Raw genomic sequence first — 132,572 nt, forward strand, 5'->3', positions numbered from 1 at the left:
AATGAAAATAATACGGATACAACGGAATTAGGTTATCTCATTACCATCTTGTATTTAAGCATTGCACATTTAACATTTTACATTTAGGTAACATCTTTGTTATAAATAGTGTCAGAGCGAACTCGTTCTATAGCTCGATAAAGACTAAGAGATACTGTAGCACAGATTCATAAAAGTTGATCACAAGCCGATTGCAGTGCTTGTAATTAGATTTGAATGAATATCTATACATAATTAATATAAAATAATTATTAAAATAAAAGATTGGGAATCATTTTTTTTAACCAGTTGACATAGAATGTGATATAACAGTAAATTTGGGGGTGAACCTCAATTATCCCTAGGATCTCGTAATCTGGGTCTGATTTTATACAAATTCAAGCTAAACCCATCCATACGGGTGCAGTCGTATGTACTTCCTAAGATTCGTATTTCCTCCGTTTAACCCTCTATCTTAGGGCTGGAAGTAGGCCGAGCTCGGGCCATGCCCCTACCAGAATATAGCTTGAATAATTTTCGGGCTTCGAACCATGCTTAGATTCAAATTTTTTTAGAAAATCTAGGTTCAAGCCTAGGCTTGGGCTCGACCCGAATCCAATTAGGCCAAGAATAAGTTTGGCCTGAACCCAACCAAAGATTAATATTTTGGAATATTGCTTCCTAAATAAATGAGCTAACCAAACATTGGGCGCTGTCCTATAACACAAGTAAATGATACATGATAAATTATTTTCAGCTAAACTCATTTTAATTTATCTTTTACTTTCTCATTATTTTTTTAAATTACAATAAACAGAAACAAATTAATTTAGGATAGAATTCGGGCCTGAATTTAGGCATCATTTCGGGTCTTATTTGGGCTCAGGTCTAAGTGGATCCCGGGCCGGACCAATGAAATACCCAAGCATGGCCGAAAAATAAATGAGCTTCTATTTAAGCCCAAACCCGTGAGACTCTTTCTGGCCCATCCTAAACCCCGGTCTGATGGGCTTCAGGGCGGCCTTAGCCCATTTGCAGCCCTACTCTGTCTGTATCCAAATGTCTCCGGTGCCTTCTCTTTCTCTCTCTCTCTCAACCCCTCCAAAACCTTCGGCCCTCCCTCTCTCTCCCCCGTCGCCGGAAGCGATGAGTAGCTGGCGGACGCTTCTGCTAAGGATCGGCGAAAAGTGCCCGGAGTATGGCGGCGCCACCGACCTCAAAGAACACATTGTAAATGCTTCCTCGTCCTCTTATGCCTCTTTTCTTTAGAAATTTTATATTTTAACGTTCGTTTGATTCTTTTGCTTGCCCTAATTCTTGGAAACCCTAGATTACGGTAGTTTGCTACTTGCTGTTATGATAATCTGTTCTTGTCGTGGTTCTTGAAAGCCCTAGGTCACAGGAGCTTGCTGTCCTAGTTCTTGTAAGCCCTAGATTACAGAGATTTGCTTCTTTTTTTTATAATCTCGAGCACCAAGCTGAACAATCGGTGGCAATGAAGGGTTTGCTGCCAGATTTCATCCTGACTTCTTGTTTTTAAAATACTATAAACTAAAATGTAGTAAAAGTTGTTTTTCTTGTTCTTTTTCTAAGCAAACCGAAAAGGTCTTCCATGCATGAAGCTTTTGTTTAAGAATAATTGATTCTTAGCATGCTCTTTATTTTTGGATTCATCACAGCTGAGGTTGTTTCCATCGAAGGCTGTTGTGTCGGACATCACCACCGCTAATGCTCTCGCTCATTTGTCATGTTGTAATTGTTTTCTACATTTTATTGTAAATTCACTTTCATTCTAATTAATTTTATGTTTTATTTTCTTGAAAATCTTCTCATTGTGGCGGGCTTGGTTATTGAAGAGATGGGATGGGTTTAATTATTATGTTGATTGAAAACCTTTGCAAATGGGCTATCTAACTCTTAATATTACATATGCTTGCTCTAATGTAAAACCAAGAAAATTTCATACTTCCGGTAACATAACTCAGTCATATAAATTCTCTGCTAATCTGACCCAATGATTGGCTATATTGTATTCTAGTTAAATTTATGTTTCATTTTCTTGAAAATCTTCTCGTTGTGGTCGGCTTGGTTGGTAAAGAGATAGGAGGGGTTTAATTGTTATTTTGATTGGAGACCTTTGTATATGGGTTTCACAGTATAATTTAATCTTATTCTAACATAAAACCAAGAAACTTTCACACTTCCGGTAACATATCTCAGTCATATAAATTTTCTGTTAATGTAATCCAATGATCAGCTATATTGTAATCTCCTTTTCTCTTGTGTTCTTATATCCATTGAATAAGTTCATGACTGTCACCATGTTGCATCACAGGAAACATGCTATGGTGTAATATGGCGAGAATTTGAGCATTCTAAAGATGACATCTTTGAGGTAATGTTGATTGATTAACCATAAGGGCATGCATAAAGGGCCAAAATACATCATTTTGTAAATTTTCCAGAACTTTGAAGTCCATTGCTTTCTATATACATGTCTACACAATTTTTTAACAAAAACATATGTACTTGCTTTGAGAAGGTAATGATAAGAAAGGGAATTGCAGTGAAAAGGTCGAATAATATCTATTAGATGTAAATTTTTAACTTCTTGGCTTTTGCTTGGGGTGTCTCCTAAGATATTAGAACACTCCAGAAATTTGAATGATACAACTACATTAAAGGAACAATTCTTTTGAACTTTATAACCAGTCCTTAATTCTTGCGACTTGCTTAGTAATAACATTTTCTGTCACCAAATCATCATCTTTTTGATCATTTGTTCAAGTATTTCATGTGCCCTCCATGCATGCCATAGAGTAAAAATGCTGACCTATTTGCAGTGCCTAAATGAATGAATTAGCCATTGGATCAGTTTTCATAAAAAAAAGGGAATTAGTTGACTATTGGACGATTAATTTACATGCCTAGATTTCCTAGGAAGCACCCATCAAAAGAAAAATATGTTTCTCTGGGTGATCACTTGGCAAGCAAACTGCTCAAAGTTTTTAAAATTGCAAACTTTTTCTAGATTCCTCACAAGCTCTAATTAGGGTAGTGAAACAATATAGTTTATAGATGTTGGAAGGCCATGCTAAATTTACTAGGAAATGCCTCTACTATGCCTCTTCATTCGCTTGTAGTCATCAGTTTTTTTTTTTTTTCAAATCTGTGCAAGCTTTCTTCATTAACATGTCATGTTACTCTAAATTGGTTATCAAATAAATGTGAATGTGCCTCTCTAATTTATATCTTAGTACCTTTCTGCCCTCTTTCTAATTTTGTTGTTATTTTTATATATTATGATTATAATTCATTAGTTCTTTATTTGTATAATACAATTTACCAATGCTCCGCCTAAGCACCTGACTTCCCAACTATGTGGTCCCTTGGCCACTTGAATTCTGCAACTGTCATTTAAGGATTGCTTGTTGTACCATATGAATTTGTCTTCTTTCTAATGCTACCAGCTTGTAGTCAAATTTATGCGAAGTAGATTGAGAAGAAAGTATTAATGAGAACAATTATGGCACCACTGTAATGTATGATATGGTGTATTCTCAGTATGATATCTTTCTCAATACGATCATCCATATTTGTCTTTGTAAAGTATTATTTCTTGACAAATATGGACTTACTTTAAATCTACCAGAAGGTTTGACGTTAATAACAATTGCTTGTAACCTATGCTTTTTATCTCTTCAGTTTCGTTGTTACAGAAACTGTATTCATATTTATGTTAATGTGCATCATAGCACTAGTGCCAATAACACTTTATTCTGAGATTTGCTAACACTTGAAGTACTAACGTGGTTCCTTTGGATTCAAACAGCTCCTTCTGCAGTGTGCTGAACAACTACCACACAAAATTCCTTTGTATGGCGTACTGGTATGGCATTATTTTGGTTTTATTTCTAAAGAGTTAGATATTGATCTATAATGTCTTTAAAGATGCTTTTAATTATTAAAAAGAACAAAGAATGTCTTCCCAGGTTGAAAACTTAGCATACTGTGATCTTAATGCTTTAAAGGGGATCCTCTTTTATTTGGACATAATCACTTGGTATGGGTTCCTGGATAGGGAAAATAATATTGTCAGGAATTTCTTGAAATTTATTGTTACAACTAGTCTTACTAGCTTATTGTCATTCAAAACGAATAGTGAATTATACAGCAACATGTGATAAAACTCAATATTACTCATCAACTATGAACCAGCCGATCTTTATTCAATCTTCAAAGATATTTACAGCCATTTTGAAGGACACATATTTTAGGTTAATGACATGCTCTAATTTTATGTTAATCTTTCTAAAAATTTATAATTTCTTGTGACGTGTTTTTTTTGGTTTACTGGAGACCTCGGTTTTTTACTTTTACATATTCTTGTAATAATAAAATTGTGACAATGCATAGAAATTAATTTTTAGTCAAAAGAAGAGAATGCTTTACATTCCAAGAGATATATTAAACAAAATCTGAGCTTTTTCCCCATAGTTACGGACCTTTGAAAATGTGTTACACAGATCTGCCCTCTGCCCAGACAAGCACGCTCTGAATCCAACAGGCATGATGTCCATTCATCGTTAATGATTGTCAACTTGGTGTTGGTACAGATGATAGTATAATGTTCCAGTTGTCACAGATCCTATATAATATTTGATCAAATAAAACTGCCATAATGAAGGCATTGACATTAATGATGTGAAAGCACTTTGCAGGAGCGAACAACGTTGGTCTGATTTAAGGTTGAAATTGAGTGCTAGCAATTATAGAGCCACCTATTGATGACAAGAAATCGTTTTGAGGTAGGACAATCATGTCTTGGCTTATCCATAGACAATTGTTGTCTTCATCATCAGGATATATAACATGAGATTGAAAACTTGATGATCAGGCAAATAAGCCTACTTGAAACTGGGTTCCCCAGTACTGGATATCTCTTAGTATGTAACTTTCAGACAAGATGAGCATCAATTTACTTTTCATAGTGGTCTCTGAAACTAGTTGGGCTCTGTTTCTTCACAGACCAAGCTACAAGCTTGAAGGCAGATGGTTCTTGAGACTGGTTAGAATGGGAAAGCATTCCATCCCTTCATCTAGGCAATTTTTTTTAGGCTTTGAACCCTGCTTAGCGTACTAAGATCATGCTCATCACATGAATCTCTGGGAAGAAAAACAACCCCCTCCCTCTGGGCATTGAATTCTGCTTAGTATCCCAGAAGAAATGGAGTGTACAAACCAACCTTGAATCTAAAAGCAAGTAATCTCAACAACTGTAAAATCACAGAAATTTATTCGACTTTGATGTTGGAAGGAAAATTCATATGCTGATCATTCAACTATTATACATGATAGGTGCACTAGAACTAAGATTAATTAATTCTTATTGCTAATACCAAATTTTCGTTGATTAATGATTTTAACCTTTAAATGTTTATTCGACCTTTTCCTTCAATGCTTCTTGTAGCTCCTACCTTGCCTTAGTGCTCCTTAAGGCTCCTAGCTTGCTGTATTGGCTGGGCTTTACATTCTCAAAGCTAACCTCTGTATGTGCTGGAGATGTGGCCTTTTACGAGGATTAAAAGCTGGTTCAGGACTCTTCTAGCTCAATAATTAAATTATTGAGTGCTAATCCAACATTATATTGACTATCTCCTTTTTGAGTTACATAGCAAAAATGTTAAGTATCAGGCTAATTCAAATTCGAAAGTGGCCCAGGTTATTCTTATTGCATCTTACTTCTTTGAATAGTAGGTTATTTCAGCAGTCCCTTTGTGCAAGTAAGATTAGTGATTTGCTCCACTGAAATGTGCCCCTCTGATGGTCCTTTAATTAACATGTAAAACAATCAGTTACCAAACCTCAATTATTATTTTACAATGGGATCTTAATCTTAATTGTGCATTTGGGATTTATTCTTGATTCATTTTCCCCCAGGTAGATTTGTTTAATTGTGCAATTTGTTTAGTTTTTATTATTGATTTATAGCCAGGTGTTGGTTGCATTTCTCAAGGAATGTTTAGTCTTAAAACTTTTTTTGGTTCCTCTCACACTTGGCAGCGAATTACCTTCTTGAAGACAGTTCTGTAGCAAGCTTGCTCTGATTATGGAGCCTTCTCTCACCATCCATTTCATACATGTACTCTGATGCTAGCCTGTCATATTCTTCCTGCTTTGCCTGCTAAGTATGTTTGTTTTGTTTTGAACCCTAAGGGTGCTCTTTAATTGCTGTCCAGTTGCTTGGCCTTCTCAAACCATAACATTTGTGCACCTCTTTCTTGTACTTGCATTTTGTTTCTTTAGTTTGGAAATTACTGTGCAAGCCAAATCAATTACCATCATCTACATCCCCAGTGGAACTTGGGTCCTACCCAATTCTAAGAATATGTGAAATGTGAGTACTAAAATTTATGGACAGCAGTTGCTTATTGATTTTCATTGAAGTCCATTGCTGTCTTTTTAGTTAGTAAGTTTACAATGCAGCCTATGTTGTCAACGTGCTTAGGAGGCTGGAAAAAGGTGCAGAATCCAGTCTACCTTAATGAAATATATGCATTCAGGGAGTTCCAACTACTTACATACATAAGTTGCATACATGCTGATACATGTCGAGCATGCTATAGTGTTTTGCAATGATTTGCTATGGTATTGGAAGACTAGATCGCCTTCAACCATCATGTTGGCATAATGTGTTTCAGATGGCTGTGTATATGTTTCCAATTTGGAATATTGCAGAAGCTATTCGTTGCTCATTTTTGTTAATGCTTGGTTTAGCTGTCTTAGGAGCTATTAAAAGGGTGATCTAGTGCACAAGGTCCCGCCACTGCAGGATCTGGGTACGGTTAGATGCATGCAGCCTTACCCTATGCATGGACACGTAGGTCACAATGCAGCAACCTTACCGTTGCGCCAAGGCTCACCCTCTTGTACAAAGAGCTTTAGGCTCACCCTCTTGTACAAAGAGATTCGATTCGGAACTATTACATGTTATAATTTCATTTGTGAAAAAAACCTTGTTGTTTATGGCTCTATATCTATGCAAGTGCCATGTTTGTCACAGAGCTTTCTAAATTTTGTTTTATTTGCAAATTTTAATTTCTTTACCTTCAGGTTGGTTTGATAAATTTAGAAAATGAGGACTTTGCTAAGAGAGTGGTAGATACCACACATTCTATCTTACAGGTAACTTTGCAGCTTCTTGGTATCTCTTCGTTTTGTATTTAATTGTATGTTTCCATTTTTTCCAATGATTGCTTTATGAAGAAAATCAGTTAAAAAGTATCAACTGCAAAGAAAGATTTGAAACCAGTGCACAGTGTAATCATATGTTGCACATCTTGATTGAGTAATTTTCATAGATACTGCTTTTACTTTTTTGTTTTAATATCTCAGATTGAGTAATATACAAGTGCTGCATTATGATATGCATTATCAATAATATGAAGCAGCATAATCACAGCTTATCTCATTGCAATATGTTGTTATTTCAGTTCTTCTTAGAAAAAAATAGCAATATATCAACTTTGAAACTTGCAATTTTGTCTGCTAATATTTTCAGGATGCAATATATTTGGGAAATTGTAACAGGATTCGTTTATTGTTGCGGTTGCTCACAGGGCTGGTAGGTTGTCCTCAGCAAGCTGATTATCTGTTTTGGTATTTTACCGTTATTATGCCCATGCTGATTGCCTGCAGTATTCCTTCCCCTTGTCCCCCCACCCCTTGAGCATCATGATGCATTGGCCGCTCTCTGTAACTTGTTTTTTCTGTAAGAAGCATCATACTACATTGTGTCCAGATTATCATTGTGTTTGTTAATGTATATTAAATTAGAATGTTTGCCTTTGCTCAGTTGGTTATTATTGTTATGATGTCTTTTTGCTACTGCTAGGCTCTCTATTGCAATGGATGTTCATCTGCTAGTTTTAGTTTCATTTTTTTGTTTTCATTTTTTCAGAATTTACTATATGGATGTCTGTGTAAATAGAAAACTTTTGTTGCTGACAGGGGTAGGATGTCGTGTTTGAAGTGATCCAAGTTTTTTCCCCCTTTCAATTAGCAGTTACTTGGTAATGTCAATTCCTTACTGATAGACTAGGTACAGCACAAATGTATGTTGATGTTACCTGCTGTACTAGTTAGTTCGACTGGAACCATATACATATACATGCATCATCACATACATATTTATGTACATGCATTCTTGCAGGCATACATTTATAACATAGACATACATACATATACATGTGTGTATATATGTATATTTGTATGTCTGGTTAGATATATATAGAGATACATATGTATATGTACATACATACATGTGTGCGTGCACGTCTGTGCATGTATTCTTGCATGCACGCCTGTATATGCATGCATGTATGTCTTTAGATAGATGGATAGATGTAGAAAGGTAGATAGGCGTGCACACAAGGGTTTCTATATCTAAACTTTTGGAACAATTATAAGATCCGCTGGTTCATATATGGAACCATCTTGAATTTTTCAACCTGATATTTCCCTAAAACTTTATGGATTGAGTTCATGTGATATTCACACGCAAATTAGTACCCAACCATATCATGTCTGTGGAGACCATAGGAGTTAAAGTGGATTTTTTTAATTCTTATCTACCAATTTTTTACTTGTCATTATGGAAATTGAAGTTGGTATATAAGAGCAAAAATATCCACTTTAACTCATGGGGTCTCTACAGACATGATTTGATTGGGTCAAGGTGTGTCAAATCGGGCCGAACCGCCTGGTTCAGGCAGTACCGAGTTCGGCCCGATTTTTGCAGTACCGAGCCGACTCGGTGCGAAATTGAGTCGATTCTTTTTTATTTTTCGGTTCCGGGCCCGGACCTGCTGGAACCGGCCTATTTCGTCCAAACTCGATGGGAACCGGTCGGTTCATACTGAGTCGTCCCGGTTCTGAACCGGCCCCCTTTTTTGAGTTGCATAAAGAGGTTATTTGTTGTTGGGAAGGGAGAAGGCCTTCCCAACAACATGTGAAAGCGGTGGAGAGGTTTTCGCCGGTTCCCCTTCCCAACAACTCAAAATTACACCGATCAAGCAGTTCAGAAGGAAGATTGAAGCCTAATTAAGGTGTGCTTTCTCTTGGCTATCTCATTCCCTCATTTTTTTGGTATAGAGATAGGAGAATGAAGATGAAATATAAGAAGTAAAGAAGTTTTTATATAAGATTGATTTTAGAAGCAGATAGGCCAGTGAACCAATAAAGTTGCCCATCCAACTTTTTTTTCCTCAATCAACAGTAGGTTCATCCTATTTAACTGGGTTAAATTACAAGATTTTATATTAATATAATATTATAAATATATTAAGCAATCAAGTTTTATATTATAAATATATTAAGTTGCTCGTCTAGTTATTATATAAGAGTGATTTCAAAACCAGACAGGCCATTGAACCAGTATAGTTGCTCATCCAGCTGTTTTTTCCCTAATCAACAGTAGGTTCATCCTATTGAACTGAGTTAACTTACAAGATTTTGCATGAATATAATATTTTAAATATATTAAGCAATCAATAACCATGCAAAAAAATTAGAGAAGCAAAACAATAAAAAATAATTATAATTAAATTAAATAGTTTAATTAAAGAACAAAATAATAGCATGGCTGTATCCATGGTCCGCCGAACCGGGCCAAATCGACCTGGTGCGAAATCGGATTGGTTCGCTTATTATTTTCGGGACGGCTGAACTAGCTGAAACCAGTACCGAATCGGCCGAAACTGGTTCCAAATCGACCAGAACCGACCGAAAAAGGTCCGAAGTGCTCGGAATCGGCCGGTTTAGTTCAAACTCGGTGTGAATCGGGCCACCAATTGTAACTTGTCTGATGCTTTAATTGCAGTTGGGACGGCCCAAGAAGGTCTTTCCAACTACAATTGAAAGCGGCGGAGAGATTTCCGCCACTCCTCCTTCTCAATCACTCAAAAACTTGCCAATTCAGTAGTTCAGAAGGAAGATCCAAGCCTAAATAAGGTGTGTTTTCTCTTCCCTATCTCATTCCCTCAATTTTTTTGGAGGGCTTGAAAAAATAGCTTAAAAATTGCAAAATAAGGGGAGATCAGGCCAAAATTTTTGATTTGGGTTTGATTTTATGATATGTTGTTGATCTATAGACGATCTACATGATGACATAAAAATTTTTAATTTTGGGATTATATATAATTTGTAAAAATTAGAAATATACTTTCAGATTAAAAAATAAAAAAATAATAATTAAAAAATACTGCAAAATCAGAAATGTATTTAGAGGCATACAACCTACTTCATAAAAATTTGGTATCCATTCATTCAAGTTTCAATGCAATCATGCTTACAATGGCCTAGGCCTAAATTTTAAAAAAATTGATAAATAAGTAGCCTTCGATGCATGCCCAAGGATCTAGAAAAATATGTAGCATTTGTTGTTGGGTTCTACATGGATCTAAGCTGAAATTATTTTTTTAAAAATAAATATTAAAAAAATTTTAAATTTAAAAAATAATTTAAAATATATAAATAATTTTAAAAATTATAAAAAATTATTAATACGTATTACATAATTTAGAAGTAATTTTTGACCTAAAAACCATATTTTTCTGAATTTATAAAATTTATACATATTTTTAAATTTAAAAATATAAAAATATATAAATAAATAAATAAAAATATAAAAAATTAGTATTATGTTTTAGATAAATCAGATATATTTTTTGAGATAAAATAATTATCTTCGTTGTAACGAAATTTTACTATATTTAAATAATTGATAAATTAGCGTACTTGATAAACCTGCAGAAATAGAACCATCAAGAAAAAAAAAGCCAGAGCGTGACATTGGCTGGAATCATTGGCAAATGCTCTCGGGTCGGCATCATTGAAAGTGCAACCGGTGCAACACAGAGTTTATGGAAGGAGGGGTAACCAGGTTGAAGCGGCACTTAGCTGGTGGTTATTTCGACGTATCTATGTGCCTGAAATATCCACAGAAGGTTTGGTAGCCGATGAAGAAGCATTTTGCTGATTTTAGAGCGGTGAAGGAGCGTGTTGCCAAGAAGAGGGCAGTGGTAGCTGCCGAGTGGCAGAGCTATCTTTCTATCACTTCAAAGAGTCAAAGGAGGCGTCCGCTTTAGATAACGAGGAGGCACAGATCAGTGGCACCAGGATGAGGTGGCTAGGCATAGGGCTCGATTTGGGCCCTCGTATTATGAGTCGAGCTCTGGTTCTGTGAGCAGCAAGGTAGATCCAAAGTTCAGAAGGACCTCGTTCAGGAAGGCCATCAGCAGAGGCGGTGGCCAGATTGCTTCTATGCTGGAAGCTTTTGGCAGCAAAAAGAAGTCTTCTAGAAAGATTTCATCAGGTGCAGCAATCTATGAATTAGATCTACATGCTTCTCCAACGAAGATTCTAAGCAGCAAAGAGTTGACTCAATGCTGAAGAAGGATAAGAAGAAGAATATGTGGCGAGCTATTGGATCTTAGTTCCACTTCAGCTACATCCCATCGAATATGGTAGACAATACGTACTATAGGTCTGCTATTTCTGCCATACAGGCTATCATTTTCAACCTTATTCTGAACCGGTTTTGAACCTATAGTACGTATTGGGGGTTCGGTTCAGAATTGGGTTGACTCGGTGCGAACCAGCCGGTTCCCACCAAGTTGGAACTGAACCGGCCGATTCGGACATTTTTCGTCCAGTTTCGGTCAGTTTGGGACCGGTTTCGGCCCGGTTCGAGATCGGAACCGAAATAATAAGCGAACCGATCCGATTTCGCACCAGATCGACGTGGCCCGATTCGGCAGACCATGGATACGACCATGCCATTATTTTGTTCTTTAATTAAATTCTTAAATTTAATTATATTTATTTTTTACTATTTTGCTTAACTGACTTTTTTGCATGGTTATTGATTGCTTAATATATTTACAATATTATATTCATGCAAAATCTTGTAAGTTAACTCAGTTCAATAGGATGAACCTGTTGTTGATTAGGGAAAAATAGCTGGATGAGCAACTAAATTGGTTCAATAGCCTGTCTGGTTTTGAAATCACTCATATAAAAACTAGACGAGCAACTTAATATATTTATAATATAAAACTTGATTGCTTAATATATTTATAATGCTATATTAATGCAAAATCTTGTAATTTAACCTAGTTAAATAAATTGAACCTGCTGCTGACTGGGGAAAAAAATGTCGGATGCGCAACTTTACTGGTTCACTGGCCTGTTTGCTTCTGAAATCAATCACATATAAAAACTTCTTTACTTCTTATATATCATTTTTAATCTTCTTTCTTTATACCAAGGTCCGCCAAACCAATACTGGGACCCGTATCGGTTGGCGGGCGAGTTGGTACGGTATTGTACCGACACACGGTACGCTTGGGCGTGCTGGTTCCGAACTGGCATGCCTATTTTTTTATTTTTTTCAAGTTTTTTTAATTAGTAATCAATTTTTTTCAACTTTTTCAATGATTTTAAGTATAATTTGATGTTTTTTTGATATTTCTATGATCATGACATAACCTAAATGATGCATCTTGTTGTTTTAAAGTGATACAAAACGTAAAATGATTAGTGAGATGTTGCATGCTACAAGAATTCACATGAAGTATCCTAAAATCATTCATAGATCTACAACATATTATAAAATCAAGCCAAAATCAAAAATTTTGGCATGATCTCCTCTTATTTTGCAAATTTCAAGGTATTTTTTGCCGTCCAAAAAAGAAAGAGGAAATGAGGTTGGGGAGCGAAAAATATACCTTACTTAGGGTTGGATCCTCCTTTAATCATGCTGAATCAGTGTATTTTTCGCTGCGAAGAAGGGGGAGTATTCGGATAGGTTGGGAAGGCCCAAGAAACTTCTCGAGCCTTCTTAAATAGCCTTTAAAACAAAATAAAGGAGACGGGGGAGGGGGCCGGTTTGGAACCGGTCTGACTCGATGCGAACCGGACGGTTTGCACTGGTTTTGCATGAAAGCAGCCGGTTTGAACCAAGTCCGGGCGGTTCGTGACCAGTTCCAGCTGGTTCCTATCGGTTCGGAACCAATTCCGGCCGGTTTGGAGCCGGTTCCAAAACAAAAAAGAGGTGAACTGACCTGGACCCCCCATCAGGTCGGCTCGGTACGGGCCAAACGGGGCCGTTCGGCCCGGTTCGGCGGACCTTACTTTATACCAACCTTTTTCGTGTGATAATTTCCAAACCCAACTGCCATTTGTATACAGTGTATTGGTAACATTTGACTGACTTGATTGAATTATGGATCTTTATTGGTTTTTCTTATTTTTTTGTCTTTCTGCATGTGAGCTATCTGGTGTCCTCTTGTTGTGCATTTATTGTTTTAGTTTGCTTAAGGTGGAAATTATTTTGGTAAATTCTTTGGTTTCTTTTTGGATTCTATTGTGACCACTTATTTTATTTTTGGAGCATAGATGTGCAGCAAAGTTATCTTGCCTAGTTCAATTGTTGAGGTCTTTGAGACACTGTTGTCATCTGCTGCAATCATAGTAGATGAGGAGGCTGGAAATCCTTCCTGGCAATCGCGTGCTGACTTTTACATCACTTGTATTTTGTCTTGTCTTCCATGGGGAGGTGCTGAACTGATTGAGGTAATATTTATTTTGTGCATGGAATGTTTTGGTTCAGCATAAATTCTTGAAGTAGTGCCCTTTTTTAACCTTAATAACACTATATTTAAACTTTCAAATTTTATGTCTTTTGATTACCTTTTGAACTAGTTTTTTGGTAAATGTGTTGCAATGTTCTGGAACTGCATGATTGGTACAAGTATTATATGTATCTCAGTTTAATTTATCTGTCCATAATTTCTCTCTTTTGTGATAAGTTATGATGTTGCCTGTGCTCTTACATGGTTAAATGAGATTCTTGAACCATTAAAACTGTATTATGGGGTTAAGATGGGGAGTACCTTTCATATTTTGCACATGAAAATGGTCCTTTGTGACTTATAGCTAGCTTCAATGTCATATTGTTAAAGTTGCCCTTCCAGTTAGCCATTTTTCTGTTATTGGTGCTCCCAATTCATTTTAAGTGGCATTTCTATTCTGTTGTGGTAAAGATATAGTATTATTCTACATATGACTTCTTGAAATCTTATAATCTGTAAGAAAGGGTTTGTTCCTGGACCCTCATCCTCCCTTGTTCTCTCTCTTATGCCATGCCTGTGGCTTGTAAGTAAGAGCTTTTATCTTGAGTGTGGAATCTCTATCTAAGGAAAAGATCTGCCTCTAACCAATCCCTCCATTGATACTCTAATTTTGTGTATTTTTACCAAGCTATATATGGGGAACACAACCGTCCATGCTTCCTTTCACATGCATTGCACATGCCTAATACTGTGACAGCTATCCATGCTTTGATCATGTGCATCACATGTCCCCAGCTCTAGCCCCATTTGCAATGCATGACTGTAGATAGTAGTGCTCTGCAGATGTCTAAACATTGCAATTCTGTAAATTTGTCTTATAAGGTTTTCTTCTTTAAATAATTTAGCATCATGGATTTGAAGTAGCATAGTGATGCAAAGATAATTTTCTCTTGTATTGTTTGGGGTATCCTGAGCTTGCTACCTTTCTTGAGGCATGACTATATGGATGCTTGTTCATTTGAGGATGGACACATTAAAAAAGTTTACTTCGAGCTCCATGCCTCTCTTTATATAATTTCCTAAGTTGAGCTGCTGTAATGCCTAAAATTATCTCTCAAATAAGAGAATGTGATCAGGATGGGAGTTCTAGAAACCTTTCTTATTCTTTGTTCAAAGAAAGCTTAAGACAAGTTGATGCAGCATAAGGTGCAGCCAACAGGTACTATGACCATCAAGACCATGCCAAGCATCACAAGAGATCATATATCGGGTTTAATGCCTGAATTAGAGTTAGGAGATCCTGTCCTATATATGCATCTAATACATTATATGTGACAACCTTTTGAGATATTAATAAAATTCAAAAATTCTTTTCATGAGAATTTTATTCACCAAAAGAAGTGTTTTTCAATCTAGTTTACTTCTATTTGTGTGTTGATCTTTGAAGTGTAACCTCGTTGATCAAATCAACCCTCTTCCTTTTCCCACTGTGTCGCAAGTGTTACTCCATTTTGATCTTGAAAGTATTGTATACTCCATAGTGCTTAAGTAACTTGGCCAACGGATATATGGAGAGGGGGAACTATCATGTACGGTAATACCTTTCATATTTTTGAGAAATTCTACCATGTTGAATCTTCAGACTTTCTACTTTACTCCATGATGTGTTTTTTTGTTTTTCCTTTTTCTTTTTGTTGATTTTCTTTGTTTATTTTTTGGATACTCATAACATCTAAAAAAGTTTAATCAGTGATAACTTTGTCAACATGATGATGAGTTAATGACCAGAGGGTAAAAGAAAATAAGGTATTACTGATGTGGCGGTAGTTGTCTATATGTTGTACATACTCCAATACTGTTGTATTCATTAGCTCGCTTGAAGTATCTTCAGTCACCAATTTCATGTTAGTCGCGGAATATTTTTAGAAAATTGCATTTTAAAGGAATTGTTGAGTAGTTGGAACGTCATCCAAGCTACAGTTAGTTTGGAATATCTATGCATTTGTAGAGAAATTTGCCCTTACAAGTTGTTGACACATGCTTCATAAACTTGATTGCACTAGAAGTTGCTGTGGAGTAACTTCCTGGATTTTTTTGAGTGAAATTTGTTCCTAGAAATATCTTTCAGTTTTTCATATAGCAGATTTTTTGCTTCTGAAACCATTGTTTATGCGATACATGCAACCATCTATTGTCTTGTTACTAAATTATTTTTTATTTGCAATTATGTAAGAAAGATATCGAATATTTATAGCTTTGCTCTATATCTTTTTGTATTGACAATATTATATCCTAAAAATGTTCATAAAGTGTTATCATATATTAGAAAATGACCATTGAATTTTGTATTGTAGCAAGTTCCTGACGAGTTTGAGAGAGTTATGGTTGGTGTACAATCTTATTTAAGTATCAGAAGGCACTCTCAAGACATTGGTTTCACAGTGTTTGATTCAGATGAGGACAAATTTCTCGAGGAAAAGGTACAACTTTGTCCATCAATATATAATTGTGAGTTATTGATTCTTTCTCCAATCTAATCCATGAGGTTGCTTCAATGTAGTTATTATTATTTTTTCAAATTATTATAATATTAAGTCTGCTGTGATGCATTTTTGAATTTACATTGTGTAACTAATTAAATAATACATAAGAAAATATTTAGCTGTCTTTAAAGTTGATTAGATCAACATTATTTTAATGGATTCCTAATGTTCATTAGAAGCATGGAATGGCCGGTACGTACCGGTTCGGACCGGCCGGTACCGGAACCACAAGAAAGCCGGTATTTTTCGGTTTTTTAGCCGAACCGGCCGGTACGGAGCCCGTACCGACCGGTACCGTCCGGTTCCGCTCGGTACCGGCCTCTACCGGCCGGTACCCTCTACCGGTACGATTTTTTTTTTAGAACCACAGCGCCTCGCGCTGTGGTTTTTGAAACCACCGCGTACCGGCCGGTACGTACCGGACCGGACCGGTACCGTACCGGTCCGGCCGGCCACCTGTACGCCGACCGGTACCGGTACAACGGATCTTGATTAGAAGAGATTGAGAATTTAAGATATTTGATATAATTAAATTGGTTGATGAAATGGGGAGATGTTTTTGAGGTGTTGTAATTAAAAAAAGCTTTGGCCTTCAACATGAAACAAATCATGAGACATTAAAATTTCCTTCAGTGTTGTTTGGTCAATCCTATCAAACAGTCGTGTAGTAAAGAGTTTGGGGCGCCTAAGATAAGTATGATAGAGATTGGATCCATGAGAATGTTGAGGAGCTTAAGAACTATGGATCCAGGGATGCTTGCATGAGAGGAAACTTATGAGTAGCACCAGCTCAATACAAAGTGGAGGAAAAGCAAAAAAAAAAAGAAGAAAGAAAATGTTACATTGTGCACGTATGATTGAGGGATTGCATGTAACATATGGGTTTATGTTTTTTTAGGGAGTGCTTGGTAAGATATAAGTTTATATTTTGTTTGAAGGGTTAGGATAGAGAATGGAAGGTGTAACATTTAATAGATGGAAATTGTACTCAATGGATTGGAAGCATCAGTAGTGACAACAAATGTGGCTTTTTATGGGAACATGACTACATTGGTAATAGTCCGCAAAAGGGGAATTATTTAGAGCAGGCTCAATGCACAACAGGGATGGAGTAGCTATTGGATGGTTAGGACACCTTGTGTTTGTAGATGAAGAAGAAGGGCGCGGGGTTTATATGTCGCATATGCCTACTTTTTTTAAAAAAACATTTCCAGTAGTTTTGGTAGATGGAGATGGAATTGTGAGAGCCGATGTTTCTTTTAGAAAGGCAAAATCAAAATGTAATGTTCAACAAGTAGGTTTAGCTTTCGAGTTCTATGGTGGCGATCTTCATGGGTTAGTTATAGTGATCATGCTACTGTAAAAAATACTCTACTCTAAAATTTTTGAATTTTTGATTTGGGTGAAATTTTTGAATCAGATCTTGCTACTTTGAAACCCAATGGGAAAAATATTCCGAAATAATAGGTATGAATGGTGAAGGTGTTATAATAAAGCTTGCTCAGATAGATAGGTATACAACGACCCAGTCACAAACAGAGGACTATTGAAACATCATGTACTTTGCACGCATCATTCTAGCACATCTAGCATATTGTATAGCTACTACAAATTGTTGTGAAGCTACGTGGTTTCAGATCTGTGATCATTCTGTCCTTTTCATGCTGGAGCATGGTTCAAGATCTTCCACATTTTGCACAATTGATAAAGCATGTAGACATGAATATATCTCTGAATGGTGTTTTCAAGCACTGCATTCTTGTGCATACTGGCGAACAACTTCTACAATCTATTTCAGATATCTATCCGAAATCAGAATTGCATAAGGCAATTGGATACTTATCAAATTCTTTCTTTGCAGCTTTTAGAAATTGATAGAGTTGGACTTTTCAAACAATGAGTTTAACCCACCACTGGAGACCTATAAAAGGCATCCTAAGGCTGGTTCTAACTCAAGCTTGACTTGGAAGATGTTGGATGATGTGGGGCCCTCTTGTGACCTTGCTTACGATCAATTCGTTATTAAATAGAATCATAACTCAGCAGTACTATAATGCTGGTTCAATTTTATTAACGTTTTTTTAAGTTTTTAGAGTGAGGAGTATTTCCCAGATTTTCTGGACATGGGCTATCATATGGTTCATGGGTCATATTGTTAGGTCTATTTATGTTTTGAAACCTTTGACTATAGCTCAGATGGAGAAATTAAGGAGCCAAGTTCCAAGGTTACTGAAAAGAAGAAATCTGGTGAGCCAAAGTCCATTGTTGTTGAAAATAAGAAGATGCACCTCACTATCCTAGCCAAGTTCCTGAGAACAAAAAATCATGTGTTATTTGTGTAGTAGCTTGAGAAGTGAAAGAAATAGCTGTTGTTTATAAATCAAATATGCCTCCAGAAGTGACTAAATTGCTGTCCGAGTTTTCTGATGTAGCACCTGAAGGGCTGTGTAATTAACTCTCTCCTTTGTATAATATTAAGCATGCTATAGATCTTATCCCAGGGTTTCAATTGCCTAACCTTTCCATCTATCGCATGAATCCAAGTGAGCATACCGAACTCAAAAAGACAAGAGAAGAGCTGCTGTCTAGGGATGTATTCTCAAAAGTTTGAGTCCATGGGCTGTTCCTGCTTTGCTCACACCAAAGAAGGATGGTTCTTGGCATATGTTTGTTGATAGCCGAGCTGTTAACAAGATTACTGTCAAGTATCGGTTTCCTATTCCTCATCTTGATGATATTTTGGATGTTATGGGTGGTTTTACTATCTTTTCAAGGATAGATTTGAAGAGTGGCTATTGTAAAATCCGTATTATAAGGGTAGGAGATGAATGAAAAACGGCTTTTAAGACCAAGGTTGGCCTCTATGAGTGGTTGGTCATGCCTTTTGGCTTTCTAATGCCCCTAGCATATTTATATGCTTCACGACTCATATATTACAAGTTTGTATTGGCCACTTTGTGGTTGTTTATTTTGATGATATTTTGATATATAGTAGACCAAAGAGGAGCACATCTCTTACATCAAGTTATATCCTGAATAGTAGAACATTATATTAATTTTATTTTTAAATACATAGAAATGCCAGCATCTATCTCATTATATAAGTACAAATAACACTATGATTGTTTTATCATCATGCTATTTATTTATCTATTCAGGATTTCGTAGAAGATTTATGGGATCGTATACAAGTTCTTTCGAACAATGGATGGAAAACCGATAGTGGTATGTGCTTTTGTTCTTCCTTCTCTGTACGTCATCTTAAATTTAACAACTTATTTTATGTTAAAATGCTTCATTTTATTATGCTATGAGTAAGAAGCTACTGATTGTCTGTCTAATAGTTATATTAGTCTACTAGTTAATATTGTTTGAATGGGCTCATTTATAGGGTTTGCTTGTGATTGCAAACAACAAATATTCCACTATATTCAAGCTAAAATGTGTATTGATGCAGTGATAACTTTTGTTAGGTAATACATGCTAATATGTTGGATAGTGATAAGGACATTGGAAGGTGAAAAATATCGAGCTTTGCAAAATCAACCTTGTATCTATAGTATTGGAATTTTAAATATTCCATGCTCACAACCTTGGGAGCTTAATACTTTATTAGTTAATAAGCCATTCTTTGCAATTATATCGAAAGAATTTTACTCTCTTTTAAGAATCACTTAAATGTAGGGAAAAAAGTGCCAAGGGAATGATTAGGTGGAAGATGAAGCCATGAAGCGAACAACCTTGTCATGATGCGAGACATGAACTTACGCTAGATAAGTAGAGGCCCTCTCTCTTATTTCTCTTGTAGACAGTAAAGCCATAGAAGCCAAATAGTCAGTCATCAATCTGTAGTATTGCCTGCGCAACTGGGGCTGATATGGGTCCAAAACTATTGGCTAGAATGTGGAAGAGAAGACAAGGGCATCATGATGGCCTCTTCATCATATTGGAGAACACAATAATGAGCCATACAGTGAATTCAGTGAGACCATATGAATGATATGTACTTTATTTGATTGGGAGATGGCTAAGGCTATTTTTGGATGCTGGTTAGAGGGCGGATGGTATAAAGTTATCCAGCTAACCAGCCAAACACCACTCAAAAAGTGGTGAATAAACTTATTCAGTCAATGCAAGAAAAAGGTACCTAACCTAGTGAAAGTTATTTCCAGGGAAGGGTGAAATAACTTTGACTACCCAAAGCTCTCTCTCACTTTCTATCAATGTCTGCAAAATCGGGACCATGAACCGTACCTGTAGGTTGCCAGTTAGGTATGGTACGTTCGGTATGGTATGGTATGTATCTTGTACCAACTACCAAGAAAAGCTTCCAATACCTTTTCTCACTCCTGGCTAAGGTACCGCTCGAAATCGGATGGTATGGGTTGATACTCTGTGGTTCTGCATGATTCAAAGCTGTATAGACCGGTTTGGCTCTTATATTGAATCGAATCTTGGTACCATACTGGTATCTTACAATATAATTGGTACGACAAATCTTGCTTTCTACTTTTTCACTTTTTCCACGCCATTATCCCACTATTTATGGAAGCACGAACCAAATACTGAATCAAGTTATTCACCGGTTGGCTATTTAGGGAGTGACTATCAATGGTTAAAGTTATTCACGGGATTGTTAGCTATTCGGCATCCAAACAACCTAAGTAAATAACAACATTTGGATTTTTTGATAGTAAGTAGGATTATGGAGTGGCTTACCTCTTGCATGACAAATGTATGGCATGTTCATGCTATGACACTATGTACCCTTGAGGAGGCAAATGTAAGATAAGTATGGTGAAGTGGCTCAATATTCTTAATTATATGTTGGCATTAAATATGGTATTTAGAGATGGTTATGCTCGGAAATGCTCTTTTAGAAACTTTCTACCTACTTTAGAGTTTTTCTCTTGCAATTACATAGGATTTTTAATGTTTCTAAGTTCTAACCCATTCTTTCATAAACAATCATTTGCTACGACCAATAATGTCCAAGTTTTTGTTTGGGCATCAATATCTCATGTGGTTTTGGTATACAATATGCAACTTCAAAATCAGTTAGGGGAAATGTAACAACTATCAGACAAGTGAGTAATTAGTTTGATGTATGTTGTATTTGATATTACTTGGTACACATATGCTTCCTAGGTGCTTATCAGACAAGCTTCTCTTTGTTTCCAAGCCCCAATTGTTCTAGCTTCTTGATGTCTGAACATTACCAGCAATTACTGTATCATCAACATGAAGGAAAAGTATGATGATGCTGTATGAATAATGTAAAGCCTAGAGAGCATCATCATGATTGTAAAGCCATATCTGGAGCAGAGATACCCCATATAATGCAAAAGCTGACTTGAGAATAAAGTGGCAATGACTGATGGAAAATGCTTACGGTGATCTCAAAGTGAAGGATAAATATATTGAAGGAAAAAGGATATTATTGAGAGTAATAACACCTATTATCAGAATAGGACATGAAATGGATAAAATATTGCTGAAGTTGATGGTTTCAAATAAAAAAAGAAATTCGAATGTTCAAGGAATGGGAAGTGATGTGGGGTCGGTCAGGTGAAGATCAATCCTATAGGAAATGCCAACTTAAAAGATACACTGAGAGAGAAGGTATCAACTGCAATGGAGTTGTTGGAATACTGTGCTAACACAGTGAAGCAACAGTAGGGGCAAATTTCCATTCCTAGTTGTATATACATATGTACATATATACAGACATACACATATATATATAGATATATTTATAATAGAGCTAATATGTGGGCTCTCATGCAACAACACTAATAAAGTCTATCTTGACTGGACAATCGAGGGCCTGACACCAATGATCTAAGTTGTTGAATGTGATCGACAATCTCCAAATTGCTTACTATCAAAAAATGATGTCATTTGGAGCTTCTTAGCATGTGCATCCAGTAGTAAAAAACATGCAATGTTTCATAATTTTTAAACTGTTCATTTCTTACCACTAGATATATAGACGGTGCATAGGCTAAGAATTTCCAAATCAGATGATTTTTTTTTCACAATAAGCAGTTTAGAGATAGTTGATTACATCCATGTGCACAAATCATCGGGCCAGACCCCTGATCATTTGGTCCGGACCGACTTTATTAGGTTTTGTTGTGTGGGCACCACATATTAGTCTGCTCTCTCTCTCTCTCTATATATATATATACACACACACACACATATATATATATACACACATATATATATACACACACACATATATATATACACACACACACACACATATATATACACACACACACACACACATATATATAAATACATTTGTGTGTATATGTCTGTATGCACACAATCGCACTAGCATACAGGGAGATAGATGGGTGGGTGACTACAGATCTTCAGCATGAGCTATGCATCTGCCGGAATGTGGGTTTATATTGTTAAAAATGCTAAACATACCTCACACCTCATAAGAAACCTAAAAGGTCATGTTTAATGCCTGTTTAGTGTTTTTAAGGTCTTGCGCTTATGTACAAAACATAAAAGATCAGAATTAGTGCCTGTTTAGAGGTGAAGGGTGATGTGCCTATGTACAAACAGAAGTATTGGGGGCCAAATCCTGATTTTTCAGCATTATTGTGAAGGTTGACGTTAATTTTCATAGCCTTTATATTTATACAGATTAGGTTATTGAATTTTTGGCTTAATTTATATCCATTATACTTATTTAATTGTTTATGCGGCTTTCTCTTCTCTTTTTTCTTTGTCTTTGCTATGTTCTTTGAGGACTTCTTGTTTATCGTGATGGCAGTATAACCTATAAGTGAAGATATGTCTCATTTATATGTTTTTTCCTTCCAGTCTGCATACAAATGATATTTTTTTTGGTCATAGATTTGTTTGTTACTAATATAAGTTCCATCATATTTTCTTCCAGTTTCAAGACCTCACTTGTCTTTCGAAGCACAATTGGTGACTGGAAAATCTCACAGTCTTTCGCCTATCAGTTGCCCTGAGCTACCTGAACCATCAACTTTACTTACTGCATTCTCTAGAGGGAGAGAAAAACATCAAGTCCAGTTGAAGTATCCTCAGAGGCTTCGCAGGCTTAACATATTTTCTTCAGAAAAAGCTGAGGTAGCTTTCTAGGATTTATGAATGTTTCGCTGACTTCTGCTCGTATTGGATTGGTGCAAAATTTTTCTTAAATGAAAAACCATAGTAGTTTATGTTTTCAGTGCTTTAGATTCTTCTGTGTCAAGTGTAGTCAAAGTATAAATTGGCTAAGTAAGGTAAGATTATGGGTATTTGCTGCTGCATTCATCTTTCACTACCATATTTTCATAGTAGTTGTCTGTTATGGCTGAAGATATCACTTTAACATGTGATCTGAGACAGGAGTTCTCTGACACCTTTTTTAAAAGATAATTATTAGTTTTCTGATATTTGCTATATTTAAGTTGATTCTTGTTATATAAATTTATAGGGAATTGTAGGCAGTAAAGTTCTTAATGTCTAACAGTGTTCATTTGCAAATTTACAAATTTGTAGGTTGTTATAGGCAAAAACTTGTACAACAGTGCTGATTAGTGTCAAAAATGAGAGGTCGCATTAGACATACAAGAATAATGACTCACTATGAACATCGTAACTTTATTCTAAACTGTAGAGGACCTCATTGCAGTTTGTTCTGCAATCATGGCGTTTGGCTCATATGTTGGTAGTGAAATTGGAATTTTAAACTTAGTCTACCTGAGGCTGCTTGCATTTCTTCTCTATATACCAGCGAGCGGGAGGTTGAAGTATGGACTGGTTGTTTGCTGTGTCTTTATATTTTGGTTTCTTTTGTTTTGCATAATCTTGAGATAATTTTTTGTGCTGTTCATTGGAACATTTCAATGATCTTTATTATCTCCTTCCCTTTTGCATTTTCTGGAGCAATAAACACATGATTTCCCATAAAATTTTCTATTTCTATTTCTTTTTTCAAATTTGGGAATGTAATAATCATATCTTCTTCGTTTTGGTTAATTCTAATGCGTCTTTGTCAATGGCAGAACATGCAACCAATTGATCGTTTTATTGTTGAAGAATATTTGCTGGATGTGCTTCATTTCTTTAATGGATGGTTTGTATACCACTTCTTCTTTTTCAAATTTAATACCATGGCCTTTGCTTTTGCTGAAATTTTAATTTTCATCTCAACTTTGACATGTTTTAATCAGGTCCTTATTAGCTAAAAACTTAATCGACCTCATTGTTCTGGGCTTTGTGAGTACTAATTGGTGTACATAATAGTTTTAAGATTTTTCTAGTTGGAACTCCTTGAGTATATTTTAGATATTAAAGAGTTGTTATTTTCTTAATTTTCTTACTGGGTCTTACTGACATGAACAAAATTTTGAGGGACATGTCCTGTCGAATGAGGTTTGTTTCATATTTAAAATACTAAAATCCAGCAGATGCGATGCATGTGCAAGGAACCTCTCTTCTGGCTTGTACTGTTTTTACTGAATATCCACCATCAGACCCATCTTGATTTACTAATTCGGACCCTAGAAAACAAAGAAATAATAAGAGATGGGAAGACTTCAGTGTCCAGCATGCGTGCTGGACTTAAGGGCTTCCCATTATATATAGGGATAACATGATTGGTTTTTTCTACTAGTTGATTTCAGGTAAAAAGCTAGTTGAAGTAAAAGTACACACTGTTAGACATCTGATTTTGTATATGCACTTGAGTTTAATTTTTTGTTTTTTGGGGACCAGTACCCATCTTTTCACAAACCTGAACAGGAATACTGTTCTAGGATTTCATAGCTTTTAGAAGGTTCTCTTCTAAATTCATTTCAATTGCAACCATCTATATTTCTTGTGAGAAACTTTTTCTAGGTTTAACACTTTAACTACATCTAACAACTTACATCCTAATAGATGGTTAACATCATTTGAAAATAATGTTTTTGTACTGTGAGTTATGCAGCATTAGTTGATGATGCATATTTCTTTAAAAGATATTTTGGTGTGTAGTTGTAATTTGCCTGCCAGTGTTTATTTCATTAATTCCATGTTTAGTTACTTACAATTGCTTTTCCAATTCCTTAAATTTTTGTGTTATTGCTCCTGCTGTATGGATGCCACACCTTTCGTTCCCTAATGTGAGAATAATATCAACAGTGTCACTAGTTGCCTAATGTGCATATGGTAAAACAATGTTGGCGTTAAATATTCAACTTGAATTGGTATGCAAATTCTATTTTCTCAGGGGATGCATCTTATTGACCGTCGCTGGATAGTTTTAATCCTCTGAGGCTGGATATGTTCAATATCACATTCCCATCTTACAACTCACATGATTCACTTTTATTTTGTTGATTAATTTGTCTCAATCACATTTATGGATCCATATAATTTAAACTGTTGTAATTCTGTTTCTTGGAAAGATAGCCGAAAGGAATGTGCTTCCTATATGGTCGGTCTGCCCGTACCCTTCCGCTATGAATATCTGATGGCAGAGACGATATTTTCTCAGGTATATCTCTGTAAAAAAGCTTACTCACTTCTCACTATGGTTCTTTCATGCAATTGTTTGCCCAAAACATTTCTCATTTCAGTTTATGTTTTGTACGAAATTCATTTTAAGTTCACTGTATCTGTTTTTGCTGCAAATGCAAACGGGTTAGGATTGCATTACCACTTCATATGCCTAATGGATGAGAAGAAAATCGAACAAGAAAGAGTGAAGAATAAAGTCAGGAAACAGAACTAATAGAAAAAGAGTTATTTGCAGATTCAACTAAAAATAAGAATAGATGGTTGTGTTACCTCATGGAAAAATACTATCTGTTCAAATCAATCAACGATATAACATAAGGTTGTGCATGTATTTAGACTCATATCTGTTGATAGCATTTAGGTTAAAGCAATGTTCTATATGAACTTAAAATTGAGCCAGGACTTCTTTGACCTATACAGGCCCATAAGAGGACTCATGACCTTGAGACTTTTACTAGGTCGAGAACATTAATAAGAGTCAGGTAAATCTTTTCCTTAACCTTTCTCTAGCAGGGAGAATCCTGATTAGTTTGGAATTGGTGCAAAATTTTAGCTACTTGTCGGATATTAATTCCATTATTGTGAAACGTGCCAAAACCTGCAACTCTAAGTTAGCTTTGAGATTGCTTCTTACGAGCTAAAACTGATACATAGAAACTAAGGCATGACTCATAGCAGCTAACTTATTTTACTCAGTATTCTGAAATTTAAATTGCATTGAGCTAAAACTGATACATAAATACTAAGGCGTGACTCTAAAATAGCATCTAACATATTTTACTCAGTATTCTGAAATTTAAATTGTAAATTGTGAGAGTGTTAGATTGAGCAAAATATTGGTCAGTTTTTTGAATAGTTAGGCTTATTGAAATTGTTTCGTGGAACTTAAAATTCATGTTTTTGATTTTGCATTTTATATGATCAAACCAAATTCTTTGCAGTATTTTGGGCTTCTTCTAAAGCATGGTGGGTTGTCATACTTCACCAATTTCTATGTATAAAATAACTGTAAATAGCACGAGGTGTAGTTGAAGCATCACATTTTCCATTTTTCTTTGCTGTTATCTCATGTGATGACTCAACACAACTTTTAGCTATGTGCAACATGTAGCATGATTTGAGGGCCCTTCTCTTTATAATATGATGCCACAATTGGTTCCTTTCTTTTTAAATAACAGGATATGTTGAGATGGCGACAACTTTCTTATTAAAGGAGATAGTGATATTGTCATCCTCTTAGAGGAATTCTATTAATGTCCTCTTATGGGGCAATACCCTGATGCCTGATTTGCACAGAACATTTGTTTTCCTTAATTTTTTTTAAACCTATAGCACAGATACCAAATAGTGGAAACCAGGTACAAGAACGTAAATGTCAGAGATAACGTTTTTAGAGAGAATAGATGTAGAGATATTGGGATCAAATTGTTTGATGTTATCAACTAAAGGAATGGACTATTCAAGCGAACCATCTTTTTTGGAGTGTTGTCTTATTTTAACAATGGGTTTTTTGTATGAATACCCTTCTAAAACTTCAAATTTGTGTGAATACCCTCTTAAAATTTATATTTATTTCTGTACCCTCATAAAACATGTTTTTGCACAAATAACCCTAATATAACGGTTCTTCTAACACAGTTAATAACAACCATATTTATTTTAATTAAAAATAAAATAGAATTTTGAAATTATTTTTTTGTCCTCCATCGCGATTATCTTATAAATATTTCTTTTTGCACATCTACCCATTAAGGGTATGTTAGTCATTTTAATTTGAAACCATTAATTTTTTAATGGCGTTAGATGGTGTGGGAACATATGCAAAAAGAAGGATAAAAAAAGGGTAGAATAGCAAAACAAGTGTTTTATGAGAGTATACACGCAAATATCAATTTTGAGAGGGTATTCATGCAAAATTCAATATTTAGGAGGGTATTCATGCAAAAAACCTTTTAACAATTAGTTTCTTAATTTTTTCGGAGCCTTATGTCAAACCGTTTCTGATTCTACTTTTCAGATTTCACTTGACAAAATGCTTATTGGAATTTGAAAAATTAAAAAAATATTTGCACAAGTTGCTCTCTAGTAAACATATTTGACCCTATAAGTTGGTTCAAGCATTCAAAACCAAGTGTATCAATTTTGAATGGCTGAAGCCTCGAATTGTTCTTTGATGCTGGTTTGACACATGATGCATCAGATTTACAAGAATCTTGGGTGACCAAAATTCAGTATTTTTTTTTGAACTGTGGCATTTCCCCTGCCATGGTGCATATTCTCCTTGATGGATATTGAACTTGTAGGTGTTACTACTGTATTGTTCACATGGTGGATGGATGGTCATGCTTTTTTGGTTCAACTTGGGTATGCTTTTAGGGTTCAACTTTGGTTTGTTGACTTTATGTATTTGTGAAAAAATTTTGGGCTGATTTAGTTTCTTTGGTCCTGTGCAAAACATCTAACCACAATAACCAAAAACCTCATGATCTGATCTGGGTAATTGTATTTTATGTGTGCTATGTTAGTAGATATGTAATTTTAAAACTTTTCTGACAATATTATTTCTTTGTTAGTCTCTAATTGAGCATTTCATGTTTCTGAGTTATGCCCATGGGTATACGTTTATATGTTGTTTAATCTAATAAATATTGTTAAATATCATCATCTTGCAGATACTATTGTTACCACAGCCACCATTTAAGCCAATATACTACACGCTGGTTATCATCGACCTTTGCAAGGTAATTTTATGCTTATCCTGTTGTTGAGACTTGTATGTTACTAAACAAAGTTCTCCATGTAGTATAGATGGGAGGTAGAATAGTTGAGTTCATATAGTGACATTGACATATAGTTCATTCTTTTTCCTTAATTCCTTTCCAGTGACAATCCTTCGGAACTTCCCTTCCCTTTCACTTGAATTGATGCCCTTCTTCTCACTTCTGCTTTGATTGTCATAATGTAGTGTTGCTTAATGCTGTCCGTGCAGTACTTTCTTGAAAATTTTCATACTGTTCTCTTTCCTCAAATTCTTTACTTGATTGCTGACCTTTGAGTTATCACTTTGTGCAGTTTTTTCTTGTACTTTTAATTGCTTAATGATTAGGCGTTCTTCCATATATTTTTGCCTGCCTTCTCTTTTCTCTTATCAGCTTCTTGATTCCAAAAAAAAAATCCTTATGGTTGCTGTATCTGTTTTAGATGCTTCACCTAACTATTTTTCTTATAAATATTGCACCTCTGTGGTGTATATTGAATGGCACTTAATTTTTTTTTTTGGTTGAAGTTTCATTATTATTTTATTATCCAATATTTCTTGTATCATGCTACCTGTGAGGGTCAGTGGACAACCTGAAGGCTGAAAATTATTTTATACCATATACTTATTAATCAATGCCTATGCTTTTTTGTTCTTTTTCCTGTCTTTTAGATTTTTTTTTTTTTTTTTTGGGAACAATTTACATCCTGTGCTGTTTCATCAGAAAATGTTCAACTCTTTGATAGTCAAAAGGTTGCTTTCTGATTCTTGTGATACTCTTCTAGGCACTCCCAGGGGCATTCCCTGCTGTTGTAGCGGGAGCTGTCCGTGCTCTCTTTGACAGAATTGCTGATTTGGACATGGAGTGCCGCACTAGGCTCATTTTATGGTTTTCTCATCACTTGTGAGTCTGGTTTCTTTTTGATGTTTCTAATTTGGTATATGACATCTGAAAGTAAGCCAGAATTATTTTTAAAAATAATCTATGGATCCCTTTTTTTGAGTCTTACACCTTGCATTTCTTTCACCGAGTTTTGGCACCTGTATAGTAGATTGTGCACATGTATTTCTTATTTTTTGGTGCATTTTTGGCATAAAAGTTCATAAGCACTTGGATAAAAGATACTATGATTTTACTAGTTTATGTTAGAGACAATTAGCCATTCTTTTCTATCATAATGTTGGTTGATGATTTGGTTCTCTCGCTCACTGCTGCTTGTTTTTGTTGGCTAGACTTTCAGTTTAATGATGACAATGGTTGTAGATTTTGTCGGATGGTTATAGGTTTCATAAGATATATGAAATGCACTGACCTTCTTTTTGTGATTTTTCTCTTTGCAACTTTGTTTTCTCAATTGGAAGACTAAACTTATAGGTAATAGAGTTTTTTTTTTTTTATTTCCAATGTTACACTTGTGAGTAGAAGTTACCACAGTTATTACAAAGTTTTTTGTTAATTGAGCTGTTACAATTCCTTGTCATCAAGATTGCAAATATCTGTCTTGACCAATAAAGGTTGGAACCTAAATTGGACTTACGCAAAATTAGCCATCTAAATTATTTCATTCTCTGTTGTATCACTGGCTATTACCAGATAATATGTCTCACTATTAATGGGTCTCATCATGGGCGGACAATTTCCATATCCACTGATTGTGCATAAAAAAAAATCATTTTGATGGACATTCTCAATTTTTTTGCCAACCTTTAGTGATCGATCAGATTAGAAATTTTCCTGAGTAACTAAAGTATTATAATTAGATCATTGAACTTCAATCCTAGGCAAATATTGATTTGACTATGAACTATCTGGCTTATGTTGCACAGTAACTTGAACTGATTTCCCACTCAAGGGACTGCTGGGTTTGTGAATCAGGAACTTTTAACCTCTTACTCCTTTAGTGAAAATTAGAATTCAGGTTGCCAAAAATTGTTTTTAGAAAATAGGGACAGGTTGTGTTGGAGGCAAACTGGAGGAATCTAGTTCACATAGATAGAATGCAGCCTTCTGTTAAGTTTCTTATCAAAAATATAAATCCCTCCACTGGTTGGTGAAAGACTTCTTGTATGTGTTTTCTTCCAAAAGAAAGTGAGATAGTTTCTTGTTTTACAAGACTCCTAAACCCTATCCTTGTACTTGAACTAACAAACTGTGATATTTTGACTGAAACAAACTAAAAGGCAAATTCTTCCACAACCCATACAAGAAGGCATGCAAGCATTCTGATATCCATTCTCCAGACTACATGAAGTCCTCTAACTCAACCTGCAACTAAAATTATTAATCTTAGCAATGTCCCTGATCAAGATGGTAACCCAAGATATTGCCCAAATATTACGATGACTTGATATGCCCTAACTCTCATAATATAGGAATCTTGAATCTATGGAATTTAATTAAAAGGCAAAGAGGTTTAAACTACAAAGCTCCTAAGAAATGGAAATCTTTTGTGGACGTCATGTATTAGACTCCTTATTTGAGAACTCCTACATGAACAGCTTCTACGTGGAGATGGATTCTTATTTTCCTATGTGTCAAAGTTGGCAAAGTCTCTCAAGCTGAGTAATAATTTCGCAATTTTCTATCAGCATCACTTCTGACTCAGCCTTTTCTTGTGTGGCTTTATTTATAATCATCATCACTTTTGACTCAATCTATCAGACACAGACTTATTTAATCTAATGGAACTTCTAGTGGCCTTTTAGTGGCCCTACCAATTATTCGGTGGCTTTTAGTTGTTATTGTTGGTTGTCATATGCTAACCAACATGCTGTTTTAATTAATTCAGGTTGAACATATTATACTCGCAGCTTTTAGATAAATCTTGCGAAAGCTAAGTGTTATTATTGCACAGATTTCTAGTACTATTTTGCTTCTTTTTGAGTTAACTCTTTGTATGAAGAGTATTATTCTTATTCCTTGGCATATTAATTCTTTCTGAAATTTTTTATGGATTGTGTTATTGTTCCACCAGTTGTCACTGAATAGGACAGAGCATAGTCTGCTGTGCCGGTAACAGGCCCCGAATCGGTTGCCTGGCGGCCTTGGTTGGTACGGCCCTGCGCAGTGCCGTGCCGGCCTTGTACCGACACAATAGTGGTAGGAGAGAGGAAGAACGGGTGAGAGGAAAAGAGAGAGAGAGAGAGCATGGGAGGGAGGGATAGGAAGAGGAAGGAAGAGAGAGACTGGACGGCAGAGGCGGGAGAGCCTCCACGCGGAGAAGGTGGAGGCCAGGGAGCCGCAAAGGCGGGGCTCCGCTTTCGCCTGGAGGGGGCCCCTTCCAGAATTTTAAGTGAAGACAGAGCCCCACCTCCGCAGCTCGCTGAACGGCTTCTCTCTTCCTTCCTCTCCCTCTCCCTCCCTCCCCCGCTCTCTCTCTCTCTCTCTTCTTCTTTTTTCTTCTCCTTCCCCCTTTCCATCATCGGTTCCGGTTTCGTTGCTGGAACCGTCCCGGTCCACAGCCGGTGCTGCTCGAGACGCTCCGAACTGGGCGGTTCGGGATGGTTCCGCCGACCATGGGACAGAGTTTGTCAGGGGTTGCATTAGATGATAAGGCACAACCAGTTCTCTTGTTTTGAAAAATTATCTTTTATTGTCTTTAGTGATGATGCCTGGATTACAACCATAAATCTGCAGGTTGCTCTTGATTTAATAATTTCATGGTTTGCAGATCAAACTTTCAGTGTATTTGGCCATGGGAAGAATGGGCTTATGTTAAAGATCTTCCAAAGTGGGCCCCGCAAAGGGTTTTTGTTCAAGAAGTATTAGAAAGGGAAGTTCGTTTGTCATACTGGGACAAAATCAAGCAGGTAATATATCTGTACCAAATCACTTGTACTAAATATGACAAATTTGTTCTTGTTACTTCGTGGGACCTGGCCGCTTAATTAACGTAGGATGCTGTTGGTTTCCAGAAACCATTTGTCATCTAAGTAATGACAATAGTGCATTGTCAACATTCAGTAGAGAAATGCACCAACCTTAACCCAGCTTTTTATTTTTTATTGTTCCAATCTCTGTTCTGCTAATAGTTGCGGTTTCAATGTTATTCTTAGTCATCCTATCATGGTATTAGAATTCATCAATTTATCTTGTTTTAGAAATATCGACACATTTATTTAAGTTGATGCACCTACTATATTGTTTAAATGACTGCCAAAATCATTTTACATTCATACTGTTTCCTGGTCATCCAATTGTTATCAGTAATATTCTTGAATGCTGGTCACTGAAGTTGTTACAGCTCAATCTAGTGACCTTTCAAAGATAGGTTCTATGCCACATTGGCTTGAATCTACCAAGTAGAATTTGTACTATGCCAATCCATAAGCAACATATAGAAGACTAGTAGAAAGTCTGTCTCTGCAATGATGCAACTGGGTTTACAATTTTAGTTCCTATATTTCTGGATTGTAAAGGGTCCATCTTCTTTCATTTGTGGTTTGGAACTTCTGTAAATCCTCTCTGGGACAACTTTGCAGCGGGGTATTTCTGTAACTTGCAGAAAATAAGATATATACCCATGCATTTGCTCTTGTATCATTCTGTTTAAAATGGTATGCACTGCCATGGTGTAAATATACATTCTCTTATGCTATTTTCTTTTGTTTTTCAGAGTATTGAAAATGCACCTGCTTTAGAGCAATTGCTTCCCCCAAGGGGTGGGCCTAATTTCAAGTACATTATTGAAGATAGTCAAGAAGGCATGGAAGGTCACACACTTTCTAAGGAGTTAAACAGCATGATTAGGGCAAGGAAGACTGCTCGTGAGATTACTTTATGGGTAGAGGAAAATATAATTCCATTACATGGCTTTAATGTTGCACTTGAAGTTGTTGTCCAGACTTTTCTTGACATTGGTTCAAAAAGTTTCACTCATTTAATCACAGTTTTGGAGAGATATGGTCAGGTCATAGCTAAGTTATGTACTGATCAGGATAAGCAAATTTTGCTACTAGAGGAAGTCAGTTCATACTGGAAGAACAATACCCAGATGACTGCTATAGCCATCGATAGAATGATGGGCTACCGACTCATATCCAATTTGTCAATTGTTAGATGGGTTTTGTCTCCTTCTAATATTAACCAATTCCATACTTCCGATCGTCCATGGGAGGTATTTTCTTGCATCTTAGTACTTCTATAATCTGTCGTAGTTTGTTGGATTATTATGACTCATTTTTTCCTTTAGATTCTTAGGAATTCTCTCAACAAGACCTACAATCGTGTTACCGATCTTAGGAAGGAAATCCAATCGCTCAAGAAGAGTGTTCTATTAGCTGAGGAAGCCACAGTCAAGGCTATGAAGGAGTATGAGGCTGCTGAATCAAAGCTAGACGTGGTGGATGATCAGCCTGTTCAGTCTGAAAAACCAGGAAGGTTAAAACGGCTTAAGGGGTATGTGGAGAAAGCAAAAGATGATGAGACTTCTATACAAGAATCTTTAGAAGCTAAGGAAGCTCTCCTTGCTCGAGCACTTGAAGAAAATAAGGTATATTGTTTTACGATTGGCATTAATTATTGACATAAATTCTAATTGATGGTTTGCCTGTGGTGCTTAAAACTTAAAAGTTAAAACATAAGCTAAATTGAGAAAAGGATATTTGCTTAGAAATACATGACCTATATCAGTCATTTTACAGACAGTTGCGTACACTTCATAAATAATTATACTTAATCCTGAGTAATATTTTCAGTTATATGTAATCATTAATTAAACTTTTTTAGAATCTCCGAAAATAGAAAAACCTGTGCAGTTTTGTTCATTGATAAGCTCCAAACACTCTATTATTATGCTTTTGCTTTATTTGCATTATTATTGTTATGTTTTAATCTGTGTATCTTTTGAAACCCCAGTAGCTTTGGATCATGTATGCTCTCATAAGCTGTCACCCTGAACCATCTTCTCTTTTCCATCAGAAAATAAATTAGGCAAAAAGATATCAAGAAATTGTTCGAACAGGACATATGGTGTAATAGCAGTTTCAATTAAATATGTTGTCAACAGGAAGTATGTTATTGTGTTTTATTGCCTGGTGAATAACTTTTGACATATACAATTCTTACAGGCACTATTTTTTTCATTATATAAGAGCTTCAAAGATGTGCTTATGGAACGCCTGCCTCCTGTGTCTGCTGATGGAAAGTTGCCCAAACTAAGGACTGCTAATGTAGATTCCGTGACTATCGACTCTGAGCCATCAACTATGGATGTGGACCATGATGATGGAAAAACCGATAATAGGCAAGTTAATAATGACAAGCATCTTAGCTCCATCTTATTTGGTTGATATTTTACAATTTCATAAAATAACTTGTCGAACTATTTGGACAGTCAATCAAATGGTGAGAGAGTATTCCACAGCTACACCACTGGGGAGCAGGAGCAGTGGTGCCTTTGCACATTGGGCTATGTCAAGGCATTTTCGAGGCAATATGCAAGTGAGGTTAGTCCAGCTCTTCAAAAATGGAAGGCAAATGTTAAAAGCTGTACTTTTCTTGTCCAAGTATTGTACTGTGATTTGTTGCGGGCAGTGATTTTTTTGGGGGGTGTTGGGTATTTTGACGTCTCAGGTGTTAGCACTGAACACCTTGAGTAATGGTATTTAATGACTAATGCTGTTCATTGATAAAACGGAAAATGAGTCTTTATAGAATGTCATTATCACTGTACATTCTGATTGCTTACAAGATTGGTGATAGACTGCCTGATATCGTCACCTACATGTGGCCTCCCCATCACCATTGCCAATTGGAATCCATTATTACCAGTATATGCAAGATTTAATAGTCCCCCCCCCACAACACACACACACACACACACACACAAAAAGCTGAAAAATCTACGGCTATTTCTTACAGGTGCTGTTTGGCTATTTCTCATTGTTGCAGATCTGGCCTCATATTGATACACTGGACTCTGAAGTCTTCGCCGGAGACGTCCATCCGCTTTTCCGCAATGCTGCTTATGCAGGTTTATGCCTGTCAACCACTGAATTGTGACATTTATTATAACCTTTGTTGTATGCTGTTCAAAATTTTCTTTTGGTTGATTATAAAATATTTATATTCGTTTTGAAGTTCCTCTTTCCACCAGTTAACCTGGTCATGTTTTGCAGTGTCCCATTTTGTTTTATCAAAAAAAAAAGAGAAGAATATAAAGTCGGTGTCGGGTGAAATACGCGTCTATGTGCTTATGCAGGTTGTCATTCCTGTGTGACATTCTTTCATGCATCTTGGAGGTAAACAAAGTTCTCGATTAAAGAAATTAGTTTATGACCTTTAGATTAATGAAACAGCTGATATGCTGATGTTGATAAACCAACCAATACCTCCACCTTCAGGCTTATCAACATTTGGTCCTTGCTGGTTATTGACCCGTCGATAATTTGCAGCATTTGCTCAGGGAAGATTTGTTATATGTGATTTCTTTCTATATTGGCAGATTCGTGCTTTTATGCCTCTGAACACTCGATAACATCCGCTCAAAACTGAAGGGAATAATATATCTCTTTCTTTGAGAACTTGGGTTAGCAAGGACCAAATCTCTACGGTTAAAATGCACGGTGATTATAAAACGATGCATACGCCTCATGTACTAATTCATCCTGTATTTGTCGATAAATCCTTTTGAACTAAAAAAAAAAAAAGTTGAAGCCATCGCTTGCATTAAACGCATCGTGCCGACAGTCTCACAAAAGGAAAAAGAAGAAGAAAAAAAAAGCAGCCTTTGGAGCTCAAGGGATTAGACTAGCTAATTTTCAGCCTGGCAGTCGGTTCCATGATGAATTTTAATCTTTTTGAGGGCATGCGCTCTTTGTTTGAATAAAAAAGAAAACAATTAATGTGTTCTGGTTAGGGCTGGCAGGTCATGAAACATATTGTGACTGTCGTATATCAAAGTATTAAATATTATTATAAAATGTTTTTTAATTTTATGTTGATATTCTATATCGCAGATTGTATGTCACTATTATAGTATGCACTATTATTTTGCTGCCTATGATAATATCAGTAATATGATAAAATGATATAATATGCAAATAAGTACATATACTTATAATATGAGTTTTTGTTATTATATTAAGAAATAATAGTATTTGTTTGGGGGGGAGGGGGGGGTGTGGATGAGGCAGGGACCACTTTAGTCCCATACTGCTTTGAGAGGTCGTGCTTATAAGGTCTAGTTCCCTTTCTTTTGCGAGAGTTTTTTTGGTAGCGGCGAAAGTCGCACCGAAGGGATAAAACCGTACGGAGGTGAAGTACCTACGCGGCTCTCCTCTAGAGCGGACAATACCTTGTAACGGGGGCCGTCCATTTTTGTGCTCTAACAGTTGGTGCTTTCGTTGAGAGCCCCGTCGAATCTTCTCCGCACGACCCTTTCCGCTGGGGGTATCGTTGGAGGGGCGGATGGGGCAAGGACCACTTTAGTCCCATACTGCTTGAGTAGCAGAAAAAGGTCGTGCTTATAAGGGTCTCATTCCCTTTCCTTTGCGAGGGCCTTTTGGTAGCGGCGAAAGTTGCACCGAAGGGACAATACCATACGAGGGTGAAGTACCTACGCGGCCCTCCCCTAAAGCGGACAATACCTCATAACGAGGGTCATCCATTTCCGTGCTCTAACAGTATTGTAGTGATATTAATATAATTTTGTACTAATAATATTTGAGAATTATTATTAATATTGTTATATCATAAATATAATTTTAATTATTTGTAGTTACATTTTTACAATACTTCAATAGACATAATAATATGGTATATTTGCATTATCAATATTATACTGCAGATTAAATTTCTAATATTATTCTTATTTTTATGTTATATTGATATATATGATTTTTATACTATTATAGTTGCAAGATGTATAATGACATATTATTATTTCTACCATTTTATATTAATCATACAATATATTATTAGGCATATCCTATAATAACATAATATCATTATTATATCATTTTAATTTTAGGAGATATGGTTGAAAAGGATGGGGGGTTATAGGGATTACACGGCAAGAGGAGTGCAGGTCAATCCCATGGAAAGATGCAAGTCAATTGCTTGCAATTGAACTAACTTGCCGGTAGCCAAAAACTTGCAAAATATCCATCAGTAGCTAGCTTGCAACAAGTTGACTTGTAGTTTGTCCAATTGTGGGTAGAGGTGGAAACAAGCCCAACGTGAGCTGAGCAAAGCTCGCCTCGTTTTCTACTCAAGTCAAGATCCTGCTACCTCATTTAATTTTACATTGAGCTGGAGCTGCTTACGAGTAGTATGTTCAAGATATCTAGTGAGCATTAAAGATCGAGTCAGAGTCTACTTGTACAGTATGGAGTAATAACTTTGATTACATTTTAATCTTATAATTGTAATATATTATGTTCAACACAATCTATATTAGTTTATGAAAAATATAATAAATAATTCATTATCTATTATTTGTATAGATAATATTAACTGAACTAATGTATAGTAAATAAAAATTATTTATATATCAATATTTGAAGTTAATTTGAGCCGAGCTTGAGTGAGCTGCGCTGAACTTTGGCTCAGCCTATTTCTTAATTGAGCAAACATAACTCAAGCCAAACTTGAGCTAGCTTTCCAATAGCTGGCTTGTTCATCGGGCCGAGTCAAGAAAATGAATAGCTCTTTAGGGTTTAAATAAGTATAATGAGTTTCAACTTAGTTTTGTCATGTTCCTAGAGAATATTTTAAACTTGGAATAGAATCGATTTGACCTATGATTTACATATTACATTGGATCCTGATCCACTTAGAAAACGAGATTCTAGCTTTGAGTTTTATAGGGGCATAATAACATTTACTTCTAAAAGTAATTCGCATATATAACACCAAAAATAATTATCTCTAAAAAAATTATATATATATATATACACTTAAGGCCAAATGAATCACCTCCTAAAATTCATAGTGGCATTCTTTTGCTGTTTATATTTTTAGTTAAAAAATATAAATATTGTCACTATACAATGTTTATGAAGACCATTCTCTCTGTTTTTTTTACTGCTAGTCTTTCACTATGAATATTTAAGCATCATTTCATAATTTTTAGATTTTTTTTCTTTCTTACAGTTAAAATTCGATGCAGCCCGAACAAAGCCAACATCTTGAACATGTGCCCCATTTATTCTTTTCATGCAGGTGACGAGTCTTGTCGGAATGCCCAGTCTGTATCTGGCTTGTCTCCTGCTTGTCGTATTCATAAACAGCTAAGTTCTTTTGCAGTTCTACCCGGCGTCGCGCTGATTGGCATCTTTTGCATGGTTTTATCGCGTAGCATGTATGCGTGTGTGTAGGTTTTATTGTGTAGCAGGTATGTGTGTGTGTAGGTTTTATTGTGTGGCATGTATGTGTGTGTCCACACACAAGCTCGGCTGGCCTTTGCCGATGCTTTAAAGCACCGGTAATAAATCAACTGGTATGGCACGATACGTTTTTACCGACGCTATAAAACGTCGGCAAAGACCTTAGCTTGAACCGACGCGACTAATAAGCATCGGCAGAATCCAACGTAAGCCGACCCAAAAAAGCATTAGCTTATAATGTCCGACACTTTTAAGCGTCGGTTATCTCCGAACGATGCAACGCTCAAAAGCATCGGCATAGAGTCAGATAAAGAAAAACTCCCATCTTCACCTGTCTGACGCTTTTGAAAGTGTTGGGACGAAAAATACCGATGCTTATAAACATCGGTAAGGACTCTAAAAAGCGTCGAAAAATATTACTTTTTTTGTAGTGTATTATCTGCAGGATCTAGCAGTGTAGACACAGCTTTGTGTTCATTCTTTCTTGATTTTTATGTTATCCGCCTCCTCTGCTTTGCATTGTATCTTGCGTGTTACAGGAAATTGCTGAAGAAACGCACTGCAAACTTACGATAAATTCATGCACATGCACTTGCACACGAGAAAATACGCATGCAATATCAATATCCATGTGTGTAAAATGACACATGGATCAAATTTCCTTTTCAATTTTATACGTATATCTAAATAAAACCTGTTCTAGGGGCTTCCGAATTTAATCCCATATCGACCAAGTAGCGGAAATATCTGTACCTTAAATTGGGGGGCTCAAAGTCTTTTCCATAGGAGGCGCCTTTTGTGGGGCAAAACCGTAAGGGGTGGCTCCCACCGCGAGCTTAGCGCCAGATGCGGTCTACAATCCCCAAAGCGGACAATACCTTCCAGGGAGATACAGCTCACTTTCCCTGCTTGGCTCGGTGTGAAACTGTGCTATTGACCGAGTCAGCCCGGCAATAGATGGCGCGCCAGGTAGGGGCCCCGACCGGCACAGGACCTTCCCGCTAGGGGGGCTGTATTCTAGGGGCTTCCGAATTTAGTCCCATATCGACCAAGTAGCGCAAAGATCTGTCTTAAATTGGGGGCTCAAAGCCTTTCCCTTGGGAGGCGCCTTTGAGCTTAGCGCCAGGTGCGGTCTACAATCCCCAAAGCGGACAATACATTTCGGGGGGACACAGCCCGCTTTCCCTACTCGGCTTAGTGTGGGACTGTGCTGTTGACCGGGTCAGCCCGACAACACTCGGTCTTTCTTAATTTGCTTTCCAACATTTTAATATATTTTTTCTCCAAGTTTCTTGTTATTATTACAAATGCGAAAATGAGAACTTGTCATAACCACAATTTCATGTGCTCCATAATTTTTTTATATTTGGAAGCCTGCCTGAGAACTTGCCGACAGAAAATGTTATTATGAATAATATATACCAACTTGATCGCTAGAGTACCCGGGCACCTAGTAAAGAAAACACCTCTGTCCATACTTCAAATAGGACACAGACAATGGAACTAGCTTACCATTTAAACAACTTAATATATGAATAATATTTCTCTTAGCAGTTAGAAGTTCTCATTTGTTATTCCAAGAACATTTTGAAATGAAGATTCCTCTAAGCTGTCGAGATTCCTTTTAAGGGCTCGCAGTCGGTAGAATCCAACTCAATGAACTCTGAGTTGACACTTGGCCCAAAGAAATAAAACTGGATATCATTAGTTTGTTCCTTAATCAATTCATGGTAAATAGTGAGCAAGAGTTATTAGCACGAGCATCAGTCTTTTTGTCTTTCTTTTGTCCCGACAGGCACATGTCGCCAAATGAGCAAGCTTCACTTCGGCCCCCTCCCCTCATTGTCTTTTTCTCTTCTTTTTTTTAAGTTCCAGAAAAAGAAACTTGTTCTGTTTCTCCAACTCCTAAGGAATTCACCCTTTCCTCGGACATTGATAATTTCTTGAGTCAATAGCCATAAAAAAGTAACCTCCTGCCAATTAATAAGGAATTCGTCTTTGGCTTTGTTTGTGGTTGTGATAAGCTCCTTAATTCAATCATTTTTTCCCCCTTTTTAGGAGAGAGAGCTCCTTATTTCATTCAAACTAAAGCATCCATTATAACTCAATCCAACTCAACTAAGCCTTGATCTAGATCCCAAAGGGGCTAGAGTGAGCTGCAAAGCACCCAATATAGCTAAATGCATTGGAGCAGTCCGACCGCGAACCAACATGCATAGAACGTGTGTGTGTGTGTGTGTGTGTGTGTGTGTGTGTATGTGTGTGTGTGTGTGTGTGTGTGTGTGTGTGTGTGGGGCAAACTTTTCATTCCTTTTTTTTTAATCCATTTTTGTGTGTGTTGGTTTTTAATGGGACTGGTCCACTACTAAGCTAGTAAACCTGATCCAACCAATTATTTCTCCAAGGCAACAAATTTCTTTCAAATAGGCTCATGGTACGCCGTATCGGTCCGAATCGGACTGTACAAAGCATACCATATCGATTCGGTACCAGTACTCGGTACGGATGGCATGCCAATACTCGAAATGTCCAAACAACTTCATACCATATCATACAATACCGACGCTGCATCAGTATGACATCGATATAGGGTTTGGTACCGAAACGGCAAACTTTTCTAATACTTGATTACAGCCTGCTGGACCCTATATTCAATTTCTATACTATTACAACACTTCTTAGGGCACAAGACTCTTCAATAAGTGGGGATTTAAAGAAATCCCAAGATCCTCAAAAGACTTCAACATCTTGGGTTTCCCCTTGGCCTTCTTGTCCTTTTCATGAATATTGTGCTCCTGCCACTTGATGCATTTCTTTAGGGCCATAAATACAATAAGATACAAAGAGAGGTGGGTCAATGGCCAGCTTGTCCTTGTGCAAATTCTATACAGAAGTATATATCATATGAGAATCTTGAAAACCTAATAATTAGGTGTCCCATAACAAATTAATAGCCCAAGGTGTATGCCCTCCTTGTTATCTTCCATCACTTTTACTTGACCTTTGGAGTAATGATTCCATTATTGTTTCCTTGTGTAAAGCTTGAGATGGACCACATGGAGCCTCCCCACACACATGTGCACTCCAGAACTCCAGTTTTCTCTATTGGTTAATTTGGCATTGGCAAGTGAAACCTCACGATTTGCCATACATTCTGCGACAGGCATCTAGGATTATGATTATTTTATGGAAGCGTTTTCCATAACCATGACTATATCTTCTAAGTGGAGAATAAGTATAGACAAGCATGTCAAAAAGCCATTGTTGAATCCCACCCAACAAAGATACAATATATTAGCATCAGAATAACTTAACAGGAGATCATGCTCATCTATGGTAAACTCAATTGACACAAACTAGTTGCCTGTGTCTAGAATGGCCAATCATTCTCCCTATTTCTGACCAAGTGGATTACAGCATCTTGGGCAGAAAAGTAGAAGAAAAGGGAACAGCAATGCACTATATGCAGCCAGATGTGTCTTCTGAATAAAGTGTGTAATTTTTTATAGCCAAAAATATTTTTCAGCTGGTTGAAGAGTGTGGTTATTTAAAATTATGGTACTGTCTGGTTGTAAGAGTGGGTACTGAAAGTTGGAGGAGTTTCAGATAACATGGAATTTCAACTTTGGAAGATAGTACTGTCCCAAGTGAAAAAAGAAAGAAAATAAATTATAAGTGGAACTATAAGAAATTTTCACAAAGTGGCCCAACAATTGTTTTTGTAACTTCATAACTTGTAAGTTCAAAATCAGGAACATTCCCAAAGCATCATAATTTACAGTAAAAGGAAAGACATGCTTATTATCTAGCAATAGACAAAGAATTTTTTCTTTTTTTTAAAAAAATAAAAAATATGAAGAAATTGATTCGAGGATGAATATTTCCCTAACAAATAATTTTATTCTATGGTTACCGGTCAGGCATTTCAACTAAATTTCATATGCTCGCACAATTAAATAACATCACTGAAAACATACTTTTCCATATTAATAGATGATTTTTCCTTGTACCACTTCTTCTTCTTTTCCCCTTTTGATGAAAGGAGTTGACTTCCAATTTTTTTGTCTTTCTTTTTTCACCCTTTTATCCTCAAGAATCTTACATTTCAGAATCAGAATACTCATATTCAAAAGACTAGAAAAATAACTCATTCTTAAATTTCACTTTTCACTTTATTCTATGTGGTTCTCATAAGGAATATAACTTATTTATCTTCAGAAACACAACCAACGATTCATGCAGGTAGTCCAACATCTACATTTTTCTTTTTTGTCTAGCCTACTGTTCGGATTATAGTAAACCAGTCTCTAAGCTATTCAAAGCGAACCAAAATTCCCAATGTTGACTCATTTTTTCTTGCTAAAAAAATTCATACTATATTCTCAAAGCAACCCTTCTTACAAAATTCCCAGTTTCCGCATCAAGCTGAAAGTAAAGCTACAAATGGTTGTTGAGTATACGGGCATAAACAAAAAAAATAAAATCTATGGACAGATTCCAGTCATTTGAAATGGACAACTTGGTGCAAAGCTATGCCACCAAAATCTTGACCACTTCTAAATTTATGCATAACACAAGATCCGTTTGTCGAGAAATATTAATGAAAGGGAGTTTAAGATTTTTTTTTTTTTTATAGATGAATAAGGGAGCAACAATTAATCATCATCCCCTTCAATATATGGTTGGTTTCACCACCATTAATTACTTCTCTTTTTCACTTGATACGTCCATGCGGAGGAACTACTAACCTTTAGTTTGGATGACACATTCAAAACCCCAAGCTTCTCCGCATAGAATTTTCCTTGTGGAGAACTCGTACTCTCATTTCCTGGACGGACAAGTGCTGCAGTGGGGCTGCCTGATATATTGGACGATATGCCTATGATTATAATCCCAATGTTCTTTAAACTTGAGGCTATGTGACGATCTACAACCTTGGCACCATAGCGTCCTCCTTTTATCAACAAAAGTGGGACCAGGTGCATATATATAGCTCCCATTTCCTCCATGTTTAAAGGGTCATTGCCGGCAAATGGCGAGGCATCCTTATCTTCCATGCTTTCGATCGATGAGGACGGATCACTTAACCACATCGATAGGACCGAGTCTGAGTTCTTCGCTCGCATGCACAGCAGTGTGGAGTACTATTATGGTGGTGGTTCTCATTTGAATAAGCAGCAGGCAATCCAACAAGTGGAGTTCAAATTTATAATTTAAAGCTCCTTTAATATAGTTAGGTCGATCTGGATCCATTACAGCAGCATCAGATTGCAGCGTGTTCAGATTGCATTAAACATACGTATCAACCTCACATAGTGATGCTCGGTGGAGGAGGAGGAGGAGCATTTGCCTGCTTCAAAACCATGGATTTCAGTGTTTTGTCTTGGCACGTGTGAAGAGCGTGGAAAAGTCTTCCCTGATGCACCTCCGTCCCTAATGAAACCAAACCATGACATGACCAACAGGCAGTCCAACAGTTGAAACTTCAAATCGTCCCCCCGACAATATATGTGGGAACCTGATGAGCTCGCAGTGTGGCTCCCCACACGACCAATACTACAATAACTGCAGAGTTTTCCGACATCATGACTCGCTGCTTCTGAGTCGCCTCAGAGGGATTTATGTCTCTCTTTACTCTGTGCACATATATGTGCAGGAACTTATGAATGTATACAGGCATTCGTACACATGCACGGACATATACATGTAGATGTACGCTGGGAGCTATATAGGATGAGCCGGTGGGAGGCCGAGGTGCGACGTGTCTACATTCCAAAGGGGGGGTTTCGGTGGATTTGAGTGTGGATATGGCTGATGCCATGGGGAGCAGCGCAGACCTGGAAGGTCGTCAAAATAATTGCTGCACAGACCAGGGGGGCGAAGAAGGAGGCATCAAGGAGCAAGATCGGCTGCTGCCCATCGCCAACGTGGGGAGGATCATGAAGCAAATCCTTCCCCCCAACGCCAAGATCTCCAAGGAAGCCAAGGAGACGATGCAGGAGTGCGTGTCGGAGTTTATTAGCTTCGTCACGGGGGAGGCCTCGGATAAGTGCCACAAGGAGAAGCGCAAGACGGTGAACGGTGACGACATATGCTGGGCCCTCAGCACGCTGGGGTTCGACGACTACGCCGAGCCGATGAGGAGGTACTTGCAGAAGTATCGGGAGATGGAAGGGGATAGAGCAGCTTCAGGAAGTCATGGTAGTAGGGCGAACAGTTTGGATTCTAGAGACGAAGCAAGAGGTGAGCAGCAGAGAGATCAATCATCTGGAGCTTGCCAATTCATGTTTAATGCCTTGGAGAGGAACGATGCTTCGACATCAAGGCGATTTTAGGATCGATCTTCGAGTCTGCAAGTGATTGAACGAAAACTAGTGTGTGTTGATGATGGCAACAATGATTAGGGTGGCGGCTGTAGCTGTTGCAGAGAAGATGATGGCGCTGGTGATCATATGTATGCTCTTTTATTTGTCATAAGGTCAGAAATCTTGGATTTCTGCTTTGCTTGTAAGCGTTGTTGGCTGAATTCTTGGATTGCTATGTTTCTGTGCTAATCTTTTTTGATCTCTCTAGCTGCTTTCTATTTTTCATATAGTAATTAAGCACAAATAGAGAGAAGAAATTTCCACTTTACCACTCAGACATAAATGTGGGTATTAATTAGATTTATTGTTCTTAATTGTATGCAGTACAAGATCGCGTTCCTCAACTTCTCGCAAAAAAAGTAAAATTATCATACTGAATATCTTGTTGCCTTATCAAAAACTTCGTTCTAAGCAGTGGTTGGAAACAAAGGAACTGAATTATTTACACAACCAGAAGAGGATGATAATCGGTAAGAGGTGTCCTTTATGTGATTATTAACTGTATACTAATCTATAATAATTATATAGTGTTTGAAGTAGAGAATAGGCTACTGAAATTTTTTTTTTTTGAGACATAGAGGACGAAGTGAGAAACTTCCCCCATTTATTGATCAGAATAGGCTGCTGAAATCACTTGGAGAGAAAGCAAATTAGAGAAAATACAAAGTGTTGGTTCTAATGTCGTTTGAGGCATGTGAAACGATATAGTCTTTTTTCGATGGGAACCGGAGGAAGCGAAATGCTTCCCCCAACTTTATCATGATAAAAGAATGAATGAGTACGTATGCAGTCTAGAGATCGACAGGAGAGGAAAGGAGAGAGTTACAGTGAGTGAACAAGTTATGCAGTAAGATTAGGCAGCATCAGGGAATTCAGAATGATGCGGTGCCCATCTTTTGAAGCATCTGAGCACATGTTTCCCCAAATCTGAAAGGAGTGAAGAATTTTGTGCTGAATTGTTGTGATTGTGAACTTTTTTAGGAGGAATATTCTCGCATTCTTTTCTTGCCAAATTTGCCAACAAATTGCCATAGATAGTTGATCCCAAGCTTTCCTCAGTTGTGCCTTAATTTTTCCTTCTTCTCCTAGTTGTCCAAAGCTCCTGTAGGTTTGGGGTCGTCCATTAACGTTTAGACAAGAGAGAAAAGAAGACCACATCCTTCTGGTGAAAGGACATCTGATTAGGAGATGATCAACAGCTAGTTTTGGTACTTATCGCACAAAGGGCAACCCCGTACTTATCCTCCATCCTTTTTCTTTTTTTGGCTGTGACCTCTCCAGTGTGCAGTCTATCTTTTGATGCAAGCCACATGAACACTTTAATTAATCTTTTCCCGTACTGCTGCCTTCCAGATTGCTTTATAGTATGGACAAAGGATACCACCATTATTAAGGAATTTATAGGACTTACCAGTGAAGGAATTTATAGGACTTCAGAGGCATTTGAAATGGTAATCACGATTGGAATAAATCAAGATCTGAGACATGGTTTTCTCATGTAAATTGAGGAAAGAAGCAAGAGTGCTGGCCAATCTATGAAATATTTTAGTCGCGCCAATAGTATCTATGATAAAAATAGCGTTACATAGTTATGGATTGGTTACTCTTGTGCTTCAGCTTGCTCTTTCATTGACAATCCTTGCAAGCAAACCAAAACTAGTGTTCAACATTTACATTCCATATCTTCCCTCAAAAAAAAAAAAATTTACTTTCCATATCAATGATGCTTGATCATTTTTATCCTCTAAGTCCATTTATATATTGACTCTTGGCAATTTCTCCCCCCTTTACCATTCTTGTTGTGGTTCATTTATTCTTCAGGATTTTAGTGCAAGGCTATACAAGCATATCTTGCCATTTAAAACTCTAACATAATATTTAGTGAATCTGGGACTGGCTATTTGAGAAAATCCTAGTTCATGTTTCATCTGGAGGGTTTTTCCATCCACCTATATGATGTCTAAAACCAAGCAAGCATCTGAAATAAAAAGGTATATGCCTCTCCTGTTTATGTTAGATGCTCACTTTAACAGCATAACTGTGTTCGACCATTGTTATCACATAGGTCTACTTTTCATGTTTCCTTAAACCCTAGCCAGGGGACCGTGGACAGCCCTTGCCTCAGGATAAGTTGCATTGTTTCCTGTCAAAGCCAAACAAGCTTTATGATACTGGGACGGTTTTGCTTCCTAGCTAGAGCTGAAGATGACTGAAAACTTGGGGTAAGTATTGGTCTTGAATTCCAGTAGCATTGTTATATAACTAGATATTGTTCTCACCGAGAATCAAAGTTCTTTGGAAACAGCAAATATCAAAAGTAGAATTTCCCCCTTCGGAATTAGTTTCGCTAAGAGGTTCTTTTCCTGGTGGTGGTGTTATGGCCTTTGCAAAGAGAAGCAGTGTTGACTGTTGAGTCTCTCCTTCTCCCTCTCTCTCTCTCTCTCTCTCTCTCTCTCTCTCTATATATATATATATGTATATAAATATATTTACACACCCCAATATGTAGAGAAAGACCTACCTATCTATCTTAATATTGAACCAGTTCTACCAGAATGTGCATGCTGTGGAAGTCCGAATCAACAACTTCAGCTTGCGGCCACTGTACATCTTGTCTGCAAGTGTCACCTCGGTGCCTGTGAAGACTTTGATGGAAAAAAACTCTGAATCGACAATGGAGTGGAAGTCGTGGAGAGTGTCCGTGATGACATGCGTGCATTAGCCACCGTCTCTTGGCACTCGAACAAGCAGTTAGACTAGAGAAATAATGTTCAGAAGAATGCCATCATAAACTTTGAACTGCATGTCACGTCAAGATATGTGGTTTTCCCGTGTTTTTTTCCAGGCAATACAACAATTTAGGCCTCATATATGAAAAGTTCCTGCAAATATTTACCAGAGAATGCTAGCGATATCGTTCCGAAATGCAGATTTGGAGAGCAGCGGGCCCGCGCGTGCTGTCAAGTTGGAAAGAATCATTTCCCTACTAAAAAACCCAAAAGTTCACCTCAGTCTACTACCACAAGATAAAAGGATAAAAGATGGAGAAAACTTTTTGTGAACCCAAGAAATGAATTGTTACGAGAGATGATGGGAGGAACTAGTCTCTGACCCCCATTCCCAGCAAAAGCTAAAGACATTAATGGGTACTTTGATACCTTATCCAAGTTCATGCATGCTAAGTAAATTTGTAAGCTCGCCATTATTGTTGCTTCAGTACAGTTCTGGAAGACAGACTTTGCTTCCCTTATTTCTAGCGGAAAAGAAAAGCAAAAAAACTTGTTATTTACTTAAAAGCTCCTAATTAGTGAATGTACACATAATTCACAGTAAAGAACCAGTGCATGGTTTATCTGCAGTTATGCCAAAGGATGTGAATACATGCATAAATTTTAGTAAAATAATTAAAAAATGAAGAATTTTTCATGACAAGATTTTTAAAGAGAATTACGTACGGAAGACCAACACTTTACTTCCATTTTGTTAGAGATTACGTGCATAAAATCATTATGATATAGACACGTACAGGAAGGGTTGCTGCAAAAAAAACTCACTTCTATCACATAAAGGAAATCCCTTTCTTAAGTTGAGCAAATTCCATGGACAAGTAACATATATTAAAAACTAAATGAATGGCACTAATCACTCATAGATTCGAATGCAAAGAAGAATGAGCCATGACATTGCACTTCTATACAACAATTAATGTGCAGTATCAGCATTTGTTGTATAAAATACTGTATGCCCAAGCGCACATGGTATATAGACTTACTATATTAATCAGTTTCAGATCCTTGTGAATTTTCTTCGAGATACATAATCTCACAGAATTTCTACTGAAACACTAATCTGAGAACATAATGCCTTGATATACTTATTGCAGCAATACCAACCAGAGTCTCATCTTGGAATCCTCTATCCTTTTACTTTGTACTTTCTTTAATTTAATTTGTCTAATAGCTAATTTTGAAGATAATTTGATTTGTCCAGTAGTTACATGATTTCAACTAGGATCATGGAGGAAATTTCTACTGTGCATATGATAAAATAGTTCAGCACACAGACATAAGAAAATTGTTGAAAATTTTCGGTCCAAATGGATGGCATATCATTGGCTATGAAGGCATTACCAGAAACAATACTATTAGGAAGCCGGTAAGTGAAAGATATGACATTTCCCAACTAGATGGGTTATATATATCGATTGTGCTAGCTTTACAATATGGAAAAATTACTAAAACCATTGAAACATACTATCTAAATTAGCCACATGCAACTTTCCTTGCTAAAAGCATATTTTTGTACTCGAGTTTTATAATCAGGAAACGAGAAATTGTTTTAACGACAAACGTAAGATTTTTTTTACCAAATCGAGGCAAAATAAAAGCAATCTATACTATACAAATGATCTGGTGACTATGGAACTGGTAGAACTTTATAGTAAAAATAGCTTATTTTATGATTTTGTGGAGAAATCAATGTCAAAAAGATACTGAATCCACCCATTTTTCTTTTCATTCTTTCTTTTGTAGAACAAGGGACATCAGAAGATTGTAGAGCTTCATACCACTCTTAGTCAAAAAATTTGGACCAATTATATTTTTCATAATGTTGAAGGATTGTTCGAATAATTAATAATATTTACAATATTTTTTTCATAAAAGTCTTTAAAATAACGTATGTCAATCATATATTCTAACAAAATAGCATTGCATGTCTTTCAAATAATGTCTAGTTGTCGAGTTCACATTAAGCAACATGATCAAACTAGTGACACCCTTTTTCAAGAAAAACATTAATTATTAAATGCAACAATATTTAATTCTTAACCAAACAGAATCCACTAATTTGTTGGACCCATGGCTCCATGATTTAGAGTGATGGATGACCTAACGGGGTAGTGAATAATGTTAGGCATCTAGCATTAGAACATTTGACCTTTTTCATTAGTTTAAGAATATGAAACATTTGAGTTGTAACCCTTATTACTTCCACTCACTAGGTTAAAGATGTCAATGCACTAAATGCATATGAGCTTCTGCCTATATCTAGAAGTCCTAAGGGGCCAAGTGCGACATGCCTCTTTTAGATGGGTTTAGGTTTCTTCTTCTCTAAGAAAATAGATGATAGTATAGACGACCACTTGCATCACCGTTGCAATATTTCAAAAGCCACAACAAGTACTACCTCAATAGAGGAATGCTAAGATGGCCAATGTTGGGTGAATCATTAAGCAAACACTGCCGTTGGATGCTAAGATACCCAAAAAAGCCAAAGAAACTATGCACAAATGTGCATCCGAGCTCATTAGCTTGATCAATGGAAAAATTCTAAAAGATGTCTTAAAGAGAAGCGCAAGAATATCAATGAGTATATATATATATATATATATATATATATATATATATATATATATATATATATATATATATATATATATATATATATATATATATATATATATATATATATATATATGTATGTATGTATGTGTGTGCGTATCTCTGATACAATCTAACTGGATCTACCATCCTTCCCCTCTTCTTTCTCCTCCCCTTTCCTCTTCCTCTCTTTCTCTCCCTCTCTTTTTCTAGATCTCCACCCATAGGAAACCCCATGAATAAAGCAAGGAAAAGAGTGCATGACCTCAAGCACGCTTCTCTCTTTATTTTTCAAATTAGGCAAACTATTTGCATCATGCTAGGTACCAACTAATTCCAACCAATTTTGGCCGGGACATATAGGATGTCCTTGCTTGGCTAAGGAGCAATTTCTCACACTTTGTATTATCTTGTTTTCTTGACAGAACAATACGATACAAACAATATCATCCTATTTTCGGCAAACCTTAGTTCTTAGTCATTTATATTTTTTAATATAGATTTGACATCTTTTAGGGTGCTGAGAGTGTCTATTTTGTACATCACCTATACTTGATATCAACTTCATGTAAAAAAAAAGATAAATCTATAAAGTGTCATCCACCAAATATCATAATATCAATTTTTATGTGTGTAAAGATATACTATCTAATAATAAATAAGATCATCCATTAAATATAATAGCACTACTCATAAGTTAAAAATATCCACAATTGCATATCATCAACTATCGAAGAAAGATGTTCATAATTACATGACATAATTCACTTCTTATTTTCCTCCTCTCCTATACTCTTTTTGGCTAAGACATGAAATAACTCGATAAACTCATACTTTAAACAACTTGTTGGACCACTGATTGTTAGAGTCGTCCAATTGAAATGTAGCCAATCTATTATAGAATAATTTACTCCCATTGAGCTTGTAGTATGGTGGTTGTTATAGCAAATGTTTGTTTGATATATCGGCCATTTCATAACAAAACACTATCTAATGCTTTTTGGGCTAGCAATGGTAAACCTAATTTTTACAATAACGGACTTGACATATTGACACTCCTCTATGAAAGAATTTATACTCGCAATATCCCTCCCCCACCCCAAAAAAATATATAAAACACCTTGACAAAAAGAAAATAAAATATCAAAAGAAATTTATCATATATAAATTTAGAATAATGCTACAACAGTTAGATATTTGGCATCAAGAAAAAAAGTTTATGGTTAAGAGTGGATTGATGCGGTTCATAGGATTAGCTTAATTTATGGGTGAATTCTAGTATAAAGTGCTAACTATCTTATGAATTGCGGTTCTGAAGCTATTCTTGGTACCAAATTGCATCTTAAAGTATTTTTATAGAGTAAGATGCTAAAGACCACCTGCTAGATAGTCACTTAGATCAACAGGTTAACATGAAAGTCGATGACTAATCAAATGGTAACCATGACAACAACATCAGCTTGGAGAGCTAAACAGTGATATGGTAGATCATTGGTAGAGGTACTCTTTCATAAATTAACATCATCAACAAGGTCATAAGAATCAACATTTTATTTAAATTCCCATACCATCATCAACATATCAGCCGAGATGAAAAACCTAGCTGGAGTCTAATTGAAATCAAATTATACGACAATAAAGGTATCGCGGTCGGCAATTGGGTGAGATTAACACCTCTTCCGAGTCGAACCTGAACTCAGAACACGACCCAAGGCCCAAATATCGGACATGCGAGGGTTCGTTCTTTCCAAGCCGGAGGGAGGGTTCTTTCTTTCCAAGTCGGCCAAGCCCTTCTCCCTTCTTTCTCTCGCTCGCTCGCGGACGTAAGCAAGCGCTGGGATAAAAGAGCCATCCATTCCCTTTCTTTGAGGGAAGAAAGCGTCGGCCTTGTGGCAATGGCGGGGGTTGCTCTCCTGGTTGATCTCTTGAAGAGAAGTCAGGGCTTCTCCGCCCAATCCCTCCACTCCCACAGCTTGTTCTCCGCCACCGTCGCCGCCTCGGCCGCGGCCGCTTCCATTGCGGCGGGGAGGCCTTTCGCCTCCCGCGCTATTTTCGGGTGAGTTTATTGGATCCCCCCTTTCTTGCCTGCGTTCTCGGTGTTTTTGTTTCATAATCTCTTGTTGGGATTAGAAGATTTAAGATTCTCGTTCATAGGTTTCACCAGATCAAGAAAAAGATCGTTTTTCTCTAACAAAAAAAACATCATCTTTCTCTGGTTCCCGTTACTAAATTTACGCTACAAAGGTGTGAGTATGCGTCAAGAACTTAGATATAAACGGATATAATTTCTAGTAATGGGTAATCCGTGGTGGAATTATCAGAACTTTCCTTTTCCTTCTTTGATTGTAGTCTGCATTGGATTGGATCTGGAACGAATTCTCTGTGCAAAGTTGTGAGGACAGATAATGCGAGGATGAATGAGTCTGCTGACCTATTCTAGGCAGCTCCAACATCAAATTTTTAAACAGTTTATGCTTGTTGTACATGAAATTGTTTATGATTTTCCACATTCTGTATAATTTATTATATATTTGAAGCTATGGTTTTACTGATAAGAATCAAACATGGGATAATTTTGGATATTAATTAGGAGGCAAGGATTTAGTCATATTCAAATTTAAGCAAAAGTATGCGACTTTAGAAGGGAAAGAGGGCCTTCTCTTGAAGCATAAACTGCTGGTTGGAGAGTACAAAAATGTACCATGTTGGTAGCAGTATAAGCTTATAAGGCTAAAGAGCAATCTCATGAAATTCCTATGTCTAGAAGAAAAGGTAATTGATGGGGTTCTGATATAGGGTATTGCGTTTAACTTTCATGGAAAAGTTATTAGCTAAAGCTCAAAATGTTTGATGGAATAATGCACGCTCTAATGGGGTGAAACGTGTAAGAAAGTTCAGAAAGTTTTACTATTACTTGGAGCAATAGACTTTGAGGATTATAGGTATTCAACAAGATGTTGACTTATAAAGACGAGATGGGTCATCATAGTTGTGCTGAAATGACAAAAGTAAAAAAACTGTCGCCATCATGTTTGTAATGAAAAGAAATAATTTTAAGATGCTCCAACAACGGTCAGATATTCTTACAAGGCCACTTCTGTAATGACAAATACAAAGTTTACTTTGTTAAGTTCCAGAATGTAGTATGGTTGTGGGGGAACAGATGATATTTAGCTTTTCAAGTGTCTCTTCTGAAGGGCTGAACTGGAAGGATCTGTAGAATGAGGTGGTCATATAGTAGAGTATGTTGGCGAAGATTTTCTAGTTATTTAAGGTGGCTAGGCAGGATATAATCTAGGAAGGAAAACTGTCGTTTTTGTGGCCAGTATTTATCTATGTTAAAGAAGAACATCTGGAGTTCAATATGAAGTGTGCAACTATTCTGGAGGATATAAAAGGGTAGTCAGATGATTATCTCTATAATGTCTCTTCATGAGATGCTTCTTGGTGTCATGAAAAAGTGTAGAGAGAGAGAGAGAGAGCCATTCCTTGTATCTAATTTGGATCCTGTATTTGTTTTCTCTTGTGTTTGAGCTTCTTGTAAGTGCTTTTCTTAGGTTCCTGTCTCACGATGCTTTTGTGAGGTTTTGTAACCTTTTTTGATGGTCACTCTTGTTCTATTAACTTAATTGTATCTTGAAGTGTATTCTTATACATGCTATTCTGGCTATCCATTAATTAAAATTTTTGATGTAGCTAGTGAAGATCACTGGCACCTCATTTATTTCGGAGTATCTGTTGCACCTGCATTTCTTATTTAATTTTAAAGATCATACTGTTTTCTTGCTGATGCAATCATATTTTCCAATTCTCATGTACCTTGTTTCTTGTAATGGATTGTTCGTTTATTCAATTGTAAAGATCACACTCTTCCCATTTGGTACGTTGTAAGAGTTGCCATAACTGACTGGCTTAGCCTGATGCCCTTTATTAGAAGTCAGCCTCCAGAGTCCTTTTTCTTGCATTCATTCTACAAAGGGGTAGTCCCATAGCTCGTGTGTTTTTCTAGACCTGTTTAATACATCCATTAAGGTCTTATAGCTTGCATCTCTTTCCTTCTTTCTTTTCGGATCTTAAACTTTCTCTTTACTATCACAACGTGTAGTTTTTGTTGCATATAAACCATACCTTTTGAATCAGTTCATTATTTTTATGTCTTTCGATGCATGGCTCAAATTATTTCTCTTTGTGTTCATTACTTCATTCACCCACATATCAATCTCAACAATGTCGCCTTTGGTGAACTATCTTTGAAACTCCCGGCTTTCCTCATTTTTTGGAACAATGCAGCATTGGCACACTTGGCAATTTCATAAAAATCTGCCTTAGGTATCACTAGCATGCATCATATTATAATGGTCTGGAAAGAGAAGCAATGTCCATTTCATTTAACCTATACATAATACTCCAGAGAATTGTGATATATCTTTCCACTGTTCTGTGATGAGATAGCCAAATCAGTTACAGTCAATTGCAGTACCTTTTGGCCATTGAATTTGAATGTGACCATATTTTTCATTGTAATCCTGTAAACATTTCTGATGACATATGTTAAGAATAGGTATTTTGTAAGCACCTTCTTGTGGTTGTGATAGAGTTGTTAACGCACAACTCATCATTTAAAAGAGAATTCCTTTATATTGGTTACACCATTATTTCATGTTGTGGTTATCTGAAATTCATGGCCTTCATCTCTAATGGCTGTAATGTATTTTATTTCAGTGATGGAGGATTATTTTCGATTGCTTATTGTGATGCTGGTGCAAGTGCAGCATTGAACACTGATTATGTTCCTGATCTTCACAGTGCTTCTAAAGATACATTTTATCATGATTCAATTAAGTACAGAACTAAAGAATACCCTATACAGCTAAAACCTCTTTTTTCGGCCTTTGGACTTAAGGCCCTTGGAATGACATCACTAAGGTCCTTTTTGTTGTTCTATTTGCCCCTTTTGGAACCTCGCCCTCCTGTAGAAGATGATGATGATGATGATTTCCTACAAGATGCGCCAGAAGAGAGGCCTATAGATTTGGTTACACCTTTCCAGAATTCGGTGAAACAAATTATCCGTGAGGTGAATCTTTTGACTTTTGATTATTGTCTCCTTTTAATCTTCTTCTAATCATCTGAGTGGATTTTGTAGCTCCCAGTATCCCTGCTTTGAATTGCTAAAGGTTGTTGTTAACAATTCACTAGCTTTTTAGTTGATTCTATATGCATTTGAAGGTGCACTCTTGCAAATTAACTAGAAATTGGGATTTCAACTGCTTTTCCATACTTGGTTATTGTTACAAACCACTTATTGATACGGTTTGGAACATATATTGTTCAGACAATACATTCTGATCTTATTTAATTAACCATACAATTTACATTATAGCTCTTGTTGAATCTGTTCCATGACTATAATCATCATCCCTTCAGATAAGGTGCGATAAGCCTAAGATAGTCATTGATATGGAGATCAAATATTTGGTATCCTCATTAGCAAGTTAATGATTCTGATTTGGAGTTAAGAGTGTTTGAGTTGCCCTTTTTTTTTTAAAGAAATACAAATTAGTTGTTTACAAAATAAATTGCTAGCATTTATAATTAAGTGCTAGTACTTTACAACAAACTGTTCCCTACAAATGATCCAACATATATTCCATCTTATACTAGTTACATGCAATGCATGTGATTATAATGTAAACACTAAGCTAATTTGTACCTAAGTAATTTCCTTTATGAATGCTAACTCAACCCCATCGAATTTGTTGCAATTCCAATGGATTGGGTTATGCAGCTGATCAAACTGATGTAATGGTTTGAGTGCTTGCTTCACATTCACCTACTGGCTATGGTTCATTTGTATATCAAAAAGTTTTGGATTGACTATTTAAGCCACACAAAGATTGTTGTTGAACTTTTTTGTTAGAGCTGTAAAAGTATAAAGATTGAGAGAAAAATATTATGTACCTTATAATTTACTTCAATAGATTATGTATTTTATAATCTATTGCACATTTATTTAAAAAAATTCTTGCACGATGTAAAAGTACAGAGAAGTACTTGTCTTCTAGGTCAAATTTGCAACTGAATGTGGTGCATTGAACTGCATCGCTATTAGTTGATGTGGTTGTGGACAGTAAATATGCAATAGAGGTCATATTTATAGGTCCTAGGGTTGTGCTGGTGCTGTTCAAGCCAATTCCCTTTTTAGATTGGTGATGTGTTGCCGATCATTTTTCCATTTATTAAAATCAATTGACAACTTGAAATAAGACATTACACAAATATTATCTTATTTTATTATCATTTTGAATTAGACGGATGCTTTTCTGCGAATGCAGAAAAACCTGTTGAAAAATTAGATTCTGTTGTAAACAGACATTTTTGTCTCTGTCTTCATAACTTACCAGGTTTTAGACAAACTTTCTCAACAGTTATTGTGGCCTAAATAGTGAGCCCAAAATTTCAAAATACATTTTGTATTTTCAGTTGTTAGGATACTCCAATGCCACCCTTGAAATTTTGTTGCTACATTCATCTACCTCTTCCTCGAGGAAGAGGAACAATTGTAAATTTTGCAACTAGTAGTTGATATGAGGTTTATGATATTTACCAAACTCGTATAAGGAGGTGTCCTTTGTTGCAAAAGACTAAGAACTTATGGCATTGGAGTGGTACAAAGCCCAGCTCCCAGAATCACGAGTTTATTGGATTGAGCCAATATTTGTAAAGTTAATTACAAGTGCATTCTTTAGGAAAGATTATAAAAATATAAACTAGTTATAGATATGAAAGCAGCATGTTGGCCATACATTAACACGGCAAAACACATAAAGATATAAAAAAAGATAATTACATTTTGCTAACAGCCCTCCTCTGCCAATTGGGAAAGGAGGTGAAATTTATGGCTAAATGGTTATCTTCATTTGCTCCTGTAGCGTGTAAATGTTGTTGAACGCTTAAAAATATTATAGTATTGAATTTGAAACCTAGCCATATGATTAGATCCATGATGAAATGGGGTAACGAGAACATTGTAGGTTATAAATGCCTACATGATGCCATATTCTGCCCACCTTTCCCTACTCAATTCATAATTGCCATGCTTTAAAGATAATTGCCATGCTTTAAAGATGATCACAGACCCTATGAGAAGATTTGTCTACTTTGTTCTATAAAGCCTCAGAAATATCCTTTTTTTTTACATATTCTTGGGAGAAAATAATTGATAACTTAGTATTTGTCTAGTCGCTAACTCCAGTGCACTGGCCTCAATATCATCATCATGAAGATTATCAACCTCTCTAGTATTTGCAAAGGTGTCATGAAGTTGTGGTTGTTTTGATATCATGAGTAGATATATTATCAAGACTCCTATTCCCGGTTACTCTTTTATTTGTATTCTTATTGTAGGTCCAATGCAATGCTTTTACAAGAAGGAGATGAAAAATCTTTACCTCGTTATGTTCAAGTGGTTGCCCTTTTGGCAATTCCATGATTAGAGAGACTTATTTGTAGTATTCTTTTGTCTTTCGAGTAGTCTGAATTGAGACATATCTTTTTGCTACCAGTTTGCAATGATTTGATACATGCATCAATATTATGGTAACAGTGAAAAGAAATACATCATGTGTAGAATATCTGGCCAAGTGGAGTACATGAGATCAGTTTTAAGATTTTTGTTTATAAATGAGTTAAGGACTAGGTCTTGAATGGCCACCTCACAGTAATAGTTAACATGTTAGCATTATTTCCCGCATGGACTGATTGGTGTGATACTTTGTTCCGACCCTCTCTAAACCGAAAAATAAAGCTAGATATAATCTAAGGAAATGGATAAATTAAAACTATGTATAATTAAGAAAATGGAAGCAAAACTCCTTGTACAAATGTGTGATGCAGATGTTGATAGGACAAATTTTGCTGAAGACTATCAAGCAGAACTAAAATATGGGATAAGGCTTATGAGTTATTGTTACTGAAATCTGGCTTGTGCAATGCGCGTGCTTGATTGAGGGAAGAGAGTGCTCAATGGATGGCTGACAGAAGCAGGAGAGGGAGGTCATTCTGTTGTCAACCTTCATTTCTTTCCTACACAAGAATTTAATAAGAAAATCTGTATTTTGGAGATGTGTGCTTTTTCATGATATACTTACTCTCTGTATTTTATTTTTTTTGCATTATGTTTATAAATTTATACGAATATGCTTTCATGCGTACTTTTTTCTAATTAATCAACTTTTTTGGTTTTAGCAAACAAATTGTTCCTCCTCAGTTTGTGCTACTTCGCACTGCTTTTCAGGTGTTCTCTTACCATTTGCCAACATACTCAACTTGATTGTGCATACATCATTCGTTGAGATTGTAGGACCTATAAGCTGAATTATGTTGACCAATGAGCCTTGTCCAATTTATATATGATAGACTTTATATGGATGAATGTGTTTAAGATTTGTTCTCAACTTTTTAAATCGAATTTGCTTATATTCATTTGTTTAATAGCAATTTTGTCAATCATAGGAGCAACAACTTACTGGTTTTAGCTGTCTTATGCATTTCAGACTTCTATTGTAACGACTAGACGAGTGCTGGAAAGACTTGCTGTTCAGTATGTTTCACCAAGAATGGCATGGAAACTTCTTAAAGGTACTTAGCCTTACAAATCTACAAAAATATATTTTTTCACAAATGTTTGAAGTGCTTCTCTATGCTCCTCTGTCTTGCTGGGTATGATAGTTGCCAAGTCAACGACCCTATTTTAGCTAAATCCTTCAGAGAAATTGAGCTGCGGGGATACAAAACCGATAAACATTTTTTACTTGTAAATTTAAAAATGAACTGCATGAACAGTGGTGATATTGTGTAATAAATTTCCTTTTTTTCATTAAAAATTCTTAGGAGAATTCGGAATAGTTTGCTGATCTATTTCCATTGTGTTAAATTATTAATTTTGACAAAGACATGGAAGATCTAGAATCATCTTGCACATCATGTGTTCCATGGTTTACAAATGAAAGAGTTCAGAGCTGTCGGTTCGGTTGCTGTGCTAGTTCAATAAGTTGTTCAGCAAGCAACTTTTGTTGGAAAGTACCAGCTTGCTCCACTTTATACTTCAGAACGTTTATCTATACTGCATTTAGGAGTTGTTTTGGTAGGCAACAATAGTATGTGCCATCCTTATTTTCAGATTCTCATAATGGCCTTTTTTCTTTTGCGTGGTGGGTGGAGGGCTTATGGAGAAGCAGTATATGCTTTCCCTGATTGATTTATGAGGGGGTGATAATACATGCTTATGTGCAAAGACATGTTTCTAACTCACCTGGGCACCAAGAGAATTCTCAGTTAGCACATATAATAAGTACTTCTAGTCTTCCTTATTTTCTTCTTGATATTGATTGTGGAAACAAATGACAAAGGAATGGAAACATTATAGTGCCCATGCATCTGACGTGCCACAAAGTTGGCCATGTCATTTTTCTTTTGTCAACCTTTTCTCTCTTGACCAAAAGTTGCAAACATGGTCCTTATTTGATTACACACTAGTCATTGACCCTATACATCATTAAAAAAAAAATCCTTTAAGGTGTATTGAGGTTAGCCTTATGATTAGCCTCTCACACATAGCCCTTATTAAGACCAACTTCATCGTATTATTGTCATCTTCAACTGAGATCATTGATATGCATTTTTCCCATACTGTTCATCAACTTTATCCTCTTTAGCCTGCATTGCCAACTTACTTAGTGTACGGTCTTAAATTGCTGCCAATTGGTTTCTTTTATTATTGTCCATAGTACTACTTGAAGCTTCCTTTGGAGCAGGATTTTAAGTTTTGGCTGAAACCAATCAATTTCGGCTGAGACCAAATGAAACTAAGCCCAATCAGTTTCAGTAGAAATTGACTAGCTTCAGTTAAGTTTCGGTGGTTTTAGCCTGTTTCAGCTGATATTAGCGATAGATGTGTCTTTTGAGTTTTAATATTATTTTTTTAATCTAATATCATTTTTTTATCATTGTAAGTACATAGGATATATAATATCAATTATTAAAGTTTTCCCTTTTATTTTCTTGAGTTAAATTAGAGATTCAGTAATAAAGAAAAAGATTCGACTGCACTAAGCAATGAAAAACTTAATAATAGCTAATATAATGAATGTTCAAATAATTAAAGTTTGAGAAGTAAGTAATATACACACAGATGCACAAATACATATAAATACATGCATGCATACATACATACATATACATACATACATGCATATACATACATACATGCATATACATACATACATACATATACATATATACATACATACATATACATATATAGATACATACATATACATATATAGATACATATATATATATATATATATATATATATACATATATATATATATATACATATATATACATATATATACATACATACATATATATATACATACATACATATATATACATACATACATATATATACATACATACATATATATACATACATACATATATATACATACATACATATATATACATACATACATATATATACATACATATATATATATACATACATATATATATACATACATATATATATATATATGATCATGGTGCAAAATGCTAGTATACTAATAGGTTTCACTTATATGCAATATTAACTTCCATCTTAAATTGTCTAAATTACATAAATAAGGAACCTATATAATACAAGATATCCTAAAATGTGGTGTAATAGCTTTTCTTGGCTTCTTTTATTTTCTTCACATTGAATTCTTCTTAAATTTTCTTTCTGAAACTTTGAAACCTGGAGTAGAGCTTCTGAAACCACCGAATCTGCTGAAGCCAGAATTGTGTGGACTTGGCTGGAACTGAAACTAAGTTTTCAATCTTGCTCTAGAGGATGGCTTCTGGTCATTTACATTTTATGCATTGGTTTACATGGCATGTCACCATCATTCTACTTCATGGCTTCTAGTTATAAATCCTATTGGTGTTTACCCTTGCATATGACTTCATTCATTGTCATGTGTCCACAAGCGCAATATTGGCTCATCCAATGAAGCAAACACCTTGGCAATTCCTCCAGCAGTAACTGAAGTTCTTTGAGTCCTATTTAGCAGATTTATTTCATAGTCATTCCTTTTTTAATGCTACCGGTGTAATATGGTCCACCTTGAGTATTAAGGAGGTTGTGGGAAACAGTTGGTATAGCAGCCCTTAATCATTCTATATACCTGCTGCACTTGAATATTTAGTGTACTTTATGCATGTAATTTTGTCTTTTTGTGATTTATGCATATACTGTGTAAATAAATCGATATGTTGTTGCATGATAACCCATGCATTTGTTATTTCTCTTGAGTCCTTTATATCTATCTAAAAGATGATCTACAGACAGCTGATGCACATATAAGTCAGGCATATGGTTGCACAACACCCCCTATAGAACATGCTGCTGCTACTAATATAAAATATCAAGCCTGAAGTATATGGACTGTGAAGAAACATTAACATTGTGCATTTTGGGGATCTTGTCAGTTGCTATTTTAGGGTGCTATGTTATATTTACTGGAGGACATCCATTGCATCATTTTTTTTTTCAATACAGATGAAGTTTCTTTCGAACAAAAACATTTGTCTGTTCCACTATTTGTTTCCATTATCTGAATAATCAGTTGTTCTTCACATGCTAATGATTGAGTTGTGGTTCTCAGACATTCCTAAGTCAGCCAGGCGCAAAGCCAACAGAGGGATGCCATCTCTCTTGTATTTCTACAGTGTCAGCAGAACAACTTTCAGAGGTTGAACTTTTGGCAATAATATCTTTCATTTGTAAGCTATAGATATTCTCACTGATTCTTATTGTCATCTTTTTTTCCCCATCAGGACATTTGTTAGGCGTAGCTGCATCATGGCTTGTTCAGACCATGGTTGAAATTTACAGATGCTTCATCCGCAAGTCCAACAATGGTAATGAAGAGGTTGATATAAGGGCGAAAGTCAGACGTTTTAGGAAAAAGGTGTACGGAACTATGGTCAAATGTAGTGCATCATTAGTTTTTGCATCAATTGGTGCAGGGATTGGTGCCCTTTTTCATCCCTCAACTGGTCAATGGATTGGTAAGTAAACAGCTCATGGACTTTTCACACATAATCTTTTGGTTAAGGCCATTGATTGTTGCCCGAATATGCTTCATCTTCTTAATTAACTAAATCACAAGACAATTATATAATTTTCTGAAAAAAATCTTGAAAATTATCTGCCCATTCTTCTTTTGATCAACACTTAGTAAAAATGTAATTGCCTCTTTCAGGTTTGAACTGATGGTAGTTAATAATGGAATCCAGAAACTTCCATTCCGAAATTTATTTTAGGGAAGTGTAACCCCAGCTCTTTCTTGATCACCTGTTGATAATGATCAGATAGACAGGCACACAGACATTCTATATATAAATTCATAGCAATAAATATTTAATGCATGAACATCACTATGCTAGAATGTAAATGCTAATGACATATTGGCAACAAGATCTGCTGTCTCTTGATGTGCATGGTTAAGGTGTTGAATTTGTAAGATCAACCATTATGATGCTCAAGCTCATGATTATAAAAGAGAGATCATAACCTTTTTAAGGATGTTTTTTTTTGGCTTTCCTTGTATATTTAATCCTCCTACTAAGTTGTGTGGCATTAGGATGCTGATGCCACATGAAGAGTTCTAGATTTAGTGTACTTCTGCATTCTTGCTTGGGTATAAACAAGATATATCTTTTAAGATTTTGGAATAAGTGAAAAAATTGATAGAGCTCATAATAAATTATGTTTGCCTCTAAGAATATTTTGAATAGCTTAGCTAAGACCTTATTACATAATACAACTAATATATTTGAGGTAAGCTTCCTTGAAAATCCTTCTACATGGTTGACATTGACGCTAGTGTTTACATGAAGACACAAATAGGGATGTTCAAATCCTCTGTTCACTAGGGGAGTTAGGGGTATCTACAGACCTCTTCTATCAAAAAATGCAATATCATAATGTAAATAGTCTCTATGTGGGATGTTCTGTGCAATATGTAACAGCTCTTCTGGACAACATGCTGACATTTTAGACATGTCACTGTGACAGGCATGATGACCACCGAACCGTGGCTTAAAATCCCTTCAGCTCCAAATTCATTACCAATCACGTGGTTCCTCCTAAATGTTCAGGTGTCCATTAGGACATGGTTGCATGTTAGACACATGTCAAATGCTGTGACATAGGCACTAGTGACCACTTAAACGTGGCTTAAAATCCCTTCAAATTCATTACCGATCACTTGGTTGCTCCTAAATGCAACCTGGTCACACGGTGTTGCTAAGTAGCTCGCTCATATTTCAGTAGCTACAGGTTTCATTGATTCTTAATAATAGTTTATTTTTTAACTTTATTTGACTACTCATTATTTGGTTGTATGCTCGCATGAACTTGAACTGTTGAGCTTTTTTTTGAATGAATAAATAATATTATTCTACATTTCATAAGAATATGTCATTTTACGAAAATAATTTTAAAGGCTTTTTTCTGCATTATGTTATTTTCCTTTTTCAGCTTATTCTGATTTAGTTCTATTCATCAACCTGCAAGCTACTTTTGGTTGAGCTAATCATGCAATCCCACTTTACACCTATGAAATGCCATTTCCGTATCAATCTTAAACATCCTTCTTTTTCCTCCTATATTACTGAAACATTTTAATTCTCACCTTCTATTATGCCATCCTGGCCTGCCCTCATCCAAAAACTACAGTTGTCATTAATTCTAGAAATAATCTTCATGACTTGAGTAGCTGATTAACAGTGCTTTCTGTGACCAATGACCCGTTTAACCAGTGAGGATCTGGCCTATCTTTTGGTTGGTTGGATTCTTTAAACACGTAATGATTGTTGATTCGTTAATGTCCAGTTTATGACATTCTTTCTGGTGTTGTCTGCCTTATTATTATTCCATTTTACTTTATACCGTCTATTAAGCCTTCTGACCTAGCCATTGCTTAATATTGTGCTTCTGTGATGCCACAGGTTGTGCTCTTGGGGATTTCGCAGGGCCTGTCATTGTCGTTGTTTGTTTTGAGAAGCTTCAAATGGATATATGAGGTCACAATAATGATATCTGATGTTTTGCAAGTGCCAGGTGCCTCCTACAGCTGTTTACTGGTTTGAAGTCTCCGAATATGCCGTTAAATAGGTTTGAAGTCTCTGAATATGCCGTTAAAACGGCAGTCAGGTTAACAACAGCCGTCAGGGAACTAAGTGGTACTAGTTAATAACATTTGGCCCTCATTTTTCAGTCATCCAAGCTCATGTCTTAGTTTACAAAACACGCTTAGGGAACATCTGGACTGGATAAATTCAGAAGAACAACCAGCTGCACCAAAATCAGGTGCCTATCATGTATGGAAAAGTTTGAATCTTGATGAGCTACTGTTCTCCCTTTCTTAATGCAGTAATAAATGCGCACTATGGATTTTTGGTTTCCTTTCTCTTTCAAATTGCAATGAGGCACTCAAAGTGTTCTTTCATCATTTGTTGTCACAATCAGTGCATGTACTTTTTCTATTTTATAGACTTTAAGTTTGGAGCTCCTAATTTTTTTTATCACTGCTTAAGTCGTTGGAACAGAATAAGGCCACCACTAATTGTTTGCAAGAGAGCACCCATTATCAGAGAACAAAGTAAGCTTGTGTTGTCTTTTGAGGGAAAATAAGCTTCTACTGCTATTTAATTGCCTCCACAGACTATTGAACAGATGCTACTTTTCCATCCTTTCTGGAATAGGTTCTCCTGTTTTTTCGCTGTATCTGCAGCACTCAGAATAAATACTTTCAAGTTTACTTGTAACTGCTGCATTCTTCCCCTTGCCCCCTTTTTCTCTCTGTGCAACGAACTTGCTACAACAGTTTACTGTCTAGTTGTATAGAATATGGCCATGCTTCACCCAAATTATAGCAAACCACACTTAAACTATGCCGGTGATTTTTAGGGGTGAAAGTGGATCGGACAATATTTGTCCGAGTTTATTTCGTATTTGAATCTAACCGAATATGAATAAAAATTTAAGCATCCGGCTAATATATTATATCCATTGAAGAAAATGGATTTGAGTATGGATAAATAACTATCTGATTGAATATTTGATTATATTTGTAGCTCTATTTAATTTTATATAATATTCATAAAAATTTTTTAAAAATAAATAATTATATTACCATGCTATTAATTTGACTTATCATCTATATAGTAATATTTTTAATTCTGCAATTATCGAATTTATATCCGTATTTGTATCTATATTTTTAATATTCGATAATTCATATCTATTTAAAATAAATACGAATATGAATTTTTACATCCGGCTACCATCTATATCTATATTCATATTCATCAAATAAAATAAATATAAATATAGACATATGATCATCCAATCTGTATCCAATCAGCATTCAGCTTTTTGATTATGGTGAGTAGGAGAGATGCGTGAGCAGCAACAAATATGTTTACATTCAAAGTGGGGTTTCATTGCATTTGATTTTTTTTTAACCAACTTGTTGAGCTACCACCTTCAGCAAATTCGATTGGTGGCCAAGGGTGTGGAGGAGCCTCGAGTCTGAAGGCTTTCATGATAGCTACACGGCCTCGAGCTCCTGCACTGGCATGGCCTTAGGCAAGAGGGCTCGAGAAGCAAAACTGGCAGCTTTTCTTTGCCATTGCCAGCCTAGGAAAGATCATGAAGCAAGTCCACCCTCCCCCAACTACGGTGCCAAGATCTGCGTGAAGCCTGGGAGATAGTGCAAGAGCATTAGCGCATGGTAACGCTCATTAGCTTTTGGAGACCTTCCAATATGCGCCTTCTCCAGGAAAAGTTCAGGAAAAGTGCAACAACTAAGAGCGGTTTCAGGAGGTCATGATAGTAGGCAGTTTGGATGCCAGAGATGAACTGAGAGGCAAGCCATAGCAGAACTCTATCTTTGCTGGGTGTTTTTCTCATCCTCGATCCCTTTGGACAATCTCTGTATTTTCTCATAGTAATTATGTAGATATAGAGAAGAGAAACATCAACGTCTAATGACTTGTAATTCATGGAAAATGTGGTCAATAATCAATTTTATTTTTCTAAGCATATCCAGCATAAAGTTACAGGATCAAACTTTTAATTCCTTGCTCGAAGAAGTTTTGATCTTAAAAGTGTTTAAGAGCAAAGGGATCTTGGCATAAGATATTGGGGTTGTAAATTTGTAATCAATTTATGTGTTTGAATCTTTTAGCCCCACCCTTTCATTTTAAAAGCAACCAAAGATGAGTGCTTAAAATTGCATCCAATCTCAACATCCCTAGCGAACATTTTTTCAGCATGGTTCTTAATATTTCTTTTCCTTTCCATGACATTGAACAATAAAAACATCTCTTGCTATTCTAAAACTCAAATGCTTAGTGTTCAAAAAACCAAATGTTTCATCTGGAGCTTCCATTTGTCATGAAAGAACAAGAATCCAAAATGTATATCACCCTTGTTTATGTAACAATGTCCATTTGAACATTGTTGAACTTGTCCACGGTTTCGACAAAGGTCTAGATCTCATGGTTCGTTAAACCCTGACAAGGAGAACATGAACGTCCCTTGGCCCTAGGTAACTTCCATTGTTTCCATAAAAAGTGTCCAGCAGGTTCCTGCAACTTGGCCTTACTATATTAGGATGGTTTTGTTTCCAAAAACTGTGCCCAAACCTTGAGTTACTAGTCTTGGACTTCAGTTGCAGTGTCTGTCTAGATTAAATAACTAAAGTTCTTTTCTTTCTTTTTTTTGCTTCAACAAGAAATTTTTTAGTAAACAGCAACCATTAAAAAAGAAGCACCTTTTACAATTTAATATTTTGAGGAGGTTTTCTATAGATGAACCCTATGAACTGGGAGGGCTGTTGGTATTGCTCTGGCCTTTGCAGAGAGCAACAATGTTAGATTCTCTACTGAATCCACAGAAATGCGCCTCGGATATTGGAGTCTCATCAGCCGCAGCACGCGAGCATCGCACGGATTGTCGGCAGGTGTCACCTCGATATATGCAAAGGTTTCTGACTAAAAGTTTGAACAGCCAATTGAATGGCTATTGCATGGAGTGTCAGCAATGGTGTAGGGTGCAAAGGTTTCACTAAATTGGTGCAAGCAAACCATGAAGCTTGAGTAACAAGTATTTAGTCTTGTTATATGACATGAAGTGCATGTTAACTGCATGTAATGTTAGAAAATGTGGAACTTGTTCTTCCTTGGAAGAAAAAGGACTTCTCAGTGTATCTTATGATAAGCAATATAATGATTTTTACACCCCATTATTCAGACAATTTTCTTATATCTAACTGATAATGCTTGTGGTATCATGACAGATTTTCCAAAAAAGTGCACGAACTTCTCATGCTTTATTAATGCAACATATCTTTCTCCCATATTAAACCATCAAGCGAGCATTTTGTTCTTTCTGTTTCCTTGAGAGGAGACAGCCATATAGCCAGGAGAATGACAGCCATATAGCCAGGAGAATGAATTAACGATATAAAAATCAAGCCAAGAAAATGAAATGTTATGCAAGATGTTAGGACGCATAGCATTGTTTATTTAAGAATTAATATGGCCCACTAACTTCCTATACTTTAACAATGAAATAAATTTTAATTTTACTATGATAAATGAATTAAGTCTCTCTCTGGAACCCTTTGTTTTATCTAATTAATTGACTTTTAATTCTGATAATAATGCAGTCAACAATTTAAAGAACTTCCTATTTAACCAAATAAAATGTCTCCAAAACCTTAACCGATATGAAGATAGATAAGAGGTAGTAGCATAAAATTTTATCAAAAATGGAAGCTTCTGATACTTTGCCCTTTTTCTGGTAAGTTTCAATGCTTTGCCTTGAGGAGGCAGCTGAGCACTAACATGTGAATTTCAACAACAAAAATCCACTATAACGAGGTAGCTTTATAAGGAATCTCTTTGAGCCATCTGCTGTGTAATCCTTTGATGCATAGAGTAGCCCTTTTTCTTTGTACAAACAATATATACCTAATAACATATGGCACTCAATGTTCATGCAGTTTTTACTATGAAACCCTAGTTTTTACTATGTTCATGCATCAGAGCTTCTCAAAGTATAAGTAGCATTTTAGATTTACTCATAAATGCATCTTATGGTCGGATAAATGACCCATCATATATATGGCTTTGGCTTTTACTGCACATACTGTTTTATATATTTGGGTCACTTTAGAGAATCCTATTTGCAATACATCTGAGTAATCGCAAGTTGTTTTCTGCTAGGGTTTTTGCATTCAAAAGTTTTTTCTTTAAATTTCTCTAATGCTTCCATCATTTTTTCGTCCCTAGATCCTCAAAATGAAGGGCTACAAAACAGATAATAAGTCTGCATCCTCTGCGACATTTTAAGCGTCGTAAGATAAATTATTTACAAATATGTACACTAAATCATATACAGCACAACAAATCATTGCTTTCATTTTAAATATGTTTGAATCATATGCTAGTGTCTGCTTGTCAATTTCAGATCAGGCAACATGATCGAACCAACATCACTCTTTTCTCATACAAGCATTACTTATTAAATGAAAACCTAACCTAACAAAATATTATTAGTATTTAGAGTAGTGGATCCATTATTAGAGTGATGACCCACCAGCACGCCAAACAAAGTTAGGCCTCTAGCATTAAAACATTCAACCTCTCAAGTAGTTCAAGAAAATGGAATACCTGAGTCATGTCTCTGCTTGCCCTCCAATAAACAAGGAGAAAGATGTCAGTGCATTTGCTGCGCATATGTATAAGCACCCCTATATATATTGAGATGCCTGAGGGGCCAAGGCGCAACGTGTCTGTGTTTGATGAGTTCAGGTTTTTCTCCTCCCTAAAAATGGATAGTAATACAGATGGCCAACCTTATTTGAGAGGCCATGACTGCAATGTTACAATAGACAAAGCAGGTGCTACATCATATGAATGCATCAATGGGCAAAATCACCTATTGCCGATAGCCAATGTGGGACGAATTATGAAGCAAGCGCTGCCAAACAATGCAAGGATATCCAAACCAGCAAAAGAAACTATGCAGGAATGTGCGTCCGAGTTCATCAGCTTTGTCACCGAGGAAGCCACTGAACAATGCCGCAAGGAGAAGCGCAAGACTATCAATGGGGATGATATTTGTTCTGCTATGAAGACACTTGGCCTTGATGAGTATGCTGATGCCATGAAAAGATATTTGTGTAGATACAGAGAGCATGAAGAGAAGGCCACCTCTATGAAGCGCAATAAGCCAGCTCAGATTAATGTTAGAAATGAATTGCCAGTCTTTAGAAGCAATCAGTATAGAGACCGATCGCCTTCCAAGAGTCCTTGCAATGTAGCAAAGGAAAAGAAATTTCTCTGAAAGCAAATTTGGGAATTTGCCTGAATATTTAAACTGCATAATATCTATGATATGTTCTTTTTTTTTGGTTGGGAGGTGGGGTGGGTTGCGGCGGTGGAGTCGTCTGGCTTGTCTACTGCTGATCTTTATGTACTACCTTGTGCTATTTATCTGCATTTCCAGTATTCTGCATTGGAACCTTGTCTTATAAATGGTCCCCAGTGTTTGAAAATATCAATCTCTCTATTCTGGAATGAAGCTCTTCTATCATTTTATGTATGCTTAAGTTTTCCCATATTGAATTTATCCTATGAAGTATAAGATTCTATTTGATTCTGGAACAAGTATACGAGGCCTATGAGTTTTTTTGATTGCTAGATATATGTGGGCAAATACTAATCTTGTTGACCTTGTTTTGTGGCTAACTTAAAGTAGTTACAAAGGAAGAAAGTAATCTTGGTTGTCCATTAAACAAGATTCTACTTCATTATTTCCATTTTACTTCAAAATAAAGGGTTTCTTCTCATACATAATGGAGGGAAAACAAATAAATGAAAATCTATTTATGATGTTTGATATACTTCAATATTTACAAATTTTAGATGATCCATGTTTTACCCTTATGGTCGTGTTATAGAGGAACCAAGTGAGCATCCCAAGTTTTCATTACATAGAAGAGAAACAATCGGATTTATGTCAAAATCTAGTTACTCTTCAATCTTCATCATAGTGGGGTTTCACCAGTAAGTTAATTTTTTCTGCCATCAGTTGTGGGACCTTAGATATTGCAGTGAAGTACCATACGCTAAAGTCAGATTTAGATTTATGTAGTCTCAATTTATTTTAGATCTTAAGAGTGTTTTAAACTGAGTTTTGTTGCATGATTTTTTGTAAATAAGCCATCAACATTAAAGCACTCCACCTAGACTAATGAAATATAGATGCTAAAATTTTTCAGTCTCTAGTGGATGACAATTATAACAATGTGCAGTTACAAATATGAAAAATTCAACTAACACATAGAGAAGATTTGTGGCGTTAAAATCATAGGTCCTCCTCCTTAGTATAAAGCACTTTGGGGGACCATTCTTGAGTTTTGTGTTTTATGGTGGAGTTGATAATATGGCCTCCTGCATTGGGAGCTGATTTCAATGCTCTGCTTTGGTTAGAACATTAGAAACAAATACATTAGATTGCTCATTGGAGTTAAACAGCTTGACGACAAGTGTCAAGTTGGGAAATGAGAAGGCTTGACGACTGCGACATGACGTGGAATTGCACTGATCGATAACATCAACCAATGTAGAATGATTAGATTCGCACGCGAAGAGCCTTATGCTTTTCTGAGATCTGATGTTCATTGAATCTGTCACAGATTCCATCATTAGTATCATTGTGCAGCCTTCAAAAACTTCGACAAGGATACAGAAATGTCCTCAAGCAAGTAAGTTTATATCTTAAGTACAAGCAAAGTTGATGTATCATATACCAAATTGTCTACAAGCAAATTATTGAAGTATTAGCCTAATCTTTGTGATTACTCAACGAAAGAAATCTGTTGAGATGGGCCTCATGTAACCATTCTTCACCTTTAAAAAAGAAAGAAACGCAACCCCAGAAAATAAGAGCATGGAAAGAGAGATAAACAGCTCATAAATATCTAAAAATTCTAGAATGTGTGAAATAATTCATTTACAATTTAAATATCTATAGTAATTTTAGATAAGTTGGTAGAGACCATTAAACTCTAGCTGCTAATATACTCATTCTCCAATATGAATCCAAAGTTTTGAACGTCAATGTTCTTGGGAATCTATGTCTTCAAAAATTTTGGTCAAACCCATTTGTCAACAAGCAGATAACATCACCAAACTGTGTTATATTTCAGTGACTTGAAATCTTCCAAAGCATTCTTGTCCATGAGGAATTGCAGAGTTCTTTTGAAGAAAATTGTTGGGATATCAAAGAAGTCTTGCTAGGAACTTTTCAATGAAAGAGGTCACATCTTTAATGAGATCAGATTGATGCAATTCCTCTTATCCTTGAACAACTAAAGAGAAGAAACATAACCTTGAAAGACAAATACAGCAAAAAAAGAAACTAAATCAAGCAGAGATAGATTATCTTTGACAAATAGATTAGTATAACTTAAGAATAACAAGGTTCATGCAACCTGAGAAAAATGTTAGGAGTTCATCATTTGATATCAAGCTTCAAATATGATATCGATACTAATCAGCAAATCTGTTATTATTCTCCAACACGAATTTGATGATTGAAACTTTGAATCTCTTGTTATTTCTTTCTTAATGGATTCAATGAAATCCCATTCATCATGCAGTTGACATGATCACCAAAATATTATATTTCTGTGACTTGAATGCTTTCAGAACATTATTGTTTGAGATGCCTTGAGTTGTGAACAAGAAATTAACTAATAAAACCAACTGCAGTGGTATTGGAAGGACTAAGAAGTAAGCTATTCTAGAACTAAGCTTTGTTCTAATTCTTGACATACTAAATTCCATACTTCATGTCAATAAAAACCAGATAAAACCAAGACATAGAAACTCCTAGTCACACTCATGCCAAATTAATATGACAGGAAAGATTAAAATTGGCCGGCTATTCTGGAAACAAAAGGCTTGGTCTAATCTCTAACATGTAAACAATTAGTGCTAAATGCTGAGTTCTTTTCAGCTGGAGCCATGAACCATGTTTATCTAGCATTTACATCCATCTCTTATGTGATGACTTGTGTTCCATCTTTGTCCTCAGTTGAAGCATCATGGGGCAGTTGATGCGATCGTCCGAAGGCACTGCATCTGTAGTTAATTATGACTCGTGTCATTCTTTTACGATGTTTGAATCTTCACCATCAGTCATACGTCATTAGATCTTGCCAACAGCTAGTCTGATCGGTCATTTTTTGGTCCTTCTAGCAAGTTTGTATGGAAGTTTTCTGCAGAAGCAATTGCTCAGGGTTAGTTTCAATTCGGCCTTTCACATCCTAAACCTAATCAGGATTCTCCATCGATGTTTATAAGACATCTGCAGCAGAATGTATCTCCATTGGTGCTCCTTGTGGACTTGGGAAATGTTGCCACCTGACTCTTTATAAGTTGTATATTGCTTCATATTTTCTTTATTAATTAGAAATCTTGGTATTCCTGGCATGCATTAGTCACAATTTATACATGACAAGTGATTAAAGGTGCAGTTATCTCAATCTGATAGCAATATATTTTTCCTTGCCACCAATTTTTGTGTAATGTTATAGATCAAGAATCTGTTCTGAATCTTCAGAAAGTTGAAGAACATGTATATGATGGAAGAAGTCACCTAGAAATTCCATTGAACCAGTACTAAGATATCGCTAAGCATTAATGAGGTGAAAATGCATTGGATCATCTCAAAAACATTCAACAAAATTGCATGCCAGCTTACATATACATTTAAAAAAAGGACACTCCTCTACTTTTCCATCACCTTCCAAGCTCAACCAACCAACTTGGAAGGCTTAATTAGGTGGAATCATACAATTGACCTTTACTTTATGGTGAAGAAGGTACTCAAAATAGACAACCATGGTTTCTAAGATAAGCCCAATGCCCTTTCTTAATTTGAATGAGGAAGGCCTAATATACCTTTTGAAATATTTCTATTACAACTGATGCAAGCTTTGAGAAGAATGGCACCTGCCTTGATCTTTTCAAAATAAGTCAAATGATGGGGCACTCCAATACATGGTATTTGAGTCAACTGAAGCTTTTTCCCCTTCAAAGTTTCAGGTTGTCTGACTTTTTAAGTTGGTGTGGGGTCAAGCAAGTTATAGCCCGTAGTTATGGAGATTGAAGCTGTTGCGGGATTTTCACCCCGACAACAGCCCACATACCGGCCGAGCAGGGAAAGCGATTGCGTCCCTTCCCGAGGTATTGTCCGCTTTGGGGCTAACCCTGCAGGCACGGAGCTCGCACAGGGGGCTTGGGCGACCCCTCACGGTTTTGTCCCACAAAAGGGCCATCGGGAGGAAAGGTTGGACCTCCTCATTATAAGGCACAGACCTTTCCGCTGATTAGCCGATGTGGGACTAAAGTTCGGAACCCCATCCACAACACAGGCCCCCCAGCGGGAAGGTCTATGCGCGGCTGGGCCCCTCCTTCTAGCGCCATCTGTTGCGGGATTTTCACCCCGGCAACAGCCCGCACACCGGCCAAGCAGGAAAAGCGACTGCGTCCCCACCGAGGTATCGTCCGCTCTGGGCCCCGTGGGCGCGGAGCTCGCACGGGGGGCGCACCCACCCGCGGGCGCAGAGCTCGCACGGGGGGCTTGGGCGTCCCTCACGGTTTTGTCCCAAAAGGCGCCTCGGTGAGAAGAGGTTATTGAGCCCCCCATTTAAGGCACAGACCTTTCCGTTCATTAGCCGATGTAGGACTAAAGTTCGGAACCCTATAAGGGACAAAACCGTGAGGGGTGGAATGGGTGGCTCCCTATAAGGATCTACGATCCCCGATCCCCAAAGCGGACAATACCACATCGCTCTGGCTGGGCTGCTCCAGCACTCTCTATTGACGAGGGCCCTTTTGTGGGACAAAACCGTGAGAGACGCCCAAGCCCCCTGTACGAGCTCCGCGCCTGCAGGTGGGTACGCACCCCGTGCGAGCTCCGCGCCCGCGGGGCCCAGAGCGGACAATACCTCGCAAGGGATGCAGCCGCTTTTCCTGCTCAGCCGGTGTGCGGGCTGTTGCCGGGGTGAAAATCCCGCAACAGAAGCCATGCTTTGGACTGAGTTGGACTGAACTTGAGCTCGAAAGTACCAACTGGATTTTGAAATTTGAATTGATTCTGGGTTGGCCAGAAGGCTTAGATAACCTGATCCAATTCAGATGTTGATCCTGCTAGATCTAATCCGTTCTGACCTGAGCTAATTCAACCAGATCCATATTGTCTTATGGCTGATGATTTTGAGGTTAATTTTTGGAGTTTGGTTGGCCGAGATTAATAGTTAAGTCATGTCTAGTTAAGGTCATTCATGTAAGCCTAAGACATCATTTACAGGCTCGCATATACAAGTGTTATAATTTATAAAGTTATTTACAATAGCAAAATAATAGTAGTTCGAGTGTTAATTGGACAAATAATATCCATGTAGCCACAAAAAAAATTGGCTATGTTAGTGTTACCCATCGTCCGGTTGTGACAACTATCACACCATAGTAACAGTGGTAGTTATTAATGTTTTCATTGTCCATCAGATTAGTAATATATTAAACCCAGAAGTCAAAACTCCAAATCAATCAATTATTTATATTATTAAAATAACTTTGAATTTTTATTTTTATTAAAAAATAATCTTGTTTGCTATTTGTTAAGGTGAGATTTTCTTTTGGTCCAGCCTTTGATTCAATCAAACATGTTTTTTATATGTTTGTTTAAAGAGCCAAACCTGCGACTTGGTTTGTATAGGGTCTTATAATTGTACAGACGTCCATGACTTTCATGCGTACTTCCGATAATATCATTATAAATTGCAAACTAGATCATTTTTCCCGGAGAAAAATACAACCTAGATCATACTTTATTACATAACATTACTTAATAAAAAATAACATAAATTTGCATTTAGTTTTCTTAGTGATAATACTTCTTGTATTTAATGGCAATAATATCAACTTTTTATTCACACTGAATATTCTTTATATTATCAATATATGTATGTGTATGCATGATTTTTTTTTTTGTATGTATGTATAACCTAGGGGATTGATAACCTAGGGGATTGAATATATATATATATATATCTAGGGGATTGATAACCTACTCTCTGTTATGGTAGGTTATCAATTTACCCATTTTTCATTGGACAAAAAATACCCTTATTTTTTGTAACTTTTCAGGGTGCTTTATGTCTTTTTATAATCTCACATTAACTCACCCTCTCAACCCCCAATTAATGCTCTTTCCCTCTCTCTCTCTCTCTCTCTCTCCGGTGTGTGTGTATGCATGTATGTACATACATACGTATGCATGTATGTATATGTATGTATGTATGTCTATGTATGTATGTATATGTGTGTGTATGTATGTATGTATGTATATATGTATGTATGTATGTGTATGTATGTATATGTATGTATGTATGTATGTGTATGTATGTATGTATGTATGTATGTATGTATGCATGTATGTATGTGTATGTATGTATGTATGTATGTATGTATGTATGTATGTATGTATGTATGTATGTGTATGTATATGTATATGTATGAGAGAGAGAGAGGGAGATAGAGCATTAATTGAGGGGTTAAGAGGGTGAGTAAATGTGAGATTGTAAAAAAGACATAAAGTACCCTTAAAAGTTATAAAAAATAAGGATATTTTTTGTCTAATGAAAAATGGGTAGATTGATAACCTACCATAACAGAGAGTAGGTTATCAATCCCCATATATATATATGTGTGTGTGTGTGTGTGTGCAGATTTTATTTTATTAGTATATTTATCAAATATATTTGGTATTATACATCGATATGTACATGTAAATATCTTCATAAATAGATACATATGTATCTATATATGCATGTATATATGTATATATATGAATATGTAAAAGCAATGCGCAGGGCTCCTGCAACACACACACATATCTAAAGACTCTCTTCATCACCCTCATTTCATTGTTCAGGGCCTCCAAGATAAGTCCAGGTGCGGATGCAAATCTACCACACCAAAAATTTGTTAGTGTATTTTCTTTACAAAAAGCTTCAGGGATCATTCATCATGTACTTGAATTTGAAAATCTGGTTTCAAAGCTCTGATCACAACTAAAATTGTTAAGATTAGCTAACACTCTGCGCTCTTGAAGCATTACATTAGCATTGATGTCACTTTGTGATCCAAACCACAGACACCTAAAAAAGTAAGCTTAATTTCACAAATGAAACATAGTACTCATAATGGAACTGATAATATATGGTATATTTATTCTGGAAAAAAAAACTCCAATAATTGGCATTGGGCATTAGACTAAGATGAAACAAAATAATATGCAGACAAAAGGGAGGTATGCATGTTCACAGATTGCCCATCAACAAGATCAAATACTTCCATCCACAGCAACCTCAACATTACCCCAACCATCTTCAATATCAGGTCCCATCCAATAACCAGATACTATCACATGCATACTGGAAATTTACAGTTCTGCAACTAGCTAAGTGATACACACAAATATCTCATAGGCACTGATAGATTCTGACGTCGAACCATAGCGACGCCGAAACTGGTCATGTTGTTGGGTCTGGATAGTTTCATAGCTACAAAAAATAGCCAGATGCATCAGGTGAAGTGGATGTGCTTAAAGAGTTGCATAGCACAAAGAGATTGGATTAGACCTAGCCTTAGGAGCTGCTTGTCCTGCTAGTCTATTTACAAGTAAAGCCTCTACTTGCATCTCCTGCCAACAGGTTGATAAATGTATATCAGGAAGAGGAATGGGAGGTCTGGAGGTATTGGATTTGTGATCAGAGACCACCGTGGCAATTTGGTAGCAGCAGAGGATCGACGCACAGGCCTTACCGTTGTGGGGGCAGAGCTTCGAGCAGCCTGGAAGGGAATATCATATGCAAGGCGAGCGCTCGGCACTGAGCGGATGTACATTGAGGATGACTCATCTATGGTGATCAAGTGGATACGGGGTGCGGATATGTATGAAGATGGTCACCCACTCATTCGTGAGACATGCAAGCTGGTAGTGGAGCTGGGTATGTACCAGGAGCACATGTCTTCCGGAATGCGAACAGGGTAGCAGACTGGGTCGCCTCCTATGTTGCACGACATTCTGGGGAGTTCTTATGGATGCCCACAGTAGGGCTCCCGCCCCCATTGTACTTTTTACTTTTTTCTAACTTGGCAAGATGTACTCACGTCCGAGCTATATGAATTACCATTTTTACCAAAAAAAAGAAAAAAGAAAAAAAAAGAAAGAAAAAAGACATTATGCATTTGGTTCTCATTCATCACATTATGGAAGGCATACATTTGATTTAGGGTGATAAAAAGGAGATATATGGACATCTTCCACCATTGCAAAATGACAGGCTGATTCAACATCATATAAATCACAAGCTTGGTTGATTGAGGGCTGATAGGGGTCTTTTGGAGCATAGTTTGTGTTGTGGGTGTGGTGCCGAATTTAGTCCCATACCGACTAGGCAGCGGAAAGGTCTGTGCTTTATAAGGAGGGAAAACATCTTTCCTCACGAGGTGCCTTTTGTGAGGCAAAACCGTGCAGGTATCCCCCCGTCAGCGCTGGACGCGAGGGCCGGAGTCCCAGAGCAGACAATACCTCGTGGGGGACGCGGGTCATTCTTTGTCGTCAGTTGGTTGGGACTGTGCTGTTATCGGGTCGAAAGGCTTGCAATAGATGGCGCGCCAGGTAGGGGCCCGCCCGCACATAGAAACTCTTCCTGGGCCTGGGGAGCTGCGTCGGCTCAGGCCGACCCAGGACCTTCCCGCTGGGGGGGCTATGTTGTGGGTTTGGTGCCGAATTTAGTCCCAGACCGACTAGGCAGCGGAAAGGTCTGTGCCTTATAAGGAGAGGAAACCTCTTTCCTCACGAGGCGCCTTTTGTGGGGCAAAACCGTGCGGGTATCCCCCCGTCAGCGCTGGACGTGCGGGCCGGAAAAAATTCTCCCCGTAGCACTGGACGCGCGGGCCGAAGTCCCAGAGCGGACAATACCTCGTGGGGGACGTGGGCCGTTCTCTGTCGTCAGTTGGTTGGGACTGTGCTGTTGTCGGGTCGGAAGGCCTGCAACACTTTCTAACCAATGTCTAAGTAAATTATGTTTTTGACCGAAAAGCTTTAAAATTTCTGAATTCTATAGTGCATATAAAAATATAAATTAATGGAATGAGAGAGAGAGAGAGAGAGAGAGAGATTGGGGATATGAAAGGCAAAATAGCGGTTAGAGAAAGAGCGTCGATATTTTTATTTGTGTTTAGTAGGGTCTAATCTATTTGGGGTGTCTACAAAAATCCATGTAGATAAGACATCATCGTCGTTATTGTTATTAACCTTCACCTGTAATTCGACAAACAAGAATCCTATCTCCTCGCATTTTCATTAGCCTTGTTATCATAGCCATCATCCTTTATCTCCATTTTCAGCAAGCAAGAACCCCATTCTTGCCTTTTTCTTTAGCCTTGTTATCTCGGCCTTAAATGTGATTCAGGATTAAGGAAAAAAATAGAGATTTTATTTTTCTAGTTGATAGAGTTAAAATTTATTTTAGTAAATACTTTTGAGCATGTAAAAGTTTTATATCCTATCATGCTGGAAGAGTTCGAGTAATACGGGAAGTACCAATCAACTACCACCTAACCAACAAAAAATAATGAATTATCTTATTGTTTAAAAATTAGCTAATTTTATTTTCCTTGAATTCTCGAATTTTACTTAGACTTTAGAATTTTATTTTATGTGGGCTCTTATTAGGATTTTGGGTTGTTTATATAAATGAATTGCTATGTTAATTTAGAACACAACTTGCATTATTGAGAATATAGAATATTGAGTTGCTCTTCTTCCCCTCTTCTCTCCCCTCTTCTTCTCTTTCTTCTCCTTCTCTCTCTCTCTATCTCTTTCTTCTTCTGACTTGCGCCAGGTATTGGTCTACAGTGTAGATACATAATTTCTCTCTTTCAACATATTATGGTTCCTCTTGGTGAGTTTTTTAGACTTACCTTCAGAAGAATTAAAAAAAAGGGGAAAAGAGCATGAAAATCCTAGACTATCTCCTTACACTTAAAGTTTTTATTGTTGTGTGGTTTCCGTTTTCAAAACTCCCCCGCTATCTTGCAAGAACTCCTTTAAGCCCTACCTGCCACCTAAACTATCTCCTGTTTCTGTATTTTAAGTACTGGCAGTAAAATTACTGCAGTTGAAGTCCTTAATTCCAAATGACACTCAATATTTTCCTTCATAGAACGACCATGTGATGTTCTGTTTCCATACTATGGTGATCAGTCAGTGTTGAATCACATACAAAATCTCTCCAAGGAATATTTGAGTGCTTGGCTATGATATTTGTTGGATATCATGTTTATTTATATATTTACTTTGAATTGGCATTTTTGAGGTGTTACATGGATATCAATTCGGGCCTTGTTGTAACGGTAAGGTTGCTTGACCTTAATGTCACAAGTTCAGAACATAAAAACAATCTAATTATGAGGTGATTTTGCCTATCCTGAAATGAAAAGTTTAAGTGATAATGCATATCAAAAGTTTCCAGTTGATATTTGCTAGCCAATTACAGTACACAAACTGTTGCAGGCCTTCCGACCCAACAACAACACAGTCCCAGCCAACTGACGACAGAGAACGGCCCGCGTCCCCCACGAGGTATTGTCCACTCTGGGACTCCGGCCCGCACGTCCAGCGCTTAAGGGAGAATTTTTTTCGGCCCGCGCATTCAGCGCTGACAGGGGGATACCCACACGGTTTTGCCCCACAAAAGACGCCTCGTGAGGAAAGAGGTTTCTCCTCCTTATAAGGCACAGACCTTTCCGCTGCCTAGTCGGTATGGGACTAAATTCGGCACCACACCCACAACAGAAAGATATCCCATTCAATAAACAATGTTTGGATTCCACTATTGGCTATTGTAGATATTACTATTGTAATAATAAAGTTATTTTTAGCAAACGACAATTACTATCAATATTGCAGCAATTAAAAATTGTTTCAATGGGGTTCTGTTACTTTAGAGCAATCACATTGCTAAACCATCAACTATTACTGGAGAAGAGCTTCATCAGTTGGATCAACAAAGCAATTAGACATTTCCTATGGGGCCATGACACTAATTCTAGGAAGATGCACACGATCTCTTGGCAGCAAATTTTGCAAACTAGAGTCTATAGGCCTTTTAGCGATTTCTAATTTACAAATTTATTGTTGGCATGATTTCTTGGCAAGGTTGCAGGGAGAGTGAAATGGACCCAAACTATCTGCTTGGACACCTATTTTGCTCTAAATATCATTTCAAATTCTCCCTATGTCCCGAAGGGTAGGTGTAACAACTCAGGACCTCGTCCAAAATGGCTAGCCGGAAGATATTATTTGGGTTTCTTGATCCTGTATAAGTATCCAAGATCTACTCAGCAAATAACCGTTGTGGGACTAAACACATGCCTGCACGGATCTTTACATACTCCTCCGTTCGAGCTCTGACGTCCTTGTCAGACTAAGGGTTCAAATCTATTCAAATCTAATCACAAACACCACGATCGGCCCGTGGTCAGCCTCAATGAATCCGTGCTGCAGTGTCCCCTAGTCCACATAGGTTATGAGCCGGATCCGTTCTGGTACCACTTGTAACAACTCAGGATCTTGCCCAAAAATGGCTAGCCGGGAGGTATTATTTGGGTTCCTTAATCCTGTATAAGTATCCAAAATCTATCCAGTGAATAACCGATGTGGGACTAAACACACGCCCGCACGAGTCTTCACATATAAAGGGGTGCAACACGAGAACTTCCCAGGTAGTCACCCATCCTAATACTACTCTCGCCCAAGCACGCTTAACTGTGGAGTTCTGATGGGATCCGGTGCATTAGTACTGGTATGATCGCACCCAGACTCGTGGGCGTGACCCAGCATCCCAAATCACTTTAATACCCCCGATTGGCTTGAGTCACAAGCTCATGCAACGAAGCTCAGCATATAGTTCTGATTGGGGGAGGTCCTGGGTTGTTACAGTAGGATAGGTCGTCGATGGAAATTTCATGTAGTTGGATCATTGATACCTTCACTCATCCACAGTTCTCTACAACTCTAGTCCCTAAGATGGCATCTGGCGGTAAGGTCAAAATATAGACCTGTATCCTCCAATTGCAAGATTCATATATGTCGATGGTAACTGGAATTCTAATTTGATTGCGCAATGTTTCTCGCCTTGTTTGGCCGAGCAAATCATCAAACACCTGGAACAATGGATCGGGGTGACTATCTTATGTTGGGGCGAAGGCTGCAGGAAAGTTTTCTGTGCATTATTGGCGCCCAACAAATGCTAGACCCAAGGTTGACCGAGAATAAAAAATGAGGGCTCATTGCTACTAGGACTACTAATGGGTCAGACCGGGCTGAGGTATGCTTCACTTTCGTCTCAACCCAATTTTATAGTCAGACTATGATTATGAACTTAGATCTGATCTGTCAGCCGGTCGGATTGGGTCGATCAGGCTCAAGAAAATGGTGTTAAATGTTCAAGTTTGGGGAGGTGAGTGGACTGGACTAGGTTTATAATTTGAGTTGAGCATCAAGCTATTCTTTTATAGAAAAAATATAATAACAAATAATTAAATAAAATTTACTAAAAAATAAATAAATAATTAAAAAGATCTAACTTAAACTTGAAATTTCATTCAAAAAGTTTTAATTTCATCCAAATAATTGATTATTCTTAAGTTTACAAATTATAATCTTTATTATATATATAGATATATATTGATATACTTGAGAGTATTATTGTAAACAATCTACCAAAATAAAGAATGAAATGTATATATTTAAAGATAACTAATTGAAAATATATATGAGAGAATATGTTAAGATGAGAAGAAGAAGTTAGTTTAAATGAGAGTTTATTTAATAAATTTGAAAAGATATTTAAAACCAAGGATGATAATAAGACTTACATGATTTATGTTTTCAAGCGGGGCTGGATTGGATTTGGGTTGGATCGGATCTTTTATTTTGCCGACCCAAATTAGACTTGAATAATAATATATGGCCTGAACTCGGTCTAGATTTTAAATCAAATCCAATTTTTGAACCTAGGTTAACCCAATCTAGTTGCAGCTGTACTCATTATCGTCAGCATTCCTTTGGGAGCACCTTCCGACTTCGTCATTTCGGCATGCCTGTCCTTGGTATCTTTACACTTGGTGGACCCAACTCGTACCAATCATCAAACCGGTGTCTTTCCAATTAGTGGACCCGTTTTGTACCAATCATCAAACCCTCCATTATAAATCACACGGTCCAGAATAGAACAACCGTGGAACCCAGACCACAGTGTATCCCAAATTCTCAAAAATGACCCATTTGCTCCTCGCCGTTTCTTCTTATTTCTGGCATCCTCAATTCCGAGCTCTTAGTCTCCGGGATCTCCCCATTTTCGATCGTCATCGGCCCCAGCGTCGACTGTGCGCGCCGTCCTCTCTCCTCTTCTCCTTCATCCCCTCAGATTTCTAGGGTCAGGATTAGGGTTTTGCGTCGCCTCCGTGCCCTCCAATCCATCGCCATCTTGTTATCTCCGAATCAGGTACTTGCTGTCTGTTTCTCTCCATTTCGTTCGCAATTTCTCCTTCTGCTGTGGCTTCGATGCTTCCTTTCGGCATGGACTCGAGTTCTGTTTCTGGATCGATGTTTTGGGGTTGTTTTCATGTTTTCGCCTGAATTGATGCTCGGAATTAGGGTTAGGGTTTGATTTCGGGCCGTTTTGATTATTCTTTGGCCGTTTTGATTCTTTTTTAGTTCTTGATTTAGGTCTACGAATCGAATATATCTCGCTGTAAGTGGATTATTGGGGGTCGTTTCAGCTGTGTCGGGCTCGGCCTGGGGGACGGGGTGGCTCGTGGTGAGAAAGCATGTCGATGCATGAAAGGAAGACTATAGATTTGGAGCAGGGATGGGATTTCATGCAGAAGGGTATAACAAAGTTGAAGAATATCTTAGAAGGGATTCCCGAGACGCAGTTCAGCTCGGAGGACTATATGATGCTCTACACGTATCCTTCCTCTCTGATTCTATTCATGCTGCTATGAGGTTTCTTTCACTATACTATTATTTTGATTTCCGTGATTTTGTTGCCTTCACTGGTGGAACAGAACCATCTATAACATGTGCACTCAGAAACCTCCGCATGACTATTCACAGCAGCTTTATGACAAATACCGGGAGTCATTCGAAGAATATATCAATGTGATGGTGAGGATAATTTCTTTTTCATGTGTATATATATTTAGCACTCAACATTTATAGAAATGATGATTTGTTGTTATGTCTTTTTTTTAAAAACTTTTTAATCAGGTAAGTTATGAATGAGCCATCACTAAATGTTTGTGGATTTTGATTTTTTTTTATTTTAATTACATTTCGAAATCTAAATCATCGACACATGGTGATTGAAATTTAATGTTTGATAACTTTCACAGAATAGTGCCAAAAGTACACACATAATGATGATGCAATCATGATTTGATCATATGAAGCGTCAAGGAATATTATGATGTATCCAAGTGTCCAAGATGTCGAAGTCAAGGTTTGTCATACCAATGCGTACCGCTCCATACCGGATGTACCGCACCATTACCAGTATCGACATCTGAGTCTTGGAACACTGAACCGACCTCTATACTGAATGCACCGGCTGTACCAACATTGTACTGGTATGGAGGCCGTATCGAGGCTGCAAACCTTAGTCCAAGTGCTCGACATTTCAAGAAACTAAAAATTTGAAGAGCCTGAGTAGCACTGTATAACAATATTGGTCACCTTTTTGCAATAATTTGTAATATTGTGCCTTGTTATTTCAATTAATATGAATTGATCTATCCTTATTTATCAATCGATGTGATAGCACCATCATAACAGTCAGCATCTTCTAATCATTGTTAGCTTCTAAGAATAGAAGTTTTAAATGGATTGTGAGAGGGATTGAGCTCAATCACCATGGTTGGACAATAATGGAGGGTAAAGCCCTATTGCTAAGATTGGGAAGGATGGATCCCATGGATGACTATGGGTTTATGATGATGACGATGGTTAATTCTAGATCTACCATGGTTGAGCATTAGGAGATCTTGAGAGAGTTGGGGGTGGGGGGGAGGTATGCAGGAGATGGAGTTGGAAGATGATCTCGACGACGGCCATGGCCAATCTAAGAGGGGCTCTCGATGGAGTGGAAGGGGGAAGTTGTCTTGGCAATGTCAATGGAGATGATGATGGAGGATTGTGGCTTAGAGGAAGCAAAGAGAAGAAGGAAAGACAAAAAATGTAATTATGTTTTGCCATATCGGCCGATTTTTTTCTATATCTTGCTTCTTGGATCTTGGCCATAATGCCCATGAATGGTCTAGTGTTAGTGGTTGGGAATATCCAGTATCTTGGTCATGTCAGTATTAGTGGCCTATTGAGAAAACTGAAACATCGATATCTGAAAACCTTGAATGGAAGGGCATTTAAGGTGAACTTATGGAACATAAGATCATGAAATATATATTTGCTTAAGCCTGTCAAAATAAATGAACTGTTTAGTCTTTGGAATTTGAATTTCACGATGCATGAAGGCCAAGGCTCCCACCATATTTAAGATTTGTTGCAGACAATTAAGGTTGGGGTCCATCTAGATTGCTTCACTCACTTTAAGGAGGGCAAATCTTGTTGTTTGTTTTGGATAAAGGACCTGGTTACCAAATTAAGGATATTTATAGTTTGGAAATGAGATATATGAAGTTGTTGTTTAGGGTTGGGAGGACACAGAGGATGCCATGAGACTAAGGTTGCATTAAGGTTCTCATGGATTTGATAGTTGTCATAAAGCTTTCACTTTACAGTTAAGAGGTATTACCACTCTTGCCAGGGGTCGTCTCAGATGTAAGTTAAACAAAGTGGCTAGATTTTTTTTTTTTTTATTGGGTTGGTGGGGGGGTTGTGAAATCAGATTTCCTGGTCAGGGACACATGCAAAATGATTAATGTTAGCAAAGTCGAGCAATTCATGATCTAAGGCATATAAATTAAGTCCATCCAGGAGTTTACAAATTTACATTGAAACCTTAATATGTAATTCAATATGAAATATTAGGTTTAGAATTGAATCTAAAAATTAAGATAAAGATCTTAAATTCTTACTAAGATGTGGGAGTCCTGTCAAGTCGAAAAGAATATACAATTATCATTGCTACTATTTCAAGGTTGCTTTTGCACCTCAGTTCTTTTTCAACCTTCTTTATTATGCTTTTGTTTAGGAAAAAAACAATAATGGCTTTTTAACCTCTTCAGCCTAGGAATGAAAACTTGTATTCAGAATGTTATCACTGATTGAAAGTACATCCGCATGTACGGAGGTGAATCTAGCCTAAAAGCTAATCGTTAGATATTCGCAAGCAAGAAAATTGGGAATGGTCCGTATCGCAAAGTCAGCTTCAACTTCACAGGCAGCTTGTTTTATTTCTATTTGGTTTGTTTTATGTTATTTTTCAAAGCACATAAGTTATACCCCAACACCTGGGCAATCTTATTTTCTTTTCTTGCCACTTATTCCTTCCTTTTTTATTTTGCATTGCTAGCGTGAGGTCTGAGGAGCTAAAATACACTTTTATCTACTCTCTAACCAGGTTGTACATTTTAATGCAATTAACTGATTACGAGTGTGACTAAAAGTAAAATATGAAACAGATTATTTTTTATTTACATTTGTTTGTTTTCACAATACTGTAATCGCATGTTTTTGTTTCCTTCTAGTATGTTGTGGGCAGGTAATGTTTGAAGATTGATTTGGCAATGACATGATGAATAACCCACAATCTTTTGGGTTTATGATATGAATTTTAGTGTATCAATCTAATTTCACTCAACAAAAGTTATTTGCTGCACTAGATCTTGCTTAATTTCTTTAGATAATACAGCTAAACTAAGAGTTGGATAATACCTTATGTATTGATTTTAACAAGGTTAGTTCCATAACAGGGAAAGCAGCATGACCTGTTCTAGAGCTGTGATTATGATTAATTCTTTGAAGTTTTCATATGGAGCCTAATAATGAATGGATAATGACTGGAAGTTTTATGAGAGATCTAGCAATATTTGAATATTATGTGGCTGAAGTTTCATGTTTTGTGAATTTGTGTTATATGGAAAGCATGTGATGGCACTTTAAATACTGTTGTAGCTTAAAATGAGTTTTTGTAACTTGATTTACCACTATACTCTCTTTAAATTTGCAATGCGATTTTTTTCCCAGTGCATAGTGTTTTTTTGTATCAGAAAGGATCAAGAATGATTTAAGAGAATGTGACAATGGCAGATATCTGAAAATATTTTTTAGAACTTAAATCATATGTTGCTGCTAAGAAAGGATGATGAAAAACAAATTTGTGGAAGAAAATGGAGAATTGCTCTGAGCCTCACACATTTGAGTTTGGGGGGAGGGGGACAATGAGAATTAGGATCATGGATGCAAATGCCAGGAAGCATTCATGATACAGGCATCATACATATTGTGCCAGTGCATCATGGACATGGTACTGGGTACTACATCATACAGCTATGCTAGCATGTGCTAAGCATTACATGGAATATACTGTACCAGTGCCAGGCCACAATGACATTGGCACGAAATGCATCAATCCATGATTTGAACAATGATTTACAGATGGTTGTTAAAATACTGGAGAATTTGGTATCTTCTCTTTGTAATTTTTTTGAGAGGTTTTTGGTAATTTGAGTAATTCAATCTGTTTCTCCACTTGCTACATGTATATGTTTTTCTTGTGGGTATATCATCCTAATTGAAGGACTGTTCTTTTCCTCTAAGGGTGAATTGCTAATTGTTCATGAATGCATTAGCTTAGGCTTTAAACCATAACAATCAGGATGGAATCAAATTCTGATTGTTATTTATCGTAGCTTTAATAGGCAGGATGTTCTCCATTCCTAAGACTCGTTAGCTCTTTTTTGTGTAAAGTAATCACTGATCTATATAATAGCACGTTCAATATGTGATCATCTTATAATCAACTTCTCATTTCTTACACAGGTATTACCATCTTTGAGGGAGAAGCATGATGAATTTATGCTGAGGGAACTTGTGAAAAGATGGTCAAATCACAAAGTTATGGTTAGATGGCTTTCGCGTTTTTTCCATTATCTTGATCGCTATTTCATTGCTCGGAGGTCGCTTCCTGCACTTAATGAAGTTGGGCTTACTTGCTTCCGCAATCTGGTACATCATTATCCTAGCCTTTTATCATAGTTTCTGTGTTCAAAGATCAAAATGCAGATGCCTCTTGAATAAGGCATATAAATTTTCTATAGACATCTATGCTGATTTCTACTTTTTTCAAGCTTTCTGTGATTGAATTCTGGAAGGTTCTCATGCTTCTTGGAATCACTTTTGACTGGTGTAGTTTTTGGATTGCAGGTCTATAATGAGATTAATGGTAAAGTGAGAGATGCTGTGATCTCTTTGGTATGTAGATACAGTATTTCTCAGCATGTGCTGGATTTCTGCTCATTTTTATGTGAGCCTTGTCAACTTTAATTCTTCAACAGATTGATCAAGAACGTGAGGGGGAGCAGATTGATAGAGCCTTGTTGAAGAATGTTTTGGACATTTTTGTTGAAATTGGGTTAGGGAGCATGGAGTGTTATGAAAATGACTTTGAAGCAGCCATGCTTAAGGACACTGCTGCATATTACTCTCGGAAGGCTTCAAACTGGATTTTGGAGGATTCGTGTCCAGATTACATGTTGAAGGTATAGTATCTGAAATTGCTTGAATAAAATGCATATAGTTTGCCTTCAAGCATGATTGTAGAGACTTTCTGGCCATTTTCAGGCCGAGGAATGCTTAAAACGGGAGAAAGATAGAGTTTCTCATTACTTGCATTCAAGCAGTGAACAGAAGTTGTTGGAGGTTTGTTCTGTGTTTTGCTTATAATTTGTAATGTATGATTATAACGTCAAACTTTTGATAATGGGTCTTGGACTGATGTTTTGAGTCTCATGACTCATCTTGCTTCCAAAATGGCATTAAAGTTAGTTAAATTCTTCAATTCTTAAATTTGACTTGTTTTGGTTGTCTTTCTTGCTATGTTGGTAGAAAGTCCAACATGAGCTACTCTTCGTATATGCAAGCCAACTTCTTGAAAAGGAACACTCTGGATGCCATGCCTTGCTCCGGGATGACAAGGTATCTGCTTAGGACACATATAACTTTATTCTTCAGGATGAAGCCAGAGTGTTTTACTGTAATTTATGACCAAGATTTTGTATCCTTACATGCTAATTAGGTGGACGATCTATCAAGGATGTATAGGCTGTTCTGCAGAATTCCTCGTGGCCTGGACCCTGTTTCTCAGATTTTTAAACAGGTTAGGAAACTCCCACTACATGCATTAACTATTTAATTGAGAGATTATCTGACCTTGTTGTTTCACTAGTTTGACGGATAAAATTTTCATTTATTCAGCATGTTACTTCTGAAGGCACAGCCTTGGTCAAACAAGCAGAAGATGCTGCGAGTAATAAGAAGGTGAAAAATTACTTCATTTCTCACTGTATCAAGTCTTTTGATCTCAAATCAAACTTTTTTTAATGTTTTAGTAAATTTTGTAATTTGCTTGTGCAAATGTTGCATTGCATTATACTGACTTGTACAGAGATCACAGACTGGGATGCTGTAGAAAGCTAATTTAAGCTCTAACAGTACTAAGACTACTATTACTGGAGTCACCAATGAATACTTCATTGCTGATGGATTATGGGATCTTTCAATATCTTTCATTCTGCACTTATACCATGAGAAAAGCTAGGCTGCCATGCATCGCTTTTCCATGCACCCTCCCATGTGCTAAAGAAACTGGCTTTCCCTGTTTTGTAGGTTTTACGAAACTCATTTTCCAAGTATAATCTTCCCTATGCGACTGAAGTGATGGGATTCATATCTCTGTTTATTTCTTCCCTTTCCTCTCCAATCCTTTATTCCTCCACCTCCTTCCTTTAATTCTACATCCCAAACTTGTCACTGTACCAGAAGAGAAATGGTGCATAATAGGGCTTTTGAGATCCATCAAGTTTTCTTGAGCCAGGATGCTATCTAGAGTTGGGCACTGGGCCGGGCCGCCCACGGCCCGGCACGAAGCGGGCCGTGCCTGGCACGGCCCGCTTGCTACAGTGCCGGGCCGTGCCTGGCACGGCCCATTTGAGAGGGCCGTGCTGGGTCACAGGGTACTGGCCCGCGGGCCGAGCCCGGCACGGCCCGCTTCGTGCCTGGGCCGGCACGGCCCGCTCTAGGCCCGCGGGCCAAGCACGGCACGGCCCGCGGGCCTGGCACGGTCCGGGCCTGGGCCCGGCCCGGCCCGATAAAAATTAATGCTTCATAAATTTTCTAAAAAAATTAATAAATATTAAAAACTAAGGATTTATGAATATAAAGCCACCTTAATGGTGGGGGGTTTGGCATAGACCCCTACCAGTTTATTAATTTAAATCAAAATGGTACATGAAGGGAGGTTTGGACCTTGGTCTGACCTCTAGAATACAATAAGAAACTAAGAAAGGGCCGAGGTTTGGACCTTGGTCTGACCTCCAGAATACAATAAAAATGTACAATTATAAAAAATTAAGAAATCTTACTAATCATCAGTGAATCAGTCTTCACTCTTCAGTCTTCAGTCTTCAGTCTTCAGTAGTGTTTGTATCATCATCATCAGAGGATGTTGTATTATGTCCACCTTTATCTTGAAGTCTTGCCTCAGCATCCAACCAATCCTTGAAGCAGAGAAGCATCTCCACCGTTTCGCCTATCATCCTACTTCTCTTTTCGTCAAGAACACGCCGACCTGCACTAAAAGCGGATTCCGATGCTACCGTGGACATCGGCACAGCTAAAATATCGCGTGCAATTGCAGACATAACAGGATATTGATTTCTAACACTCTTCCACCAAGATAATACATCTAGATTCTCTATTTGATTTTCATCATATGCAGACTGAAGATCATTTCGTAAATAAAATTCTAGTTCACTACTTAAAGATGAAGAAGATGAAGAGGAACTTGAAGCATGTGTGTGTCTTCTCTGTGCAATGAATGAAAAAATAGATGACGAACGAGAACTACTAGAAGAAGAAATAGAGGTTTGTATTTGTGTTCTAGATCCACGAATTTTTTCATCATATATAGCATAAATATCATAAAGAAGTTGTTTTACCTCATCTTTAGCAGATTCAGAATCTTGATTCATATTTTCAGAATATGCATCAAGTAAAATTAGCACGCCATTTAATTTAACTCTAGGATCAAATACAGCAGCTAAGTTATGCATAGGACATATCTTGTCCCAATACTCATTCCATTTAGATTCCATTAGGTCAATAATAGGCATTAAAACATCATCATATCTATGTTCTGCAAATTTTTTACTAATTATATATGCTTGTTGTAAAAATGAACATGAAGTAGGGTAATAAATACCAGAAAGAACATTGGTAGCATTATAAAAACTAAGCAAAAAATCTTCCAAAATTTTTCCTTTATTCCAATCAGTTTCAGACAATGTAAAGCCTAATCCACGATCATTAATATATGCACATAATAAGTTTTTATATGGGTATGCATCATGTATCATGCTATATGTGGAGTTCCAACGAGTAATTACATCAAGTTTAAATTTTTTAAAACGTTTACCATGATTTATGCATAATTTCTTAAATTCTTGAAGTCTTGATCTTGAAGCATGAATAAAAGAAACTGCATTTCTAATTTTTGAAATCACATTTTGAATCATGCCCATGCCAGCTTGAACAGAAAGATTTAAGATATGACATGCACATCTAATATGCAGTAAATTTCCATCTAATATGGGATGCAATGAGTCTTTTAATAATGCAACAGCAGAATTATTATTAGATGCATTATCAAAAATAATAGACATAATTTTATCATTAATATTATATGAACATGCAGTTTTAATATTTGAAATTTGTTGCCCAGAATGTGGAAAATCAAAAGCACGAAAAGCAAGAATACGTTTATTTAATTGCCAATCATTATCAATATAATGAGCAGTAATGGCAATAAAACAATTACTACCTACAGATGCTGACCAAATATCAGAAGTTAATGAAATTTTTACATTTAAAGTAGAAAGTGTTTCAATTAAATTTTGTTTCATTGCTAAAAAGTTGGTCATAGCTACTCTTCTAAATGTACGCCTACTAGTTCTTTTGTAAGCAGGTTGTAGGTTTAATTGAACATATTCTTCAAAATTAAAAGATTCACATAAACTAAAAGGTAATTCATCCTTAACTATCCATTTTACAAGTGCTTTTCTTTGATTTTCATGATTATATGCAAAATTACCTACAAGTAATCCCCCTTGTATATTAAGGGTACTTTGAGTTTGAGCATGAGAATCATGCATCCTATGACTTTCTTGATGTCTTTTTAAATGCCCTGTTCCCTCACTACTACTACAACTATAAAGTTTGGCACATTTTTTACATCTAGCTTTCCAGACTCCATCAACCATAACTCTATCAAATTCATTCCATACAGCACTAGTCCTCTTACGAGAAGAGGTTTGATCTTCACTCGGTTCACCAGTTCTAGAGGAACTAGGAACATGGGGTTGGGGATTAGTTTCTTCTCCCTCAGAAACAGGAATGCCAAACTGACTTTCCTCAAAAGATGACATATCTATGATTAATTCAAAAAATAAAAACTAACCGCAAGGAGGAATTGAGTAGAGGGTCGGAGGGCAGAGGCAGAGCCGAGATTCCGAGCTTCCTCTTGTGCTCTCAACAGAAGCGACCTTCTCTTCTCAACAGGAACCTCCTCTTATGTAGCACTTGAACAAACTAAAAATTAAATTGCTAGAAGAGCACTTTAGAAGAGAGAAATAATAGCAGTAGAGAAGGAGAGAATGAGAGGTTTGGTGTGGTGAGAATGAGGGAGGAATGGGCTATTTATAGAAGCCCAAAATTTTTTTTCCCAAAATACCCCTCAATTCAGCCGTTATTGGACTGTTGGGAGGGGTAAAATGGACTTTTTCCCGAAAATAGCCGTTGGAAACGGCTATTTTCCTCCCCCCTCTCCAGACGGGCCGTGCCGGCACGGCCCGTCTGGAGCCGTTGCGGGCCGTGCCAGGCACGGCCCGTCTGGAGCCGTTGCGGGCCGTGCCTGGCCCGGCCCGCCAATAGACGGGCCTGGGGCCGGGCCGGGCTGGCGTTCCGTGCTGGACGGGCCGTGCCAGGCACGGCCCGCTTCATAAGCGGGCCTGGGCCGGGCCGGCCCGGCACGGCCCGTTGCCCAACACTAATGCTATCATGCTATATACGAAGTTTGTTTGTATAAAATGGCAGCCACCAACAAGCATTGCCACAGCCACATTACCCTTGCTGGAGGTTTGTAGGGTGAAGGCCTTTTTAACACATCTCAATCCTCACAGCACACCTTTGATCAGGCCTAGTTCCCTTTGAGATCTTCAAATGATTTTGATATAATTGAATAATTCTTTTTAAATAAATGTACTAGCAACTCTAAATGTCAAGAAGATCGAATATCACCTTTTATAATCACATCACCACTGGGTTCATACCAGTCAGTACCAACTGGCTTGACCCATTTTTCATGTACCAGGGCTTCAAACCTATCTAAGGAGCTAGTATCCAATTGGTCCATTCTGTGATGGAGTAGGACTACCCTTGATACTGTCCATCATTTAAAGCAAATTTGGCATGGATCCATCCTTGTTTGTCATGTTCATGTCACATACTTGCGCTACATATTGTAAGAATTCTCTGCTTTGCTATAACTACAAAGCTTTCATTATGAAGCCTAACCAAGGCATTGACGAACAAACTCCTATTTGTAATTGCATGCCCATTTAGTACCTCTACAGCATGATATAGAGGGCAACAGAAGTGCATCAGTCAAGATTGAGTACATGTGGACTTCAAGGAATAAACCTTTTTAAAAAGAGAAGCATCTTGCACCATTTCTCCTCATATCTTGTCCAATGCATCACATTTTTTCAGTATTTGTGTGTCAGTAACCTTATAACCCCCCCATTCTAATGGTATCTTCATCAAATCTCAATGCGTACTTGCATATGTTGGAGAAAGAAAAAGCTTCATTTTTTTGGCTTAGCATAATAAAGACCTTTAGGATGCTAATATTCAATTCTCAACTGCTCATATTATTTTGTAATCTTTATAAACACATCCTGCAGAAGGAATGAAAGTCCAGCTACAATTAAATTCTTATGGAGTAGATTAGACATTTATATTTATTTTTTTGTAATAACACGCATAGTTTAAGTTATTTGAGTTGAGATTGTGAATCCTTCAGTTTGTGTGAGATTGTGAATTATGCTTTTACTAGGGTTTGGAAGAAGTTCTAGATATTAGATTGTTAGAGTTTTAGGTTAGGAGTTTGGGGTTGGTTTGGTGTCGCTTTGGTCCCTTTACACACTTAGGTCGACTATCAGATATGATTTAGATTTGCAGTAAAATATTAGAGTTCTCTCAGCTTTCCATGGTATGATGTTATTTGCAGAAGATGCTGATTTCAATGTATGCCATGATTCATGGGCTCTTTTAGTGATGAAGATTTTATAAAATTTTTGTTACACATTTTTTCCCTATTACCTTTCAACGTCTTTTCCATAGGAAACCATCATCTGGATTTGTTATTCATTTAATTGATTTAAAATTCATGCTTTTGACCTACTTCTAGTTAAAATTCCTGGTCTGTCGACCGTCATTGAGCCATGTGTGGCACTAACTTTTGAAAAGCTTTGGAGATCATTGATCCAGTCTTTTTGTATTCATATCATCATTAGATCCTCAATCCCAAATGTCCAAACCTGCTTTCATGCATCAAATGTTATTGTAGTTATTCCATGTAATCTGGTAATTCACTTTGCTGAATAAGTAACCTGATTTCATGCTTGATTGGTTGTATCCTGTGTCTGTAGTAACCATATTTAGCAGAAAGTTGTGAACCAAATGGGTGTGCAGTTTGTTTATCGTTTTCTAGCTATTTACGTGTCTTTCCTACTCTTGCATATCATCAACATGTTTCTGATTGTAATCTGTAATTGGCTAATGGTATGTTTTCTACAGGCAGAGAAAAAAGATGTGGTTGGTTTGCAAGAGCAGGTAGAACTTATATCTTGTATGCTATATGGTTCAGATAAATTGGTTGAATGTTAAATTTACTTGGGTATTTGTTGTTTGATCTTCAGGTTTTTGTCAGAAAAGTTATTGAGCTGCATGATAAGTACTTGGCGTATGTGAATGACTGCTTCCAGAACCACTCCCTTTTTCATAAGGTTGAAATGGAAAAAAATGTTGATTGAGCTACATTTCCATGGTCCTTATCTAATGTTTTTTATTCTTGGCAGGCATTAAAAGAAGCCTTTGAGGTTTTCTGTAACAAGGGTGTTGCAGGAAGCTCAAGTGCTGAACTTCTGGCTACTTTTTGTGATAATATTCTTAAAAAGGGTGGAAGTGAGAAACTGAGTGATGAAGCTATAGAGGAGACACTTGAGAAGGTAACTTCTTCCCTTTTCATCGGAATGCTCTTCCTATTCTTAATAACTAAGGCCTATTGGCTTTTGAGACTGCATCTTATCATTATTGCATTGATAAATTTTTCTTTCAGGTTGTGAAGTTGCTTGCGTATATCAGTGACAAAGACCTTTTTGCTGAATTTTACAGGTAGAAGACTCTTGCCTACCCTTTTACCTTATGCTTTTAAACTGGTCAATAAGTACTCATTAATTATGTTCTTCTTCTATGGTGCTTTATTTTGCTAATACTTCTGTTATAAAATATTCACAGGAAAAAACTTGCTCGAAGGCTGCTATTTGACAAAAGTGCTAATGATGATCATGAGAGGAGTATCTTAACAAAGTTGAAGCAGCAATGTGGTGGGCAGTTCACCTCAAAGATGGAGGGAATGGTCAGTTGATTTAATTATCTTGCATTAGTACCTTATGATTATAGATGCGCTTTCTGATTTATTTATTTCTTAAAAGGTTACTGATTTAACACTTGCAAGAGAGAACCAATCAAGCTTTGAGGAGTATCTTAACAATAATCCACAGACGAATCCTGGAATTGACTTAACAGTTACTGTTCTAACTACTGGATTCTGGCCAAGTTACAAATCCTTTGATCTCAATCTTCCTGCTGAGATGGTAAGAATTGTGATTTTTTTTTCCATTGTTTTTCGTTTTTTCTGTCCTAAACATCATGATTAAGTGGGTAATGCTTTCAATCACCGATGCCAGTATCAATGATTGACCTTGTTTTGTTAGGCATTTTATATGTTGGATTTTTTTGTTCTTGCCCCATTGAGATAAGGCTTTTCGGTTGATTTTATTGTTGTGATGGATGCTATGTAGGTTAAATGTGTAGAGGTTTTCAAAGAATTTTATCAGACAAAAACCAAACATCGGAAGCTTACATGGATATATTCGTTGGGGACCTGCAATATCATTGGAAAGTTTGAACCTAAAACCATGGAGCTGATTGTGACAACTTATCAGGTCTCTTTTAAATCCTTTGTGCTCTCATATAAATAAAAATATAGTTGATATTCATACAATGTTCTTAAATGCCTTTCCGGTTTACAGGCCTCAGCATTGCTGCTTTTTAATGCTTCTGATAGACTGAGTTATTCTGAGATCATGTCACAATTGAACTTGACGGATGATGATGTAATCAGACTGCTTCATTCACTTTCCTGTGCAAAATACAAAATTCTTAACAAAGAGCCAAATACAAAAACTATTTCTTCAACCGACTATTTCGAGTTTAATTGCAAGTTCACTGATAAAATGAGAAGGATCAAGGTAAAGTCGATATTGTTTTGTTGCATTTTGTTTCTTTCATTTGCCTTACTCTGTTGCTTGAGATGAGATGGTTTGTATTATCTGCAGATACCTCTCCCGCCTGTGGATGAGAAGAAGAAGGTAATTGAAGATGTTGACAAAGACAGAAGATATGCAATTGATGCCTCAATAGTTCGCATAATGAAGAGTCGCAAAGTATTGGGTCATCAGCAGTTAGTGATGGAATGTGTTGAGCAGCTTAATCGTATGTTTAAGGTATTGATTTTTTTTTTTCTTTTTGCTGACATTTTTTATTTAACTCTCTTAAAGGGGAGTCAGTATATTCATCTTTAATGTAGAATTTCTTTTCACGATTTGGAATGCAATTCTCATGATTATGATCCTTTATTTGGATGATACGTTTTGTGTTGACTTCTGGAATTGACCAACTAAAATTAAATGCTTAAAACATGAACAAGAACTTCATTACAATTATTTAAAGGTGAAACCTGATTCCTCTGGTTATTGGATAATCATATGTTGATAGATAGCAGGGAGTTCCCCATTATGATGGTTCTTGGTCTTGCGATCGTTAATCTTTGAATTGTTCCATGTGCAGCCTGACTTCAAGGCAATAAAGAAAAGAATAGAAGATTTGATCACCAGAGACTATCTGGAAAGAGACAAGGACAACCCCAACTTATTCAGATACTTAGCCTGAGTGAATATCTGCTGTTGATGGAAGGAAGTTTTCTCATCTGCCTTTTTGTCAGGGTAGCTGCCAACATAAATGCAAAAGCATGTCACTATTCTGTTGGAAACTCAAATTAGAAAATGCTGCCAAATGGTTTTTTTGCTGCGAGGTTGGGTATAATTCTCAGATCCGCGAGCCTTCTTACTTATACATTTACCTTGAAGCCAGATTACTGCCTAGGATCTTACGGTGGCAAGTGAAGCTTCCAGCAATCTGAAATATTCAAATGCAGTTTTCGTGCTGCTGCATCTTGATATACTGTAGGCGTGTTTCTTCTCAAATCTTCCTCTTCTATATTTTAGCTTGTTCTCATAATACATTGTATCCTATTTTGGTATTTTATTTGTTTCCTGTGTCTGTCTTGAGTGACTATTGACAAGGTATATAAGACTGCTTACATGGGTTTTTTACTGTTATCTTATTCAAAATTGCATTGTTTTGGTACTGCAATGCTTTAAATAATCAGTATTACGTTTGAACTATTCACTTTGTTTACCAGGGGAGATAAAAAATCAGTCCTAGATTTGATTGATGAACTCTGCATTATACTTATGCATGCATGCAATGCGAATTCTATCTAGCTAGAGGAATCTTAGCATCAAAGTTGTTGCCATTTTACTGTGTGATTATGCCTATATTTGAATTTCATCTTGAAAGCCTGGAGGTCACATACTGTGGCAATTGAATCGCTTGGATGCACACATAGAAGTGTTAATTTATGATAACTTATAATTGATGTTATTAGACTTGTATAGGCTGGCCAAATGTTTAATCAAAATAGAGTCCTTTTAATCAAAACCGAACCCTCCAAAATTCTGAGTGTGAATGGAAGTAGCTTCTCTTGAAACTTTTAGCAATTAAGGACCCTAATCCTTCCAATCTTTAAGGAATGCAAAGTTTGAGTTCATTCTACTCTTTAAGTTCAAATGAATGTCCAGAAATAATGCAATTAGCCCATGTATACATTAAATATGGGCCTGCATGTTAGTTTCAGCCAGATCTCTTAGACCAACCTTATCCTTGGATTTGTTTGGAGTGAAACAGGACCCTTATGGCTGTAGTTTTGGAGTTCTGACGGAAACTTAAATCGTGGGCTTCTTTCTTATCCTTTCCAAGATGCGAAGATAGAGGTTCATCTTAGAGTGCATCTAATGCGAAAACTCAGAATTGCTAACCTCTTTTCCTTGGACCATTCTGTATTTTCATTTTGCTTGGATCGATTATGATATGCGCAACATGATTTGATGGAAATTTTTATTATTCTTTATCTCCATCTTGATTTAGAGCATAAAATAGGCTCACCCTATATGGAAGTGCTTTTTCAAAAGTGTGATACATTTCTTTGCATTAGTTGCATATAAGTTTGTATAACACCTATCAAACAAATCTTATAGTAGAACTGCCTCGAGAACTGAAATCTAATTAGATTCTAAATTTTTTCAGAACATATTTTCTCAAGTTTTTGGTTCATTTCTTCATAGCTTAAGTTGCCTATTGATCAAGTAGATATGTAGAATGTCAGTCAAATGAATCTTCTGGACGAACTGTCTAGGAAAACTGAAAATGAGATTTTATAATTTATTAGAAACCTCTGATCTGACTGGGTATCTATAGCAATGTGCTCCAGTTCCAAAAGAATTCATATTTTTACACAAGATCCATATCTTTATCTGCTCCAGTTTTTAGTTCTCGCCAGCCTATGAAAGTGAATTGACATTTAAGTGAGGTGGCAAGGATTGACCTTATGGCGGTCTTTGGATTCAAGAGGTCATGATCATTTCACAGTTTTAGTTCTAAGCTTTGTGCAGATTCTTTTTTTGGTTTCTCATTTTTGTTCTCTTTATGACTTTCCTTTTTACTGCTCTGCCCTCTTGGATTTTTTCAGTTAATGCTGAAATATTAATTATGCAAGTCGGATGGTTTACAATATTTTATGGCAGTTGGCTTTGGATTCACTTCGCTGCAATGTGGAAGTTTCTTGCATGTGTCACCCTTCAGAGATTTGATGCTAGTTGTTGTTGATGAAACTGCTGGTCTTATAGTGTACGAGTGATTTGTCAGAAGTGTTTTATATAGAAATGTCGTTTTAGTACAATTTTCCCCGAATCGTTCCAAGTTATGCAGGAACTCATTTTAAAATGGAGACCTCTGTTTGCTTCACATTGAACCCTGCACTTGGTTCTACCATCCAGCGAAGAATGATAGTAAAGAGCGAGCAACTCCTGACCTTGCTAGCAGTGCCTAGGTTAAATGCTCTTTCTTTTCTTTTCCTGTTCAGGCGATATGAGACTGCGACACTACGGATACCGGATTCTCAGCCCCGCAACCCACAACGAAAAGCTTCGTAATATATGGGCTGAGTTTCTGAGTCAATGATTTGGTTCATCTTCTGTTATTGCGGAGATTGGTGGTGTTTGTGTTGTTAGTTGTTAGACCCTGTGATCGCTTGCATCTTTCAGTTCACGTATCTTATTTGAAAACTACAGGAAAAGTGGCTGGTTGGACGTGATTGTGCGCGCGCAGCTATTACTTTCCAATTGCATCTTCGAAGCAACGATATTGCTTTTCCACAAACACAGTTATGTACTGATCGTACATCCACAATCACAGTTATTTACTGACAATATATAGTATGGCATTTTATATGGTAGAATAAGATGCTTGTTTCTAATGTACATTAACACTTAATAAGTTGCGCCTGTTACAAAGCTGAATGCATGCTGGACAAACCTTTATACTAATTACAGATCATATATGAGGGCTCTGTTCTATTATGCTACATTTGTATGGAGAGTTTTTTTTTTTTTTTTTTTTTTTTTTTTTTTTTTTTTTTTTTTTGCCCCCTTTCTTTTGCGGGCTTTGAAATGTTAGCAAGTATTTTGTTATTAGAAGCTTGTCTGAATCTTAGCGTATTCCAGTGGCTTCTTTCCTTGCAGCTTGTTGGTGACATAGTGGCGACTGTACTCGCCATTGTTGTTATCTCCTGTACATGCAGGGTTGGTTATGATTCACTAGTTCTAGAATAGGCCCCAGCTCTACATCATAATAGCTAGGAGCATAAAATGTGACCACAGATAAGTCTGGGCCTCTCCTTGTTTGTCGCTGCTCTATGTTCCACGCTCTTGTATTTCCCATTTGTTAGAACCTGCATGTTCTTTGACTAAAAGAGAATTCAACAAGTGGTGATGTTTTATTGCTGTTCGGACCTCAAAGTGTATCCTCAATGTTGATGACGAGCCTTGGTAATAGGATTTGTAGACGCCTTAGGATTGTCTTTGAGAATTTGAAGGCCTGCCGAGATAAGGGCGCTTCCAACATAGTGGGGGCTCAAGCCAAGCACAAGGTCTGGCCTCGAGCATGGAGGGTAGTACTTCATCCTCACGGCCGGCACGACCTCCCCGAACATGTCATTGAAAATATACGGAGCCAAGCCAAGGCTCCTGGCGATGAGTATCAGCAGCCTTTGGCATAGTTTTTCTTATACTGACTGAGTACGTCTCAAGTGTCTCACTGCCGTAAAGTATACATAAAGTCAATGCAAACAGACCGAACTGGTGGAGAACGAGAGCTAGCCATCTTGTGTACCTGAAGGCAGAGCTGGTTTTGTGGGCCGGAGCTTTGGGTTTCTTGTGAAGGGTCCTCTTCTGAGAAGACCAAAGCGTGCCCATATTCCGGAATCGTCCCCGGTGCCATAAGATACTTCTTTTTGACTGTTTTTCCTCCAATGGCAGCATGAAGAATTCCTTTGCCACCATCTCCATGCTCTCCAGCAAGCTGTGCTCTATCCCATGGTTGACAACCTGCCATTATGGCTGGGGGGAGATGCTATCTATTTAGTTTCTGAACCAAGGAAAATAGCAAAAAGTTCAATTAATGAGGTGATAGGAGTTGCAATATACCTGAAAGAAGCCGTACTCTTTGCAAGCTTCCGAACGTTTTGCAAACTCATCCTGTGCCTGTCCTTTGGTGCTCCATGCCAGCTTCGACATGTCGATGATAGGGACCTCCCTGGAGTGAATGACTTTGGACTGAGCTGGCCGCTCGTCCAGGTCGCGCACGTACCTCTCTGGGACCTTCATGGGCTTAAGCCCTCCTCAGCTCCTGAATGTCTTCCATGTGTCCGATCTTGATCTTGGTAGTGTTGGAGGAGAGCACATTTGCCTGGCTTCTCGCTTGCAGGCGTGCTGGCTTCGGCTTCGGCTTCCTTTCACATGGATTTTGGAGGTGGTCTCAATGACGCGGATGTTAAGCTCATGATTAAGTGTTTCTTTTGGGAGATCTATTTCCTCTGCAGGTTGAGAAGCTTAGGTGCATTATTGACAGGTTAAATTTTTATATTATTGAACTTGGGATCCTTAATATGGGGTCGGTTGGTTTGGATTTTTTTGACGGTCAAAAAACAAACAAAAATCCTTAGAGATAGGAGTAGCAATTGGGCCAGATCGAATAAGATACGGATTGAGTTTGATACGTAATAAGATCATCCTTTCTTTCTACAGTAGCAGCAGAAACAGCCCATGTTGGCGGTTGACATGCACCTATATCGCATAGGGGTGATCGGAGATATTATTGTTAAATGGGCAACCAGGGAGTTTTGCAAAACGATCTCTTGTCCCAAAATCTTAATCCCTCTGAAAAGACTGAAACCTCTCCGAGGCTTTCAAAGGATAATACAAGCAAGCCAACTTCTTTAAGCTCGAGCTCATTTCAGCTAATTTAACATCAGACTCGTGCTGTTCATAAGCAACTAACTTGGTTGAGAGGATAGGCAACTTATTTGGTGCTCCTGAGGATATATCTAGCATCGAGCGTATCTCGATCTTTAAGAAAGCCAAGTGCCTTTAGGTACCGTTTGGATTCGAAATAAGTTCTGAAAGGGATTATTCCATCTACCGTACAGGAATAGGTCTTATACCACGGAAGTTAAGTTATCTGGTGTTTGGTTGAAGAATGAGCATAGAGGGAATAAAGTACATTGAAATTACACGATAGATTTACATTTTATAACAAAAATAAATGCCGTCTAGGTTTATATTAAAAAGTGAATAGGGGCAAAAAGGTAAAAAAGAGACGTTTTCATTATTTCATGATACAACTCTATTCTGCCATTTTGGTGGAATAGGGTTACATCATGTAGGCCCGCTTATGCTCCTAGACAAGTATAATTTGCCGATTATTGTTGTTTGGCAGCAAAGCACGGAATAAGGATCTTATTCTGCCCTTATTTCGTAAGTTATACCCCAGCCGAACGCTGCCCTAGTTTCTATTATAAACAAACATTATTGGCGGACCACTACCAATAATGAACAGCTAGAAAACAGTTTTAGTTATTTATATCTTACATCGAGTTCGATCAAGCTAGACAAAAGCAAGCAGCTCTTAGCTCACCTTGAATTATTTAGCAATCACTCCGGCAGCTCAAGCCAAATCAGTTTAGTAATCGATTTGAGCCTTTATCAAGCTTGATAACAGCTTGCTCATTTCACAACCAGCGGATGCCGCAGCTCAGTTGTTGGAGTTATGGCCTGCAGACTGACAAAGTACAAGACAGCCATCTTAAGTGCAGTACTAGATGCTGCAAGTTCCTGAATATTCTCATAATTCTACTTGAAAAGAATCCCTGGACCTTCTCCCACTCCTATAAAAGACCTCCGACAGGCAGGCGAAAAAATAATCAATAGCATAACGAGATCTATAAATTAACAAATAGAGCTCAATTACAGTAACTGTAAGAACAAACAATCTCTACATCTACATGTGCAAGTATTAATAAATGTACATACTACTACATTGCACAACCAATACCAACATGCACTGAACATAGACAAACTTGAAAGAGAGGATAATTCGTGCTACCATGTCGATAACAGTACTTTCATTATGAAAAGAATGATTGCATTTGCTTCTATTTGAACACAAGCAGCCAGGTTCAACTCAGAAAGAGTGCACTCTTTTGTACAATTCAAGATACAAATTCATCAAAACTACTGAAAGCATATAGCTGCCTATGTCTCAATCGCCTTGCCATATTTCCCCAACCTTAAAAACAGCAATTTTAAGCAATCAGCATGCGTCCACAGCAACACAAGCACATTAAGCTTATAGTCTAACACAAGCAGTTGCATATTGCTGGCATCTTATGAAAAACAAAGACTTCCATCTTAAAAAAACAAAGTGCAGCAGTGTACAACCCACGAAAACATTCCAAACCTAGAGTTTGATTAAATTATGATTTAGATTTGCATACAAACAACATTAGTTTAAATTTGGATTAGTTGTGATTTATAAATTCATATAATGCTGATGGTAACTTGAAAGTATTCTGATTTGAATCAACACAACATCCAAATGACACCCAAAACCAGTTTAACTAGAAACCTTGAGAACAAAATTTTAACAGATTTGAGAAACTTACAGATCATGAATCCAACCAACTGTTTATCTTATCACCGAAAAGATATCCATTTTATAATGTTAAATGCATAGGTAAGAAACCATCAAATTTGATTATTTGTTTTTAACGTTCTAAAATAATAAAACCATAATGTGTTGTACAAAATCTGGGTTCTAATGGCACACTCTTAGTAGTAAAATTTGAGGCAAATCTAGCACGAATTACTTATCTGGTCATAAAATTGTCCATTCCATCCCTCGAGCAAAAATAAAAAAATTCAAAAACATTTAATTTACAACTTTAGGCATTTTACGCATTGAAAATCTTGCAAGTAATATGAATTCTAATAAACATAAGCCACTATTACTACGAGGATAAATGGACAAAAAAGGATTTACCGACTACATACAAGGCTGAGAAAAGGTTTAAAACTTGTATTTAATACCTAAACATAAATAACTTTATTAAAAAAAGCATAGTGGCAATTTCGTACGTTAATGTAGGTCATCACATAAATAACATTAGGATGACATCCTCGTCCTGCTAACACAGGGGGAAAACGAAGTAAAAGGATTTATTGGAAGGATAAATAAGTACGTAGAACACAGGCACCTTCTAAGGTCCCAACCATCATTAGAGAAAGCCATGAAAATTTGTTACTCCAGTGATCTAAAATTAAAATAAAAAACATTAATGTGACAATTGATTATTTCCTCAAAAAAAAAGCAACAATTGACTGTTTGATAATACGACAGAGATCAAGCATAAAGCCAACTTCAGATGCGACTCACATTTATGCTTCACTCAACAAAATATCCATCGCTTACAACTTATTCAGTCGCTCAAATCTGCAAAAATTATTACTATACCTAATGATAGCGTTAAACTATTCACATATATCCAATGATTGGAGATGAAATAATCCGCTGCCCAACAGCAAATTGTACAAGCAGTTCCATACAAGGTCACACAGTTCTGTTTGTGTGGAGATTTCTTCAAAAGATTTTAATCAACATATTTCAAAATATCATTGAATCAAAAGAACAAATTATTGACATGGGGAGCTAAGGGCCTTTCTAGCAAAATTTAGACAGAGAATATAGGGGTTCTTTTCTCCTAAATAAAGAATATATCAATCAGATCCAAGGAAGATTCTGGTAGAAAGTTACTGTTGGTCTGAGAATGTACACAGGTACTCCCTGAACAAGCATTTTGTTTTCTTTGATTCTTTTCAAATACTTTTTCCTCTTCTATCTTGTGTTCTCCCTGGTTTTTCCATCACCATATCGTCTTTATAAAAAACTTTATCATCTCTTCCTGTCTTTCCAATATGAATGCATATTACTGCTTGTGAAATCTTAAAAAATGTTGTTCAGTGTAACCAGGCAGAACGAAGTTTGTTGAAGCTTTGTCTGAAGACTGACAGCAAGAAGAACCCAACAAAAAATATTCATACTCCCCACCTTACGTTAGCATAACGATTTAATATTTAACAAATTCCCTGCCACATAAAATAGGCATGCATCAATTAATAGGGTGTATGATAAACTTAGAAGATGAAAACACAAGAAGGAAAAAAAAATCATACAGTTCCACTTTCCATACCTATTTTTGAAAGAGGTTAGAAACAGAAGCTTCATGTCAGAGAACCTACAAACTAAATGTCTTTATGCACACCAAGTGCTCAGTACCAGTCTGCCTCACGCAACATCACATATGTTCTGATCCTGGATATAAACAAAAGCCAATAGAATAACCTACAAAGAGAAAATAAAAAAGTTAAATGCAAACTAATTAGCATCACTCATAGCAGTTGGCTCCCGAATCAAAAGCAGTTTCTTCAACATTGTTATACCTTAAGATAGGAAAAAGAATGACCCACAAATTGTGAAAACATTACATACCATGACATGCAACGTAAGTTTGCACTCAGTGTCATGGCATTTTAAACAAGGTGATATTGGGCACTTCAAACCAAACTGAGCTTGATAGAAAATAATTCATGCTTGCACCACTTCCCACCATCTTTCCACTGTCAAATAAAATTTGAATCCACGGACAAAGCAAGCAAAACAACCCATGTCCATAGCATGATTTCCATCTCGTTGCTGAGGGAGACTAGCAAGAAATGCATTACACCTGCCACCGCTCTATAAATGATGGGGCAAGGGGCAAAAAATTAAGCCCTTTTCCGTGCCTAAAAGATGAAAGGCTGCAAAGAATACTTTGCAAAGACTACACTGATCTTTGTGTACACATTTTACAGGATGCAAGACTGAGAAGTCCAATCCATTTTGAAAGAAAGAGCATGCTACTGTAGAAACTGAGATGAAAACTAATCCAGCATTTTCACCACATTGTAATCAGCATAGCAGAGGATGAAGCAGAGGAACATGATCTACTGTTTCTTTTCACATGGACAATGTCTCCTCTATCTTTGAACACCTAGCGACCAATAGACTCCATTGAAAGCCGTACAAGTCGCAGTAGTCCTTCTACATTATGAAAGTTAAAATCGAGAACTTTTCTCACAGATGACACGCCATCAGCCCTCTCCTTTTCCAGGCTGACACTGGCAGCTGCAATAGCAATCTGCGATTTCCTAGTCGCTTCAAATGCACAATTTAGATCATTTGTCTGCAGTCAAAGTTATTTAGGACACCTTTAGATATCATGCTAAAGCCATCAACAACTAAAGATACATATTATCCACATCTTATGTCTGAGAAAACTGCAGAACACATGCCCATATCATATGCATTAATACTAACAAAAAGTCTAACCATGCTATATCGATCCACTTTCAGTTAAGCCAATTTAGGCAGTATACTTCCTGTTGATTTCATGAAACCCTAAATTTAGATTTTTCTTCATGAATACACAAAAGACACCATGCATATACATAGACATATCCAATGAAGCATGAAAATGGATATAGACAAGGATATGGATACGGTAAGATACGGATATCGGCAATTTGGCAAATCCAAAAAAAAGAGAGGATACAATACAGCCGAGATATGGTACTAAATAAATATACAACTTCTACATATATGTAAAAAAATCATTTATAAAGCACAATAAGTTATCGTGGTAGCATAACCCATCCTTGATACAATAACATCAAAATCCACAAACTCAGCCATTTAGTCATCACACATATCCATAGAATGCAATCCATAAGACATACGTAACAAAAGCATTGCAAGCTCTAAAGTTAACCATCCATCATTAAGAAATAAGAATTCACAAAAACAACAATAAAGAAAGGAAGGAAGAAAGAAAGCAAACGCCCTCCCTTTTCCCTGGAGGTATCGATATACACATGTCAGATAAAGAGACAGCATGCAATTCAAAGTATCATTGCATCCTAACATACATCAAAGCCATAAGGTCTCATCCGACTTACTCCAGCAAGTCAGACCATCAAATATGAATCAACGCATTGTGCAAAGATACATGTACTCACAGCAAAACATACGGCTAATTTCTGGAAAATATATAGCTCGAAGTTAATAAGTTCATGTTATCAGGTGGCTATGGTTGATTGTATGTGTGCACTGCTGTTGTTGCTGCTGTCATTTTTTCTTTTCTTTCGTCTGTGTTTTTCTTTCCAAGTGGGAAAGGTAGTGGCAGGGCTAATATGACATATTAATATATTGCCTAATAACAGTTATTTATCCCAAGGAGATATGGCTATATCCCATCCATCAAACCTTGAGTAGCAACACTTACATAGCTGAGCAACCGCATGACATGGGGATGATTGCGAGCAGATACAACATGGGTGCCAGCAACGTGAGGAGAATTGACACCCCTGGCTGATGTAGCCTTACTTAATGTACCCTGATTGTTTAGATTATCAACATCTGAAGAAGAAGAGGATGGCGACTCCCCTATGACCAAAAATGGACAATTGTCAACATCCTGGCATGACTCTTCGTTAACATAGCATATAACACAAATAACAAGCACAAATGGAAGTAACGTTCAACGATGATTGAATGGAACTACAGCAAAAGAAGGAACACTCAAACAGTCATTAAGTACCACCAATACTATGTCTAAGAGGGAGGGAAAATTGCAGATTCATACAAGCACCAGTGTGAAAATATGCATGAATATTTTTGATAGTCAAATGCTTTTTAGAAAAAGAGGATTGAAACAATCAACCAAAAAAATAAGAAGAATATCCTCTTCTTAAAAACTGAATCTTTGGCAAATTGATGGGTTTTTTTTGTCCATTACATTGAAAGGAACTATACATTGGCTAGGACTAAGCCTGTCAAATTCATTATGTATTCCATGAAATCAGTAAAAACCAATAGCCCAAAACCCTTCTTGGAGCAAGTTTCTGCACCCATTTAAACTGAAAGCAGCTTTCACCTGCATTTAAATTACATTAGGATGTCCTGATTTACAAATGCCTGGACTAGTATCTTAGCGAATAACTATTTAAAAATACAAATAAACATAATCCACTGGCCAATAATACCATGAAAACATTCTGGCAGTTCCCCAGGAAGGGCCAATAGATTATGATTCTAATCATGAAAGTAGTATGATCATTCCTCAAGGTTAACAAAAATTCTAAGTATGGGCAATTGGGCATCTGTTGACAGAAGTCACAGAACTTCACAAATGAGCTCTCTCCCAGTAGATCAAATACATCTTACATTTTCCACTTTTAGTTCAACAGATGAGATCCTTGTACCAATCTGCTCATTCACTGTACTTTCTAAACACAACTCCTATAGAGCTCCAGTAAATGGTTTGTCAAAAGTTTTAACTGGAATTATCAGTACTTAAGTCTATAGTTTAAGCAACAACTAATATTAACTCTATGTATTGTGAAGTAAGACTTAGGACCAGTACATATTTAAGCCTTCAAACAAAAATTCCAACCTGGCTGAAGAATCTGAAGAGCTGTTTGCAACTCCTGTTGATCTTTGCTTGCACTGGGATATTTGTAGTACGCAGACTTCAAATAGGCCACTTCTACACACTTGTATGCTAAAGCAGCAGCTGCCATTTCTTTGCATCTCTCATATTCATGTGCACAAAATCTGTAAAAAACAACTAAGCATCAGCCAAACAAAATGACATATTGAAGTACACTTTTGAGTTTTTCTATTCACATGAAGTTTAAATTTCCGCAGAAAAGTATACAGATTATGGTTGTCCAGTTCTTGAACTTGAATAGTATAGTCCAATTTCAATTTCAATAGAGACATGAGGTCGAATATCATGAAGCCACAGGTGCTTTATGATTTCCTAAGTTAAATTCCCCACCAATATTTCAAAACCTGGCTGAGTTGGCTACTTAAACCACCTGGACCATCACCCAAAGGACAAAATGGGTTGGTTTACTAGAAAACCTGTATATTAGAACACTACAAGAACTGCTTTTTCAATCACCAACCCAAGCAGTCCAACCATGCAAACCACCCAGGCCGGATGGCTGAACCCCATGCAGGTATAGTGACAAAGACTCATGGAGACAAGCTATCTAGAAAAGAAGGAAATGGCTTATTTCTCTGATGCCCTTTTCCCCATTCCCAGTTATAGCATTTCTTCTCATCCCACTCTAGAGCACATCCCCCACTCTAGGTTTTCAGATGTCCCAGTTACAGGTTTCAAGTGGACTATCTTTCACCTTGACGCTGATTATGACACTAAGAGTTGCTTCTGAAATCGATGATAGAAGCTCCTAGACAATCATGGTAAATTTGAGGTGTCTCTACCAGATCTCAAACAGCTTTAGATGATGAATGGTGGTGGACAGCACAAGTTTAGAATCAGGGGTGACATTTGATCCCTATCCAATTATTCCTCTTCCAACTGGCTCACAATGCAGGGAACATCCCCAGTTCAAATTTCACTGGAAGAGATTAGGAACTAGCTGGCTAGGGGATACCCCTTCTCCTTTCTTCCTCAAGCGAACAGAGGACTGGGCTCTCTTCTGGATTGAGGCAAGTTGAGACGAGTGCCAGATAAAGGGCTCTCTACTTGAGACAGGGAGTGACAAAGAACTAGGCTTAAGAAGAGGATAATAATGGTCCAAATGTAGATTGCAATTGACCCACAACGGAACCAATGACCCATGACCTGGCAACCAAGTGGTTCAGTCTAGAGCACAGGTTTAAAACATGCACTAGGATATATCTTTTTATGAACATTCTCAATATCAGAAAAAATATAGAAATATTGCAAATTATCAAACCCAGTCTTCCCCTCCATCCCAACCCATGATCTGTCTCATACTCTTTATCTTCATCAACTACAGCTGTTGGCTTCAATCACAAAAGGGCCAACTTCTCTTTGTATCAGCAGGGAGATTATGATGTTAGATATCGCTAAACCAATTGTAAAAACAACAATTGGCTCTCATGGTTCACATTTTCATCTCAAAAGTTATTGGTGCCAATCAAATTGAAAAAGAGAGAGAAACACAGAGAGAGAGAGAGAGAGAGAGAGAAAGATGATGTCACAAACATATGAACCTATGGTGCTCATAAGATTTGATCTCTTTTATTTGCAACATGCACATAAAAGGCTAGGCAGGTAATGATGGTTCTTCTGTAACAAGAGCCAAAAAAATGTAAAATTCAAGAACATATCATGCTTCACATTCTTGTTGACAAAAACCATATGTTCACAACCAACACCGAGATTTCTATATTGGGCACTTCAAGTCTATCAATACAGTAATTTTCAAGCACTCCTCGACTATATCATTTTTTTAAAAAAATCATTAATTGCCAATAGTATGTATTAAGGGCTACATCCTATGCCATTTCAAGCTTTTCCAAATCTTCTCACGACATCCATCCGTGTCATCTCCAATCTTCCCTTCCCAAATATTTCAATGCAAATTCAGATATCTTTTCTAACCAAGCTTCCTTAGATCTTCATGGCATCCCCTTCTTTCCTCCTTTTATATCTGCATCACTTAGCCCAAAACTGGTGCAAATCCTTTCGTCCCCAAATGTACTCACTCCTCACCCCAACATTTCTAGACTTTCAGAATACATCCAAAATTCTCATATTTGCAACACTCATCTTGCATGCTTGAAGCTCTGGACCCCTTTTACTACTGACACATGACCTCCACAGTTTTCCTAGCCCTATTGTCATTTTATTGAAAAGAGAGAGAGAAGGAGAACAAAGAAAGGGACAGAAAAGGAGGGTATCAGAGGCTGGCGGAGGCCAGCGACCTGAGCAGAGGAGGTGGAGGAGGGCTCCGTGCCGGGTCCCCTGTTTCAAACGAAACAGGGTCCAGCCGCTTTTTTATTTTTGCGAATTTTAAGTAAAGTCGGCAGATCGCTTGCCGACTTCACTTAAAGATCAAAAAATTAACAGCTTGCCGGCCTCCACCGACCCTCCGACGGCCAGCCTCCACCTTTCTCTCTCTTCCTTCCTCTCCCTCTCCCTCCCTCCCCCGCTTGCTCTCTCTTTCCTCTCTTTCCTTCTCCTTCTCCCCCTTCGGTGACGGGTTTCATTTCCGCTGCCAAACCATTCCGGTCTGCCGCTAGGACGGCTCGGTACGACCGGAACCGCCCGGTTTGGGATGGTTCTGCCGACCCTAGTCTCACCATATCCAAATCAAAGATTAATCCCTATCCCTCCATTTAGGTGGTTCATCAGTTGTTTGGCTTTCGCAGAGGTAATAGACACAAACATTGTGTTTTGTTTCATACCTTTCCTTATAACGAAAGGATGACTAATGTCATAACAAGAATAAGTAACTAGTACTTAGTGTGGAAGTTGACACACCAGAAACAAAGAAATTTCTATGTGAATATCCAATGAAAAGGCACCCCCCACCTCTCCTTTTTAGGCAATGAAAGGCAATACACATTTTCAAGGATATCCAAAATACGAAGTTGCACCTCCAAATCAAGACTCTTAAATATACAAATATATATATATATACGACCAATTTCTTGCTCCCAAACATTTGACACATCATGGATTAACATTTCAACAACAAAGAATGTCGAGAAAATAATCAAATGTCTCCCAACTTGTCCACACATCGACAAATATGGCACACATGTGGCACTAGTAAGGCCTACCTTGTCAAACCCTGACTATGTCATGCAAATATTATTGTTCACCTTGACCAACTATTATAGCATAGCAAATGCTTCATGATACAGTGGGTTGGAGAGGAATAATAGAGCATTGAAGGATCAACACAAGCAGCAGCTTCTGTCATAGATGGGTATCGATCACATATAATTAATGAATAATCATTGATGGAATCCAGTGGTCTTGTCTTTCTTCGTTTCATGTTAACAAATATCTAACAATGCTTCTAGTTTAGCTTTCTAGTTGAAGCCAGAAAATCCTCGAAGTAAAGAATTTTCCTTCTTAATGAGACTATAAATTTCATTTTTTTTTCAAGAAAAGGATAGAAGAATGCATCATACTATAAAATCCCATCTTGTCTAACTGATCATAATGGTGAACAATGTCTTCACGATTAAGTCATGACAATGACACATTCAAAATCAGAGCTTCTTCATATTTCATGCATGCATAAACTGATCCTCATGACGCATAACCATCCCTGTCATTGCCTTTAAGCACTAGTGTAGCAAAATTAGTGAGGTCTTCCAAAAGTCCTTGCTAAATGAGCAATCATGTTAAATATTAAATTCATTTGGGATGTTGAAACATCAAATTTGGGTTCAGTACTATCTATGAAATGATTATGCACAAATATTTATTCTTTTCGAGGGTTCAAAAGTTACAAGTCAAGGATATCAATTCTTTGTGCATGAGATTTATAGATGCTCTATCAGAAGAAAAAATGAAGATCCAACCATATAAGTTCCAAGTGCAACCACAGAGGTAGACTAACTAATGTAACGTAACTGCCACTCAAATATGTTGATTTGCCAGCAATGAAAAAGAAGCACCTTCTGCAAAAGGAGAGCAGACTGGAAAGACCAACATATGTAGAAAAAGGCATGGCATGGTTAACATAAAGTACGGTACCATAAAGTTAAAACAGCTCACAGGAGGCGCAGCTAGCAAAATCACAGAGTACACTGCAGGCTTATGGCTAGAGTCAAGAAGAAACACGCTGGCATGCAGTACTCAAATTTTCTATTCTGATAGGTCAAGGAGAAACAATTTGATATGGGCTTTACAATAATGAAGTCACTTTGTTAATTGCCTGATAACAAAATAATGTAACCTCAAAAGTGATTTATCATAATATTTTAACTTACTTGCAGAGTTTTGCCGTTTCAAAATACATCTGCATTGAATGGGATGTGTCCCCTTGTTTTGCACTATCAAAACTGAGAGGCTCCATAAGAGAGGCATAATGTAAGAACTTCAAGGCAGCCTGAAAGTATAGGCCTGTGCTTTCAAGTTCTAGTCCCTCGCTCTGCAAAATGAAACATTTATTAGAACACCTATAAAACAATAACGAGATCAGTGAACTTCAAAGATGAGCAAATTAAGTGAAATGATTATGTTAACCTTTAAACGATTAGCTGTATGCTTTAAATCTCTTGCTTCTTTCATGACAATATTTGCAGTACAATGGCTATCCTTTCGAATTGGACTTGAAGTGTCAGGATCATTTGGGGCGGCTTGCCTCAAACTATTGTGGTGCACCCCATTCTGGATGTCAGGCTGTCTAGACTGTTTGCCTGCCTTTGAAGCACCAGTATTTCCTGCATCCTTGAAGGGTAATTCTGACCTGCTTCCCTTGACAGGTGAAGAGTTTTGAGGGCTCCGACTGTGTGTTTCTTGTTTATCTCCAGAAGACAAAATTGAATGCGCTTTCCCTGTTTTGGCCAGCAGTTCCCCTTGATCAATTAGATTAGAGATGATGTGATTTGATGACTCTTCATCATTGTAAGAAGATGCCAGTTGTAGGTCATCCTGTATATTGGACTTAGCTCCTAAAACTGCAACTCTTGAGTCAAGATCTTTGTGCTGATTATAAAGCATGGAAGGACCATGAGTATCCAAATTGTCTTGTACTCCATTATCTCTCTTACCAGAAGAACATCTTGTGGCAGAGTCTTTCTTCCCTGAGAAATCTTTCTCATCCTTCTCCGGAAAATTGTAATTTCCATCCCTCAAATCTTCAAGGTAAGTAGAACGCTGATGTGAATCAAGGTCAACCATCTGTTGGCAGCCGCTGCCACTCTTCATAGAATACAAATCCTTGTTTCCACTAGATGAACCAGAACTTTTAAGCTTACCATTGTCCAAGTTTGATTTAGAGCTCCTGTATCTCTCATTCAACCATGAAGAAGAGCTCTTACCAGACTTCTGTCGACCAGAACCATTTACCTGGTGGTGTTTATTCAGCTTTTCTAAATCTTGATTATGGTCTGTATGCCGATGTCCGTGAGGATATTCACTGTGCCGATCCATAAAATTTCTAGTAGCACTCACCACATTAATCTCTTCAAATTCGGTGGGTGAGAGACCATCATGGCTAACTCTTTTCAAATGCATCCCAACTTCAGCTTTTCCACCAGGTAATTTATTTGCTTCTCTATCCTGATGATAAAATGAACCTCTCACAGGATTTAAAACTCCAGAATCCGCTGCCCTATGATTTTCAATATGTCGTTGTTCAGCAGAACAAGCTGTCTCCTTCCTACGTTTTCCAGAACGGTTGCTTCCACCATCAGCTTCACTATCTGAACATATTTTGGGGCTCCCCAGGATGGAGGAACCAACATTTAAAGCATCATCCTTTACCACTGAGTTTGTTTTGTTAAAAAGCTTTTCAGTATTTAAAAACCTTAATGGAGATGAAGAAACTGACTCTACAGGAGAGCCTTTTGTTTCCTGAAAGTTGGCTTTACTTTTGTGGGAGCTTGAAACCTTTGAAGAACTTGAAGTAGCTGCTGTACAAGCCTGTGCATAAGCGATGTCCCTCTTCAAGGGATCAATTAAGTCCAACACCTGTCTAGATGTTGCATTCCCTTGACACAGCCCCAACTGATGTACTTTTCCAACGGCATATCTGCCCTCCTCATCCATTCCATCAGATAGATGCTCTCTGCTAGCAGGCAAGACAATTCTTGTTGAGGAACATTTTTTGTCTATCCTGCCTGTACTGGACTCCTTTCCCTCAGACTTTGAAACCCTAGCCTTCTTTAACTTTAACATCTCGGTTTCACTTAATACTTCGTTAACAGTAGCCTGGGCCTCCTGATTGTGCTGATCATCCTGCCACTCCTTCAGTTTTTTCTTCTTAGCAGCAAGGTCCAGTTTCTTTGATTTTTCCACATCTGATGCACTGAATTGTTCTTTAATATCCCCATTTGGAAGAAATTGAACTTCATCATTCAACCTCTTCAATGAAGAAGACAAACTGCCTTTGGACTTACACTTCAAGTCCTTAGAAAAAGAAACATCACCATGTTTCTGAAGATCATTAACCACGTTAGTTGACAGATCATTAACCATGCAAGTACCTGCTTTTCCAGCTATATCATGGTCAGGATAACAATCTTTGACAGGATACTGTGAACCTTCTTTCTTGATTTTCTTTAGTGCTCCAAAATCATTTTGATCAACCACTCTCTTGCTCTTTGGTTTCGAATATTTCTCGCTTCTTTCAATAAAATCACCTGTAGTAAAGTATGCGAAACAATAAATTACCATTATAGAAAAAAGTTTGCATATTACAAAAAATGAGCATTGGCACGATTAATGGTTGCCTGGCAGGTCAATTGCACCTAGAAGGCATAAAAGAAGAAAACCTTAAATAATACAGGACAGTACCTCCATTTGAATAGCAGCCAAGATTTTTGTGCTTCTCCTTTTGTTTCTTTTTTTGCTTCTCTGCAGTGAAGTCATTTGATTTGCTTGCATGGCTGAGGCCAGCTTTGTCTGACAAGTTTGTTTCACAAGGATACTGGTTAACATCATTCAGACTTCCACTTTTGTTCAAGGCCTGTCGCTTCCTTTTTCCAGGATCTGAAAACTGAGTTGAACAATTGAGCACATTAGACGCATCCTTGGGGCCAGTCTTTCTCTTCCCAATAGCAGGCACAGTTTGCATATTATGTTCGAGTTTTTGATTGAGATGCAGAGAATTGTTTGAAGTAATGCTCGATGCAGCAACATTATGATGACCCTCCAAACTAGCACCACTCTCAGGGACTGGAATCAGGTAGAGTGCATTTAGAGCTTTTGTTGTTTCCTCTTCACTGAATTTGCAGCTATTCATGCCAGGCCTACATGAGAGTTTCAGATGGTGAACAATCAAAGAACAACATAAATCTAGATGCATGAACACAAAAACACCGTATGTTAGTTGCGATACTTCAGCAAAAAGAACATTGAAAAAGTAACAACATATTAGAATATAATAGTAACTACTTATATAAATTTGTGCATAACAAAACTAGAAAAGGGTATACAGCAGAGATGGCCAAACAAAATTAAGTTGAAAGTGTATTCAGACAAAAAAACTTACAGCCAACTGAGCAGGCTACATTGCCAGTTCTTGGGGAGGTGATCAGGATTGGCCCCGTAGGGTAAGAGGCGCCATTGCTGACATATATCGCAACATACCCAATTTTCCTCTATAACAACAGGAGCATGGGTGGCAGCAGCTGCACCTGAAGCTGGGGCATTGCCCATCAAAGGCATAGTTGCGGACTCATTAACAGAACCATCAGAGATTGGAAGGTTATCAACCTTTTTATCACCTGGCCTCCCCTTTGATGTTCCTATAGATATAAAGGGCTCCTTCTCATGTTCATAGTTCAGAACCTTTAGCTTATCTTTGTAATGAAAATCTGGCAAACCAGTTCCACTCTCAAGCTGTTCTTGATTTACATCATAACCTGTGGCATCATCACGAGATTCTGTAAAGGAGTTCTTACTCAAATCTGTACAAGATTTCAAAACTTTGGACTTCTTTTCAGAATGGTTAACTTTTGTATGAGAGTTTTTCTTATTTTCTCTTAAAGATGCAGAAGATTGACCACTCAGATTGTCCTTTGATAACTCCACAAGTGGTGCTGCATCAGTTTGGCTTCCCTTCAGCTTTCTTTTGCCCTCAAATAACTGGCCCTTTCCTTGGAATATCTTTTCTCCTTCTTGTTCACATGAAGTAACTGTCTGAGAAGAAATCTGTTTAATGTGATTTACCGGTCCAGCCATGTGCTCCTTCCTCCCCTTAAATATATTAGAACTGGCATTAACTAGATCATAACTTTTCTCAAGTTTGCTTCTGTTTTCCCTTTGCAAATCAAATGAAGTGCCCTTATGGCTATTTGTGTTTCGTTCTTCCAAGTCCTTCTCTGCCATAATTGTTTTTGAGTTAAGTTTCCCTTTTGAACATGTTGTTTCATTTCCTAAATTGCCAACTCCATTATTTTCCATGCTTTCCATTGACTCCATTTGTTTATCCCTAACTAAATCAGGTGAGGGTATTCTCTCCTTCATTGTTATCTTCTTTGGTTCCTTTGAGTGATCCAACATCCCAGTGACACCTTTCACTGAATCCCTAACTATCAGCCTTTCTGTTTTTCTATCAGCATCCTTCAAAGCAGATAGCGTTGGTATATCCAATGCATCAGAAATGAGCTCCTGTCCTGCTGGGGTTTCAATGTCAATTTCCCTATTCAAAATTGCTCTCATGTCATCTTTGTGTTTTAAATTCTTTATGTCCGTGGACTTCCCTCTCTTTTCGCTTAACCTCATTTTCTTTTCATTGTAACATTTGACATCTTTCACAGGCAGTGTCAAATCACCTAAGACCGCACACTTATCAGGAATGCCCTTGTACAGCATGCCTGTTTTATTTTTAGTGAAGGCACTTTCTTTCTCTGTCAACTGAAATAGACTAACTTGAAGAGGTGAAAGCAAAATAACCCCAGGAACTGGAGAGCATGTCATCATCTGCTCCATCACATTTATGAACACAAGAATCATTAGCTGATGCAAACTCTATGGTCCTGCCATCTTTAATGGAAGATAAGTTAGTAGCAAATTTACCTGGAGAATGGCCCTGGGAGATTCATCAGGCATGTGATGAAATTGAAGGGAAAGCCCTCCATTCCAATCAGGGCTGTCCTCCAGTGATGAAGATGGAGACATGTCGAGGCCCAGACCGCTGTAGATAGCAGCATTATTTCTTGCCAATATGTTATCAGGCCCAACTTTAATGCGGACCTTTAGTGTTTTCCGGTCACTGCCGTTAACTGGTTTATTCAAGGAATCATGCTGGGGAATAGGCTCCTCATTATTGTGTGTACTCGTACCCATGTCCTTTTTGCTTGAGTTGTCCAATGGTGGTGCCGAGGTAGTGTTATTTTTGGAGTGTGATGACCCCATCTGGATGGAAGGATTCTTGCATGTACCCTGTAGAGATACATAGTCATAATTGTCAAGTAAAAGCTAGCCTCCTGAACTATCATTTATTTCTTCTTCCTATAGGAACCTAAACTGGCACAAAAAAATAGTATATGTCGATTATAAAAATGTACCTCAAATGAAGGAGCATAGGGAGATCTAGCGGCATTGTGGTTTGGTGCCCTTGGTGGACTTTTAGATTGAGACAGAATGGATGGAGAATGCTGGTAAGTAGGTAAAAAAGATCCATATCCCCCAAACTTTGCACCTGTTATTGAATCAATTTTTCAGACCCTCATCTATAGCTACAATTACCATAATCTGGAAAACTCATACCATACTGGAGGCTAATCCGCTTACCCAAGTTTTCTGCAGACACTCCACCTTCAAAGTCTTTTTGGAAATGCCCCAATACATTTTGAAGTTTTTCATCCTGGTAGGAAATGAAAGCCAGCTCTGTAAAGAACAAAACAAATGCATATAGAAAAGAAGCATGCCACCACATTCTAAATCATGAGTGCTCTGCATGCTTAAATTCAACTCAACAAGCAAAAGTTATAAATTTAGAGATACTTGACTAGGCAGGTTTTTCAGCCTAAATTAAGTGTTTGCCAGAACACACAAAAGTTACAGTTTCCCCTTTAAGGCTTTAGGCCAAGAGATATAATTCTACCCTTTACTGCAACTGTGAAGTATTAGCAATTCTTCAAAGTGTCAGCTGAACTTAACGAGTCCTGAAGACAAATTCTGACTGTAATTTCTGTTATTAGAATGATGTAAAATCCTTCTCAAAAAGTTATGAGCCCGTTAAGATCAAAGGAAAAGTGACATTCAATGGAATTTGGCACAGATCAAACATTATTTAATCTAGACATCTCCTACTATAGAGCAATGTTCCAATTCCACTGATTCCCAGAATTATGCCCAAGAGAACCACATGAGCAACAAATTTTGCCAACTCAAATTGCAACGTAGACGAAAGATATATAGAAACTGGAAAGGTCCAACTTCTCATACAAACCTCATGGCATACCTCATCAAAGCCATGAAATTATCAATCCTAATGAAACGAAAGATCCAAACTTTCTCCTTAAAACAAAATAAAGTACGACCGAGAGACCAAACAAAGGCCTTACGATGTACGAGAGGGCGATGTCGGGGTCGATGCAGGAGTCGTCCTCCTCCTCCTGCTCGGAGCATGCCTCTCCTTCTTCGAGCTCGTTTTCCCCCATCCCCCAAAACCCTAACCATACCTCCTTCCTCCCTTCATCCCTCCCCCTCACCGACGGCATCCAATGCCCCCTAACAACCCCCCTCCCCACTCTCCGCACCCCGCCCCACCGCCCAACACGAGACACCCGGCACAAATCCCTCTCCTCCCACCGCCTCCCAGAAGCCCGCGGCCGGATTCCAGAATCCAAACTCTAGAATCACTCCCTGATCGGGGCAAGCCCGGCGGGCCGCATCAATCCCTCCCCCCGCCCCAAAAATCCGGCGGCGATCGACGCCGGGAGGCGCGAAGACGGCGATCGCGGGATCTCCGAGATCGATTTCCAGGGATGCAAGAGACGACGGCGAGATCGCGACCGCGAGGAGAGAAGGGTTTTTCTTCCTATAGTTTTCTATCTTCGCGTTCCAGAGAGGGAGAGAAAGAGAGAGGCGCCCTCTTCCCTTCTCCGGTGAGGAGAGAAGAAATTAACAAGAAAAACAATTTCTTTCTTTCTTTCTTTTTCTTTTATTGTATGGTAACGTCACCGGGGGCCGCAAGGTCTAATTATTAGATGGACCGGTCCAAAAAAGTTTCTCGCCGCATTACTCACTTGCATTTAAACAATTTAAGATCAAATGAGGTGTGCCTGTTATCCGCCGTACATATATGCATCGAGATTTGGATTGGTCCCTCAACCTGGTTAATATAATATTTTTTCTTTTTTTTGGTGCAGCATAATAATTTTTCGACTGACTCCTTAGTTAATGATTGATTAGGTAATTTTCACTACTCCCTTATTTTTAGTTTTTTATTTTGGATCCCGCTAACCATCCCCACTGGGGCGATAATTAAGCAATATTAATTAGCCTCTAACTATCTTCACTATATTTTTATGTAATATATCCTCCCAATATTATATTAAATAGAGAGATAAAATAAAAATAATAATTATAAAAGTAACTAATTATTAAAAGAGAATAAAAAATAATTCTACTTTTTTCTATTTCCTACTCTGCCTATTAAGAGAGAATAAAAATGAAATGGCAAGGTTTGGTGCATACCACCATGACTGCTTTTGTGCCTACTCTGTGGTGATATAATGCTATTTTAGTCATTTTTAATTAACAAATGGAGATACACTATTATAGCCAACAAACACTATACTAATAAGGAAAGAAGGATCAGGGGCAACTATGTGTAATATAATTTGAATCCCACTGATCATTTCGGATTAAGAGATAATAATTAATCTTCAACCATTTTTATTATATTTTCTTCCAACTGCTTTTTAGAAGCAATTAATATTTTTAAAATAAGTTAGAAGTAATTAATATTTTTGAAATAAGATATCTTTTGAAAGTAATTAATATTTTTTAATTAAATTAATTTTTTTAAAGTAATTAATATTTCTTAACCACCGCCCTCGGGCGATGGTTATCATTTGCCTTTTATTTTTTGTTCCATCTCTTGTCGATGACTTCTGACGCTGGTCTGGATCGCCGGTTTGACAGCACTTGGTTTTGCCTCAGGTGGGAGTCATCTTAAAAGGGAATCGGGGTGTGACACGTCAGCGTGCAAGTCTCTTGATGGAATTTGTTGGGTTATCAGTCTACATTGGCGGGCCGGGGGCAGCGCCGCGTAAAATAGTTGGCGCCCAAATCTCCTCCGTGCAAAGAGCAAAGCCGGAGGCACGGGAGACTTGATTGCCACGGAGGAACGATGTATCTTTGACATGACAGCCATAAAAGCAAAGCGAAATAATCCTGGAAGAAGACTATGCTATGGTAACCTTGGATTTGGAATGCTGAGCAATATATCGACAGCCATCTACTTCTTATAATATATAACGGATAGTGAAAAATTATAACTTTTTTTAAATTGTTTATATATACCAAAAGTCAAATAGAGCGGTTGATTGGATTGCTTTCTTTGCTGCCCATCACTCTAGAGAAATCTCATGGACTGCGATTATACTTCCATCTTCATACTATCTATTGTATCTTGACTCAGTTGCTTGCACTCATGCTAGATTAGCGTGAACGATCGTTGTAGTAAAAATAAAAATAAAAAAAATAAAAAAAACTGCGAAGGGTTGTGCTTCATAAGATGAATAGCAACTTATGCCAAGCCCACTAAATTGAAACAATTATCCAGTGTCATATGGCATGGTGATGTTGCTGGGCCTTGTAGCGCTATGGAGCGGGAGGATTTACACCGGTTTCGTTTGGTTGTCCGAAATTTACAAGGTTAACCACCGCGTTTTCTTGGGAAATCAAGGTTGATAACTTGCTAACCCAGCCAAAACCAACCAATTCGTATGTATGAAATATAAAGTCAATAAGCTATTGGATTGAGTTTGGTTCAAAATTAAATTTCAATTATTAAATTGGATTTGGATTTACATGGCTCCTTGTCCAGAATCTAAAAATCTCTCTCTCTATATATATATATATATATATTGGAAATTTTATATACATATATATATATATATATATCAAAATTTTCTTTTGAACCCATCTTGATCTACCAAATTTCAATATAATATATTTGTTAGGTTTAATTTTTATATTGAGCTTGATTATATATGGGTTCTTTTTATTCTTCTTGTTTTTTTAAAATTGCATCAATCCTATTTCAGCATCTAAGGCAAAGATAATAAATAGTTGGGCTGGATAAAGCACATGCATCCTATCAATATCCATGTCGAAGTGAATGGATGATAGTGGATTCAGATGATTTGATCTTTAAAAACTTTCACTACTAATATTGTCTCATTGAGAAAAATAACAATAACTAGAATCCTATACTACTAGGAATAAAAACTATGAACTAGGAGATAAATAAAGATAATTGTAGATAATTGAAAGAAAAAATAGAAAATATTGATTGATTGGTCAAGGATCCCCCCTCAGAATTATAATTTAGTAATTGATGGGGGGCGAAATGGATCGTCTAGTCTGCAACAAAAGGGCCACCCAATTTCGGCCCAACAAACACCAACGTCGATCGAATGTGTCCTCGGTCCGGCCTAGAATCAGTCCGACCTTGGACTCCGCTGAAAGCTCCTTCAACCTCGGATATTCGCCGATGCACCCTGGTCAAACTCGGGTGCCCTTTCCAGTAATGCACCCTGACCCTCGAGCTCGGGGCGTTCCACCGAGCATACTTCGAAATCCAAGATGCTAAACTGGCCTCAACACCCGTCTAGCTGACCCTCGCCGAACGCCTGATGTGACCTCTCGACGAGCTCAGCCTCGCCAACCACCACACCTATGTGCATGCCTTCGCCCTCCTACGTGGTTGTACATTGCGACGCTACCACGACGTGCTACTCCGGCCATGCTCTGACATGGCTGTCAACGTCTTATCGGTCCTAAGAACGGACTCCACCGTGCGCCACAATCAAGCTCTAGCTACGCGCCACTCCCTCTTGTGATGAGAATGGGCCATACCCTACCATGGACGTCAAACGCCTTATCGTTCCTAAGAATGGACTCCACCGCGCGCCACAATCAAACTCTGGCTACGAGACTATAAAGAACCACAACAGGTAATGCCTAAGGGACTTTTGGCTAAACCAACTAAGCTCCACTCTAACTTGATCGTCAGATAGGCCTCACTGAAAAACATCAGCGAGGCTTTGTTAGGTACCTCGTCGGTCGCAGGAGGTGACTCTCCCCATCTTCCTCCGCACTCCGACAGCTCCTCCGACTCCTCCGGCATGGTCACCCTTGGGCCAAATTTGAACCACAACAGTAATTATATATTTTGTTTTAACTATTGGATAGCTATCTTCCTCTAGTATTGATATCTATTATTTTCAACTAGCACCGCTTCAACCATTTTCTCATAATAGTTAGCACAATCAATTTCAGTCTCTAAACCTCTGTCTCCTCTTTCCACATTTTGGGTTTCTAGTAACCATCTCTATATTTTGAATTTTGACTTTAGTTCCTTATCCTACATCAAGCTAGAGAATATAATTGGCCTTCTATTCAATATTTAGCCTCCAACATGGGCTATGTTCATAATTGACCTACGACTTATCTTTGGAACTCGATCTATATCTTAAATGACTCACTACCTACCCTGGTTCTTCTAATGCTTTTTTGATGTTACTCAACCCATCTTATGTGGCGTCATATGGTAACTTGATCAATCTACATCTTGACCATGTTCTTATCTTTTTACTATTCAACCTTCTTAGAGTCTAGTCGCATGGTATTATCTTAGCCAGCTTTCATGTCCCTAATCAAAGTGTGGTGTAAACAGCTATATTCAACATGACTCTAGATGGAGGCCTGGTGCGGACACTAGTGCCAGGTCAGCCGGTCGCCACAGGATCCAGCCAGCTCAGCGGATTCCAGCCGATTCAGCCAGCCTGATTTTATTTTAGATTGATTTATTTTATGTTGATTGGATTTATTTGCATATTGTCATTTGGGTTTATTTGCATATTGTCATTTTCGGAGCTTTTTGGAATTATTTTATTTGTAGGGGTTTATTTGTTATTTTGTGACCCTATATATATGGGTCCATCCTCATGTTTAGGGTTTAATGAATTAATGAATGAAAATTGGTCTTCTTCTTCCTCCTCCTCTTCTCCTCCTTCCCTTCTTCTCCCCCTCTCCTCTCCTCTTTCTTCTTCTTCCCCTCCTCTTCTTCCCCCTTTCCTCTCCTTCCTGTAGTTGTCCTGCATCAGCTTTGGTATCAGAGCAGGCTGGCTTTGCCCCTGCTGCTAAAGCCTCGATCCGTTCTCATCAGAGGCAAAAAGGGGAAAACCCCTTTCGTCGGGCCCGTCCCACCGGCCGCCAAGCTCGCGGCCACCACGTCCCCCCCCCTCGCCGCCGGCTACACCGCACGGCACCGTCGCCTCCACCTCGCAGCGCCGTCCCGCCGCTGGTCCACCAACAGAAGACGCCGCGACCCCACGAGAGCCATCGGCCGCGCCTCTGTGGCCACCGCCCGTGGCCGGACCCGAAGGGGCAACGCCGCCGTTCCTTCCCATCGCCGCAGCTCGTCGCCTGAGGTCCTCCGTCGCTGCGCCCACCACCGCCATCAGCCACCTGCGTCGGATCCGCAGAGGGGCCGCTGCCGGAAGCCGCTGCCGGAGCCGTGACCGCCTCGCCGTCGGCTCGCCACCGGACGCCGCCGTCTGCCGGAGTCTCCCGTCGCCAGTACAGTCGCCGCGACCCTCCGCCCCTGCCCGCAGCCACCGCCGCGGAGATCGGCCTGCCCTCCCGAACCCATCGGGATGTTGAAGAACAGATTAACGGGTAAGTCACAAAACCCGTTAACCCGAATCCGGTAGCCCGGTTGCCAAAAAAAAAAAAAAAAAAAAAGCGCACGTGATTTCACGTGACAAACCCGTAACGGGTATAGGGTCGGGTCAAACTCGATAACCCGGATCCTAACGGATCCGAGTTAAAAAAAAAAAAAAAGTAAAAGTAAAAAAAAAAAAGAAAAAAAAAAGAAAAAAGGTACACACGTGACCGCACGTGCCAAAAAAAAAAAAAAAAAAACTTACCTCTGTTCATCTTCTCCCTCTGTTCGCTCGCCGTCGCCGCCGCCCGTGAAGCGCCGCTCCACCCTAGCCGCTGCAGCCGTCGCCCCTCCAGCCTCGCCGCCCCTGCCACCGTTGAGATCTGTCGCCACTTCACCTCCCGTGCAGCACCGCCCTCGCCGCCTTGCTGTTTTCGCCTCCGCCCGCACGCAGCGCTGCCCTCTTCCTCTGCCGCCCGCACGCAGCGCCGCCCCGTGCTGCGACCGCCTCCGCCTCCACCGCAGTGCCGCCCCCGTGCTGCGACCGCCTCCGCCTCCACCGCAGTGCCGCCCCCGTGCTGCAACCGCCTCCGCCTCCACCGCAGCGCCGCCCCCTTCCTACGCCACCCACACGCAGCGCCTCCCCCGTGCCACGATTCCCTTAACCCTTCCTCTCCTCTTTCTTCCACTGATCGCACCCTCCCTTCCCCTCTGTGGGATCAAGGGTAACCCCATCTCTCCTCCCCTTTCTTCTTCCTTCACGGCCGAACCCACCTCACCTCCCACCCCACCTTCATTTTCTCTCTCGAGCCGATTCTCTCATCGGGCCCGCGCCCGCACTCCCAAAGAATCCACCGGGCCCGACTCTCAGGCCCTAAACACCGGGCCCAATCCGATTTCCTCCTCACAGGCCCAAGCCCGTCGGCCTGCAACGCCACTGCAGAGCCCATTTCGACCTGCCGTGTTGCTAGGGGTGGCAAAATATGACCCGACCCGCCAACCCGACCCGTGTTCGACCCGCCATAAACAGGTTTGGGTTTGGCCTAAACAGGTTCGGGTCGTAAACAGGTCGACCCGTTTAACCTGTTTATTAATTGGGTCGGATACGGGTTTTAGATGTCTGACCCGTTTAAACCGTTTAACCCGTTTAATTATTGGGCAGGTTAAACAGGTCTAAACAGGTTAAACAGGTTAAACGGGTCTAAACAGGTTAAACGGGTCTAAACAGGTTAAACGGGTCTAAACAGGTCTAAACAGGTCGGGTTGGGCAGGTTAAACAGGTTGGGTTGGACAGGTTAAATAGGTCTAAACAGGTTAAACGGGTCAGGTTGGGCAAACAGGTTAAACAGGTCGGGTCGGGTTGGGTAAACAGGTTACCTGTTTATTAAACAGGTTAAACGGGTCGGGTCGGGTTACCTGTTTAATAAACAGGTCAGGTTCAGGTTTGTAATTCCTGACCCGTTTAATAAACAGGTCGGGTTCAGATTTATAGTTTTCTGACCCGACCTGTTTATGCCTGACCCGACCCGATTGCCACCCCTACGTGTTGCTGAGATCAACCCCAACTGGAGCCGTTTGACAAGCCTACTTACTGTGCAGCATTTTTGGACGTCACCCCAACCCAGGTCAGGTTTCTTCCTTTACTGCAAATTTTATTTGTTTGTCTAAATTTAGAATTAATTAACTCTTAAGTGCTCTATTGATATTGCGTCCTGAAAATTCAACACATCCACTCCAAACAATACCAAAACCCTAGTAGTGGCCTATCTTTGTTATTAATTTTAGGGCTATCTAATCTTTGGGAGTTCTTTTAGGCTCTGTGCAGCCCTGCAACACACTGAAAACTAGTACTATTTGACTGCAACTTCTTATCTGAATTTATTACGTAATTCAAAGCCAATTTCAATTGCTTGAGTTAGCTTCCGATTATATTGAGCATCTACTTTGCAATTGTGAATTCATTTCATGCATTAGGTCTACTTAGGAACCTTTATAGTTGGTCGGCTAATACATTTTGTCATTCATTTTATGCATCTACGTAGTGGTCGTGTCGCATCTCATCTTGAGTCCCCCCTAGACATGGATTCCAAAATTGAAGCCCTATTAAAAGCTATCCACGAAACTAATATTCAAGTCCAAAATACGAATGCTCAAGTCCAAGCAAACAATGCCCAAATTCATGACCTAACCACAATGTCCACCCAGGTTAATGCCCGACTCGATTCAATGGAGGCTTCACTTCAAAGGGTTATTGAATCCCAAAAGGTTAGTACTCCCCATTTACCGGGTCTTGATGAGGACGATACCCTAGAACAAATCCTAGAACAACAAGGTTCGGTTCGGCAGGGAAACTTTGATCATGGGTCTGTTCCAGGTCACCATTATGCCTACCCTCGCCCTAGAGGACCTGGTCCCATTCCTCATGTTGATAAAGGTCACCGACATACCGTAGAACCCAGAGAACCTCGTGACCCTGATGAAGATATAATGCGAGGCATTAGGGTGGAAGCCCCCACTTTTGACGGTCGTCTTGACCCGAAAGTCTTCTCCAATTGGTTACACGAAATGGACCACTTCTTTGAGTGGTACAATCTGTCTGAGAACAAAAAAGTTCGATTCGCTAGAATGAAACTCATTGGTCGAGCTAAACTTTTCTGGCAAAGTACCGAACATCTGTTAGCTAGGAGACATCAACATGAAGTAACTGATTGGGTAGAGATGAAAGAGAGACTTAAAGAAAAATACCTGCCCCTTAACTACTAAGACGATCTCCTAAATCGATGGAACACTAAGTCTACATTTGTAAGGCGCCCTGACACACGAAGCACTCCCACCGGCCTTAATTCCTTAGGGTCCAAACCTTCTGTAGGGTCCACTACTCATAGGCCCCCTCCTACTGCCCATGTCACAGGCCGCGACACTAATGGCAAGGGAATGCTTGGTGAGCCTCCCAAACCACATTCCAAAATTCGGTGTTACAAATGCCAAGGTTTTGGTCACGATACCTCCCAATGTGCGAACAAATTTTTCGTTATTGCTCAGCAAGAGCAGGGAGGTGACATAGATGATTTAGAGGAGCAAATCTATGAACCAAACCTCGATGACATTCAGGACATTGAGGAAGAGTGTGATGACAAACCTGAAACCCTAGGATGCACCCACACTCTACCTAGCTCGCTTGCACAGTCAGATAACGAGTCTGACCAGTCTACCGTGAGTGTAATTGGATATGCCCTCGCACAACCCATCGAAATTGATGTTAGGATTTCTGAGCCTGCATATGCATTTACACAACACATTCATAAGTTGTATCAGGAAATCCATAAGGGCATTCATGCATGTACTGCTCAGTATAAGATGCAAGCTGATTTCCATGCTAAAGAATTTCAAACTTGGGGTTACGTAATGATCCATCTTAAGGAATTGCAGTCTCTTAGTATTGGACCATTTAGGGTGTTGCACGAGGATGGCACTGACGCCTATGCCATTGACTTTCCATTTGATTTCGGTCATAGCCTTACTATTAATATTAAAGATTTGGTTGCAATCCCTGATGACTCTTTTGCTGCACACTCTCATGCGCCTGATGTTTATCCTATTATTGATTCCATGCCATCTTCGTTTCCTTTTACCCTCCATCGAGCACAAAAAGAGTATATTGATTCTATTTTAGCCGAGCAAATAGTTTTTACCAGTGATGGAGGCATCCAACATTTTCTGGTTCGTTGGCGAGGACGACCAAGGTCCGGCTACACTTGGATCCAGCGCGAGGAGATACCGCCGATTGACCCGGACTTGTTGGAGTACTACCGGGGCTTTACCGAGCCGCTTTCGTCGAGGTCGACTTCTTTCCACCCGAGGAGAGTTGGTGCGGACACTAGTGCCAGGTCAGCCGGTCGCCACAGGATCCAGCCAGCTCAACGGATTCCAGCCGATTCAGCCAGCCTGATTTTATTTTAGATTGATTTATTTTATGTTGATTGGATTTATTTGCATATTGTCATTTGGGTTTATTTGCATATTGTCATTTTAGGAGCTTTTTGGAATTATTTTATTTGTAGGGGTTTATTTGTTATTTTGTGACCCTATATATATGGGTCCATCCTCATGTTTAGGGTTTAATGAATTAATGAATGAAAATTGGTCTTCTTCTTCCTCTTCCTCTTCTCCTCCTTCCCTTCTTCTCCCCCTCTCCTCTCCTCTTTCTTCTTCTTCCCCTCCTCTTCTTCCCCCTTTCCTCTCCTTCCTGTAGTTGTCCTGCATCAAGGTCTCTATGCTCATCCTATTAAATCATACTTTAATACTCGGCCTACTCCCATGGTGTCCTTTTGTTGTCACCTAGGTTCCAATGCTGCCACATGACCACTATATAATTAGCCTCTGGGTTTCCTATATTGGTTGGGATGCAGTGTAAATAGATTGTTAGATAGCAAAAGTAATAGTTAAATAGAGATTTTGTAGATATATTTCTTATACCTTTATATGTTTGCATTTCAATGATATTTTATTTTAAGTATATTAAATAATTTTAAAAAAATGACTCAAAAATGTGGTAAAATAACTCATTAAATACTTGATTTCCAACCTGAAATCTGACCCCATAACTGACTTTTTTTGGGTCCAATAAAGGATACAGATATAGAGTTTTAATTAAGTTTAAGTTTGGATTTGGATCGAATAAATGCATTTTGGATAGCATTGTCCCAACCTAATCTGAATCCGAGCCTGCACCCCAGTTATGGTGCAGCTCGGGGCACCCAAAAAGGTAACCTGAAACGTGACTCAGGATTATTAGAAATAAAAGCAAAAATAGTGCGGGGAATGTGACGGTTCCTTGGAGGGAATGAAATGTGACTAAAATGCCCATATGGAGATGCGGATGCTGGGCAAAATAGTGGGGCCAAAAATGTCATTTGAGTGGGAAGCTGCGCGTTTCTGGGGATCGGTATTCCGCCCGCGAGGAGGCGCGGTTTCGACTACCACCACGTGGCGATTTGTCAGGCGGGATCCACTGTTTATAGTTAAACAGGATAAAAGTTTAACTAGCGTTCAGTTTGCTGACACGTGTCAATATCGCCCGCCCTCCCATTGTTCCTCTCATCTCCCCCTTTCCAAATTCCAAGTCAAATCAAGATGGAACTGAGCTCAAGCTGGCTCGAAACCGGCAGGAGTCGAGTTTGAGCCAAGTTTTCCGGATCGAATCAAGTTTGAGATGGAGATTTAGTTTTTATCCAAGCTCGAGCTGGTTCTAGCTCGCTCGGGTCCGAGTCATAAGAGAGGCATAATGGTGCAGAAACTTCAATGCCGCTTGAAGATACATGCTTGTGCTTTCAAGTCCCAGTCTCTCATTCTGCAAAATGAACCATTTATTAAAATGCCTGCAAATGAACTCAATACCAGTGCACCTCAGGGCTCGTTTGGTTCGCAGGAAAAGAAGGGGGGAAAGTGTGGTCAACGGGAAAGTAATGAAATGCCTCTTGTTTGGTTGGAGTTTTCAAAGGAGAGAGATGGAAAAGTTGTATTCCCATGGGAATATGATTCCCACATTTCATGGGAAAGTCTTTCCCATGAGAAACATGGGAAAGTTACTTTCCCATAAGGTGGGAATCACTCCTTTTTTATTTTTTCCCAAAAAGACCCTTCAGCATTAAAGAAGCATTAAAGAGGCATTAAAGACCTAATTTTTATTAAGGGCATAATAGGAATTATACTTAACTTTCCTAGGAAAGTGGATGGTCAACCAAACATAAGCACTTTGGAAATTTGTCACTTTCCCATGGTTAACCAAACATGCCAAAAGTACTTTCCTAGGTATCCTCTTCCTAGGAATCTGATTCCCAGGAATCATATTCCTAGGAGGAAAAATACTTCCCGCGAACCAAACGAGCCCTCAAAGTCTAAAGATGAGCAAACTATGAGCGATAGGTGGCCTTTCAGACTAAGCATATATATTCAGAGAAGCCAATGAAGCCGCAAACTAGGTGGCTTCTTATGTGGTATGCCACTTCGAGATACCCTGTGAGTTGGAGAGGTAGAGTTGCCTAGAACATTCTGAAACTTGTTATTTTCTAATTTTATTGAGTATATCCGTGCTTGTAATGTATGAAACATCTACTTTATAAAAGAAAAAAAAAAAAACAAACTAAATGAAACAATACTTTAACCTTTAAACGATTTGCTGTATGCTTTAAATCTCTTGCTTCTTTCGAATTGGACTTGATGTGTCGGGACCAATTGGTGCAGCCTGCCTCAAACTAGTATGGTGTACTCCATTCTAAAGGTTAGGCTCTCTAGATTGTTTCCCTGCCCTGGATGCATCAGCATTTACTGCACCATTGGGGGGTACTTCTGACCTGCTTCCCTTCACAGGTGAATAGACCTTTTGAGGGCCCTGACAGTGAGTTTCTTGTTTATACCCGGAAGACAAAATTGAATATGCTTTTTTCCCTATACCAAATGGCAGTTCAGGTCTTTCAACTTGATCAGAAATTAAGTTATTTGGTGATTTTTCATCATTGTAAGAGGATGTCAGTTGTGGGTTATCGTGTATATTGCAACTCTTGAGTCAAGATCATTGTGATGATTAGGAAGAATGGAAGGACCATGATTGTCCAAATTTTCTGGTATTCCAAAATTTGAGTAATTATCTTTTCTACCTGTAGAAGATCTTGCAGTAGGGCCTGTCTTCCCTGAGCAATCTTTCTCATGCTTCCCCTGAACATTGTAATTTTTCATCCCTCAAATCTTCAAGAAAAGCAGAATACTGATGAGAATCAAGGTCAACCTTCTGTCGGTAGTAGTGGTAGAATACAAACGCTTGTTTTCGCAAGAGGAACCAGAAGCCTTCAGCTTACCTTTGTCCATGTCCGAACTAGAAATCTTATATCTCTCCTTGAACTGCAAAGAAGAGTTCTTACGAGAGATGAAGAGTTCTTACAGAGGAACCAACATTTATTGCATCATCCTTTACAACTGAATTTCTTTTGGTAAAAAGCTTCTCATTATTTGAAATCCTCAATGGAGATGAAGAAACTGACTCTACGGGAGAGCCCTTGTGTTCCTGAAAATTGGCTATACTTTTGAGGGAGCTTGAAACCTCTGAATAACTTGAAGTAGCAGCTGTAGAAGCCTGTGCATAAAAATATAGTTAATCAGAGAAACTTTTGAGGAAACGCACTGACGGAATAGAATAGAGGTAGGATAAGAAAATATACAGGATGAAAAATTATACAGGATGTAAAATGCAGGGGAGGGAAATGCAGAGAAATATGATGTTTTGCCATAAAAACTTGAACTGCTAAGCAACCACATATTTATCACCACTCATTATGTTTGACATCAATGATAATAATTTCATGTATACTGAATTATTCGTCTCCAATCACTTTCTTGCAATATATATTGCATATTAGAGACTTTGACCAACAATTGTAGTTCACTCAACTCAAGTCTATGTGAATTGGTTCTATCAAATATGCTTTGATTGGAATTTAGAAATGTGCTATAAAATTGTTAAACCAAAACTGTACTAAAGTGCATTTTTATTCTTTTATTCTTATCTTGATTTTTTCAATTCAATCTAGAAAATAATTACAAAAAAAAAGAAAGGAAAGATTCTCGGGGACCCCAACAAGCAGCTACTACTTGCTATATATTTATTTTGTTAGTGTCCTTTTAGCATGATACTTGATGTCTTTACATGTTTACGAGCAATTATGTATTGAGATTACATTGGTGAAGAGGGGGCGCAATTAACCATTGGCCCAATTTATTAGCCATTTGGCCTTGGCTTGCACTTTATTTTTTCATTCGCCGTGGTTACAACATATCATCATCAACTATTCAAAAAGATAATCCGTTAGTCATAGTGAAGATAATAATGATTATTGTGTGCCAAAACAATGAGATAACGTGGGTGAATTAGTGGGAGGCAAAGGTAGGAGAATAGAAGGGGATGGTAGGAGAACTTTATTATTCTTCCTATA

At 37.8% G+C, this 132,572-nt stretch overlaps 6 protein-coding genes, 1 non-coding gene and 1 pseudogene across 15 annotated transcripts; 5 read left to right on the forward strand and 3 right to left on the reverse strand.

Moving 5' to 3' along the window:
- The first annotated feature begins 1,059 nt into the window (after nucleotides 1-1,059).
- LOC103707294 (nuclear cap-binding protein subunit 1-like) lies at nucleotides 1,060-39,134 on the forward strand. Of its 5 annotated transcripts, none has more exons than XM_039132774.1 (21): nucleotides 1,060-1,209; nucleotides 2,315-2,374; nucleotides 3,812-3,868; nucleotides 7,093-7,164; nucleotides 7,541-7,603; nucleotides 13,438-13,614; nucleotides 15,968-16,093; nucleotides 19,315-19,381; nucleotides 23,079-23,278; nucleotides 24,199-24,269; nucleotides 25,589-25,673; nucleotides 28,369-28,437; nucleotides 29,240-29,358; nucleotides 32,126-32,264; nucleotides 33,071-33,571; nucleotides 33,647-33,946; nucleotides 34,524-34,699; nucleotides 34,790-34,901; nucleotides 35,347-35,428; nucleotides 35,574-35,696; nucleotides 38,620-39,134. In XM_039132774.1, exons 1-20 carry the CDS (start codon nucleotides 1,126-1,128, stop codon nucleotides 35,672-35,674), a joined length of 2,661 nt encoding a protein of 886 aa, XP_038988702.1. In that variant the 5' UTR covers nucleotides 1,060-1,125; the 3' UTR covers nucleotides 35,675-35,696; nucleotides 38,620-39,134. The 5 variants fall into 5 exon arrangements, with proteins under 5 accessions (XP_038988702.1, XP_038988703.1, XP_038988704.1 ...); XM_039132775.1 differs by lacking the exon at nucleotides 38,620-39,134 and adding an exon at nucleotides 35,799-35,814; XM_039132776.1 differs by lacking the exons at nucleotides 29,240-29,358; nucleotides 38,620-39,134 and adding an exon at nucleotides 26,117-26,178 and having other exon boundaries at nucleotides 35,574-35,718.
- A 5,306-nt stretch (nucleotides 39,135-44,440) lies between these two features.
- LOC103707293 (nuclear transcription factor Y subunit B-1) lies at nucleotides 44,441-45,355 on the forward strand. The gene has a single exon (XM_008791728.4). The coding sequence runs from the start codon at nucleotides 44,591-44,593 to the stop codon at nucleotides 45,116-45,118; it is 528 nt and encodes a 175-aa protein (XP_008789950.1). The 5' UTR covers nucleotides 44,441-44,590; the 3' UTR covers nucleotides 45,119-45,355.
- Nucleotides 45,356-52,281: 6,926 nt separating this feature from the next.
- Nucleotides 52,282-65,053, forward strand: LOC103711742. The gene is made up of 6 exons (XM_039132777.1): nucleotides 52,282-52,585; nucleotides 55,252-55,606; nucleotides 59,085-59,169; nucleotides 62,241-62,327; nucleotides 62,413-62,646; nucleotides 64,591-65,053. The coding sequence occupies exons 1-6, from the start codon at nucleotides 52,425-52,427 to the stop codon at nucleotides 64,662-64,664; spliced, it is 996 nt and encodes a 331-aa protein (XP_038988705.1). The 5' UTR covers nucleotides 52,282-52,424; the 3' UTR covers nucleotides 64,665-65,053.
- Nucleotides 65,054-69,455: 4,402 nt separating this feature from the next.
- LOC103711752 (nuclear transcription factor Y subunit B-4-like) lies at nucleotides 69,456-70,258 on the forward strand. Its single transcript, XM_008798022.2, has one exon. It carries the CDS (start codon nucleotides 69,485-69,487, stop codon nucleotides 69,998-70,000), a length of 516 nt encoding a protein of 171 aa, XP_008796244.2. The 5' UTR covers nucleotides 69,456-69,484; the 3' UTR covers nucleotides 70,001-70,258.
- Nucleotides 70,259-81,500: 11,242 nt separating this feature from the next.
- Nucleotides 81,501-81,619, reverse strand: LOC113462735. The gene has a single exon (XR_003385770.1). It is a non-coding gene; the product is annotated as a 5S ribosomal RNA (ribosomal RNA).
- Nucleotides 81,620-83,107: 1,488 nt separating this feature from the next.
- Nucleotides 83,108-97,848, forward strand: LOC103707291 (cullin-1-like). 3 transcript variants are annotated; one of them, XM_008791722.4, is made up of 20 exons: nucleotides 83,108-83,309; nucleotides 83,522-83,774; nucleotides 83,875-83,974; nucleotides 87,806-87,991; nucleotides 88,190-88,237; nucleotides 88,321-88,524; nucleotides 88,607-88,684; nucleotides 88,871-88,960; nucleotides 89,061-89,141; nucleotides 89,240-89,302; nucleotides 94,898-94,933; nucleotides 95,020-95,106; nucleotides 95,179-95,328; nucleotides 95,439-95,494; nucleotides 95,618-95,738; nucleotides 95,815-95,976; nucleotides 96,184-96,327; nucleotides 96,415-96,633; nucleotides 96,721-96,888; nucleotides 97,232-97,848. In XM_008791722.4, exons 2-20 carry the CDS (start codon nucleotides 83,635-83,637, stop codon nucleotides 97,331-97,333), a joined length of 2,235 nt encoding a protein of 744 aa, XP_008789944.1. In that variant the 5' UTR covers nucleotides 83,108-83,309; nucleotides 83,522-83,634; the 3' UTR covers nucleotides 97,334-97,848. The 3 variants fall into 3 exon arrangements, with proteins under 3 accessions (XP_008789944.1, XP_008789943.1, XP_008789942.1); XM_008791721.4 differs by having other exon boundaries at nucleotides 83,109-83,309; nucleotides 83,534-83,774; XM_008791720.4 differs by having other exon boundaries at nucleotides 83,109-83,309; nucleotides 83,587-83,774.
- A 2,333-nt stretch (nucleotides 97,849-100,181) lies between these two features.
- LOC103707317 lies at nucleotides 100,182-103,225 on the reverse strand (annotated as a pseudogene).
- Nucleotides 103,226-104,435: 1,210 nt separating this feature from the next.
- Nucleotides 104,436-119,812, reverse strand: LOC103707292 (cysteine-tryptophan domain-containing zinc finger protein 7-like). 3 transcript variants are annotated; one of them, XM_008791723.4, is made up of 13 exons: nucleotides 119,252-119,812; nucleotides 118,476-118,548; nucleotides 118,250-118,383; nucleotides 117,759-118,124; nucleotides 116,230-117,662; nucleotides 115,533-115,987; nucleotides 113,259-115,378; nucleotides 113,003-113,163; nucleotides 108,666-108,826; nucleotides 107,496-107,656; nucleotides 105,665-106,397; nucleotides 105,366-105,517; nucleotides 104,436-105,261 (listed from the first exon to the last, which is right to left on the reverse strand). In XM_008791723.4, the coding sequence occupies exons 1-11, from the start codon at nucleotides 119,405-119,407 to the stop codon at nucleotides 106,206-106,208; spliced, it is 5,412 nt and encodes a 1,803-aa protein (XP_008789945.1). In that variant the 5' UTR covers nucleotides 119,408-119,812; the 3' UTR covers nucleotides 104,436-105,261; nucleotides 105,366-105,517; nucleotides 105,665-106,205. The 3 variants fall into 3 exon arrangements, with proteins under 3 accessions (XP_008789945.1, XP_008789946.1, XP_038988706.1); XM_008791724.4 differs by having other exon boundaries at nucleotides 105,616-106,397; XM_039132778.1 differs by lacking the exon at nucleotides 107,496-107,656.
- Nucleotides 119,813-132,572: the final 12,760 nt, after the last annotated feature.

The sequence above is a fragment of the Phoenix dactylifera genome, chromosome 13 (assembly GCF_009389715.1).
Source record: "Phoenix dactylifera cultivar Barhee BC4 chromosome 13, palm_55x_up_171113_PBpolish2nd_filt_p, whole genome shotgun sequence".
NCBI classification, from domain to species: Eukaryota; Viridiplantae; Streptophyta; class Magnoliopsida; order Arecales; family Arecaceae; genus Phoenix; species Phoenix dactylifera.

Bases quoted from the DNA above. Each gene is read 5' to 3' on its own strand.
- LOC103711752 (XM_008798022.2), top strand. From the start codon at position 69,485: ATGGATAGTAATACAGATGGCCAACCTTATTTGAGAGGCCATGACTGC.
- LOC103707294 (XM_039132774.1), top strand. From the start codon at position 1,126: ATGAGTAGCTGGCGGACGCTTCTGCTAAGGATCGGCGAAAAGTGCCCG. The intron at 16,094-19,314 runs GTACAACTTTGT...TTATCTATTCAG, and splicing joins ACAAATTTCTCGAGGAAAAG to GATTTCGTAGAAGATTTATG. The intron at 23,279-24,198 runs GTAGCTTTCTAG...TGTCAATGGCAG, and splicing joins TTTCTTCAGAAAAAGCTGAG to AACATGCAACCAATTGATCG.
- LOC103707291 (XM_008791722.4), top strand. From the start codon at position 83,635: ATGTCGATGCATGAAAGGAAGACTATAGATTTGGAGCAGGGATGGGAT. The intron at 83,775-83,874 runs GTATCCTTCCTC...CTGGTGGAACAG, and splicing joins GACTATATGATGCTCTACAC to AACCATCTATAACATGTGCA. The intron at 95,495-95,617 runs GTAGAAGACTCT...AAATATTCACAG, and splicing joins CTTTTTGCTGAATTTTACAG to GAAAAAACTTGCTCGAAGGC.
- LOC103707293 (XM_008791728.4), top strand. From the start codon at position 44,591: ATGGCTGATGCCATGGGGAGCAGCGCAGACCTGGAAGGTCGTCAAAAT.
- LOC103707292 (XM_008791723.4), bottom strand. From the start codon at position 119,407: ATGCCGTCGGTGAGGGGGAGGGATGAAGGGAGGAAGGAGGTATGGTTA. The intron at 115,988-116,229 runs GTAAGTTTTTTT...ACTCTCATGTAG, and splicing joins TGTAGCCTGCTCAGTTGGCT to GCCTGGCATGAATAGCTGCA. The intron at 113,164-113,258 runs GTTAACATAATC...TTCATTTTGCAG, and splicing joins ATACAGCTAATCGTTTAAAG to AGCGAGGGACTAGAACTTGA.
- LOC103711742 (XM_039132777.1), top strand. From the start codon at position 52,425: ATGGCGGGGGTTGCTCTCCTGGTTGATCTCTTGAAGAGAAGTCAGGGC. The intron at 52,586-55,251 runs GTGAGTTTATTG...ATTTTATTTCAG, and splicing joins GCCTCCCGCGCTATTTTCGG to TGATGGAGGATTATTTTCGA. The intron at 62,647-64,590 runs GTAAGTAAACAG...GTGATGCCACAG, and splicing joins CTCAACTGGTCAATGGATTG to GTTGTGCTCTTGGGGATTTC.